At 42.8% G+C, this 136949-nt stretch overlaps 2 protein-coding genes across 2 annotated transcripts; one reads left to right on the forward strand and one right to left on the reverse strand.

Annotated features, from left to right (window-relative positions):
* Window positions 1–19404: 19404 nt before the first annotated feature.
* ASCL1 (achaete-scute family bHLH transcription factor 1) lies at window positions 19405–20085 on the reverse strand (the record flags this gene model as incomplete). The annotated part of the gene is made up of 1 exon (XM_080705774.1): window positions 19405–20085. One exon carries the CDS (start codon window positions 20083–20085, stop codon window positions 19405–19407), a length of 681 nt encoding a protein of 226 aa, XP_080561900.1.
* A 23190-nt stretch (window positions 20086–43275) lies between these two features.
* Window positions 43276–112586, forward strand: PAH (phenylalanine hydroxylase; the record flags this gene model as incomplete). Its single annotated transcript, XM_080705069.1, has 13 exons — window positions 43276–43335; window positions 49080–49187; window positions 66717–66900; window positions 84642–84730; window positions 95591–95658; window positions 99171–99367; window positions 101107–101242; window positions 102260–102329; window positions 105941–105997; window positions 108144–108239; window positions 109010–109143; window positions 110823–110938; window positions 112543–112586. The coding sequence occupies 13 exons, from the start codon at window positions 43276–43278 to the stop codon at window positions 112584–112586; spliced, it is 1359 nt and encodes a 452-aa protein (XP_080561195.1).
* Between the last annotated feature and the right edge of the window lie 24363 nt (window positions 112587–136949).

Here is a 136949-nt window from a genome sequence, read left to right on the forward strand (position 1 = left end):
TCCAGCAGTGCGGCTCCTGTGCGGGCCCCTTGGTAACAGCTTGGCAAATCTGCAAAAGGAATGCGACTATATAGTTTGTGTGTGGACTGCGGAGTTATTATGGCTTCCAAATTGCCTAGCAGGTCATTAATCATAGGCCAAGATAGGCCATCGCAGTGGCCCGGAGAGAAAGCACCCGCACAATGCCAGGAAAATCATGTTTAACATGCAAGCTCTTGCCGGCACAGATATGGAAGGGGGAGAGGGAAGGGAAAAAATCATTCCCCTTTTAGGAAAGAAAACTTCTACTTATCTTTGATTTGCATTCAGCCCTCCCTCAATAGTCCTTAAGCCTGTTATTTAATTCATTTTGGTGCCAGGGTTCATCACAAAGCAAAAACCCTAAGCGAGACCCATGCCGTCTGTGACCTCCAAACCCCTGTCTTTTCTTGTCAGTTCTATGTCATTGGTGCAGTTGAACTCCGCCAATTTGAAATGCTGACCTCTTCCATAGACAACCTTATTCTCCTTCAGTGAAAGAAAAGCCCAGGGCCGGCAAACCACTCAAGCCGGAGATGGCAAGAAAAGAGAAAAGTGGTTGACTCGTAAATCAATTTCCACAGCCCACCCAAAACCCACACACACAGTGAATTGGCATAAAAATTTTTTTAAATGGCTGAATGGATTTATAGAGAAGAGGGTTCCAAGAATGAAATAAAAAAATTATGAATTGGAGCCAGAAAGAATGGAGGTGGAAACCCTTTTCCCGTGGAGCCAGAACAAGGCTGAGGGTCGCCTCTCTCCTTTCACTGCTGGACCTTCTGAGCTGGTGTTCAAAGTGGAAAATAAAACGCAGGAATAGAGTTCCACGTCACTGGCAAAGGCGACAAAAGAGAAGAGGGTTGCAGAGAAGCCAGAGAAAAACAGGACTTTAGTTACGGAGCCTGAGTCGCTGTGCACAGGGCCTGGGGCGTGTACACAAGCCACATGCAGGACCTCTGTGTGTGTCTGTGCACTGACATTGCCCTCCCTGGGCCTGGGAGCTGGACAACCTGAGACCTGTGGCTTTCTGTATCTGTTTTTATCGTGTTATCTATCACCTTCATAATTAGTTGATTTTTTCCCATCAAAGAGAGTCACCAATTGTACAGTTATTTAATTCAAATCTACATGTATTAAGCACCTGCTATATTTCTGCACAAGGCACTGCGAATACAAAATATACTATTTTCCTAGCTATCTAACAACCTAGTGTGCAAATGAAACATAAATGCCCCATGGGCAGGGAATTGATAATAGAAATAGGACTTTCTCCCTTAATACATGAATTGACTTCTCTTGGATTCTTCCCCTTACACCACCTCCCTATTTTCTTGCCCCTAGGATTTTTCAGACAGAGGAGAAATTGCCAAATCAGTTTGCATTCTATGATAGGCCATTCTCTCTGTTCCTTAGACCTCCTAACATCCAGAGAGCAAAAAAGAATAGTTCCCTTCTTGTGTTCTGGACATTGTTTCTTCCCCATTATGATTTGCACACTAACAAACCCTTTATTTCAGTTACTTTCAAGATTCAGGAGACATGTTGAGACAATTAATGAGGATTCACAAATTGCTATAGTTGAGTGAGACAGAAACATCATAGAGTTTCCTATATTCTTTTCCTAAGAGCTATTGTTTCCTGAGCTACAAAATACTTATTGTAACTTCTGGAGGTCAATATGAAAAATGTCATATTCTTTCTTTCTCTCTCTTTCTTTCTCTCTCTTCTCTCTCTCTCTCTCTCTCTCTCTCTCTCTCTCTCTCTCTCTCTCTCTCTCTCTCTCTCCAGCAGAGACTATTGAATAAAAGTGACCATGGCCGCGATTGCTTCTCTGAATTCTAAACATATTGCAAAATCATTTTGTTTTGATCATTTCTTCTACCCTAGGAAGAAAAGATGAAGAGCCATCAAGAAACAAATTAGAAAATACTATGATAAGGGCAACTAAATAACAGAATACTCTTCCAGAGAAAAAGTGAGAACTTTATGTAAGGTAGGGTCAAGAAAGACTTGCTGGAGGAAGTCTTTGAGATAGTTGAGACGCCAACTCAACAAAGATGGCATGTGCAAAGAAATACAAGGAGAAAGGGCAGAACGTGTGCAGAGGACAGGGGGCAGTTTGGCACTGCTGGTGTACAAAGGCCAATATGAGTGGCTGGAGCTCTAGGCAGAGCGGCAGGCAGAGTCTGGATCATCAAGGCCCTTCCCAACCATTCGTCAGATGGAGGTTCCAAGAGTGTAGCTTCTGTATTTGTCTTGCCCATCATCCCTTCAGTATTGACTAGTGTAGTGCTGCACACAGCAAGAGTTCCCTAAATGCTGGACTAGGGCATAACATAGCTACTGTCAGTGGTGGCTGTTCGGCAATGGGGAAAACATACAAGTGTTTTAAACAAGAGAAATAAATGATCCCACTTAAGAAATGCCACTTTGGTGGCAGTCATGTGGTCTATGCATTGTTTTTAGAGTACTCAGGGGTCCACAATGTGGATGCTGGATGGCATGACAAGGATAGGGCATCTAAGAGGTAGAGATTCTAGGAGAAATGACAAGGTCCGGAACCAGGGCCAAAGCGATGGAGTTGAGAGTAGAGGAGCTGAATATGAGGAAATTATGGGTGTCTAAAAAGTCTGAAACAGAGAAGAACAATAATATCTTAGTTTCCTTTTCAAATAACATGCTCTGAATGTTTCCTTCAACTTCTATATACGTTTATAGGCAAAATATCAACAAATCTGGAATCTAATGGGTCTGATCAGTAGTCTAGGAAAAGTGTACAATAAGTAATTTGAATAATTTCTCTGACTTACAAATCGTGAGACCATACACAATCTTTTTTTGTTTTGTTTTGTTTTGGTACTGTGGATTGAACACAGAAGCCTTTTACCTCTGAGTTATACTTCTAATCTTTTTTTTTTTCTTTCCTCTTGTTTAGAAACAGGGTCTTGCCAAGTTGCTGAGGCTGGCCATGAACCTGCCATTCTCCCATTTCAGCCTCCCAAGCAATGGGATTACAGACGCATGCCACTGAGCCCAGCAGATACAGAATCATTTGGATCTAATGATGTTCACTGAGAACTGGAGTGGGGGGGCTGCTAGAGGATCAGGAAAAGTTCCTGGGTTTCTGGTTGAAAATATCAAAAGGATAACAGTATCATGAAGCAAAATATGGCACACAAGTTGGGCATGTTCTTTCAACCAACATTTATTTATTTATTTATTTATTTATTTATTTATTTATTTATTTATTTTTGTGGTACTGGGGGTGGAACCCAGGAGCATTCTACCTCTGAGCAACATCTCCAGCCCTATATTTTATTATTTTGAAACAGAGTCTCACTGAGTTGCAAAGGACCTCACTAAGTAGCTGAGGCTGGCTTCGAACCTGCATGATCCTCCTCCCAAATGCTGGGATTACAAGTGTGCACCACCACGCTCGGCTTGAACATTTATTTTTAGACCCTACCAAATACTTAAGGCTAGATTGAGGCCTTAGAGGCCTTGGGAATGGGAAAAAGTAGGAAAGACTAGAAACATAATTCAAAAGCTGATGTCCTTGAGATGCTCGGGTCACAGCAATGACAAGAGCTAATTGGAAAACACTCCACTTGGTATTGTTCACCTGACATTCTTGAACTTTTTAAATGTAATTGAGAAAATAATCTTTTGAAGGGTTATACCTAGAATTCTCACATATAGTATGATTTTGGATATCTTACTCACTAGTTCTGTGGCTTGGGGCAAGGCATTTAATATCTCTGGCACTCTGTAGGTCAAGAGTTTGAAGAATAAAACCTAGAAGGTGCCTTTAGACATTCGGTGACTCCCTAAATGCAATTGATGACAGTAGTTGAGATATCTGACCCTACTTCCAACTTAAAAGCACAGACAGATAAGGAGGACTCAAAGGATTGGGAGCAGTTACCAACTCATGGGTGAAACTGATGACCATGTGATATATAACTCCTGGGCTCAAATTCACTAAATAGGGAACTGGAAGTCTCTTTAAGACCCAATATCTTAGTGAGACCCTGTTTCAAAATAAGGCTGAAGAGTGTAGCTTGGAGGTAGAATCCCCCTGGGTTCGATTCCCAGTACAGAGAAGGAAAAAAAAAAAAAACAGACCCAATCAATACCCATCCTCCTTTTCTCCCTTGCTAATAAAATCCTGTGTTTGAAGCAGTGACACTGTGGGATTTAAAAGCAAACTATAAGCCTTATTTCAGAAGAGAGCAGCTTCAGCTGGCATAGTCTTCTTGCTTTTTATCCTTCCTCCTCTTGCCTACAAAGCAGACATGATCTGAAAATGGAGCAGACAACCTAGGACCACAGGAAAACAACAAACTCAGTGCTGAGGATGCGTGATAGGAGGCCTAATCAGGACCTGCACCCGATAGTGTTGTGAACATCACACCTCCAGAGGGCATCCCTGCATTCAGACTTCGTGCTCAAAAGAGGCAGAGAGAGAAAGAGAAGGGAGGAAAGAAATCATAGAAGGAAGTTGGAAGGAAAGGAAGTGAAGAAAAAAGGGGAAGAGACAGACAAAGAAAGAAAAAAGGAGGGGAGGGAAAGGAAAGACCATCATATGGTTTCATCATCATAGGGTGACTTTTTTGCACGTGCCATCAAATCTATTTCTGACAAAAGTGATGACTGACCTTCCACAGGTAGTGATGAATAAGCTAATTTCCCTGAGCCATTTGTTATGCTTGGGAGATACTGATTCCCATTAAAAAAAAAAAAAAAAAAAACTTTCTTATAGAGACTATGGAAACTAATTGAATGTCCCAGGACAGAGACCATATTTGTGGCACTACTGTCCAGCCTAGATATGGTACACTTTAGGACCACAATTCCTAGGGGTTAAATGAATGATTGAAAGAACAAAATCTTAGTCTATGAAAGAGTTATTTTATGTTTATAGCAGCAAACATTTACATCTGATGATTCATCAGTGAGTCTATTGATTGACTCTCTTCCCTCCCCAGATCTGCTAAACCAATTATGGGAACATCACATGGAAACCACACAAAATTACTGATGAATTTCACTAAGGTAGCTAACATGCCTTTAGGAAGAAGCTCATATCCAAATTTCTGGTGTAGACTAAATGCCTTCATGTTACCATGCAGGGAAGGGAATGATGAAATTTGCTCCAAAGGTGTAAGAATGCAGAAGGGCTTAGGAGAAAAGTTAAGTTATGTCTGAATACACACCGTTTACATATTGTTAAACCCCTAAGTGGGAAACACCTTTCAAAATGGAACCAGCAGTTACTAGGGGCAAGATAGCTGAATGTGGGTGAATAGTTGAAGGCATTGCCACCCTCTCCCTGCATCCATTTCCAGCCCTGGGTCAAAGTACAGTTTTAAAGTTGATTTAGCTATCACAATATCATTCTAGAGCAAAGCTCAGAAAATAATACCCGAGAAACAATCCAATTGCTGTAAATAGTTTTACTGGAATACAGACATTCTTATTTTTCTACATAGTGCTCCTAATAGCTCTTGCACTATAACTGTAGCATTGAGTGGTTGTCTGCAAAGTTGGAATATTAGTTATGTCATCTTTTACAGAAATATCTGTAGATCTCCGACCTAAAAGATATATTTTTGTTTGTTGTTTTGCTTTGTGTTTGGCTGTCCAGCATCTGAATTACCCTTTCCTTGGATATTCTTACAGATTTTAGTAGACATTAGAGCCCATCTTTGAATATAAAAGTGGGCAAGTCCAGATACTTACTTTTATGACCCCATATATGTATATCTATGGGGTCATATATGTATGTGTATGTTTTATATACATATATATGTCTCAACCAATCAGGAGCTACTACTCCAGGCATGGACTTAATGGCCAGATGTACAGAGGAGCAGGGACAGTGGAGAATCCACTGTTATTTTCACCATGACAGCTGGGGCTATGGCTGCAACCAACCACTTCCCAGCAGCAGCACCTTTAAGCAGCAGCAGGACATCACTGTAGTCCCGGAGATGGTGTTCAGAGGTCAGAGGCAGTATTGGTTACAACCATATCTGACTGTTCTGGGGAATGGTCTTAGCTGTTTTTCAGCATCATTTCTTAAATCCCATTTTCTGATCCTGGAATCAACCTTTCCTGTAGTTCTACAGACTATGCAAACTCCTTCTATATCTTATTTTCATTTAACTGAGCCAGGGCTTATTTCTCCTTCTTGCAACTGACACGTCTTTTTTTCCTTCATTTTCCTGTCAGTTAGCAATTCACAAATCGCCTTCACATAACCTGTTTTGTTCTCACGACAGTCCTGTGAAGTGTGTGTGTTTTATGTCCACTCAACAGGTAAGCAAACTGAGGCTGTGAGGTTAAGGAACCTCTCGGATCAACACTAGAAGTCGTTTTAATAGAAAAAGGAATCTCATTCTACTACGCAAGCAGGCAGAAGTCTTTTTTTTAAAAATAACATCATGCTCATTGGTTGTACTTATAAATTTAACAAAGTAACTCTCTCCTTCAAAGCCAGCAGAGAGTCATGGCTCTGTTAATGTCAGAGTAGCTTTATTTTTCCACTGTAAAAGGTCATCACCACGTCATTAACAAAGCACTGTTACCTGTCAGAATGAAGAGCATCCCCAGGCCATATGGCTGAATTTAATCTACATGGTCACGGTGTAATCCCGTTGAAATGGCTTCCCTTTGCAATCAAAACCGAATTTCACACTTTACCAAGATGGGGACAGCTCTTGTCTTCCCTGGAGTAATATAGATCTCCCCAGGCAGCCAAGGTCAGTGGAAATGGCTTTCTTCTCCCAGCCAGCAGCAGGTGGGGGGCAGGGCTGGGAGGTCAGTGTGAATGGGAAGAGGCTAGAAAGGAGAGCAAGAAACACTGGGGAAATCAGAATCCAAAATTACCCTCCCTGCTCCCTCCTACAGATTACTACTGCAGACATTTAACACATACTGACTTTGGAAACGTAAATTTAGAATATAAGTCATACCATTACAGGATTGGTGTTTTTATCTTACCCACAGTTGCCATTTCTAAAGTTAGTAATCTGCTATTTCTCCCCAAAAAAGGCTGAAAGGAATGATCACTGTCCACACACTAGCCTTTTATCAAATCCACATAACTAATCAGAATCTCTAGGAATTTTGCATTTTAAGCAAAATTCGCCTACTTATTCTAATGTAGTCCATCTTCATGCAGCAAATGAGGATCGCTCACGTCCATAAATATGAAAATAAAATTTGATACTACTAGTGAGGGAAGGCAAGCAGAATAAAAGAATGAGATATCATTTTAATTCATCAACTAGTAAAATTGTTTTGTTTAAAATAAAAGAATACTCAGTGAGCCTGTGTGGAAATTCATTCTCATCAGCACTGATGACATCATAACAGAGTCAACCTTTCTGAGTGCAACTAGGGCATAAGAATCTAAAAGCACATTTCCTATAATAGGGCAGTTTTTAGAGTACTTTTCCTTCTAGAAATCTGTTCTGAAGATGTAGGTGGGGACATAATGTTTGGTTATAAAATTTTTTTACTGACTTATTCACAAGTAGAAAAAAAGAAGAGACATATGTATAAAAGTACACAGATTGGTTAAAATACTATTATATATTCAACCAACATTTAAAATTATGTTATAGGCTAGGCGTGGTGGCTCAAGCTTGTAATCCCAGCATTCCGGAGGCAGAGACCTGGAAGATCGCGGTTCGTGGACAGCCTCAGCTACTTAGTGAGGCCCTCTGCAACTCAGTGAGACCCGGTTTCAAAATAAAGAATAAAAAATAGGGCAGGGGATGTAGCATGGAGGTCAAATGCCCCTGGGTTCCACCCCCAGACCTGCAAAAATTTAATTAATTAATTAATTAAATAAAATTATGTTATAGAAGACTAGAGATTCTGAAATATGTAGCTACTAGATTTTTTTTTATTTCTCTCTTATTCCATAAACTCTTAAGGGCTGGGAGCATGTTGGTTCTATTCACTGCTATACCTTGAGGTCAAGAACAGGACCTGAAAAGTATTTGCTGATTTAGTAACTAAACCAATAAGTACTCCTGTTATAAGTAGGAAAGTGAAAGGTGTGATTCTTTTTTTGTAGGAAATTACACATACACACATAAAATCAGGTGTTGACTCTTTTCCCCTGGTTGGTAGAATTATGAGTTATGGCTATTCTCTACTTTTCACTTATGCATAACACATTACAGATATTTCATTTTGATGTTTGTAAATATAAATCTATATAACCATTTATACTTCTGCATGATATGCCACTACATGAGCTTGCAAATCTTGGAAATATCTGTTATTGGAACAGATATACATTAATGTTTCAAAATTTCAGATTTCTTAACATAATATAAAAACAAGCTACTATAAAAAAAAAACACCCTTGGCTGTGTGTCTTTTGAACTTGTCTGATTTTTCCCTTATTAAAATGTATGTAGAATTAGAATTAGCATGTCAATTTTCATCTGTAGAGGATCTCCAACAAAATTAGCTGTTCATTGAAATAAATACCCTATTTAGATGCCACACAGCAAATGCCCCTCATTTGTCTGTCCAGTGAAGCAGGGTGATATTCCTGAGAAGGGGGAGATGAATATAAATCAGACATCCTTGAGGCTGCTCCAAAAGGAAGAGACTGTTTGGAGAAAGGTGTTGTCCTTCCCCTATGAAGAGCTTCCAATTCCCTATGAATTGGCCCTGTTATAGATGTCTGAATGCTGAAGCAGAACTGGTCCAGCCTGGTCCTCTGGCCAGGGCTCTGATATTTATTTATTCCAATTGTACATGGATTTTCAAAAGAAAAGGTCTACCTTCATCAACAGTTTACATGGACCACCATTAGCTATATCGCTGTGGTCATACAAACACAACTCTTCATTTCTGCAGTGCTGAGTTATGTGCTTATGAGAGTGGGGAAGAGGGGTTGCTCATAAGGCCAACCTGAATTGCAAACATGACTGCATTTAGAACATATTCAGACAACATAATACTTGCATGAAATAGCTCCAAAGTAGGCATATGTCCCCAGCTCTGGCCAGAAGTCTGTGAGATAATGATTATATATCAAGGACAAATTGATTACATCTCAAGGATAAACTATATATCAAGGGCAAATCTATTCTTGAAAAACAATATAGGATGCCTATAGAAGAAGGAAACAGAAAATGTGGAAGAGACCAAGAAGGACATGTTGAAAATCATCCCTGCTCTCTAGAAACCAAAACATCACAGAAGGGATTGGCGCAAAAGAATGAAAGGATGGACAACTCTCGCTGAACTGTTAAACAAATCTAGGATAATAAATGGTGGCTTTTATTTTATTTATTTATTTATTTATTTATTTATTTATTTTTTGGTGGTACTGGGGTTCCTGGAAGCCCTTCTACCTCCGGGCTACACTCCCAGACCTATTTTTACATTTTCATTTTGGAAACAGGGTCTCCTAAACCAGCGCGCGCGGCTGGCTTCGAACCTGCGCGATCCTCCTGTCTCCGCCTCCCAAGCACGGGGATTACAAGCGTGCGCCACCACGCCCGGCATAAATGGTGGCTTTTAAATTGTATTTGTATTGTTGTCTTGGGACTTGAAGCAGTTGGTCAGTGGGTAGAATTAGAGACAATGACACTGACCATGGAGTTCGGGGAGTTGGGGTAAATCTGTCTTATCTCACCAGTGTGTGATGCAAAGGCAATGGGCATCCCTAACATTTCTATGAGTGGCTTTCTGCACATTTTCTTTCCAAGGCTTGTAGAAGAAACCAAAGTTCTGAACCACTCCTGAATGCTAAGAGAATAAGGCTCTTTTTTTTTTTTTTTTGGTGGTACTGGGGTTCCTGGAAGCCCTTCTACCTCCGGGCTACACTCCCACGGGCTACACTCCCAGACCTAGTTTTTTAACTTTATGTGGAAACAGGGTCTCTTAAACCAGCGAGGCTGGCTCCGAACCAGCGCAATCCTCCTGTCTCTCCCAAGCGCGGGGATTACAAGTGTGCACCACCACGCCCGGCATGAGAGAATAAGGCTCTTAAAAGGAAAGTATAATGAACAATTTAAGGACCAGTGCTAATTCTTTCCTAGCAAAGTAGGCATATGTTGGGGCTTCATATTCTTTTTTCTACAAAATGGCCTGACAACCTCCCATCTGTTAATGGGGGAAACTGAGTAACAGCCAAATCATTCTGCTCTTATTGGAAGACGAAGGCCGACTTCTTGGAGGCCCTGAAACTCTTGCATACCACTAGACAGTCTCCCTAAGATCCCTGGACATGGTCATTGTTCTTCCTCACATCATCCTGGCAGCATGGCCACAGAACAACAATGTAAAGAGTTCCCTGACTTAGCTATAGCACAGTATTTTTGTTTCCTAGATGGATGCGGACTTCTTGATAAAGAAAAATAAAAGATTAGCTTCTTTTTCAGTTTCAGCTGAACTTTTTTGAGCATCTACTATGTGCTATATACCCTGCCAGACACTTTTACATAGTTTCCTTTATCTTGGCAGGCAGTTATTATCACCCCTTGTGCAGATGAGGAAACAAAAGTTCAACTCCCAAGCTAACTAATAATGCATCAAGAATCCCAACCAGATCTCTTGACCTAAAATCAACTGTCTTCCAGAACAAAATCAAGCTGAAAGAGAGCCAAAGAGGAGCTGGGCTTAGTGGTGCCCACTGTAATCTCAGTACTCGGGAGGCTCAGACAGGAAGATCACAGGCTTGAGTCCAGCCTCAGTAACTTGATAAGGACCTCAGCAACTTTGCAAGACCCTGTTTCCAAATAAAAATAAAATAAGGTGGGGGTGTGAGTATAGCGTGTTGTCCCTGAGTTCAATCTCTCGCACCACAAAAAGAGGGCAGTTGGATGTTTCTCCCTTTCTACCATCTTTTTTCTCTCCCGTTTTTTTAATCTTTTCTTCTACAAGTTGAATGTCAAGCACATGCCATATAGTCTTCTAAAAGCAAGAAATATTCTTAATAATACAAAGATTAACAAAAAAATGCTTGAGTATTGGCAATGTTTTCAGAAGCAAACAAGCATAGAGTTGATTACTCTGAGTCTTTTGGGGGTAAATTATTGGCTAAATTATGGCAGAAAAGGCATGTTATTTAGAGTCAGGCAAACCTGAGTTCAAATCTTGTCTCTGCTACTAACTAGCCTTGTGATCATGAACAAGTCATATAGCTCTCTGCAATCTCTCATTTTTCACTTTATGGTGAATGTACCACCGTAAAGGACTACTAATTACTGCCTTAGAAGATTGTGCTAATTATTAACAAAATATGATGCCTACCTCTTGTAAAAAAAAAAAAGTGCTCAGTAAACAGGATATAATGGTATGGCCATGAGCATATGTTGAAATCCTTTCTATCACAGGAGAAATGCTTAGGTCTGGGAGATCTGTCCATCTGCCCAGCTGCAGGACTATCTCCTATGACCTCTCCCAGGCATCCAACACTGAGTCTAGAGAGCAGAAGCTGGGGGCATCTTTCAGTGCCTGGGCGACACTAGGAAAACTGCACTTGGGTGGACTCCATCTCCTTTGGCTTGCAAATCCCTGCTCCTTTGGCTGGCGGGGGCTTCACAGGGTGGAGGGCCAATTCGCCATGGCGGTTTGTATCAGCAGCGGGCCTGACAGGCTGGGAGAGGAAGGCGTTAATGTTTTCTGACAGGCGACCCCTAATTGTGGGAGCTTTTCTTCTGGGCCTTTCTGTGAAATTCTGACTTAGGCGAGCAGCATAACCAAGTGGCTGGGCATTGAGCAGGGCTTACACTACACTGAGCTGGGGGAGGCTGGGCTGGGGGCTGGGCTGGCCCGGCATTATTCATGAAGACTTTCAGCTGTTTTTGTCTTTTAACTAACCTTTGAGTTTGATCAGAGGGCTGGCCGGCCTCCCTTTCGCCAAAGGCCCTGCCGGCACCTGGACAATGGACACAGACTGTTTTCCTAGTAAAGAGAGATAGCTGGGGGAGGCTAAAAGCCGTGTGCGCTGGAGGCTGTGGGGGGCAGCCTGCCAGCTTTGGGACAGGGATGGTTATTGATAGAATGCCAACCCCCCTCCCTAACACAAGCAGCCACCCTCTGAGGGCTGCCTCTCCAGGCTCAACAGCTCTATCCAGGCAGATGCACACAGTGGGCTCATTTCCCCTGTTCAAAGGCCACACTCGCTTCCCTGGCTCAGGCTCCCTGCCCTCCTCCCAAAGGGCTCCAGGGCTGAAGCTGAAGCAGGGCTTCCATAGAGAAGCATTTGGGCTTTTAAAAAATTGTAACTAACGATGGTTAAAAGGAGAGAAAGTGAAAGGAGAAAGAGAGAGAGAGAGAGAGAGAGAGAGAGAGAGAGAGAGAGAGAGAGAGAGAGAGAGATTAAAAAAATAAAGAGAAAAGAAGGAGAAAGCGACCCCGACGACCTGAACAACAAGACAGTCCAAGTGGCGTGCCTAGGAGGCTGGGGCAAGGCGGGCTCGCGGCCCCGCCAGCGGTCGGGAGGCGGCGGTACTGGGCCTCTCCTGAGCTCGGTGGCAACCGCCGCTTGGATTCCTGGGCAGGCGGAGGAGCGGGAGAAGGTGTTCTCCAAGGGTCTCGCTTTTTTATTTTTTTTTTATTTTTATTTTTGGCAGGTGCGGAACTTTTGTCCCTACAACATTTCCTGCCGCGAGCAACAGGCCAGACCCAAGGCCCAGTCCTCTCCAATGCACTTCGCAAGAAAGTGACTCCCCTCCAGGAGTGTGGGTTGGCGGCTTTCCCCCATCTCTTCCCCAAAATAGCCCTGGTAGCCAGCGCATCAAAGGCGGCTTTGTGAGCCGCCCCCCTGGGCTGCCTGGAGGGGGGCGCGCGCCGGACGTTCTGGGAGCGCGCCCCACTCCGCTCCCCATCCCCTCTCTATCCTCTCCCCCTCATTCATTCGCCTCCCCTTCCTTCTCTGTCTCCCTTTTGCCTTCTCTTCTTTCTCCGCTATTCCTCCTCCCGCAGACATGCACGACCTGACCCTTCTCTCCTTTCTCCTTCTTCCCTTCCGTCTTTCCTCTCTTCTCCAGTCTCCCTGTTCTTTCGGACTGGACGCTGCCTCTCGCGGTCCCTCTCCCCTCCTACCTGGGGCCCCCTCCACACCTCCCCGGCAGCCAGCCCCCCGGCGGGCTCCTCCCTCCACCTCCGCCCTCCCTCCCCTGGACCTCCCCGGCAGGTAGCCCGCGAGTCCTGGCGCGCGCAGCTGACAGCAGACGCATGCCTGCAGCCAATCAGCGCGCGGATGCGCTGCGGCTTGAATAAATCATTAAGCCTGACACGCGCTCGGGCCCGCGCCCGGCGCGGCAACTCGCTTCCTGCCATTAACCTACACACCCTCTTTTGTAACAACCTAATCTTGCATACAGAGGAAGAAGGAATATAACTTAGCCCTGCGCTGGAGTTCGCTGTCCCCTTTCGCCTCGGGAAAAGAACGTTAAGTGTCAGGAAGTTCATCTCCTTCCCTACCTTTCACTCTGGGTAACCTGGAGTTTCTGGGGAAATCCGAAAACTACATTTCTTGGCCCAGGACTGAAGAGGAGAAGTTCAGAGATTTCTCAGCAATAAAACAAGAGAAATAGAGTTGGTGGCGTTTAGTAATCAGAGAGGTGTGATTTTTTTTTAAAAGGAAGAAAGTTGCATTAAGATATACTTCTTGAGCTCTCTGTGGATGATACGAAATAAACCAATTAAGTCCTATAAACGTAGACCAAAATAATTTGTCCATCTCCTTTTGAGTGTGTAAATGCGAGAGTGAATGTATTAGTATCTCTCCCAAAACAAGGCATCTTTGTTGATCTTACTAGCAAGTCCAACATCACCTTTTTACTTGGTTCGGAAAGATCATGTGAAGCGGGAATCTCTTGTACTGGTACAAAGTCACTGGCAGATCTAAAGCCCTTCCATTTTCTATTCATATAGCCATCTATCCGAAAGCGGATATTGTTATTCTTATTTTACAAAAGAGAATACTGTAACTAACTTCGTTTACAAACTTCCAAGTAAGTTATTACTGGTTCCAAAAGATGAAGTTATTTTCTAACATGAGCTGTTGCATAGAGTTAGGTTTGCCTTCTACCCTAGGAAATATCTTACTGATAGCCCAATGAGTCCCTGAAAAGAAAGGATACATCTATGATATCCTGTGGGGTAATGGCCTGAGAACCAGCCAGTGTCGGCAGGAGCCAGTGACACTGACTGACTTACAGGGGTAAATGAAGAGAGCTTCCTAGGTAGACAGATATGGGTGGTACTCAGCTGGGCATGGTGGTGCAAGCCTGCCTATAATCTTAGTACTTGAGAGGATGAAACCAGAAAATCACAGGTTCAAAACCAGCCTCAGTAACTTTGAGAGGCTCTCAGCAATTTAGCAAGATCTTGTTTCCAAATTAAAATAAAATAGGGCTGGGGGGTATAGCTTAGAGGTAGAATGACCCTAGGTTTAATCCCTAGTACCTTCAAAATAGAGGAAGCAGAGGAGGAGGAGGAGGAGGAGGAGGAGGAGGAGGAGGAGGAGGAGGAGTCTACTAGCATCTCTGAGCTTGAAGGGCAAGAGGAAGAATCTATTACTGAACTCCATCAATAACTGTAGCTGTGGGACAGAAGGATCTCCACAACCTGTGGACTTTGACCAAGGAGCAGAGCCACTGTCCAAGCAATTGAGCCCAAGTGGTGAGAGGCTAGGCTTACCCCAACCTACCTCTCCTCCTACCTTGCAATCTCCCACGGGTGTCTCCCACTGCTCAGACCCAACTGGAAGCCAGAGGGCAAGGGGGCCACACTGATGAATTCAGCTTTCCAAAAAAAGAAAAGAGCAGAATAGGGTCAAGAGTAGATCTGGGGGTGGGGGTGAATAGGTAAACAGCTATCAGTGGAACAGAGCAGATGATCCAGATCCATTTTTCCAACTGCCTATTTTTCCAGAAGCTAGGGACACAGCAGTAAACAAGAGTGTGAGGTTCCTGTCCTCAAGGGGCTTACCATCTAGTAGCGGGCGGTTGTCAACAATCATACACACATTTTCGCATAGTGGTAAATGCCAGAAAGGAAAATCAGGATAATGGGTAGAGTGGCAGATGAAAGGTTCCCAGAGAAGGGGGCATTTGATGTAAGGCAAGCTGCAGCGATTCTTTCTACCCCGGGACCACTTCCTGTGTGGCCTGTGGGTAGGCATCAAATCTGGGCTGTGATTTAGATACACCTGACCAGTTCCCATGAAAATGAGAGATGGAGCCCAGACTTGGAAGAACAGGAACAAGCAAGGAGAGGGACCAACATTTACATACACTTGGAACTTCCTCCACATGGTATTTGCCTCCTTCTTGACAATACTTTATCTAGCTGCAGCTGGTACCAAGAAATGGGGCTTCTATTCCGGGCTCTCACAACCCAGCAGGAACACCAACATGGATATGCATGTTCCTTCCTTCCATCCCTTTCGCTATGTCCAGCACATTCCTTTCAAGTTGTAGGAAGACAGCAGAATTTCTTTCTCTTCTTTGGTGCCCCCCCAATGTAAACTTGAGACAAATTTTTCTCCTGACTTATCCTTCTTCTCCACACACAAAATTTAAAGAGGCTGGTGACCCAGCAGTTCTAGCTCAGCCTCTAATAATGAGTGCAATCAATAGCTCTGCAGCCAGCCAAGGCTCCCCCACTTCAATTCTCTTCTCTTTTTCTGACTCTCAGGCCCAGTTTTAACTCGGTGGTCTTCTGTTCATTTTTTAAATAGGTTCAGATTTCTCGGTCAATAAAGTCAACACAGTTTTCTTCCCTCAGCATCTCCCCCCCCCCAAAAAAAAAGGTGGAGTGGGAGCTAAGAGCAGGGAGAGGTTGCGATTGCTAGTCTCTGGGGTCTACATTTTGTGCCTCGCTGACAGCCCAGGGCCGCTGCAGAGTCCGCCGCGCAGCCAATGGCCAGCAGTGATTTATAACGCCGACTAAACACAGGCTGAATGCGGCCTGTCAGGTTGCGCTGAAAGGCGGCCCCTCGCTGCACAAGCCCGGGCTTTGTGTTGCTAAGCGATTAGAGCCAATGTAATGAGATTTTGCCCAATCCCTGCTTTGCCCTTTCCTAGCTTTGGCAAAATCGCGGTGTGTGTGTGTGTGTGTGTGTGTGTGTGTGTGTGTGTGTGTGTGTGTGTGTGTTTCGAGTTTGTGTTCGCATTGTGGCAAACAACGGCTAACTTTGCCTCGAGTTTAACGAGACTGAATATTTCCCCCATTCAGAAGTGGGTAAAAGAACACCTGTCCTCTGGGGGGGGGGGAGAAGAAGAAGAAAAAAACTTCCCCTTTGTGGGGGTTGAAACGTTATCCTAATGTTATATTCATAGCCATAAATGACTTGCTACACTTTCTTTGCATACCTTATCTGGAAACTTGTAAAGAAGCTAAATTAAACGAAAAAGAAATGGGTGGGGGGGGGTGAGGGGCGGTGGGCAGCTCTGGTCTTCCAAATAAAATAAAAATAAAAGCAAGTATCACCAAAAAAAAAAAAAAAAAAGGCATTACTTCCCGCAAGCTCTAAATTGGCCCACTGCTGGCAGAAAGTCCGATTATTTATAGCGATGAGGAATTTACTGATGTCCCCCGCCCCTTAATTGCGTTCGTCTCTTTGAAAGGGCCGAAGCCCCAACGTGCATTCTATAGAGGGTCATTTAACAAAATGACGCTGCGGCGTGCACCACGCACCGCGGCGTTAAAAAATGATTCTTCGGTGCCACTAAATGGTATAGATGTACCAACACAGACTAGATTTTTAACTCTGGAAGACGGGCGGGCTCCCCGCTCTTTGTAAGGTTTTGTAAGATGCATTTTGCGCTCGGCTTTCCGCCTGGCTGGAGACTCGCAAACGGAATCCGCAAGTATTGCCGCCGGCGAGCGAGGAGCCGGCGAGGGCCAGTAGGATTCTAATCACGTCCTTGCTAACTGACAAGAAGCAAGCCAGCCAAAAACCCACCAATTTCTTTTTGAATCTTGGTAATTGGGTACTTTTACACGCAGCTCACGCTATTCGGATAGAGTCACAGGCTTGGATGGGCCAGTGTCTCAAAGCGACCACACATTTCCAACGGGTTTATATATTTAAATCTAACTCCTCCTGCAAGGAATGCATATCCTGCGTGATTTTTTTTAATTACTTGAGAACCAACATGGAACGTATGTGTATCGGGGAAAAGAAATAGAAAATGTATTGGGGGGGGGGATCAGGGAAGGGAGAGACAGGAACAGGTCATCGTGGGGACTTGAATGTAATGGTCAAGACTTGCTCCAACCCCTCCCCAGCGGGCTAGCCTTAGTTACTACCAGTTACCGCTAGTTACCACGACTTCCTCCAGCCCTTCCCCAGCTCACGATGCGAAACTTCTGTGGAAATGAGGGTCTGAAAGTGGGATGGAGAATCTTCTTTTTCAGTTCCTTCTTTTTTTTATAAGAGATTTTTAAATGTACAATTTACTAAGGCATGATGCAGCCACTTAATTGTCACCTGTTCTCTTTGGGTGCGTGTCCATTTGTAGAAAAGAGAGAGAGAGAGAGAGAGAGAGAGAGAGAGAGAGAGAGAGAGAGAGAATAAAATATAGATAGATCATCTCTTTCCTCTGTGCCCATCACAAAGTTAGCACGGGATTGAGGCTGGCTGTAGCACTTGTCTCGGTCATTTCTGCTACTTAGCATGTGTGTGCACCTCCCTCTTTCCCCCCACCCAAACCTTCCCTTTTGGTATTTTGATAAGAACTTGGCCAGGGGGCGTCAGAGTCAAAGAAGGCTTACCGGCAACTGAATATTTTTCATTCTTTAAAAAACAAAAAAGAAAAAAAGTTTTATTACGAAACTAGTTTGTATAAAACAGGGTTATACATTTTTTTGTAAGTTTGTAATAAAACAGTAAGAAAAAAAGGCAGTGGTAGAAATTTCCAAAAGGCAACCTATTAAAACCATTGGGTTGCCTTTTTTTTTTTTCGTTTGGACAGTAGCTGCATCAACTTTGTTCTTCTTGAACAGTATTTAATAACATCATTAATACATTAACAACGTTTCTATAAAGTAAGACACATTGGTGCTGAAGTACGTCTGATGGCAGTTTGATCTCACCTATGAGGAGAGTTCTTTACAAAACCACACAGAGGAAATGGCAAAGGCGAACTACACATCTAAAAATATGCAGAGGTAATAGCATTACATGTTAAAGTATCAAGATATACACATTTTAAACCATTTGTACAAAACCTCTATAAATTTTTTTCTCTCTCTTTCTCTCTTATGTACAAAAATATCTTAATATATCCCCAAACTGGTTAGGATAGATACAAATAGATTTTTTTCTTATAATAAAAAATTCACAAAAGATTGGAAGCATTCTATGATAAAAACAGTAGAAAAGATGGTGGGAGGGAGAGTGAGAGGGGCTTGGGGAGGGGGCCTCCAGGTCGGGGGCAGGGTTTCAAAGGACGGACTATAACATAGTTCCACTGAACACAAATGTCCGCAGTTTGGGGGATGGGGGCGACTGAGACACCAACCCATTTCTAGGCGGCTAAGAATGCGCTTTGAGGGAGGGTGGGCGGGGAGGCGAAGGCACTGGGGGGTGGGGGGGCGAGTGCTTTCAGCCTGGCCCGTTGGCGGCGGGTGGGAGTTCCTGCAGGCGCGCGCTGCTCTCCTTCGTCCTGAAGTCCCTGCTTTTGCACACCAGCTCCTCTAGCGCAGAAACTCGGGTACTGGTCGCTCTCCAGGTCTCCGCGAGTGGCTGGAGTGAAACGATACTGTTCTGAGCGCATTCTTGTTTTTCCGAGAGCTTTGCCTGGATGGCATTCATCTGTCCAAGGGTGTTGGGGGTGGTTGGCTGGTTGGTTGCGTGCGTGCGTGTTTCTTCTTTCCTTCTTTTTTTCTTTTCTTTTTTCTCTTTTCTCCCTCCCAACATCGCTGACAAGAAAGCACTAAAGATGCAGGTCGCGCGGCAGTCCCGCTATAACATAAACAGAAGAACTGGAGACGTTAGTGTGAACAGGTAGCTGTGGGGACCTTGGAGGCCCCAGGGCAGTCTGCCAGGTAAAACACCTCCAGCCCCAGGTCAGGGTCGGCCCGGATCTCTGTACTCCCCCCACCCCCCACCCCCGCCCTCGGCTCCTTGGAGACTTGGGCAGAGCCGCTTTCCGAGGCCACTGTCAAAACTCACAAACCAGGATCCCAAACAGCCAAACTTCAACAGATTTTTTACATTAAAAAAAAAAAAATCCCTCCATCACCCTAGAGACCGCCCCTCCTTCTACAGACAGTCAAAGGGCAGGGAAGGGCCCAAGATCAGAAGACACCCCCCTGCCTCCTCCCAAAGGCAACCTACCTGCTTCCAAAGTCCGTCGGCACCGGGGCCCCAGCAGGCCGGGCCCGTCAGAACCAGTTGGTGAAGTCCAGCAGCTCCTGCTCCTCGGGGCTGAGCGGGTCGTAGGAGCCCTCGTCGGAGGAGTAGGACGAGACGGGCGAGCCGGCCATGGAGTTCATATCGTTCGAGTAGTTGGGGGAGATGGTGGGCGACAGCACCCCGGCCTGGAAGGCGGCGCTCACCGCGTCGTGCTCGTCCAGCAGCTGCTGCAGCGCGCGGATGTACTCGACGGCCGAGCGCAGGGTCTCCACCTTGCTCATCTTCTTGTTGGCCGCGCCGTTGGGGACGTGCTCGCGGAGCGTGGCGAAGCCCAGGTTGACCAGCTTGACCCGGTTGCGCTCGCGCTCGTTGCGCCGCGCCACGGCGGCCGGCTGCTGCTGCGGCAGGCTGTACCCGAACCCGCTGAAGTTGAGCCGCCGCTTGCAGCGCATCAGCTCGGGCGAGGACGAGCGCGGCCGCTTGACTTGCTTGGGCGCTGACTTGTGACCGCCCCCCGAGGGCTGGCCGTCGGCCGCGGGGCTCAGCTGCGGCGCCTGCGGCTGCGGCTGCGGCTGCGGCGCGTTGTGCGCGGCCGCCGCCGCCGCCGTGGCAAAGAAGCAGGCTGCGGGCGGCAGGAAGGGCTGCGGCTGCGGCTGCGGCTGGGGCTGCGGGCCCGCGCCGCCGCTCTCCATCTTGGCAGAGCTTTCCATGCGCAGCGCCGCCCGGGAGTCGCCGGGGCAGAGCGGTCGGGGGTGCGAGGTGCGGGGCGCGCGAGGGGGGCGCAGACGGGGACTCGGGTGCGCCGACCGAGAGAGGAAGAAGGGGAGACGAAGAGGAAGCCCAGAGGGGAGTTTAAAAGGAAGAGATCCCCGGAGACTTCTTAGAGTGGGAGCAGAGAAGGGGCAGAGGCTGCCCTCCCTCCCTCCCTCGCCGCCGCCGCCTCCTGCCCTCCTCCCTTCTCGGGTTGGCTTCGGGAGCCTCGCGTGGCGCTCGCGTGTGAGGCTGCCGCTAGCGCCTTCTGCAGAAGAGAGGAGAGGAGAGGAGAGGAGAGGAGAGGAGAGGAGAGGAGAGGAGAGGAGAGGAGAGGAGAGGAGAGGAGAGGAGAGGAGAGGAGAGGAGAGGAGAGGAGAGGAGAGAGATCAAAGCAGCAGCAAAGTCAGTGCTGAGAGCGCTCCGCGGTCTCGCGTCTTCTCCTCCGGTTCCTCTCTCCGGCGCCCGGTCTCGGTCTCTCCAGCCTTGGCCCAGGCGGTATTTTTATTTTATTATGATGATGATTACTACTACTATTATTCCGTTAGCCCCTTCCTTTCTTACTTCCCCCTCGCACTCGCCCTCGCGGACCCGCCCGCGGTCCGTGCGCCCTGCTCGCTCGGCGGCCAGCAGTGGGAGAGTGCTGGGCGTCCGGAGCGCGGCCGCCTTTTCAATGGGACACCCAGCCCCACGCGCGCCTGGCCCCGCCTCGGCCCGCTCCCCGCGGCTGCAGCGAGCGGCCGCGGCCCCCCTCCCGCCGCCCCAGCCCCCTCCCTCCCCCGCCTCCCGGCCGCGGCGCCCGTCCCTGCAATCTCCCCTTTCAGCCGGGTTTGTTGTCGCAGTGCGTGCGCCTGGCGCGTGCCGGACTCCGGGCTGAATGGGCAGGCGGCGCGCTCGGGGCGGGCGGCAGCCGGGGGTGGCTCCGGAAAGGGGGGGGGCGGCTGCGCGGGAGGGGCAAAGGCTCTGGGCCTTGGGGTGCACGGCTGGAGAGTTTTGGGGGTGAAGTGTCTTTGGATTCTCCTGAGAACTTGGAACAAAATCCAGGGAGGGTTTGGGCAGAAAAAGTGCCCCGAGGGTTGTGCGGAGGAGGTTAGGGGTGCATCGAAATTCTTTTTTTCTTCCCTTGTTTCTTCTCTCCACTGTAACTTTCTTGGGGTTCTTTGCTGACCCGAAGACCTGAAGCTTTTTTTTTTTTTTATTCAAATTTAAAGAGCTGGAAGGAGAAACTCCCTCCAGACAGTGCGAAAGTCCTGGTCTCGGTGAAGACCCGAGTTCTAATCCCAGGTGTCCTCTCCCTAGCCCTGCGGCTCCGGGTAGAGGCAATCCTCCGAGCCTCCGTTTTCTCCTTTCCTCCTTTAGATTAGGTGGTCTCTACCTTCCCACCCTGCCCTAAAAACTACAATGTCCTTCCCACAACTGAACAGGTGCAGAGAGGAGGGCGCCTGGAGGGGCTGGTCACGGTCTGCGATCCGCGCTGAAGTGGGGTGTAGAAGGCAGGGACCCCCTACCCCGGGGTGGCTTAGGGCTCCCTTAGCATCGCCCCTCCCCTCCAGATTGTATTCAGCCTGGCTAAGGAGTGGCAGTGAGAAGATAGGAGCGAGTTGGAATATTCCAGGACTCTCGGAGAAGAAAGCTGTGATTCCGGGGGGCTGGAATGGAACCTAATATCTCCAAGGGCGTAGGAGCTCAGAGGACTGAAGGAGCTTTCCTGGTTGTTCAGCGCCGCTGCAGGCACCTTGGCGCAGCCTCCAACCCGCCCCAGGCGTGTGCCCGGCGGCGGCCGGTGGCAGGCGACTGGGAGCGGAGCCCGATGGGGCCGTGTGCTGGCGCCGAGAGGGAGGGAGAGGCGCCCGCAGCGGTCGCTGGGCCGCTTGGACAGCGCCTGCCCAGACGCCCTCCCGGGCCCGAGGCCTTGGCGCTCTCTGGCCGGAACCTGGTCCAGCTTGGGAACGTCTGGGGACGCAGAGCGCTCCGGGCAACGCAGACCAAGCAAGGGATTCTGTACAGAGGGAGGCTGGCCAGGGGCAGGGGGCTTCTCAGGCCGCTGCTACATTAGCAGCACCAAGCAGAGGACTATCGCCCGGATAGAAGTAGTCTTGATCAGAGACCCAAGTGCAGGAATGATTGTGGTGCACTATCTGGATAATTGGTTCTAATTGAACCCTCTTTGAGGAGCTAGGTCTTTCTGAAGGATTGATGGGCCTGGACACCTGTAATCCCAGTACTTGGGAGGTTGAGACAGGAGAATCACTAATTTGAGGCCAGCCTTAGTAACTTAAGAGAGTCCCTCAGCAACCTGTTTCAAGACAAAAATGTTGGGGGAACAAAAGCTGAGAGTGTAGCTCAGGGAGGGAATGCCCCAGGGTTCCAGACCCAGAGCCCATCCTCAAACGCACACAGTCAAGGTGTCCCAGGAAGCCACCCTCTGCCTGAGGGGCTGGTTATGAAGTCTCCAGGTAATTACCTGCTTCTCTCTGTTCTCATTGTAGAACAGGTAGGTTTGGGAAATACAGGACCTAGTCTTGCTGCCAGGGAAGTTCTGTAACCCTCACCACCCACACAGGCCCCTGGGCTCCACAGTCTGGTGTGGTTTGCAGAGCTGGGCTTTGCTCAGCCTTTTGGGATTTTCAAGTAGGCTGTCTCCACCTCAGGGAAGGTACTAAGAGGTCTCCAAAATCACACTTGTCTTCTCTTCTGGGAGTTATGAGAGGCAGCCAGGCCTAAAGTAGAGCCACCAGCCAACCTGGGCCACCTGAGCTCTCTGACTCCAGGATGTGTTTAACATCAGTGCGTGTGTCTTTTCGTTCAAATTAATCTGAATCTTACAGAGCTTCGGTCTTCTTTCTGACTTCCACTCTACTATTCCACATTTGACAAAGGTCCAGATCCCCAGCTCTACCATGATTGTGTAATGTAACCTAGACCGAGCTCCTTTCCCTCTCCCTGTCTCAGTCTCCTGATCTGCACAGGAAGGGCCTACACTAGCTAATGTCCAAAACTGTAGGTAGGCACTCAGAACATTTGCTGGTAACCCACAGGGGGTGCAGTTTCCAGGCTTATACGAAGATCTCAATGATCAGGGACTTAGAGCCCAGAACCACCCAGGTTCTCTATGAATCGGACTCAGATGGAAGTGTATACAGAGGCTCACTCTACCACAGCCTTGTTCATTCGCCCCAGCCCAGGGGGGAGACAGCAGCTGGACTGGCCCTTCGCACTAATGCCACAACCACCTGAACAGGAACCAGATCACCCTCCTCATTTCCTCCTCTGTCAAGTGCTGAGCCTGCTTCCTCACTTGCCTCGCAAAGCTTTTCCTTCCCAAGAACTCAGGCTTCCCTCCCCTCTTCCTGCTCCAATGCTGTCATCCCCACCTTCTCTTCCCACCTTAAGGTAGAACGCTCTAGGGTCTAGACATCTCTTTAGGAGTTTGTATCACTGCACTGCCCTGGGGGATTGCGCAGGACCATAACAAGTTTTCCTTTGCTGTGGTTTTTCTAATTTAGGCCTGGTCACCTCCTCTACTTCTGGGAAGAGCAGATAAATGCGATTTCAGTTTGGAGCAAAGAATTGAGGATCTGAAGCCAACATTAGGATTCTGTCACTGACCACTGACCACTCGATGACTTAGATCATGATAGCACCCCTCTCCTCCAGAGAGAACTGATGGTGTGCTCTCCTAGGCCCAGGGAAGTCCCGCCGAAGAAGCAGAAGGACTTGAAGGGTATTCAAGATTGGTGAGCTCACCCCTCCATGGGACACTTACAGCACCTATCTGTCTTTCAGAGCTGTGAGACTGCAGTGCACTCGGGACTTGGTCCAAGTAGGAAGAACTTGATGAGGAAGCGGTTTTCCTGGATCCACCCAGGGAAGGGTTTGTAAGAGGGTGTGTTGGTCAGCTTTCCATCACTACTATGAAATATCTGTCTTAGTTTGGAAAAAGGTCTGTTTTAGCTCATAGTTTTGAAGGTTTTGGTCTATGATCTCTGGGCTCCATTGTTTTGGGCTTGTGGTAAGGGGAGAGTATATGGTAGAGGAAAAGCCCTCACCTTAGAGCTCAGAAGAAAGAGAGCAAGAGGAAGGGGCTGGTGTCCCATGATCCCCTTCAAGGGCATGCCCCCAGTGAATCAAGAGCCTCCCACCCGGACCCACTTCTCAAAGGTTCTACCAGCTCCCAGTAGCACCACCCTGGGGACCAAGCTTTTCACATATGGGTCTTTGGAGGACATTCATGACCCAAACTTTGGCAGTGGAGGAGGCTGAATGCTCAGCTTTCTGGAACCACACTGTGATCATGACTCCAGCCAGTGGAACTCCAGTGCCACCATGTCTTCCTGTCTAAGAACCTAGGGGTAAGTGATTGCTTTTATTTGCAAAGAATGATGGGGATGCTGGTAAATAAAGTTGGTGGAGATAGAAAACCCATTTTTAAAACATGATCGGTAGTGAGGAGATCATATATATAGACATGCTAAGTGACCTTCATGAACAGCAGATCCAGAACCCAGACTTCTATACAGATTTCTGTGGCTCCCTCGTCACTCAGTGGACCTGACTCTGAGCAAGTCCCTAGAGCTTTACTTACCCAGGATACTTAAGCAAGGTTCCATTTATCTGGTCCTGGAGGAAGAAGGAAACAAGGGGCACATGAAAAGTTGGGATATCTTCATCCACAAATGGGATGGTGGCTTGCCCTCTACCTATCTATCAAGACCGTTGGGACGATATCAGATGTTGGTGAGTTGGCTTGGCAAATCTCTCCACTTATATCAGGAATTGCCTTTTCGTTTTTCCAACCAGAAAAGAATGAGTTCTGCTTCGTTCTGAGGAACAAGGAGAGGACAAGACGCTGACCCCTTTTCAACATGCTGACCCTCTTTAAAGAATAACTGTCCAAAATAAGATATTCTAGGGAAAGGGGATGATTTTCTTTCTCCTCCAATACAATAAGGGACTCAATTTCGGTGCCTTTTAGGCCACTTTCCTAGGTTAAAACATCCTGGAGTTAGACCACACTTTGGATTAGTCCTTATCTGCATTCTGCACCAAGGTTTATCCAGGGAAATGGCTTTCCTAGGGATCCACATGGATCTTTGTCCTACAAGAGCTGAGACCCTGGTCCCCCAGTCTCTTTCCTCTTCATTCTCAGTCACAACCAAAGTAACGCTGCCCCCTGCGACCCTCAAGTCCCAGAGGTGTTTGACTTCTCTTTGTGAAAATGAGTTGTGCTTCAGTTCCTTGATAAAACTCTGCCTCTGTGCTTCTGCTTTGGGCAGAGGGGCTACTGATCCAGTGAAACTAGGCTTTTTATAGGACAAGCCCTTTAATGTTTAGCGTGAAGCTTGAATAAGGGGCAAAGAGTGTGACAAAGACAAACACAGGCCTTGGATTCTGGATTTGATCACAAGATTTTTAGTGCAATCCTTGATTGGGGAAAGTCCCAAGTCCCAGAAACCTCCAGTGCTTTGAGAAAAGGGGACGTGCCCAGAACTCACTGTAAATAAGATATTGGCAGCTACAATAGGGCCTCCGTCCTGGGGTGCGTAGTACTCTGCATCTGCTAGATACTGTCATATCCGGGGACAATGGAAGGTACATTACTGCACAATGTCCTGTCTGCAAGCACACCCTTGCTGAGGTAACCCGGGGAGAGCCTGCGGTCCTGGCCAGTCTGCAGCAGCCTCTGAGGAGGGCCTGTTTGTTGCAGAAGAGCACACACACCATTTAGCATTTAGCCTGGCTCCCCCTTTCCTTGGACACAACAACCAGGCCTGAACCTACATTAAGGAATCCAGGCTTCTAACAAATCTCTTCATTTTTTCAATATGGCCGGAAAAGAAAGAGAAAAGGAGAAAGGTTGAAAACAAACAAACAACAACAACAACAACAACAACAAAGCACAAAGTATATTTTATTGTGGCTTTTTGGTTAGGGAGGAAAGGGGGAGGGGACAGGGGGTAATTTGCAGACACCCTCACCAATCCTTTTGAAGTTCTCCAAATAAGGAGAAGTAACTCTAAGTCTTTATTTTTTTTTTCTAAAGCCCCATTTACATTATGATTAAATACCTTCCTTGGAGAAGCATAAAGAAAGTCGTTAATCTATATAGCTCTCCAAAGAATCAATACATTCGAAACTTTTGTAGGATTTGTTACACTATTTTGTTACAGTAGGCCTGCTCTGCTCAGTCTAGGCACACGGCTCCCCTTCCCTCGCCCTCCCCACCTTCTCCAAGAATGAAAATAAAGTAAAGGTCTTTCATGGTAAACAAAACCAGCTGATTCTTCACAGAGAACCCCTGAATAGCTGGAGAAGAAGAAAAAAAAAAAACTTACAATAAATGGTGCATTTTTTTTTTTTCTCTGCTGGGTGTAGTATTCAAGGATCGGGGCAGTATTCAAACAGAGGTCCATTTTTTGCTCAGCAAGAGTGTTTAGAAAAGAAGCGTGGGCTCCATTCAGAGCCCCCCCTCACAATCGCAGGGCTCTATGAAACCTATCTCCATGCCCTGTCACAGTGTTTCTGGGGACCAATTAGCGCTTTGTTGCACGGTTTCTTTGCTGAATCTTTGAGCAGCAAGAAAAAGCGCTCTCGAGTCTCCCCTTATTTTGACCATTTCAGTCATTACTCAGTGTAATAATTAATATGACAACTGGACGCTCCAGTTTGTATAGAAACACCTCAGCTACAGGAGCGAGCTTGCAGTGGGTGGTAACAGCCGCACATCAGCCCCAGAAGCCACACACACAAAAAAGGAATGAATGGCCACAGAGAAAGAGAAGGAATAAAGATAAAATAGTTGGCACAACCAGAGGGACAGAAAACAGACTGGGATGGGGAGAGGGAGGGGGAAGGGGGACAATTAGAAGGGGAAGGAAAAAAAAATACCCTACAGAGGTTAACTTATTTTGAAACTGTTCTCTGAATAGAACCCTGGACGTGCGTGGCCAGATTTCAGCCCCAATGTGTTCTGCCCCAACTTTGTAGAATTTCTTGAAACACTACTGCTGGCTGGGGAAAGGCGCTCCCATAACCTTTAGAGTCTCCCCAGGGTTTTCTGAAATGTGCACCTAACAGGTCACCCAGCCCAGTCCCAGTCCCTGGCTCTGCTGGACCCCCTTCACTCCAACTCCAGAGCTGACCATGGAGAAATGGGGTGCAGGTGTGGAAAAGCCAGTTCAGTGCCCCACTACCTCCCTGGGGGGATGAGTTTTGGCCAGAGGAAGTCCCAGATCCATCACCCCACCACGACTTGGACTATTGGAACAGCGGCCTGCGTGGTTCCTGAGCCCGGGGTGGGATGGTGGGGTGGGGTGTGGGTCTCCCTGGGAGCAGCAGCCAGGTTAGGCTCGGCGCCCCAGCCCCCGAACCGCGCCCAGCTCCAGCGTCCTGGCAAGTGCGCCCCAGGGCCGCGACCCGCTCTCGGAAGGCATAATAAATAATTAGAGGGTTTAAGCGTGTTAGCCACAGCTCATGCTAATGAGCCAGATAAGGGCTCCTGGTAACCCGAAGTGACAGTTTGCATATAGGAGGGAATAAAAAAAAAAAAAAAAAAAAAAAAAGGCTCTTTTTTTCCCAAGTTGAATGCTCCTTCTCAAATTCATAGGTCCCCGGACCCCTTTCTTCCTTCTTGTATTCCCTTCACTCACCCCTTCCCCCCTCAGCCACACACCCAGTTACTCCCCAGGACTTTCCTTCCGACCCTCACCCCCAGGGACCGCGCTGTGACGTCACCCCGGGCGTCCCTAGGTGCCCTTGGCGGAAAGTCTCAGCCCCTAACCGGTGGGGGCTCCGGAGCCTCTCTTTACACAGTACCGAACGCACCGCGGCTCCCATCCTGGAGGAAGGACTTTACAGCGGGGTCAGGGGTCTCTTCAGAGCACCTGCGAGCCGCGCCCCCGGGTGCTCTCACCTTCAACCCTGCGCGGAGCCACCGGGCGGGCCATACATGCGGACCTGCAGCTCCTGAGCCGCTCCTGCCGCTCAGGGACAGTTCACCCAAGTGACTGAGGTCAGTCGTGTGTCCCTATTGTGTGGCCACGTGTCCGGTGTCCATCATCACCTCCCCAAAGACCAGGCTCAGCCCGACTCCTTGCGGTGTGGCCCGGGAATGCTCTGGTCTATAAATCAGCCCAGCGGCAGGCTCCAGCCATCTCCACCCCCTGCAAACCTGGGCTGGCCCCAAGGGCAAAGCAGTTTATGGTAAGCAGTTAGAGGGCAAGCAGCCACAGCAGGGGCACGAGGACTCCCGGCTCTCCTCGCCCCCAGGCTCCAGACTCTTCTCCTGTATTGATGTTTACAACACAAGAAAGGAACCTTAATCGGGTTTGAATAATGGGGGGGTTGAAAAAGGAGGACCAGGGAAGAATACAAGACCCGTGGTTTCTTATATGTAGATATTCGTTGACATGTAACCTTCAGGAAATAGCAACAAGACCGAATAAGTTAATATTTATAAAATTCTGAGAACAGTGCCTGGCACATAGTTAATATGAGCTACGTGTTAAATATTTCAAGCACACTGAACTATATAACAGAAGGCACATGCTGGGTGTTAAGAACTACTGTTTAAATGGAAAAGTGGTCAAGGTTGATAGGCTCCTCCGCACATCAAATAACTGTGAGACGTAATTGGAGACAAATAAGACGCCTCCATTGCTGTCGATACACTTGTATAGTTTGGTAGATGCAAAAGGAAGGGTGGAAGAAAACAAGATCCATGAAAACATATAGTCCATTAGTTTTGGATTCTTACTCTTCCCCCATCTGGCAGGCTGTAGTCCAATAAATACAAAATCTAGGTTATATCAGTGGGCTGCTTGCACATCCTAAAGCCCCTGTCTCCAAGCAGATGGAGGCCCCCAAGTTCCTATATGACAATTCTCTGACAATTCTCGAGCAGACACAAATCAACTAGACATACACATACACACCCCTTGAACAAGTGCTGGTGTTCGGTGTAGTAAAAGACAAATCGCTCGAAAAGAAAGTCTCCAGGAAGTTTCAGGACTTCATGGCTCGGTGACCCTTGGTAAGCAGCTCATCCATCAAGGTATTCTCCGTCTACAAAATATGGAGGCTAAGTAAAATGCCTCCCCTCCAGTTATTCTTCTATGAATAATACAGGCTCTGCCACATGAACCTCTAGCGACCAACACTGCCCGCTAGAACAGACAAATATCTTTGAACTTGGTGAGGGGAGCAGGGAAGACATCCGTCTCAGGATTCAGGATTTGAGGCAGCCTTTGATGGTGGCAGGATCCTGGCTCCTGGCACCCAGAGGGCATCGTCATGGGGTCAAGTGTGACTTTATGGACCAGGGCAGAAGGTGGGCCACTGTGCATCAGGATTCACACGTCAAGGGATGAAACTCACCTGGCTTGGGAAAAAGGACTTTTCTCTATGGCTTCTCATCAAGGATTTGGGAGCCTGAGAAAGGAAATCCTCCCTTTTCTGGTTGTGTGGGTCGCCCGCCACCTGCTGGTCATTTCTCAAACTGCAGTGGAAAATGAAATTTTTGCAATTTGATCCATTCAGTCCCAACTCGGTTCAATTCTATTAATTCTCCATATGAATCGGTTCAACCGTGCTGTCTGTGTCACATGACTCATGCTACTCACATTAGACATACCTTCAAGGTATTTTTGATATTCAAATTCTGAAGGTTTCTTTCAGACCCACCAAGCCAGAATCTGGAATACTGACACTTTGTGTTTTTTGTTTTTGTTTTTGGTGGTACTGGGGTTCCTGGAAACCCTTCTACCTCTGGGATACACTCCCAGACCTATTTTTTATATTTTTTTATTTGGAAACATACATCACTCATTTAGCCCTTCCCCTAATTCCCATCCTATTCCCTCCCCTCTCCTTCCTTCTCATGCTTGGCTCAGTGATGGACTTTGATAAGTTTGTGAATGTACATCGTGTACATTAAGGGATTTCTCTCTTTCCCTCTCCCATCCTTCTCAGGTCACTTTATTTGCTCATCTATGGTTTCTCTTTCTTGGTCTAAAGTTTCTCCGATGACCCTTTTTCTCCCTAGGTTCCCCATAGTAGGGAGAGCATAGATTTTTTACTTTTTGTGCCTGACCGCACTTACCTATTTCACTGCCTTTAGTCAGAAGTGGCCTCCCTCCTTAGTTCAAAAAGCACCCTGAAGTTTCTCCTCTAAACTCATTCTCTTGTGGCTTTGTTTTCATTCTTTTGTCTCCTCTCCTAGAATAGGAACTCTCAGGACAGAGACTAGACCCTAATATTTCTAAATTCCCAAGAGTAAGCACAAAACCTGATACATAGTAAGTGTTCAATTCTTAATAGATGTGGTGTGTGTGTGTGTGTGTGTGTGTGTTGCTGAGAATCGAATTCAGGGGTATTCTACCTTTGAGCTACACCCTTAGCCCTATTTTAGTTTTTATTTGAAAATGAAGTGTCACTAAGTTGTTGAGAGTCTCGCTAAGTTACTGAGGCTGGCCTTGAACCTGCAATTCTCCTGTCTCAGCCTCCCAAGTACTGGGATTCCAGGCATGCACGACCAAGCCCGGCTCAGATTCTTAGTAGTTTAATCAGCGTTTCAGCCGGTCAGCACCTCACTGCTGTGATCTAACCGTCTGGCACACCAAACTTAGCAGAAGGACGATTTATCGGAGCTCATGGTTTCAGAGGTTTCAGTTCATGGTGCTGACTCCTAAACATACAGGGTGGCGGTGGCAAGCAGCAAGTTGTGCAGAAGGTGCTGCTCTCACATCATGGAGCCAGAAGCAGAGACAGAGGGGGAAGGGGAGCCACATAGAGTCCCAAGGCCACACCCCCAGTGACCTCCAGCCACACCCTACCTGCCTCTGTGACCACCCAATAAATCTATTCAGATGACTACCCACCGATGACATTGGAGCCCTCACGACTTGATTTTTTCTCCTCTCTGAACATGTTTGCAATGTCAACATGAGCTTTTAGGGAGGGGGGTATTCTATATCCAAGCCATAACCATCAGAAATATAAAAAATGCAAAAGGCCGGGCGTGGTGGCGCACGCTTGTAATCCCGGTGCTTGGGAGGCTGAGACAGGAGGATCGCACAGGTTCAAAGCCAGCCTCAGCTACTTAGCGAGGCTCTCAGCAACTTAGTGAGACCCTGTTTCTGGGAGTATAGCCCGGAGGTAGAAAAGCCCCTGGGTTCCACCCCCAGTACCACAAAAAAAAAAAAAAAAGTATTTGGCTTTACTTCATGGTTTTATTTAGTAACAGATTCACAAAATACCCACAAAAATCAGGTTTGGAGGGTCTATATGAGCTGCCTTTAGCCTGTGACTGGCTATAATGAGTCAAGAACTGGTCGTGCTCACTTTTTTTTCTTAACTATGCTTTTGCTGGTGCATTGTAATTATTCATCACAATGAGGCAGAGAGCCATAAGAAGAGACATCTACACAGCATTTGGTGTGTTTCCCTCTGGTCCCATCTCCCTCCCTCCCCTTCCCCGTCTGTGTCATGGAGGTTGGTGCTGATGATTTCATATATGTAATAGCATTATTTAAGCTGTTACCTCTGCTATGTCTTCTTAGCCGCTTCTCCCTCCCCTCAACTCTCTCCATTGTTCCATCGAGGTTTCTACTCCTTTATTTGAGGTCTGTTTTGTTACCTAGTTTTTCTCTAACTCCCACATCTGAGAGAAAACATACAGCTATTTGCTTTCTGAGACTGGCTAATGTCACTTGGTGTAATTTTCTCTAGGTTCATCCATTTTCCTGCAAGTGAAATAATTGTGCTCTTTGTAGCTGAGTAAAGTTCCATTGTGCGTATGTAGGACAGTTTTGTGATCTATTCATCTGTCAATGGACGCCTAGGCTAGTTCCATAATTTGGCTGTTGTGAATTGTGCTGATGTAAACGTGGATATGCATTTATCGCTATGATATTTTGACTTCAACTCCTTTGGAAAGATACTCAGAAATGGCATAGCTAGTTACATGGTGCTTCCATTCCTAGCCTTTTCTTTTCTTTTCTTTTCTTTTAGTACTGGAGATGGAACCCAGGGGCATTCTACCTCTGAGCTATACCGCATCCCTATTTTTTATTCTTTATTTTGAAACAGGGTCTCACTACATTTCAAAAGGCCTCACTAAATAGCTGAGGCTGTCTGTGAACCACAATCCCCCGTCTCAGCCTCCCAAATGCTGGAATTACAAGCATGAGCCACCGCGCCCGGCTCACTCCTAGTCTTTTTTTTTTTTTTTTTTTGCTTTTTCAGTTATATTTTATTTTTTTAACAATTTTTTAATTGAACATAAATAGTATACATTTAAACTATATTTGGTGCCCTCTCCCCCCTGCCCCCGTTTTTCCCTTCCCCCCTCCCACCAATGGTTGTCCAGGTTAACCATGTCTTATTCATAATTTTACAAAGGTGGGAATAGATCCACCATATGATCCAGCTCTACCACTCCTGGGTATCTTTCCAAAGGTGTTGAATTCAGAGAAATACAGCAACATATGCATACCTATGTTCATAGCAGCACAATTTGTAATAGCCAAAATATGGAACCAACCCAGACCACCATCAACAGATGAATGGATAGCAAAACTGTGGGAAATACACACAATGGAATTCTATTCAGCCATAAAGAAGAACAAAATTATATCATTTGCAAGAAGATGGAAAGCCCTGGAGAACATTATGTTAAGTGAGATCAGCCAAGCACAGAAGGAGAAGGTACCGATGTTTCCTCTAATATGCCCAAACTAGGGAACACAGAGGATACCAGTGGGACTCCAGATAATGGAGGGGAAATATCAGCAAAGTTAGAATGGAAATATAGGAGAGGAGGAAGGCTGATCTTGATTAATGAGGGTCTATATCACTCCTAGTCTTTTGAAAAACCTCTGCACTGACCTCCATAGAGGCGTGCTCACTTCTTTAACCTGGACTTCCACCTCTGTCCTCTGCAGCATCCACAAGCAGCCTGAGTATAATTCTGAAAAGAGTCCCACTTACATTTTGGAGATTTTGGACAGATGCTCCTCCTACCAGAATCCCTCTTCTCCCAGATTTTGCATTTGGCATCTTCTCATAATTCAATTCTCAGCTCAAATGTTACCTTGTCAAGCAGGTCTTCTGCATTTAACTTCAGCCTGTCTTTCCCAAATATCATCTTCAAATTCCTATGCTTTAAACTTTATTATTATTATTATTATTATTATTATTATTATTATCATCAGTAATGAGTTTGCCTTGCCTTCTTGTTTTTCTCTTTTGATCTTTGTGTTTGCTGTTTATGTTCCCTAATAAAATGTGAAATCAATGACCACAGCAACATCGGCTGCCCTGTTTTTCAGTGTCTAGAAAAATGCATGGCAAATATATGTTCAGCAAATAGTTGCTGAATGGGTGAGGGAATGAATGACGATATTCAGTGAATGCACTCGCATGCTGCTCAGAAGGGCTGCTTGTGGAGCAGTTCTAGAGGCTTCAGACTATATATATATATATATATATATATATATATATATATACTTTTTCATCTAATATATCAATATATCTTTGGCCAAATGCACTTGATTCACTAATTGATTTTATTATGTCCCCCACATAATGTCTAAGTTCTGTTACGAATTCCTGGAATAGCTGGACCTAAATCTTATTTTGTTAAAACCATGACTTCATACCTTAATTGCATTTAGTTTGGGCATCGGGTGATAGTGACCTTCATGTTTCTGGGTTGTCTATGGGAAAGAAGACTGAAAAGAAGGATGTCAAGGAAATAACAAGCAGCCGCAGGGTGAGAACTTCCTGCTTTTGGCTCAGTGAGATGTCTGAGACTAGTTCTCAGACCGAAAATCTATCTTCAGTATCATCCCCATGTATATTGAGTTGTTAAGATGAGACTTGGCTGTGATTGACAGGAACTTCAAAACAATCAGCTGACACAAAAGAGAAGTTAATTTTTCAAAGCCCAAGTCAGCAGTCCAGGGCTGCTGGAGTGAGGCTTCATGGTGTCAGGACCCAGACTCCGATCTTGACCTTTCTCTCTCTGCACTCTGAAAAGCCTGGCTGCCATTCCCAAATGTATCTCACAATCTGACATGGCTGCTTCTGCCCCAGCCAGCGCTTCTGTGAGGAGGAAAACAAATGATGGAGAGAAGATGCCTCCTTAAAATGTACTTTGTGGGTATTATGGAAACTTTTTCCTTTCATTTCTTTGGTCAGATAGTAGATCTAAAGTTACACTAGCTGCAAAGAAGGCACTTTTTATTCTAAGAAGCCTTGGAGATAGAATTTTCTATTTCCATGAGAGATAAGAAACAAAAATGGAGCAACAGTTATGTTTATGGTAGGGCTCCTTTTCTTCCTTGTCAACTGGTCAAGTAGTTACCAAGTGTCGGTGTCGGTGCTCGGCCAACTTGCCACGCCCACATGAAATTGTCCAAAAAGGAAACAATAAGCCCAAAGTGTTTAGACAGTTTATCACTCGTGGTGTCATAAGCGGCGTGACTTTCTTTGGTTTTTCAGGTCCACCAAGTTCCACGGGCATCGGTGCAGAATGGATCCAGGTGATGATGCTGAGTGGACAGTGGATCCGTCCTGTTTCACACCGAGCTCTGGACACTCTGATCTTAAATAGGGGCTAATGGCAAGGTCTCCACCCTCCTCTCCAAAGGCAGGTGTTATTTTTTTTTTAATCCTAGATTGAGAGCAGTTTTACTGGAGATAAAAGGATGACTCTGTTATCATGGAATGGCCTCAAGTCTTTACTACACTGATCAGGGAACTGCTCTCTGACTCAGCAGAAGTTATCGCTAACTTCCATGACAGTTTGCTCTGCGGGTATCCTTAAAAGGTAATCTAAGACATCTAGAAATGCCACAAAAATTGTCTCCAACCTTTCCCCTTTTTCCTAAATTCTGCATAAATGCGTAAAACTAGTTGTATATTTGAGGGAATATCCAGTTCTTTGGAACCCAGAGATCGAGTTAGTACTCAGAGACTACGCTAAATGTGATTGTTCCTCTTCCTGATTGACTTTGATATGTTTGTGAATGTTCACCGTGTGCATTAGGCGGCGTCACAGACATATCAAAGTCAATCACTAAGACGAGCGTGTAAAGGAGGGACGGGAAGAGGAATGAAGCGGGAACTGGGTAGGGCTAAGTGAGTGATGTGTGCATGTATGCTTCTGCCATCCGTACCTCGTCAAGATGGATGATTATAATGTGCCAATACATTTTTCAAAAATGTGATTGTTTAGTTGTTGCTGTTTTGGAGTTTGATACTTTATAAATGGGGCATTCTAACTGAGAATAGAGCTCATTTTGCAATCCTTAAGTCGACATTTGCTTGAAGAATTTATTAGGGGAGACTACGAAACTAACATGATGGCTAAATAGAATTCGAATGGAGCTGTGTTATTCGGCTGTTGAATTTCTTTTTTTTTTTTCCCCACTGGAAGGAAGGGAGGGCCTTCCTCTTCATCTTATGCCAAGCTAGGGAGGTTAAAAGAGCATATCAGAGTCGGTCTATGCTATCTGGAATTTGGGGGCAATAGGGACTGTGCACATATATAAATGCAAGAAACTAGCTAGCTTCTTTGAATATTGTATATGGGCAGATGACCACAGCAAGAAAAAGCTGAACTAAATCATTGGCAAGATTAAGGTATTTATTATTATTATTATTATTATTATTATTATTATTATTATTTTAGATAGGCTGCATGATGTGATGCTCCTGCAGGAAACACTTTGAGCTAGATCTAAGTCAGGGAATACTGCCTGGACTCTGGAGCTATGTATAAAATCCCCCAGTGTGAAATCCTCAAAGGCATATATAAAAAAATGCTTCACTGGAGAAATAATAACTTGAATTTTTGTTTGTTTTATAATAGAAGACACCAATAGTTTAGTGTGGTGGCACACACCTGTACTTGGGAGGCTAAGATGGGAGGATCGCAGGTTCAAGGCCAGCCTCCTCAACTTAGTGAGACCTGTCTCAAAATAAAATAATAAAAAGGACTGGAGGTGCAACTAAGAGGTAGACTGCCCCTGGGTTCAAACTCCAGTATCACAAAAACAAACAGACAGACAAACAAACAAACATCAATATTAGCTTTCAACTGCAGATGCCACTGCAGTGTGTGACAGATTAAAGTGTTATGTCTGCACCGGGTGTGCTGCATTGAGGCAAGAATCTGTCCAGAACTTCCCACTATGAGGTTGGAGCTGAACTTCCATAAGGTTTGATATTTCATTCACTCAGATATTGCCATCCACAAGTGAGTCCTCCCGGGAGAAGACTGCAGGCTGGAAACTCACCTTTTGTCCTAGACAGTGCTGCTGATCTTTTTCCTGTGAATACCGACTCAGCAGACTTGTTTGATTTACCCAAGTGATGTCTGGTCTTTGTGAGTCTGACTCACTTATTGACATCTGTCAGCACTGACACACGCAACCTCACATCGTGTTGGAGTAGGAATGGGAAAAAGACTTGCATTTTGCTAGGAGGCAGTAAATTGGTAGAACCCGGTCAGGAATTGGAAAGGTAAACTAAAAGTATCCCAAGTATCTTGAAATTTAAATACTATATAGATTTAAATACTTGGGTTATTCAGAAAATTACATTCAAAACTTAAGACAGAAAAATAGAACGCTAAACAAATCAAATTCGTGGAACAGAGCTCTAGTAGTGCTTAGAAACATTTTATTTTGGACGCATTTATCAGTGAACAGAGAAGGTTGAAATTAAACAAGTTAAGTGCTTAACTCAAAAAGTTGGGAAAAGACCAACAAGGCGAACTCAAACAAGGAAATAATCATGACAAATAGAGATAAATGAATAAAAGAGAACACAACACAAACATTAGAGATGAGTTTTATGATTCTTTTTATGACTGATATTTTGTTTTTAATTTTCTTATAACTTTATTGGTGCGTTGTAACTATATATCACAGTGAGGTTCAAAGCGATACAAACTTACATGAACGCAGTCCTTGTGATTCCCTCTGATCCCACTCCACTCCTGCCCCTGTGCCTGCACATGTGAGTGGAGGTGAGCGACACCTTCATTTATGGACAAGGCATTGTCTGAACTGTTTTCCTCATCAAGTCTCTTTTGCCCCCTTTCAACTCCCTCTCCCAGTCCCCTTTTACTGCTTTACTGGTCTTTCTCCTCACTTGGCTAAAGTCCCCTTCATTTCATATTTTATCTATGGCTTCCACATATGAGAGAAAACATAGAAACCTTGATTTTTTGAGATTGGTTGACTGCATTTAGCATAATATTCTCTGGTTTCATCAATTTTCCTGAAAAATATATGATTTTGTTCTTCTTTATGGCTTATTAAAATTCCATTGTGTGTACATACCATATTTTTCTTAACGGGCAAACATCTGGCAAACTGAAAGAATGTTCAAATAAATGAAATTAATGAAATACAGGAAAAAGAAATTATAGACACAATAGAGCTTTAAAATGAAAAAAAATGTTACAAACTGTGGTATGTTCATTTCATTAAGAACTTGATATATTGAATTAATTTCTGAAAAAATAATAAATGAGAAGAAAGAGAAACAGAAAACATGAGTAGGCCAATAGTACTTTAGTAAACTGCAATGCAATCTACTATTTTTGCTGCCCCTGCTCCCAAATTTTAGGCCCGGTATACTTACAAGAAACCTATTAAGTCCTCAAGAAAAATTCTAACTTCCATAGATTACTCCAGAAATTATAAAGCAGGGAAAATTGTACAACTTTTTGCATAAGCCTATTGTAATCTTTATTTCAAAATGAAATAGTAACAATACAAATAGTGAAACTGAAGTTTCATTTCACACCTAGATAGAATGATCCCACATAAAATATGAGCTCACTTTCTCTAACAGTTTAGCAAAAATTAATGTTATGCCAGGTATGGTGGCGCACGCTTGCAATCTCAGCATTTGGGAGGCATAGACAGGAGGATCATGGTTCACGGAAAGCCTCAGCTACTTAGTGAGGCCCTTTGTGACTCAGTGAGACCTTGTTTCAAAATAAAGAATTAAAGAATAGGGCTGGGGGTATAATTCGGAGGTAAATGCCCCTGGGTTTTATCCCCAGTACTGAAAAAATAAAAAAGAATAAAAAATAGGGCTGTGGGTGTAGTTCAGAGATAGAATACCCTTGGGTTTCATCCCCAGTACTTAAAAAAATTAATGTCATGAACAAGTAAGGTTTATCTTAGAATTAAATAATAGTTTAATGTCTGAAAAATTTGTCAGTATAACCTACAACATCAATAAAGTAATACATTTCATGATTCTTTCATGAGATGCAGAAAAGGCATTTGTCAGTATTACATACTTCACAATAATAACAAACACACCTGAACACACTAGAGAAAGAGTCTTTTAAATCAGATGATGGTTGTAACATGAAAAACCCCGCATGAAACATCATATAAATGGAGAGACTTCAGATGCATTTTTAAGACATTATCTAGCACGAATGGCTAACATCAGTGTAAGTGTTTATACAATGCTTCTGGGTTAACCAGTAAGTTCAAAGCTGAACCAATAAAAAAATTCAGCTAGACTATAAAAGAATAAGTGTGCATTAGTAGATAAACTTTGGGAAAAAATAAGAGTAAGAATGGAGAATTTCCAGCCAGATATTAAGATATACTACCAAACCATACTGTAATAAACAGGCTGATTCTGACACTTGAAGTGTGGAAGAAAATTAAATCCCAGAGGCTGAATCAAGTGTAAATGAGAGTTTGACTAACTGTGCGTGTGGTACCAGAAGTCAGAGAGATATCTCCTACCTTGCATCTTTGAGAAGATCTCCTTTCCTCTCAACTCAGAAAATAAATGCAAAAAATGTTAGTGGATAAAAATCTCTCTACACAGTGTTGACTCATGATGTAAATAAAGAAGAAGAAGCCTTTCTAGAAGTCTTTCTAGAGTCCATATACAATAGAGACACAAATAGATTAAAGATCTGAATGTGAAAGGTAAAACTAAGGATGTCAGGAGAAAGAAGGTGTAATGGATTGGATTTAGAATGTCCCCTTAACCTTCATAGTGACAAGGTGGCAATGTGTAAAGTGGGGCTTGGTTGCTAAAGAGGGACCCCTGGGGGCATGGCCTTGGGGTTTAAATGGTTCCTTCTTCCCCTGTTCCCTCTATGGCTTCCTGATGTGAGAATAGAACCTTGCTTTCTCTCTCTTCCCTTCCTTCTGCCATGCTCTGACCTCTGCAGACCCAGCCTCACATGGACTGAACCCTGAAATCTCAAAAACTATGAGCAAATAAGTCTACCTTCCTCTAAGTTGTGTGGTCAGTCATTTTGGATTACAACAGTAAGAATGTTGATCAAGACAGAGAGGGAGGATAACTCTAGAAAAATCAGCCAGTCGATTATTAACTGGTGGTTATATATGGGCAGGTAACATCTTTGATGACTGAGAAAGGTACAGATTAATAACTGCATCATATAAATTGCCGTTGCAAACCAGTAAGAAAAGACAGGAATTCTGGTAGAAAATGGGCAAAGGATTTTACAGTTCTTCTCATGCAGAATCTAAGATACACAAATATACAAAAAGATGTCCAAATTCATTAGTTAGAAAATGAATGCAAATTTAAAATGACAATAAAATACTTCTCCATGCTGATCAGATAGGTAAAAAAAAGTCTCAGTTTTGGAAAATTCCAGTTACTAGGGATACTCAGAAATAGGAGTTCCTTGACCTGCCAGAGTGAGTATGGACTGTTATAAGCCACTATAAAAGGCAATCTGGCAGTATTTAGTGAAATTAAGAAAGTCTGTTCTCTATGATTCAGAACTTCCCTTTTCTACCCCAGAAAAGTTCTCTTCCAGGTCTAGAAGGAGAAAAGAATGAAAATATTTACCATAGCATTATTTAGAGTGGTGGAAAGTTAGAGACAATGTAGGCGTCCATCATTATAGAAGTCAAATATAATGGAGACGCAGTGAAGGGAATCTGCAACAAAATAAACAAGTCACCAAAGAAAAATGTGGATATACATTCGGCAGCAAGGATAGATACCAAAAACAGAGTTGAAAAAAAATTTCTGAAATCTATGGTCTATCTAAATGCTATAAAAATCTATAAGGTAGCATCACATAGCCATGAAAAATATACATATGCGCAAACATTTATGATACTATCAAACATATTACAAAAGTCGCACCTAGGGATAGCCAATAGGAGAACCACAGAACCAAGATAAAAGAGGATGGATAAATAAAACAAAAGTCCTGTATGTTTTGAGCAGGTGCCATGAGCTCATGGGTTATGATTAACTTGATCTTCTGCACACGAGGTTAAGTACAAAGGAGTTCATAAACCAGCAATGGTTGGGAAATCTTCAACTTCCAAATCAGCGAAGGTCAGCTGTAAGATTGCCAGATACACAACTGCTGTTCTTGCAACTTGGTGCTCACTTGTGCAGGGCCATTAACAGTATCCCAGTGGTCTAGAGACTGCAAATCTAGAAGTCGCACAGTAGTAGTGTTCACAACATTTATATTCACAGTATTATTTTAATATGCTTTTATTGGTATGTTGTAATCATATCACCGTGAAGTTCAGAATGATAGAGACGTACACACGTGCATCACTTTTGGCATCCACCACTGCCCTTGCTAGCTATAGCGACACGTTGGATTTCACCCGTTCATCTATAAAGTTGATGTGACAAGCAACCTCATACTGAGCTTTTCTCTTGGTCCATAGATAAAATTTCCCTTCTTTTCAGAATAACTTTGTGTGTGTGTGTGTGGGGAGGGGGGTCTGGGGATGGAACCCAGAGGCATTTGACCTCCGAGCTACACCCTCTACCCAATTTTTTATTCTTTATTTTGAAACTGGGTCTCACTGAGTTGCAGAGGGCCTCACTAAGTAGCTGAGGCTGTCCGTGAACCACGATCCTCCAGTCTTAGCCTCCCGAATCCTGGGATTACAAGCGTGTGCCGCCACGCCCAGCTTTCAGAATAACTTTTTTAAAAAGAAACTATTAGCATTTTCCCCTCTGAGGTAGTAAACAATAAAGTGTGTTCTACTCCCCACCCAGATCTGGGGAATCTTTATGTGAAATAGGATCAAGAACTCGATTTTTTTAGCTGGCATGCAGAAAAAAAAAGAGAAAGATGATCACTTTATTTTCCAAAACAACAACAGCAGCAAAATTCTTTTGTCCTTATTTGGCAAAAAAAGAAAAGAAAGGGTATTTAAGAGCCAGGGACTCGGAGTTGGGTCAAACGTTATTTGGATCTGAGCTATTGATTACAACTTCCTGGGCCTCTGTTTCTTTATCTGTGCAGAGGAGATGCATAGTTCACAGGATTAGAGAGAGGAAGAAGTGACCTGGGTGGAGAGCTCAGCAGAGCATCCAACACAGGCGCAGGGAGTCGGCCGCTGTGACCCTGTGGTCTTGCTTCCTGTGTGTCTGGTATATTCTGCCACGATTATTGCCCCCTTACTACACCAGGAATAGGATGGGATGAAATGAGGCTGGAAAACCATCCTGGAGCTACAGCAACGCTGCATTTCATACTACTAGGCCAGAGAAACACAGAGTCAGGTAAAGGAAACAGATCCTCCTGAGGCTGGAAGTCAAGGTCTTGCCTTCCAGTCCAACAACATTAATCTTCCAGTTTAGCATAGGGGATATTCCTCTATTTTATTACTTTATTTTATTTCCTTTCAGTTCATTATTTCATTTTATTTGTGTGGTACTGGGGATTGAACCCAGGGGTATTCTACCTCTGAGCTACACTCGCAAATCTATTTTGTTTTCATTTTGAAACAGGCTCTCACTAGATTGAGGAAAGCCTATTTGCTAAGGCTATTCTTGAATCTACAATACTCCTCTCTCAGCCTCCTACGTACTGGGATTACAAGCATATGCTGTCATGCCCAGCTACCATAGAGAATATTCATCAGACATCAAATGACTCTTTTTGGACGTAGGCTATACTTAGTATGTCTGTGCTCTGTATGCCTGTGGAGGTTTACTGAGGATTAAACTCAGGTTTATCTTACCTCTGTTACATGCCCCTAGCCCTATTATTTATTGGTTTGTTTGTTTGTTTGTTTGTTTGTTTTCAAAATAGGCTTTCATTAAGTTGCTAAGGGTTTTTGCTAAGTTGCTGAGGCTGGCCTCAAACCTATGATCCTTCTTCAGCCTCCCAACTACTGGGATGAAGGGTGTGTGCCACCATGCCCAGACAGTATGTTTGTCTTCTTTTCAGTCAAGAGAAAACCTGGTACATTATAGAGGCTCAAAGAATCCTAAACCACAGTCCTTAAAAACCCAGTTGGAAAGATACAAAAACTGAGGCATGTGCTTGAGCAAATCTACACAGCTATGCAGTGAGTGGTAGAACAAGGAATCAACTCACGTGGCTTGTTTTAAATCTCAACCTTGATTTTTTTTTATTTGACCAATGCATGAAATGTGGGAGGCATGGGGGATGGATCCCCAGTACCCTCTATTATTGGTTTGTTTTCCCACAGCCCATTCACCTTTCCTGGACAAATATGAAGCAGGCGCTTGAGGCTTTGATGCGCTGATCACCATCTCAGGTGCCTCTTACCTTCGCTCTAGCAACTGGGCTTTGTTCTCAATGTCATCTGCATGTAGTCTACTAAAGATAAAACACAGCAAAGTAGTTTGCTTATTGGTTCATAAAAAGGACCAAAAAAACCCCAAAACAAAACAAAAAAAAACAAATTGAGATCTTGGCTGCTTCTTTGGAGAAAGAAGAGAGAGAGAAAGAACCTGCTCTCCAGGCTTCTGAGAATCTCACAGGTGCCAACCCTGTCTACATTGTCTAATCACCAGAACACAGGTGACCCTGTGATCTGTGACTTCTGCGCAGGGCAGCTGGCCAAGCACCAGTGACCATCACACTCTCCCCTCCCACGCCTCTGCGCAGACTGGATCAGGTGACCTGGAACAGGCCCTCATCCACTGTGTCAGGACAACACCCCCTTCCCACCCACTGGGGGTGTTACCCTGCCCGTCACACTGCAGGAGACACCCTCTGGAACCTGGTCTCCTCCCTCCTGCCAGCTTAAAGCCCTCACCCCCAGAGTTGGTTGCAAACCTGCCTGTCAGTGGCCTGCGGTTGGAGACCTCACTGGCTGGGAGGCAGCATGTCAGCGGTGGTCCTGGAGAACCGGAGCTGGGGCAGGAAACTCTCCGACTTTGGACAGGTGAGCTGGGCTGGGCCTCAGCTACTCAGGTAGGGACAGCTGGCTCCCCCGCAGTGAAGGTCAGGTCTGGGAAATAGTAGTGTTGCCTAGTTTCCAAAGCCCATCCAGATCTCTGAATTCATTTAAAGATGGTGAGAATATTCACATATAAGACCGTCCTCATATAACGCAGTCAACAGACAAGACTGTCCTCAATGATTATTTGCATATAGAAGCACATTTCTGCCCTGTGTGGTTTTCTGGGGAAAGAGCTCTGGATTAAGTATGGATGATCTGACTTCTAGAACCACCACCTACCAGCTGTGTGTCTTGGGATCCAGGATGTCTGTTACCTGCTTTCTCTTCTGTACGCTGAAGGGACTGGTCCTTAATGACATGAGTGGAAGATGGGTCCTTCTCCATCTCCTCTGTGATGCTCATAAAGTGGTCTCAGCTGGTTATAGAAATGGTACAGTAGTAAGAAGCAGTGCCCTCCTTTCTCTTTGGGGAGAAGATGAAGCACATAGAGGATTTAGGCACTTACTCTAAGCAGAGAGGACAATGAAGGAAAGTTAGCCCTGAGCGTGGAATGTGACAGAACTCTAAAGTGACTTGGGACCAGGCCAGGGCAGCCTGGTCCAGGATGTGTGAGGTCCTGGGGGTGAACAGCTGCAGATGACCGGCTCTGATTTCCCTTCCATACTCACCATGGCAGGAAATCACACCCCTGGAGGCTGAGAGTTGGACCTGGGAGGTCACCTGAGGCTGTGAACACCTACCATCTGTAGGATTAGGGGAAAGGGTTGTCTGCAGAGGGCAGGGAGGGTGGGGAGGGTGGGGAGAGGGTTAATGTTAAAGTTAGTGCAACTGGAGTGGCTGGAGACCTGTGCCCTGGCTGATTCGGCATCCTGGGCTTGGGGAAAGACTTCCAGGGAAGATGGGGTACGGTGCTGGGGAGCGGGAAGAGCTAGTGTTGAAGAGAGAAGACAAGAGAACCAGACATGGATCTGTGTTCCTTTTAGCACTACCCTGTTAGTGGCCCCACCACCACCACAAAGTGAGGTTGGGGCTCCAACCATCTGGTGAGGAAGTTTATAGCTTAATTTACAAGCACTTAGATAATTGAGAATCCACCAATTGCCACTACTAATAATAGTAAAGAGGAGGGTTTCAAGCATGTCCTGGTACAATCTCTGCATCAAAAACACTGAGGAAATAAACACTTTTAAAAAGAAGAAACACACGCACACACACACACACGCACACATGCACAAGATACATCACTAGCAATTAGGGAACTGCATATCCAAAACTACACGGAGATTTCATCTAACTCCAGTTAGAACGGCAGTCACCAAGAATACAAACAATAATAAATGCTGGCGAGGATGTGGGGAGAATAAGAGCTCTTTTATACTATTAGTGGGATTCCAAATTCGTGCAGCTGCTATGGAGGACAGTTTGGAGGTGCCTCAAAAGACTGGGCATGTAACTTCCATACAACCCAGCTGTATTACTCAGGTATATTTCCAAAGGACCGGAAGTCAGAATATCCTAGTGATACACCCGTGTCCATGTTTATAGCAGCACAATTCTCAACAGCCTAACTGTCCAACCAGCCCATGTGTTTGTCAACAGACGAATGGCTAACAAAACTGTGGCACGGTACGGTATGCACAATAAAATTTTCCTCAGCCATAAAGATTGACAAAATTATGTTATTTGTAGGAAAACGGATGGGACTAGAGAATATGCTGAAATCAGCCAGTCTTGGAAAGTGAAGCGTCATATATTTTCTCTGATATGTGGAAACTAGAAAGAAACCCAGAAATAAAAAGACCTCAAATAAAGGAGGAGAGATACCAGTAGAATTATGAGAGGGGGTTTGGGAGGATAGGTAGGAAGAGAAGAGAGGAGACCTGATGAAGGAAATAGCTCAAACAATCCTATGATTCATGGAGCTATTACTATCAACTCAATAGTATGAATGGGGAGAAGGAGGTAGTGGGGTGGGATCCAGAGGGAAATGTACCAGGTACTATGTATGGATGTTTCTATCACACAAAACTTCAGTATGATGCATGGTTACATTGCACCAATGGGTTTATTATTAAAAAGCAGACATTATTCTTTGCAGAGCCTCAGGCTTACTCATTTGAAACACAGGAATAAACATGTGCACATGCTAGGGTTAGTGTGAGAATTAAATAAAGATATCTATAAATCTTTTACTATAGTTACTGGAGCATAGGAAAGTGTTAATGTGTGTCTAGGCAGAACTGATTTGTTTGTTACACAAAATGCATCTTGAGTGCTGGCAAGAGGGAGGACAGCCCACGAGGCGGGCACAGTGCCTGCTGTCGCCCATTTGAGGAAAGTCTGCTGGACATGGAGTCAGGAGACCTGGGTTTTCATCTTCAGGCAACTGTGCACTGAGAAGTCACTTGTTTGGGGCAAAGAGGCTCAGTTTGTCACCTGTAAAATCAAGGTGGGGAATATACTGGACCAGATTAATATCAAAGACTTGTTTTCTCTGACAGTCTGCATAAGAGACACCGTTTATGCTTTCTTAAAGTTTCCAACTATACTCAATAGACATGATTATTTTTTCATTTCTTTTTTTTTTTGGTGATTTGAACCCTGAGGCATTCTATCTTTGAGTTATACTACCAGACCTATTTTTTTTTTATTTTGAAACAGTTTCTGAGGGCCTTGATAAGTTGCTGAGGCTGGTCTCGAACCTGTGATCCTTCAATCTTAGGCTCCCAGTACTGGGTTTACACATGTGCACTACCATGCCTGGTATACAGAAGGTATACTACCATGCCTGCCATACAGAAGGCAGGCTGTGGGAAGGAGAAAACATTTGCTGACATCTCAAAAATTTGATATGTCAAAGTTTTATTTATGCATCAAGCACATCAATCCTGTAAGAGAGGGTTAGCTCACCCACTCACCTAACAAAGACCTTCTGAACGTTTACTGTGTCCCAAGCATCCCAGGAACAGCAGAATTCCTGCTCTGGTAAAACTCTTATTGTTAGTAGTATTGGAGGTAACCAATAACCAATAGAAAATTAACAGACTAAACATGGACCTTAATTTATATAGAGATAAGTGCTATGAAGAGAAATAGATCAGAGTAATGGGACAGAAGATGAGAAATTCAGAAACCAGAGTAGTGAAGCCAGTGCAACTGTGTACATTGCTTTACTATCATGATTCCTCCTTTAGATAAATGCTAGGATATAGAGATATGCTGTGTATATACTATACTGCATAGAGATAGACTGTGGCGGGAGACCTGTGTCTTATTTTCAGAAGTTTTGCAGTGTAATTCAACTGATCATGTACTAATATGCATCAAATATAATACAAATTTAAAACACAGTTATATATAAACAATAAAGTACTATATATCAATGCCAAAAAAAAAACCACAATAGGAATTTTTTTTTTTTTTGTAGTACTGGGGTTCCTGGAAACCCTTCTACCTCCAGGATACACTCCCAGACCTATTTTATATATATTTTTTATTTGGAAACAGGGTCTCTTAAGCCAGCAAGGCTGGCTTCAAACCAGCGCGATCCTCCTGTCTCTGTCTCCCAAGTGCAGGGATTACAAGCGTGCACCACCACGCCCGGCTCCTAGCCCTACTTTTTTATTTTGAAACAGGGTCTCACTCAGTTGCTAATGGCCTCAAAAGTACCTGAGGCTGACTGCAAACCCATGATCCTCCTGTCTTGGCCTCCCAAGTACTGGGATTACAAGTGTGTGCCACCAAGCCCAGCTTGAAGTGGTTTTGAAAATGCAGAAGTGCGTGCGTGGGCAAAATTCTGTTATGGCAGAATCAATGCAGACCGCTCAGAGTGGATACACATGAATGCAGTAGGAAGCCAAACTCTTGACTCAGAGTCAGGACCTGACTCCGAGGGTCATTTCTGGACTTGCTGATTGCCTGGATACACAAGGCAGCAAGAGTGGGGTGAGGGTGGCCGATCTCAAGCACAGTAGCATTCAAGGCTCATCCATGGAAGTATCAGGAATAGCCAACTTTTCTTGAAGAAAAAGAATAAGCAGGAGAAAAAGTTGCCAAATGAAGTAGAAACAGCAAAACCCTTTGTCATTTTGAGGAAACAGGGAAAGGACTGAGGACTTTCTTGTTCTCAGTAGAAAGGAGACTGAAGTCAGAGACTTCTGTGCACATGTCTAGCAGAGTTTAAGAGGAAGGAGGAGAATCTGCAACAGGTTCTGATTCATGAGCAATACGCAGGGACCGAATCGCCTGGGTTCAGATCCTAGCTCCACTGGTAACTGCATAATTATATGCCAGTTACTTAGCAGCTCCAAGATGTCATTTTGCCATCAGTAAAGATGGGGGAACGTGGTGCATAATAAAACCTCTGTCCTAGATTGTTTTCAAAAGTAAACAATATAATCCAAATCAAGTGATTCCTATAATAGCTCAGCATTGAAGGTTCTTAATAAATTTTACATTACAAGTTTTTTGAACCGTAACATCACAGTTGAAAATAGGAATGCCTAACAGTTCAGTCTTCTAATTTATTTGAAGCTCCCTATAATCCCATTTGCCCATATGGCTCTTCCCCTATCCTCCTGTTTTGTGTGAGATTCTGGGAAAGTCTGAATTTTCTGAATTGCACGAATTTTATCCTGGGGGGGGTCAATATTCATGTAAGATTTATTATCCTGAGTCAGAGATAAGAATCTCCCAACACAGCCTCCACTCACTGAGATGATAGAACACTGGAGCCATTAATTTTGTTAACTTACTTACAAGAGGGTAATTGTTCTCTTCTTGCTTCTCTCAGGAACAAGCTGCGTGTTTGGTGTGCACAAAAAGAATTTTATTTATTTGTATTATTTCTCTTTAATGTTTTCATGATTTCGTATGGCTGCGTTGTCTTAGATCTCATACTGAGATAAAGAGTGATGGTAACGTACGTGCACATAACTCTTGGAGAATTTCTTCCCTGGTCTCACTCCTCTCCTTCCCATTACCTTCTCCTGTTGTACATTTCTTTGAGATTGAAATTGGTAATTTAATATGTGTACATAAAATTATTGCAACTATTTCAACTGTTATGTATTTTCAATTTTGTACTGTGTGTGTGTGTGTGTGTGTGTGTGTGTGTGTGTGACTGAGGTTTGAACCCATGGGTGTTCTACTACCGAGCTACACTCCTGCCACTCTGTTTTATTTTAAAACAGAGTCTCACTAAGTTGCTGAGGATGGCCTTAAACCTGCGATCCTCCTGTCTCAGCCTCCCAAGTACTAGAATTACAGGTATGGGCCACCATGCCCACCTCAGAATTTCATATATTACTAGAGCAGACCCTTAGCTCCTATAAGAGAGGAATCATGCCTTCTTCATCTTTATTTCTCTCAGAGATACAGAGTGAATCATCCCTGGCATTTAGCAGGTGCTCATTAAAAGAGTCTAAATTCATGGGGTTGACAGGCAACATTAGTAAATGTTTTAATTATTATTAGATTTGATGATTAACAATTAATCAAAACTTTCTAAAACTGGAAAGATACCCAGGAGTATCACTGATCATTTAATTGTCCTTGAATTATTTATTTCCACCAAACTACATACTTCTGTACAGAATACCTGAAGCTCATTAAGCCAGGGCTTAATGGGAAGCAAAAGCCCCTGCTTGCCTCGGGCTTAGTGGTTCTATGGGGATGAATTGCTAAGCCGTGGAAGGCATTTTAACCATGTGCATCTAATCCTGCAGGAAACAAGCTATATTGAAGACAACACCATTCAAAATGGCGACATATCGCTGATATTCTCTCTCAAAGAAGAAGTTGGCGCTCTGGCCAAAGTCCTGCGCCTTTTTGAGGTAAGCACTTTGTTCATATTTTCTAAGATAATGGCAAGGCGAACCCCTAGCTATGTGCAGTGGAAACATAGGGTGTGGAACCCTAAGACTGAGTTTCAGCTCAGGCTCTTCCCTCAGTCAGCAGTGTGGCTGTAAGTGATTCAGTCTCTCTGAGCTTAACTTTCTACATTCATACAAGGTCTGGGTAATATGTGACTTGTCAGCTTCAACTGGAGTTTGTGAGAAATTGTGTTTTGTACAATGCTTAGGCATCTGTCATATAGGACTATAGTTAAAGACTAGCCCAAAATGAAATGAAAGAGCCATTAATTTATTCATTTACTAAATCAATACTGATTATTTTCCGTGTCTAGGCATAAGGTAACAGATAAAACACCATTATTTCCTTCAGCATAACCTCTAACTACATGCTCGGACCCAGCCAGATAGATTCTCTAAGATACTGGCATTTGTCTTCTGATGAAAGGGATTCCATGATCAATGTGCTTCGGAAAGTTGGGGTTGCATTATTTTATCTTATTTCTTTAGTGTAGGGCTTTTGGAATCTAGGCAACTCTAATGTATACTAGGTTATTCTAAGTGGGAAATGTGTGCATGTTATTTTCCAAATTAATTACTGTAGATGCTGCATTTTAAGAACATTTATTAACAACTTGAAACAGAATTTAGGAAATTCTGACTTGGGCTTTAGCAAGGCGTGGTTTCCTAAACCAGATTCCTCTTTAGTACACCGTTGTTAATACTTTCGCTGGATCTCTTCCTACCTGGGGAGGTCTTGCTTTTTGCCCCCTTTCTATGAGCTCCACAGGGTACTGACAGCTGGAGGCAGCGCATTGGTGGGGGCTGCACACACAGCGCTCCATGTGGGTTTGTTTGTGTCTTCAATAAATCCTTCATGCACCTGGCCGGCTATAATGAGACAGCTCATGAAAACTTACAGTGTTCTCAGCACTTGGGGCGAGGGTGTGCACAGGGGTTGTAAGGAGGAGCTGCCTCTTTCAGGATCTAGCAGACCTTCTGAGCAGCTGCGGAGCCCGTGAAGCCTGCGGGTGTCAGTGCAACATGAACACACACTTTAAAACACAGGAAGAGAGTGCTGTTAAAAACACTGCAACATAAAGCTTTTCTCATGTCTTCTGCTTGTCATGGTGTTTTCTTATCCTCCCCTTTCTGGGGCACTGAGGCTCTTCAGCTGCTGGACTGACAGCCACGTTTCCATCAGTGGTGGGCAAGTCCATCTCCCCTTCCTATGGGCCTGCTGCTCCACCCCACGTGACTGTGATCCTTCAAGAGGTTGCAGCCTATGGATGGAGCTTGGAAGAGAGGTTCACCCAGGGCCAATCGTCCACAGAACCACCTGCAGGCAGGGAGGGGACAGCAGCTGAGGGTCTACCCACCAGCTCAAGCCACTGGCTCTGACTCTGGACAGAGGGGCACAGAGGTGGCCAGATGAGACCAAGGAGGCCAGGCTCTGGGAACCACAGCTTAGAAAGCTGGAAACAAGACCCCCCTCTGCCGTCATGGGAAACAGGGAAGAGAAACATGCACGATTTCACATGAGCCAAGACTCCAAGCACCCAGTGCATGCTTTATGGTCCCACTGGACGTTGCTGACCTGACAAAAATCCCCAAATGCTCAAGAAGGAGCTCAAGAAGGCTGGAAGAATGTTGAACCCCAAGTGTGAGCACGGTGGGACTAAACCCATGACACACACAGGAGGCTGGCCTGGCCTCAGAGCTCCTGCCTGAGCTTCCCTTGAGTGAGCGACTATCTATCTTCTCCCTGTTCTCAGAGCACTTTTTCCTTTAAGTGCAAGACTTATGTGCCCTGCTCAGTGTGTGCCTAATTGTATCTTTCTTTGACCCTAAGGATGCTTTCTGCTGGAAGGGAATTTTGTCTCAGCTATCTTTATTGTCTCAGTAGACCCAGAATTATATATATGCTAGTTAATCAAGGAAGAATAAAATTAATTTTTAATATGAACAAAAGATATTAGAATCTTTTCACTTTTTTTTTGTCCTGGATTTTAAGAGGAATATTATTGAGTCAATCGATTTCCACCCTGAGTTCTTTAGTAAAATGATATCTAGGATAATAGACAGATTTTTCATATAGAATTCCAAATATTCTAAATAAATACTTCATCCTCAAAGAGGAAGAATGTAACTCCGCCTTCTAAAGTGTGGGCTTTGCATCCTGGCTTTTACCCAAAAAGTACAGTTTGGGAGGAAAAATGAAATAAAACTTCGTGGTGGAGGGACACCATGATTCACCACAGGAAATCCCTCAGCCAGGGGATTGAGATCAACAGCATCCCAAAGGAACAAAATATTGAAATAGAACTTCTGTTAATATTTAAAAATCCCAACATCGTCAATGATGAGTCATGGTAATCGTATTTACCCTTAACATAATATGACGAAAGTGGTACTTTACCCCCGTGAGTCTCCTCCCCCAAACCCACAACCCCAGACTAACCACAAGAAAAACATCAGGTGAATCTCCACTGAAGGGCATCGTGCAAAGTACACAAAAATTGTCAAGGTCATCAAAAAGAAGAAATGCCTGAGAAATTGTCACAGCCAGAAGAAGCCTAAAGAGAGGTGACAAGAAAATATGGTGTCTTGAGTGAGATCCTATAAAGGACAAAAAATATCAGACACAAATGAGAAAATCTTGAATAAAGTATGGTCTTTAGTTTACAATGATGCATCAGTATTGTTTCATTAATGTTCAGTGTTAATGTAAGCTTTTAATAATGAGAGAAATTGGGGCCAGAGTGTGCCTTTTCTTTCTCTTCTTTTTTCTTTTCTTTCCTTTTTCTGTTTTTTTTTTTTTTTTTTTTGCAGTACTGGGAATGGAACTCAGAGGCATTCTACCCCTGAACTACACTCTCAGCCCTATTTTTTATTCTTTATTTTGAAGCAGGGTCTCACTGAGTTGCAAAGGGCCTCACTAAGTAGCTGAGGCTAGATGGGAACCAAGATCCTCGTGTCTCAGCCTCCTGAATGCTGAGATTACAAGTGTGTACCACCACGCCTAGCTCTTTTTTTTTAATTTATTTTTTCTTATTTTTTAATTTGTTGCAGTGTTAGGTATAGGATACAGAGCCTTGTGCATTTTAGGCAAACTCTTTACCAATGAGCTATATCCTCAGCTCTGTGAGAATTATTATAAATGTATAGATATATGCACTATATAAACATATATTCACAATTAAATTTTTAAATTTTTTGTGTACATCTAAAATTGTTCTAAATAATGATGTATATTAAAAAAAGAAACCTGACTGTGCAAAGAAAGAGGAGACATATGCCTGAGCTAGAGCAAGCAAGGTGTTCAGAGAAAAGAGATGGGGGCATTTTCTGAGTGACAAGCTGTTCCTGAGAAACCATTCGTACAAGGCTCCTATGGAACTTTTCAGCCTTAGTATTAGATAGTTAATTACGTTTTCTCCTTGAATGGTGGCCCTTTAGGCCAAAGTCAGAGTTAATAGATTAAATAACTGTAAATTAACAAGATGTTTACAACCTAATAAATAAACCAAAAGTAATTAAATGACCAGAACTAGATGGAATGCACCCAAGAGGTGTGTGTGTGTGTGTGTGTGTGTGTGTGTGTGTGTGTGCACGCACACACACACACACACATGTGCACACACTCTCTGGGTATCTTTCTTAAAGCATAACCCCAAATCATAACTGCTCGAGTCATCAAGAGAGGTGTTGCTGTACCAGTTCAACAGAGGAGAAAACAGAGGTCATTGTACTGGGCGATCAGTGAAGGGCTATTGTTAGTGTAAACTGATTTTTTTTTCTCCACAAGTATTTCAGAAGTTACTCTAGAAATTGTATAAGTGAGCATACCTCTTATACCCTTGTTCACAGTCTGGTAAAACTCAGAGTTAAGTCATTCAAAGTGTGGAGTTAAGGGAGAGAACTCAATTCTAAAATTTGTGGAACGGCATCATCATCATATACCACACCGGGCACATAAGATTCTTGATCTGATCCACATTCAGCTCGGTGGAGGAGGCAGCACTCTGGTTTTGTAGATGAGGAAACTGAGGTTCTGAGGGGTTAACTCGCTCAAGAACACACAGTTAATGTGCAGTGGAGATGGGTTTGAGCCCTGGTTCTTGTGTTTCAAAGCCCATGATCTCTCTACTACATCCCACACCTATGCCAAACATGGCTGTCCCTGCACATCTGTTATCATCTCTGGAGTTTTAAAATAATGCGAATATCCTGACCCTAGCTTCCCATTCTTGTGTTTGTCTCCAGGTCTTCTTTCTTTATTTTATTTTATTTTATTTTATTTTTTATTTTTTATTTTTTGGTGGTACTGGGGTTCCTGGAAGCCCTTCTACCTCTGGGCTACACTCCCAGACCTATTTTTATATTTTTATTTAGAAACAGGGTCTCCTAAGCCAGCACGCGTGGCTGGCTTCGAACCTGCGCGATCCTCCTGTCTCCGCCTCCCAAGTGCGGGGATTACAAGCGTGCGCCACCACGCCCGGCATTTCTTTCTTTATTTTAAATTGAAAAATGTATCAAAGTCCAAGAAAATGAACTACATACATTCCTACTAGTCATTATCAACCACTGCTGGAATATTGACATATTCACTCTCATTTTCATGATGATTATGAGTTCAAATGTTATTGACATAGTGTTCCATAGGAAAAAAATAGTACATTAGAGATAAAGCTATTGTCCTTTCTAATCTTTCCTCAGTCTGATGGTCCTACAAACTCTCTGGCCAAGACAGCATTCTTAGGAGTTTACAATAGTTCCTTCCAGTCCTTTAAAACATTATACTGAACCGGGCGTGGTGGTGCACGCTTGTAACCCCAGCATTCGGGAGGCTGAGGCCAGAGGATAGCAGTTTGCAGCCAGCCTCAGCTACTTAGTGAGGCCCTTTGCAACTCAGTGAGACCCTGTTTCAATATAAAGAATAAAAAAAAAAAAATAGGGCGGAGGGTGTAGCTCGGAGGTCGAAAGCCCCTGGGTTCCATCCCCAGAAACACAAATAAAAAAATAAATAAAATAAAATAAAACATTAAAACTGATGTAGATAGGTGGTATGTATACAACATTCTGCAACCTCTTAGAACCACACTTAGAAGGGGTCAAGATCAGGTACTCAAGAGAGACAGGGCTGTGGCTCCAAGACAGTTGCTTGACTTTTCTGACCATCAGTTTGTCATTTGTAAAAGGGGACTAATAATAGTACCTGCTTCATAGAAAAGTTCTGAAAATTAAAATATATGAGGCTTTTATAGATGTAAAAGCCTCAGACAGCTAGTTATTTATTAACCACTCAATAAGAATTATTATAAATGTATAGGTATATACACATATATAAACATACATTCCCAATACATATTTTGGATATAGCTACATGTTGATATATATAGATCAAGTAAATAGATAGCTCTTAACGTTTGAAGCACAATTCTTAATATGTATGCACTATGTTTTATTTTTAAATCCCTTTAATGTTGGCATCCACAGTGTTCCTGTTTTGTTATTTGTTCATTTATTTTGATATGTAATATGCAAGTATTTATCTAGAGTAGATATCTAAAAATGTATTGGCTGGTCTTAGGGTATGGGAATTTTTTTTTTTTTTTTTTTGGTGGAACTGGGGTTCCTGGAAACCCTTCTACCTCCGGGCTACACTCCCAGAGCTAATATATATAAAATATATTAAATATATATAAATATATATATATATTTTTTTTTTGAAAACAGGGTCTCTTAAGTCAGTGAGGCTGGCTTTGAACCTGTGTGATTCTCCTGTCTCTGCCTCCCAAGCATGGGGATTACAAGCGTGCGCCACCATGCCCGGCAGAGTATGGGAAATTTTAATTTTAACATAAGCTACTGGATTGTTCTCCTAATATCTTATAAACAATTTATACTCCTACTAGTTCAATATGGAAATGCTCATTTACATATCTCGGCATATGTATTTTATTACTTCGACTCTAGGACAATGTTATGGGTTAAATATGGCAATTTATTGTTTTAGCTTTTATTTCCTTGATTCATAAGTGAGAAGAGGATGTCTTTTCCTATTTCATGACATTAACATCTTTTCACTTGTAAAATGTAAATTTTCTGCTTAAATTTGTCAAATGTTTTTCTTTCTATAAATTTGTTTTTTTCTTACCAATTTTTTGACATCTTATGTGATTTAGAGTTTGTGTTCGATAAATATTTTCTTTCAGTCTCTTTTATTTTACTTGGGTTTATGGTACTGTCAAACTGAAATTTTGAAACCTAGTGTAATCAGTGTTTTAAGTCATTTCTTTTATGTGTTTTTGTTGTTGTTGTTGAAATCACTTTTTAATTATACTGGGGACTCTGGTGGCTAGTCGGGAATGGGCGTCATCTAAGCCATCGTCAGGGAAGGGTTCTCACTGTGCACCATGGACTGTGCTCGCCACTCACTGTACATGAACTGAATCATATTTCATACTCAGCACAGTGCCAATGGGGAGGTGGTACCGTACCCATTTTACAGATGAGGAAAATGAAGCCCAGAGAGCTCAGAAGCTTGCCCAACATAAACACTTGAAGTGGCAGAACTTTAGAAATTGGCCTAACTTATTGATTCTAAAACCCCCAGGCTTATGATTTTTGTCAGAGAAAACCCAATTGTTTATGAGAAAGAAGGACACCAGGACAATTATTTTGCTTGTCTCTTGGTAAAGAAAATAATCTTTAAATGGGATGTGTTGGAACAAGGTACTGAGATACTTGAGGAATCTGAGACAAGTATGAAGATAAGAAAGATGTTAGAGTCAGAGCCTTGATTTAAAATAATTTTTAAAGTAAAAAATCTGGAATGAATTTTTTATATCATTTTGTGCGTTTATGCACACAATGCAATGGCCAGGAGTGGAGGTGGTGACACTACCCAGAGACAAAGTGGTTGATAGGACTGTGGGCATTTACGTCTCTCATGATATCTGTGGAAAGAAGTGGGAATCAAGTAACAGACGAAAACACTGACAAAGCCCTTAAGTTGTACAATTGACTAATTTCTAAACCACATAGACTGAAAGGAGAGAAAATAAATGGCAAATCAAGTGAATAGTCTAAACTACAGAGCGGTGTTTCCTAAACAATACTCCAGCAGATTCTCCGTTTTATCAAAAGAAAACGCCAAGAGTCACTTCCACACGTGGATTTTGGAGTGTGACAGTGCACAAGAGCACAGGAAAAGCTGAGAATTCTTGCAGAGAGGAAAATGATTCAACGTCGCCACACTCCTCATTTCCCAAACTCATTTCTGACTATGGTGTCTTGTTTAGGGAAGGCATATTAATATCTCCCAGAAATTAGTGTTTCACCAAACATGTCAATTTACAGTTATAAACGCCAAACTATGCTCAAGATAGGGAGTAGTAGGGATACCAGAGGGACTCCAGATAATGGAGGGAAAGCTCAGCAAAGCCAGAAAGGAAGGGGAGGGGAGGAAAAGAGCTGAGGTTAATGAATGGAAAAGCTACATTGGAATACGTGTATACATGTGAATATAACATTGTTAACCTGGACACTCAGTATTGAGAATGGAGGAAAAAGGGGTAAAAGGGTGGGCACCAAATAGTATGTGAGTGTATGCCACTGTCAATGTGACCCACATTATGATTGAGACTATAGTGCACCAATAAAATAAGTTAAAAATAAATGCCAAACTATTGAGTAATGGCCTAGATTTGGGGCATTGAGAATAATAATTGACTGTCCAAAATAAAGCTGTTTGGATTCAAACCCCAGTTGTACTACCTCTGAGCTAGATGACTACAGCAAAGTTGTTTAGTCTCTTGGTAACTTGGTTTTCTAATTTTTACAATGACAGTAATAATAAGCTGGTATCATAGGAATGTTGTCAAAATTAAATGTTAATTTATGCCAAATAATTAGAAGGGTGTCTGGCCCACAGTAAGAGCTCAATAAATGTTTATCCTAACAAACATTATTTTTGCATACCGTATCTTTAGAGGGTCACAGAGAGTATCAAGGATGCTTAAGTTCTCAGCCATAGGAAAACAGTAAAAAGATGAGGTCAACTAGACTTGAAGAAAGAAGAGAAGACTCGGTGTGGGAAACATAATTGTTTCATTCAATTATTTGAAGGTCCATCATTGGAGAAGAATTCTAGTTACTTTCTTCAACTTCAGATGCAGAAGGTCAATGAGTAGAAATTACAGGGAGCCTGTTCCAAATCACTTACAAGCAAAATCTCTATTTCTAGGAGGGCGATGGAAGGCATTGATTTCAAGAATTATTACCATCAAAATAGCCAGAAAGGGCAGGACAGAATCAAGGAAAGCATGTGATAAAAATATACTTGCTTTCCTTATAGACAAAAGACAACAATCTACCTAGTTCTTCCAAGATTGGTGATAGAGGCAGAAACATCCCACGTGGGAAGAAATAGCTATACTCTGTGCATCCCTTCCTAAGTACTATTGCGGGCACACCATGTTTAATGAGTAGGACCATATAGCAGAGATGCAGTTGGGATGTTTAACCAATCCATATTAAGGGCTTAGAGTAATACATGAGAGACTAATAATAATGTGAACCAGACCATCTGCTGCCTTGCTCAACTCCATGTGCTGGAAGCCTTCTTGGTTCTTAATCCCCAGAAACATGTTCTGTTTCTACCACCTCATGTTCCCTACCACCTCAAAGAAAAGGTGAGGTCTGAAATAAGTGGGCAGACCTTTCCTTGGGTGACCAGGTTTGGTTTCCTGCCCGAGTTTTCATCCCTTCCTTGAATGATTAGTTCTCAAGTCATCATCACACTTAGAGGAAACGTGTGGTCTGCCAGTGGGCTTGTATCCTTGTAGACCTCCGTGGGCAACTAAGTCAGAATACACTGTGCTCTGGTTTGGGTCTGGAATGTTCCCCCAAAGCTCCTGTGTTGAAAGCATGCCCCCAAAGCAGCAAGGTTCAGGTGGGGGGCCATGGTTGGAGGGGCTGGGTCATTGGGGGCAAGGCCTTGGAGACTAGATATGTCCATGGGTCCCCTCCTCTCAGTCTTTCTGATTCCTACTGCTATAACTGAGAACAACTTTTCTCTGCCACATTCCCTGCTGATAAAGCTTCTAAAACCTACTAACATCTGAAATCATGAGCTCTGAGTAAACCTTTTCTCCTCTAAGTTATTATTGTCAGGTATTTTGGTCACAGCGATGGAAAAGCTGAGGAATTACACCATAATAAAAATCAATATTTAGAAAAGAGATATAGATTATTGTGTTTATGTGTGTAGGGTGGGTGATGGTGGGTACTGGAACAGATGTTCTTGTGACTTAAGGGCAGATAACAAGGAATGTGCCAAACCTCTAGGTGCTAATCTGTGAACATTACACTGCCCTCAGTAGATAGTTTTCTCAATTCTTTATGCATTTATTTAAACAATTCCTAGAGCTCTCTATATTTTTAGCCATTACTAGCTTATGTCCCATTTCTTTGTAGGAAAAAAGTCTCCTGAGAGTCTTTATTGCAAGTGCTTAGTAATGAGCCATAAAATTGGAAGCCGGCTCCCATGGGAAGTTTCAAAAAAGAGGTCTCCCTTTCACTCCAACACTCCACTAAATACCTACCTCATTGTGTATTCTTCAGGGGAGGGGACAAGAAAGAAGCAGATATACAGAGCTCTGAGATGTGAGGCTGTCTCAGGGAGGTTCGTAGGTATCATTTCATTGATGAGGACTCAGAGCTTCGGCTAAGCAAGCTGTCCAAGGCTAGACAAGTAAAAATTGCTTCAGAATTTATCTTCCATTTTTACAAAAGACTGGCCTTTTGGAATCTAGTGAAAAGGGCACAATCTATATTAGTTACATCCATTTCTTGTATCCTAACCTTTTCTAAAGAGCCCATTTCTCTCCCTCACCAGACACTTGATGATCTCATACTTTCTAACTTATCTTTGAGTAATCTGCTATTATCAGACCCTGTAGAGGTGATGGAGTCGTGGGAATGATGGAGTCATGGGAATGAGCTAGACGGTCACCCTCTGCCCCCAGAGAGCTCAGAGACTCTACATTAACAAGCAGTTACAATGAAGAGTACACCTGCTGTGAGGAGCTCAAGGTTCCATGAGCATCCTTAACCCAAACCTGAGGCAGAGGAGGTCAGGGGAGGTCTCATGGAGATAGAATGTTTCAGGTGAAGCCTGAAGGGGTTGACCAGAAGGCAGAGGCAAAGAGAAGTAAATTCTAGAATAAAGGAACAGCTGACTTAGGTGAGAAAGAATAAACAGGTTACAGAATACTGAATCCCCTACTGTCTGCCAGCCTCAGCATTGCTGGGGCAGTGGGGTCATCCAGGCAGATACGGGACATTTGGACTTTAAAGACCTGCCCATGATCCTTGAGCCTGGCAAAAAGCACTGGATCAAGAGGGAATCACGAGGACTGCTTTACCTCCTGGTCTTGGGTCTAGAGTAGCATAAGCAGGAACCTGTTTACCAGGAAAATTTCTTCTTTCATCAAAATAAGGAATTTGAGTTCCACTGGAGGAAAAAATATCTTTATAGCCCACGTGACACTTTTACTTTTTTTAAACTATAAAGTACAGATAATGATATAAAGAACACATGCAATTCACCTGATTAAAAAACAAATCACTATAGGGTTGATTAAAGTCCCTGGGTACCCCTTCATCATGTTTCTCCCTCCTTAGAGGTAACCATTAATCTGAATTTGATATGTTATTACCATGCAACCTTTTATACTGTTGTTGTAGGTAGATATCTATCCGTGACCCATGGCTTAATTTTGTAAATTTGTACTCATGTATGGAAATCATATTAAAATTATTCTTCTGTAGTTTTCTGCTTTGGGAAAGAGGGTGGTAAACATTGTTTTGTCCATATTGATGTTCATAGTTCTTATTCATCTTCCCCTCTCTCTACTCCATTGTGTGATTATACTTTATCTATCCCTGTTGGAAAATATTTAGATTGTTTCCTTTCTTGGCATAAAGTATTGCACTGGACATTTTGTACAGGGTTGATGATTTACTTAATGCGTAGACAAATCTCTAATGGAAAACTAACATTGTTTTTAGTTGCAAAACACTTCATACCTTGGCATTTTTGAGAACTAGCAACACAGGGCTTGCTTTCCAAACGTTTATGATGACACTAGGTCTCGTGTTGCCACAGGGCAGACAGAGTGTGCTGGCCCACCGAGGACACGTGAGTTGGGACTGACCACCAGTAACCTGGAATGAAACAGTCCACAGGGTCTTCTTGATCCTCTGTGTCTTCTCACTCTGCTGGCAAGAAAAGCTGTAGAAAGAGCAGCACTAGGGGAAAAAAAGAAAAGTTTTTTGTCCTTTGAAAAAACCCTTGAGCAGAGCCTGGATTAAGCTGCTACCCTGACCCTTTCTAGGAAGGGTCTCAATTAGGTTAGAGGCAGTGCTAATGACCAGGAAGAGGAACTTGGGAGGACATAATATCAAACACAGGGAAAAAACTTAGAGAAGACAAAAACCAAGGGATCACAGAAGAGACCCTCTAAGAGCCAGCGTAAGTGAGATCCCAAAATGTGGTTTGTTGGGTGAGACTCTACTGACAGTCTCAGCCAAGGAGCTCAATCCCAGGGTAGATGATCTTGGGCTCCCTGTAGAATTTAATCCCATATTTTCCTGAATATTTTTCATTTCCCTGTTAAACACAGCAGGGTCACCTGGTTGGTCCTTGGCCAACCAGGGTCACTGTTGCCCTCTCACAGGAGGAAATCGGTGGAATAGGCAAGAAGTCCCTCACCTCAGGAGATTTCTATAATCTCTACAACTATCACTCATCACCCCAAATATAGTAATGGCCTCTAGACTTTCTGCCCAATGCTCCACTAAATTCTATTAAAACAACTTCTAAGTGTTCCTTTTTGTTATTCGGGGATTGAATCCAAGGCCACTGTATCTCTACACTACATTCCAGCCCTATATTCCTTATTTTATTTTTTACTTTATTATTTTGTAGTAGCAGGGTTGTAACCCAGGGGCACTATATCACTGAGCTACACCCCCATCCCTATTTTATTTTTTATTTTGAAACCATCACATTGAGTTACCATGCACTGGCTTCGAACTTGCAATCCTTTAGTCTCAGCCTTCCAGCCATTTTATTCTGAAACAGGGTCTTGGTAAGCTGCTGAGAATGACCTCAAACCTATGATTCTCCTATCACAGCCTCCCAAGTGCTGGGATTATAGGCATACAACACCATGCCTAGCAGAAGTATTTCTTTTAAGATGAGTCATATCTTCTCTCTTTCTGCTTAATTACCTCCTGTAGCTTCTTTTATCACTCAAAGTGAAAATGAAATTGCAGGTAATGGCCAACATGGCTGTTACAGCTTATATTTAAGATGTTCCCCAGACCTCATGCCCTAGAACATGAAGAGCTAGGACTTGGTTGCTAGGGACATTGTTTTCCCAGGCCAGTGTCTGCACTTTCTACTTTTCCTCTCTCTGCTGCCTCGGTGAGCTGGCATAAGCTCTTACCCTTTTTCTCTGCTCCCCACCATGATACCCTGAGGACCTGCAACCCAGGCTCCTACTTGGAAGCTCAGTTACTATGGACTGAAATCTCCAGAATCGTGAGCAAATCAATCTTCCTTTCTTTAAAAGTGTGCCTGTAAGCTGTCTGGGCCGCAGCAGTGAGAGCACTGACCAACAAGGTGGCCTTAATACTCTAGTCCTCCCTACTCCTCTGCCTCATGTTCTGTGCCTACACTTCCTGAGTCATGCTGGTTTCCTTAAAGGTCCCCAACCCTATTATCTACCCCATGACCCTTGTACTTGCTGTTCCCTGTGGCCTTTCACTGGCCGACTTCCCATTTCTGCTTAAATGCCACCTGTTTATTTTCTGAGGCCTTAATGGCTGCCCTGTTTAAACCACACCCAGGTATACCTATCCCCCTTTCTTGCTTTACTTTTCACTGTCGTGCTGACCACCATCTGAAGACTATGTGTTTGACTTATTTACCATAGTTAGTGTAAATCTCGTCCTTGGAGAACATGAGGGAGAACTGTGAGGGTGGGGATTTTTTCTGCTTGGTCACCATCACACGCCAGCACTTAGACAGTGCGTGACCCACGGAGGTGCTCGGTGGGATAAATAGCTTTTCCCTTACAGTCTAGTCTCATTGTAAAACATCCTCAGGGGTTTCTTCTTTTTGAAGCATGCTCTCAGAAAAAGATCTGAAAATTTTTAGAGTAATAAAATATATTAAAGGATGAGATGACTTACAGAACATTTATGTGGCCCACCTCCCAGAGAAATGCCCATCTATACCAGTTTGAGAAGGCAGAATATAAGGAGATCTCAGTGAGTCCCATGAATCAAATCAAAAGTGTATTAGGTGCTTTAACACATCATGTGTGTCACTGTCAATGCACCAATAAAAGCATATTAAAAAATCCTCATTAAGCTGCTAGAAAATATTCTGGTCCTCCCATCACACAGAAATAAGCAGAAGTCCAGGATGGTCACTTGGCATTATCATCCAAAGACGGTGAGTGCAGGATGACAATACGGACTCAGGTTAGTGCCAAAGCCAGTGGTCTTCACACTGCAGGAGTTCCCCTTCTTCATAGAATCAAAAAAGGAGGAGAGAGACCCTTAGCTTCAGGCCAGTTTAGGGACAATTGCCTGGTGGAATGACTATAGTTAATAATAATGTAGCAAATATTTCAAAAAGCCTAAAAGAGAGGATTTTAAATGCTCTCGCTATAAAGAAATGATAAATATTTGACATTATGGGTATATTAATTAGCCTGATTTGATCTTTCCACAATGCACACATATATCAAGATGTCACATTTTACACTATAAATATATTCAATTATCTGTCAATTAAAAATAAAATAGCATTTAAAGAATCCAGAAAGGCACATCAATGTTTCACCATCATGGATTCTATAGTTTTATTCACTTGTTTCTACTTCCTCTTTTAAAAAGAGTATTTTCAGCTGGGCATGATGGTGCACACTTGTAATCCCAGCATTTGGGAGGCTGAGACAGGAAGATCACGGTTCGCATCCAGCCTCAGCTACTTGGTAAGGCCCTTTGAAACTCAGTGAGACCCTGTTTCAAAATAAAGAGTAAAAAGCCAGGTGTGGTGGCGCACTCTTGTAATCCTCGTGATTGGGAGGCTGAGACAGGAGGATCACACAGGTTCGAAGACAGCCTCAGCTACTTAGTGAGGCTCTCAGCAACTTAGTGAGACCCTGTTTCCAAATAAAATATAAGGTAGGTCTGGGAGTATGGCCCGAAGGTAGAAAGCCCCTGGGTTCCACTTCCAGCACCACCAAAAATAAAAAAAAATAAATAAATAAATAGTAAAAAAAATAGGGCTGGGGTATAGCTCTGAGGTAGAATACCCCTGGGTTCCCCAGTACCAGAAAAAAAAAAAACTATATATATATATATATATATATATATAGTTTTTTTTTTTTCCTTCAAGAATGGGAAGTGAAAAGTTTTTTGGTCCATACTTAATAAAAGAGATCATTCATGTTAACTTATCTCATACTTTTTCTTCAGAGTCTTAATCAAGTTTTTACATTGAGAGGTTTATACTTAAACAAAATCTCGAACATATCACGAAGCTATTTTTATACATTTTGGTACTAGAGATTGCAGTCATTCAATCTCTAGATTGAATGGTACTAGAATAGTACTAGGTACTAGAGATTAAGGGTCATTCTACCTCTCGACTACATCCCAAGTCCTATTTTATTTAGTTATTTCTTTGTTTTGAAACAGGATTTTGCCAGGCTACTGAGAGTTTCACCAAGTTGCTGAGACTGGTCTTGAACCTGTGATCTCCTGTCTCCATCATTTTTGAAAAGTTCAACTCTCAATGTTTTTTTGCTTTTTCATAGATATCTCCTTGAAGTAATATCAAGGATTGTTTTTTTCTTAATCTCTCACCACAGGTGTGGTGAGTGTGTTTGGGCCAATTTGTAGACCTGCCAAGAGCTCCTTTTTAACAAAAAAATTCATTACTAAAACTGATCCTAACCAGGCTTGGAAATTAATTTCTAAAGCCTTTCTTAGCAATCATAATAATCAGTTTCTAAGGATCTGCACTGATAAGCTGGAGCCCTCCCCCAATAAAGAAACTGGATAGTAAACCTGAGGGTTAATTATTAACAAATTGAATCAAATGGGAAAGAAATAGTTTGAAAAAACCCCATCTGGATATTTAGTGCATAGTTAACCAGAAACTTCTCTCACATAAGACTTTTGGCAAATAAACATAAGTTTTATATGATCTCATTATAACCTGCTTTTATGCATTTTACCATAGAATAAAAGTAAGTTAAGCTGGGTATGGTCATGCATTTATGCAATCCTAGTACTTGGAAGGTTGAGACAGGAGGATTGCAGGTTTGAAGACAGCTTCAGCAAGCAAGACCATCAGCAATTTAGTGAGACCCTGTTCAAATAAAAAATAAGTTAGGACTGGGATTATAGCTTGGAGGTAGAGCTCCCCTGGGTTCCATTCCCTGAACCAAAAAGTTAATATTTCATAATAAAAGAAATAATTGTGTTTTTTAGAAAAGTTCAGTTTAGATTAACAGAGAAAATAGAAGGATACAAAAACACCTCTCAGCCTGTCATCCAGAGTGGCTCACTTATATCTTGAAGTGTTGGTGACACTGGTTTATGAATGTTGCTATTTGCTTTTTAGTGGTTGAATAATCTCCCACTGAATGATTATCCTACAGTCTTATGGGGGGAATTAGCTGGCTTAGAAATTTTGGTGCAAAGCTTTGTGAATTTTCCCCTTAATTTGGTTCTCCAGCACTACAACGGAGTCATGGAGTATAAGGTGTATGATGGTCATCCTCAACGCAGGTGGATTCTCTGTGGAAGGGGCTGCTTTGAGGGCTGGGTTGTAGGCAGTGAGCATCTCCTGGTAGTTTCCCTCCTGGTACTTCTCTGCCCCATGCACACACCTCTTCCTCTCCCCCTCGCTCATCTTCCAAATGATTGCCCAAGTTAGCATGCCAGAGGTGTGTCCTTTCCTGGCACTTGGTCTTGCTGTGCTCTCTGCTCTGCACAAGGGAGGGATTGGTTGTCTCTTGCTTTGAAGTTTCAACATAGGTCAACAGAAGGGAAACCTACCTCATCCCTTTCTTCCTGAGCCAAGAACTCCTTGTTGTGCTTAGGAAGTAGCCTCTGTTTGCTTGATAAGTTCCATTATCTACCATTATCTCCCTGGCTGGCCTTCCCTCCTCCACGTTCTCTCTCCACTTGGGGTTTTTGTGCTGGTGGAACTTGCTGCAGAATGAACCCATAAATGATGGCAACATCCTGTCCCCTTGGGGGTCATAAAGAAGGACCAACAGAAGGAAGTCCTGTTTGAAATCACTTATTAACTATACCAGCATGTTGAATTTCTTTATGTTCAATTTACTATTAATAATAATGATAGAAGTTGACATTTATATTCACTGCATCCCTGGCAAGAAAGACACTGTTGTCAGAAGACCATTGACTCAGCCAGATGTGGTGGCACACACTTGTAATCCCAGTACTTGGGAGGCTGGGACAGGAGGATCACAGGTTTGTAGCCAGCCTCTGCTACTTAGTGAGGCCCTCTGAAACTTAGTGAGGCCCTCTGAAACTTAGTGAGACCTCTTTCAAAATAAAATAAAATAGCTGGGCGTGGTGGCACACGCTTGTAATCCCTGCGCTTGGGAGGCAGAGACAGAAGGATCCTGCAGGGTCGAAGCCAGCCACGCACGCTGGCTTAGGAGACCCTGTTTCCAAATAAAAATGTAAAAATCGGTCTGGGAGTGTAGCCTGGAAGTAGAAGGGCTTCCAGGAACCCCAGTACCACCAATAAAATAAAATAAAAATAAAATAAAATAAAATAAGGCTGAGGGTGTAGCTCAGAAGTAGGATGTCCCTGAGTTCCATCTCCAATACCAACAAAACAAAACAAGAACAAAAACAAAAAAAAGTGACTCTTAGAAGAAAGAGACCCCATCTCTTCCCCTTACAGAAAAGCATCTCCACCTCTCATGTTCTTTTTATCATCCTTCTTAACCTCTTCAAAAGGCTAAATTCTAGGAACCATATTTAAACAAAATAATGTTGCTTTTAGATTATTACTGAAATCCTATGGGCTTTACGTTGGAGAAAGGGGTTTTTCTATATAAAATTTTTGGCAGCCACTCTCCTACCCATTTGAACCAATTGGGAATCTTATGGTGGCAATTCTAGGCCAGTAGCAGATTTCCATGTGAGGCAATGTGGTGGCATTTGAATGACCCCTCCCATCTCTGGCCAGTCAGCACTTAGTTTGGCAAAAGAAAAAGTAAACAACTTTTGAGAATTTAAGAACTTTTTTCCTACTCTTGAAAAAAATCTATTCTTAATTACATTTTGTGCTGTTTTTTTTTTTTTCTGGTTTTGCATCTTGGGCTACGTTAGTCCCAATGACTGTCCCCTCACATTCTCAATTCTCTCTTCCAGGAGAATGACATAAACCTGACTCACATTGAATCCAGACCTTCTCGTTCAAACAAAGATGAGTATGAATTTTTCACCTACCTGGACAAACGCAGTATGCCTGCTCTATCAAGCATCATCAAGAGCCTGAGGCATGACATTGGCGCCACGGTCCACCAGCTGTCCCGAGATAAGAAGAAAGACACTGGTAAGAACTAGAGGAATCATGTGACACAGGTGACTCTATACCATCTTCATAAAATGACAGCACAAATACACTTACCCTGGACAACAGTTATGGGGATGAAGTGAGAGAATATAGGTAGATACCTAGACAAAAACCTGGCATATTGGAGGCATTTAATACATTGATTCTTTCCCCCCTTTCTCCAGATACCAATCTCTTATATTAGTAGTTTGCTTTTTATTGCTGCAACTTTATATGTCATTTCACTTATGGATTAACATACTCTCTTTCTTCCATTTCCAAAGGAGTGATGGCTATGGTGCCCAGAGAGATTTCTATATAAATGCAAATTCAAGACAAGATGCTTGATTATCTCCATTCTAACCAAAGGATTATCTTGAGATATTCTCAAAGCATGCCAGTCCTGGAGCTTGGACAGCCTGGTTTTGGGGTCTGAGGGTTTTTGATGTCATTATCTGTCTCTTTATCAGCCTCTTCCTCTAACTTGTGAGCTCCTTGTGGGCAGGGAATCTCTCTTACCTACATTTATATCCTCAGAGTTTAGCATGATGCTCGATACACAGCAGATATCTACAAGTGGATCTCAAATACCGAAGTTGTCAGGTCTTGCAATTGCTCATTATCTGTTTCTCACAATGCTCTTTGGTTTTGCCCCTGGGAAGGGTGACAGTATATAGGAGTTATAAGAATGGGCCTGGAGTTGGATAGAGTTGGGTTCAAGTTCTATTTCTTCCATTTTTACTGACTTTAAAACCCATAGTAAGTCCCTTTAACTGCCCTAACCTTAATTTTTTTATAATTTTTATGAGAATTAAATTAGATCATACATAAATGATATTTAAAAACAGTACCTGGCATAATACAGGACTGACCAAATGGTAGTATGAAATTGTTATGATTGTGATCAGCTTAGAAAGAATGAAAACAAGGTAGTTGCTTATTCCAAAGCATATTCAGATGAACTATGTTAATAACTATTTTTTAGAATAAGATCATGTTTAGCAAAAAATTATGCAAAAAGTACAGAGAATCCCCATGTGTCTTTTTTTCTCCCCATCATGTTTTCCTATTAACAACTTGCATTTTTAGCGTATTTTTATTTTTGTAAATTTTATGGTTCTGGATATTGAACCCAGGGGCAATCTACCTCTGAGCTACACCCTCAGCCCTTTTTAGTTTTTATTTTGAAACAGGGTCTTGGCTAGTATATGCTGAGAGTCTTGCTCCATTCCCAAGGCTGTCACCGAACCTGCCATCCTCCTGTCTCAGCCTCCCAAGTACCGGGATTGCCGGGGAAAGCCACCATGCCCAGCTATGGTGCATTTTTATAACTGATGACTCAATATTGATATACTACTGGAAACTGAAATTCAGAGTTCTAATTCAGAACCACGATTTGTGTGGTGCAATTCTGTCAGCTTTAACAAATTCATAATGTCACGTATCCTCCATCAAAATGTCATACAGAATAATTTTATCGCCCTAAAAATGCCCCACGCTCCACTAGTCATCTCTCCTTCTTTATTTGATCACCCTGCCAACCACTTATTGTTTTATTTTCTCTGGAGTTGTGTCTCTTCCAGAATGCCATACAGTAGGTAGCCTTGTTGACTGGCTTCTTCCACGCGAGAAAGTCCGTGGTGTCTTCTTTTGACTTAATAGCTAAATTCTCTTTTATCGCTGAATAATATTCCACTGCATGAACTTTACTAGAATTTGTTTATCCATTCATCTTACTTAAGGACATAATATTTGGTGATTATGAATAAAGCTATTATAAACATTCACATACAGGGCTTGGTATGGGTAATATATATTTCTTGGCATGATAAGTTCTAATGAACATTTTTTCAGTGAACATATATTTCCAGGTCATTTGAGTAAATACTTAATTATGTGATTGCCGAGTGAGAGAAACTTGTTTTTTAACTCAAAATTTTGTTATCTATAGTAAAATCAAAAGTTTCTTTCCAAATCAGTAAAACTTTAGGTTGAGAGAATTTCAAGTAGTATAGTTGAATTGGTCAATAAATACTGAGTTATAGTTAGATAACAAATAAGTTGTGTTGTTCTGTTGCACAGTAGGTTCATTTCAGTTAATGATAATATACTTTATCTTCAAAAAGTTAGAAGAAAAGTTTTTAATTTCTCCACCAAAAGAGAGAAGATATTTCTCCTTCCTTCCTTCCTTCCTTCCTTCCTTCCTTCCTTCCTTTTTTTCCGCCTTTCCTTCTTTCCTTTGTCCTTCCTTGAATTGAAACCAGGGCTTTGTGCATGCTACAAGTAGGTACAGTTATTTTGCATCAATTAAAACTAAATTTAAAAGACTAACATTTTAATAGGCAGTGATGCTTTAAAATGAGACAAAATCCCTGCCCTCCTAGGAGATCTCTTCTGCCCTTGCCCCCTGTAGGTATAACTCAGACAAGGAAGCCCAGCCCAGCTCTGCCCACAGTGGCTGCCATGCAGAGGGGCTCAGGTCTCCAGGGGACAAGCCCTTGGAATTTGTTCTCTGTTCGACCCTTTCTGCCTTTCCCGCAAGCTCCCTGCCTGATGACTGTCTTCTCCTGCTTTTCCGGCCACCTGCTCCCAACAGGAGCTGCAGGCCCTGAGGACAAAGGGGCTGCCGGATCCTGGGGCCAGCTCTGCCTCTGGTTGGAGCAGGTGGAGGCTGGGGCCAGCTGGGGCTGTGGGGTCGGAAATCAAAGCAATTGACAGACAGGCAGGCAGCCCCTGGGGGAGCCGGGAAGATGTATGTAGTCCAGCTGGAGGACTGTAGCCTGAACTGGAGGCTCCAACAGGAGATTCTTAGGATATGGTGGAATAGCTGGGAGCCAGATTCCGGAACCAGGGTATGCTATGCTCTATGTGACTTTGAGCAGATTACTGAACTCTCCTAGCTTCCCACTGTATCCTCTGAAAATAACAGGGGTCTCTGCCTTATAAGATTAATAAAATCACATGTCCACGAATCATTGGGAACAGAGCAGAGTGTGTTGAAGGATTGAATAGATGTTCTCTAATTTTACTATTATCATCATTGCTATTATAAATAATGGCATGAGTGCAGGAGCCATAAAAAGCCATCCTGGACAGGACTATGTTTTTGGAGACTTTAAGAACTGGAACATGACCTTAGAGGTCACACTGCCTGGGGGTCCTTAATTTTTCACCGTCTACATGGGGACCCTGACTTGCCCTCTGGCCAGTGTGAATTCTGTGTGGTGGTGGGTGAGGGGTGTGAGCACTCCATTGTGCCAGGTCCCGAGCTAGTTCTTGGAGGGAGAGAAGAGGACACAGACTAGCAAGGGGGATGAGACACCCAGGGAAATCCAGGAAAGGGTCAGTGATGGCTGATGGAGTCCAGCCTCCTCTCCACTTGGAACTCTGAGGATTCAGCCATGTGAAAGTAAGAAAGCTAATGTTTTCCAGCCATGGTGATGCTTGCCTGTAATCCCAGTATGTGAGAGGTTGAGACAGGAGGATGACAGGTTCAAGGCCAGCCTCAGCAACTTAGGGAGACCCTGTTTCAAAATAAAAAGGGTTGGGGAGGTAGCTCAGAGGTAAAATGTACCTGGGTTCAATCCTTAGTACCAATAAAATAAAATAAAATAAAATGTAATATTTTCATGGAGAGGGGTCATGTAGTCACTGTGGATCTTATAAGAGGCTGAACATAGACAAGTCGAATTTCCCAGCATGGATCCCCCTCTTACGGCTTAAAATGGCAGCGTGCTGATATTTGAGGTTAGAAGGAAATTTTACCTTCTAAAGAGAAAAATGCTGACTGATCCTTTACAACAGCATGTGTGTTGTGACCCCTGTCATTCTAGAATGACTACCCACACCTGTCCTTAACTTACTCATAAGCAAACACCTGCTGGGGGCAGTGGATGCTGGGTGGTGTCTGCTGAGAGATATAGGGCCCTTTGGGTTTCTGTGGTAGTTTTTATTAGTTTGCACCCAAAAACAGAACTTCATAGCCCAAACAAGCATTTCTTTGCAGGGCTGCTCTGTCTGTAGAGGACTCAGTGGAGGAATGAATGATCAGAGGAAGAAAAACCATTGGAGTAGATCCGGACCTCTAATTCTTTCTCCCGACAAAATGCTCTTTTTAATGAGGGGCTCAGATCTCGGGCAAGTCTGACAGCAGGTTCAAGTGGGAGATCTGAACCCCTCAAATCAATTAAGATAAACCACTTTCCACTCCCGTTTTTAAACCATTCAGAAAGCCATGTGGGTGATAGAAAATGAATGTTTTTTTTTTTTAGATTCTTAATTGCTAAAGTTCCCCACCCAAAACAGCTTAAGGGAAGGTTAATTATGGTGACATGTTAAAGAAACCCCAACCTTCTCAAATGCTTCCTGGAGAAGCTGATGTGAGTTTAATAGGATTTTAATCCCGAGAGCCTTTTGAATACTTGAGGCCTATTCTCCTGCTCCCCTCTCTCTTGATGACCTCAAATCCTTCTTCAACCCAACATGAAAGAGCATTAATATCGGCCATCGACCAGTCTCCTAATCCTTTTACCTTCCCTTTGAGTCTTCTGCATGACATTGCATTGAGTGGGGGTGGGAAATGCCTACATGGAGACAGATTACAGCCAAGGGAAGCAGACGGACAGAAGTCTTAGGTAGATGGAGGCCCAGGAGCACCAAAGGGAAATTTATCTCTTTGGAGTTATTTTCCAAGAGCAGATGGACATTTGATAGATTTTGTTCAAGTTGTGGTCACTATAAAGGTCTTCGTGTAGAAGGAATATGAGTGTAGGATGCTAGTACAACTGTATATTATGTGAGGAACAGAAAGGCTGGATGACTCTGTCTATCTATCTATCTATCTATCTATCTATTCTTCTTTCTTTCTATGTATTATGTTTGTATGCATACATCTATCTAGCTCTCTCTCTCTATATATATACCTACCTGTCTATGTATGTATCTATCCATCTGCCTATTTATGTATGTATATGTGAGTGTATGTTTCTTTGTACCTCTGTCAAATTATCTATGTATTCACCCATCTATCTAGCCTCTGAGCACTTATGATTATTGTGAGGAGACAAAAGCAGCATCATTATACTTATTTCTTCCCTTTAATGGCCCTTGCCCCACCCTCTTAAGTTTCCTCTCTTTTCTGCTTTAGTATTGCTGCTCTGAACAGCTGGACTGAGTAAGAAGACTGATGTTTCTGATCAACTTAGGTTGAGGGAAAGAATAGAATTCCTGAAGGAGCTCTGAAAACCTCCTGGGATTGTGCGTAAGCATGCTTTTTTTGGTGGTGGTACTGGGGTTCCTGGAAACCCTTCTACCTCCGAGCTACACTCCCAGACCTACTTTTATACTTTTGTATTTAGAAACAGGGTCTCTTAAACTAGCGCAGCTGGCTTCGAACCTGCGCGATCCTCCTGTCTCTGCCTCCCAAGCGCGGGGATTACAAGTGTGCACCACCACGCCTGGCTAGCATGGATTCTTTTTTTTTTTTTAATAGGAGAAAAGATTTTTTTTTTAAGGAGTTTTGGTTGCCAAAGAGTTAGGACTTTTTGGAGAAAAGCTGCCTAGGGCTGGAAGGCAGTGCAGACAGTGGGAGGTTTCCTCCCCAGCCCCACCACCTTCCTTTCCTCTCTCACTTCCTCTGCTTGCTCATTCTGTTTCCACCTTCCCATTGCCCTCTTCTCAGTTCTAAACTTTCTCCTGTGCATTTTCTCTTGTGTGCTTCAGGGCCATGCTTAAAGATGCTGTGGACGTGGCCCTGCAGAAGACCAGGTGTTTGCGTGTTTAAAACACACTGGATTGGCTGGGAGTGGTGGCACATGCTTGTAATCCCTGTGCTTGGGAGGTGGAGCCAGGAAGATCGCGCAGGTTTGAAGCCAGCAGCGCTGGCTTAGGAGACCCTGTTTCCAAATAAAAAGTATAAACTAGGTCTGGGAGTGTAGCCCAGAGATAGAAGGGCTTCCAGAAACCCCAGTACCATTAAACACACACACACACACACACACACACACACACTGGATTGACTCTGTTTTCCAGTCTTTAAATGGATGTTTGCTGGAGATATTGACATAGCCCTAACTCCTGACAACTGGGGAAATGACCTCTATTTCAGTGGACTACCTCTGTTGAGACCAGCAGACTCCTATTTGAGAAGATAAACACATTCAGAGGAGAGGGATGACTCAGAGCAGGGAGAAGAGCCTCTTGGTGTTGTTGGTATCCACTTTCTCCCTGAAGTCTGGACAGCTCTAGTCATTGGCAAGGAGAAAATCTGAGAAAATGCTGTTTCCAAAGCCTATCCAGTTGGAATTTCACAAAGCTTCAAGATAAGAAAGATCATAAAATTATAACTAGACTCTAGTCCTCATTTGTATGCCAAATCCAGTTTTTAAAATTATTCCCCACTCGCCAGGCATGGTGGCACACGCTTGTAATCCCTGCTCTTGGGAGGCGGAGACCAGAGGATTGTGCAGGTTCGAAGCCAGCCGCTTAAAAGACCCTGTTTCCAAAAATAAAAAAAAGTATAAAATAGGTCTGGGAGTGTAGTCCAGAGATAGAAGGGCTTCCAGGAACCCCAGTACCACAAAAAAAAATTATTCCCCACTAAGATGTCTCAGTTAAGCTTTGCAACAGCTGACTTGGATAGCTAGAGCAAGCTGATACAAGCTGATAATGTTATTTTCATTTTCAGTATTAGGAAGCAAGGCAGCGGTAATGTTGAGAGCAGGCATGGGTTTTATAGTGTTCATTATTCCACTTCAGTGTCTGACCAGCTTTGCCCAGCTTGCCCTCTTGTCCCTTTCCCATGTGAAATTGAAGATAATCTGGGCACCAGCGTGGTTAGGTGGATTATATGACATACTTTGCTTGAGGCGCCTGATTTGTAGGATCCGTGTTGTCAGTACTTATCCTTGAGTCTTACACCAGGCTACATAATGAATCTTATGTTTGAGCAAGTCCAGAATCCTAAAACTCCTGATAAAGAAGGGTCATTGTCATGTGCTCTTGGGAACAAGCTAAATGGGAAAATTAGAGAGGACTAGATAGAGAACACACCTTGTTTGTGTGACAGGTGTGTTCTTTCAATGGAAGGAAGAAATAAAAGGCTATGTATTGACTATAGCTAAATGTCAGTTTGAATTCATGCTGGATTGAGAGAAAATCATAGTGACTCAAAAAAAGCAATGTCTTCAACATCCAGAGCCAGGATTTGGATCTATACCTTGTAGACTGCCAGCTGGGTTTGGATCCTGCCTGATCCCCCACCACTGAGCTATCACATGAGTTTTTTTCTTCTTCACCTGTAAAATGGAGCTAAGACCCATTCTTCCACATCCTGTGGTTCATGGAGGGGATCATGTGAGATACTGTTAGGGCACTTGAAAGATTGGGCTGAGCTGGCTTGAGTTCAATACACTCTTGGTCTCCAACATCCTTAAATCTCAATAAGGGACATCTCTCTCCTTGATTTATAACCACGGCCAATAGCAAGCCATTCGTTGCACCAGCTCCAGAGGTATGGACACTGAGCAGGCTAATAATATATAGGAGTGGGTGGCAGTATCTCCCTGCTGGAGTCAGCCTAATCTAGTAGTCAGGGAGACAAGTGCATCAGTGAGATTATGTAAAGGGCCCTACAAATGACCTCACACTTCCCAATAGTTCTTCTGGTGCTTAACATTATCTGTTTGGCTGTATGTTCTGTTGGAAATAGCACTGGCATAAGATATGTAATTCCAGCTTCTCACACTGGTTTCCTCCCTCCTTCCCTCCTCCTCTCCCTTCTTTCTTTCTTCCCTCTTTCCTTCCTCCTCCCATCTGTTTCCCTTCTCCCCTCCCTTCATCCTTCCTTTTTCTCTTCTTCTTTTTCCTACCATTCTGACTATACCCATTTCCTAAAAGAATACCTGCCTTTTTGTTTGTTTTCATTGTCCTTGACATTTTGGTAGTGTTCGACACCATTATCCCATTTTATAAATTATATAACATGTTTTAGAATCCTGCTTATTGAGATTCTTTTTTTTCTCTTAGTATTCCTTCTTAACACACACACACACACACACACACACACACACACACACACACACACTTTACCCATTTCTCTTTTGCTCACATTCATTCCCTAATTCAGTTCATGTATTCATTCTGTTTAGAGGCAGTCACAGAGTAGGAAGCAAGAAAGGACAGTCCCATTGTTGGGGAATGTTGTTGCTGTCTGGCACAGATGATGGTGGTACTGGGGAGGAGAGACGACCTCTGGAATGTCCTTGAATGTGCACTGAGCCCAATCCTGGGTTCAGATGATGGGAAGAGAGGGGTCAGGGCCAGGTAAGAACCACGAAAGATACAAGATCTATAGAAGAAGCTTCTGATACATTCTGCTTGACCCAAAGTAGGTTGACTGCAACTCTAATTGCCAGTGGCTGGACACCCAGATCTCCTTGTGAGTGCTCAGAAGATGGAGCTGTATATTGGGGATGTAGTGGCAACCTGCCAGTAGATACCTTTATGAGATATGAAACATTTTCAGGTGGATTTAGGAGTGTACTTCCACTCTACTTGGGTGGCTGGAATAGATTTCCCTGTGGGTTCGAGGCCAGCCTCAGCAATTAGTGAGACTCTCATCAACCTAGTGAGACCTTATTTCAAAATAAAAAATAAAATAGGGCTGGGGTTTTAGCTAAGAGGTAGAATGTTTCCGGACTCAATCCACAGTAACACACACACGCATGTGCACACACACATGCACACACACGCACACAGACACACACCCCATAAAACCCTGCAGGTCATTGTTGTCACTCTTTTTTTCACAATCTAGGTCCCTTCCATTTCACTATTTAGTTCTGAGATTCTTGCTAGGACATGAACAGGGGCAGACGCTCTGCTTGAACCCACCACTTCAAGCCCCTGCTGTGCCCAAGAGGCGAGGGCAGCTGCTTGGCACCATGGGCCAGTTGTCAGCTCATCCCTTCTTGCTAAGACCTTCCTGAAGGGCATTCCTTCTCGGCAAAGCAAGTAGAAGTTTTTCAAAAGAGAAAAATAAACACTCCAAAGTCCACATCTGCAAGACCTGGGCGGCTGCCCCCTCCCTCTACAGGAGCTGGTGGGGTCAGCACAGCTATGGTTTGTCTCCAGGGCTGGAGGCCTCAGACTCAGAGGAGACATCCGGGAGTCTGGGAGGTGGGGGTGGGGGTGGTGAAAACCCTTCTATTTTGGGCCTAAGAAATGGAGGATTTATTGCTCTTCCTGAGACAGGCTGGAGGCAAGCCTGGGTGCCTCACTGGCTAAACCCTGGGGCTGGTGAACGACTAGTGGAAACAGAGCGGGGGTTACACTGGACTAAGCTTGCACCTTGAACTGCTGCAAATTTAATGGACTGCTCTGACCCACTGGCCAGGAAGCAGGCTCCGGCCAGGCCTATGGGGGCCTTTTGCTTAGGACCACTCCTGAGCCAGCCACCCCTTGGCGTCCTGGTGGAGCAGTTGACCCTGACTTAATGGGACCACATCGTGGGTGTCCAGGGCCAGTGCTCCAGCGGGCTGCTTCCTTTGGAGCCAAATCAATATTTATTAATGATCTGCCCCCCACCCCCCGGGTGCCTCTGGCTTCACAGAGGGCTTCTGTTGCACCAGCCGCCTAGTCATTCATTAACCAGGAGCCTGGCAGGCTGGAGGGGGCGCTCGCAGGGGCCGGCCCACCACCGAGGTATTTGGCAAGGTCATTAATGAGCTAATCTGATTTAACTTTTCAAAATAGAGGCTTGGGTCGTTGGGGTCAGGCTCTCTTCCCAGCATTGTGAGACCTGGGTTGGGGGCTGGGGACCTGCACTCTTTACTGGAGAAGAGAAAGGACATAAGAATGAGAATGCAGGTGTCAACAAATTACTACCCCCATCCAGAGATGGAGGGCAGAAGGGAGGGCCCGGGCTGTCCTGGGGTCTTCTTCAAGCCGCTTTAGGGCCTGCTTTAGCTTGCCACCTCCTTTCTTTCTCCAGGTAAGAGGACCGGAAGCAGCATAGCTTGGGTGACCTGTGCAGGTGCAGAATTCTGAATTGGGCTCTGGCAAGCTCAGACACTTGGAGCAACTCACTTAGTTTGTCCATCAGTAAATAGAAATAATAATTTCCCACCCCTAGGACCGCTTAGAGAATTAAAAGAGGAAATGGAAGTAAAGCCCTTATCTCTGATGCATACTAAGCTCTTTCTTAAAAAATATATATGTTTATATATAAACATATATATGTATATGTATATATGTATATGTATATACATATGTACATATGTAGATATGTATGCATATGTCATTTATATATATACATATGTAGATATGTATGTATATATCATCAGAAACAAAAAGATAAAATTAACTTTCTGCCTGGGAAAATTTGAAAGAGCCTAGAAATAGCAGTTGAAGACACAAGCCTGGGCTCGGGCTCTGCCAGCAGTGGCCTGCGTGATCATAATTACTCAGCATCTTAGCACACGTCTCAGGGGTTTGTCATGGACCTGCTGCGGGGCAGTTGCATCGGTTGCATCTCACACCAGTAAAGGAGTCAGGAGAGCATTTCACAGATGAAAAGCCAGGATCTCAGGACCTGAGTGATCTGCTCAGACTTAAGTGGATTGTGGGTGGGAGAGACGACGCTTAAGCTCAGACCTGCGGGCCTCAGGGTGCGCTCAGGGCTGGGTTTGCCTGGTCCTCTGCAGGCTCCTCGCGTTTGGCTGCTGAGGTCCTCAGCTCGTCCCTCAGGCTCTGCACAGCCAGGAAGTGATCCCTCCACCCCCAGCACCCAGCACCTGCCTCTCCGAGGCTGGACCACACGTTCTTATGCCTCCTTGTTCGTGTCTCCAAGGTGACAACTGGTGAATTTCTAGTTTTAAGGCCTGACCTGGAATCCTTTTCTATTTGAGAAGACACACAGGCTGTACCCAAGGGCTTTTAAATTAACTAACAAATAAATTAATTAATATATGGTACTAGGGATTGAATCCAGGTACATTCTACCTCCAATCTATATCCCCGTCCCTTTTTATTTTTTATGTTGAAACATGGTCTCACTAAGTTGTGGAGGCTGGCTTTGAACCTGCAATACTCCTACTTCAGTCTCCCAGGTACCAGATTACAGGCATGTACCACCATACCTGCCTGACCTCAAGTGATGCCCAGGGAGGTGGTGGTGGGCCTTAATCGCTGCAAGGGTTGGGCTGCTGCGGGGGTGGGGTTCTGGCCTGTCACCCTAAGACACTTGACCTCCTGTAATGTTAACACCAGCAATGACAATGATAACATGACCAAGTACTGAGGAAGCACTTGCTGTGTGAGACACAGTGTTCTAAGCACCATTCACCAAGTCTTGCATTAGCTCATTTTAATCCTCTCCCCAACCCTTGGAAACACACACCATGAGAGTCATTTTGCAGATGGCAAGCTGGGAACAAAGGTAAACTAATCTGGTGAAGCCCCAGATCTACAGAGTAGCTGAGTAAGCAGAGGAACCGAAGGCATGGATGTCCTTAGCACCAAGATGTGCTGCTCCTCCAGGGTGCCTGTAGCTGGGGCCTCTTCTAAAGTATGATGATGGGACCCAGAGGCCACCAGAGGCCCCTGGACACGGGCAGATGCCCTGTGCTCGCAGTGCTACCATGGGGTCCCTCCCAGCGGCGTTGACAAGGTCCTGAGCTCTAAGGGCTGGGGCTTCGGGGCTGCTGTGCTCCTTGTCATTCACTTGGATACTTCTAGTCTTTGTAACTCTGTCAAGTTCTCCGATGCTTTTGGTGCCCGGTTTTGTTTTGCTTTCTGTTTTGAAGGTATTTTTTGAGGGGGATTGTTGGTTTGTTTCCACCAAGAGATGTGATCTAAGCCAAGTAGCCCAACTAGTGTTTTCCCTGTGAAGGTGGACAAAGTCTCCCAGAGCAGGGGAGCATGCAGGCTCTGCTGCCCTCTGCTGTTCAGCTGGGAGATGGTCAGTGCACACACCTCTGAGTTCAGTGGGGGATAGCAAAGAAAAAAGAAAGAGGTGGTGCAGTTGGAGGCTGAAGGAATGCGGTGATTGTACTTCCAGGAAATAAATGCAGGTAACACACTAGTCTCTCCGGAAGCATCTTTTCTCACGTCCTCTGATCTGCTTTCCACTGGGTCCCACAGATCTTAGAATAAGGAACCCAAAGGGGATTGTAGCCACAAGTGCATCTCACATCCATTTGTTATAGGGGGAAACTGAGGACCAACGATAATGACTGCTAGTATCAGAACTGGGCCCAGCACCAACCCAGAGTTGCTCCAGGCTCTGTTCTTTCTTCCCACCCAGTGACCATCAGCATCACCACAACCTTCGTTCTTCTCGTGGCTAGCAGTGAGCTCTTATGTGGTGGAGGCACTGCACTAAGGCCTGTCACGTTTGCTCTAGCATAATTCACCCAGCTATATTGAAAGACCATTTTAACCCATTGTATGGATAAAGGCGCTAAGTCTCTGAGAGCGAGAGATAATATAAACACTTGCTCAGTTAACAGCAGAATCAACGGCCTACTTTCTAGCTTTGCTGGAAAACATCCTCCTTTGCTTTCTGTGCTATGATGAGCTCAGGAGCAAAACAATGTATATTTGTGTCAATATATCCAGTCTTGAGCAGTATAATGACATTTGGGTCAACGGTGGACCACGCACACATAATGATGGTCCCATAGATTATACTTAGTGTTACTGTAGGCACCTTAGTGTGCAGAAGTACACTCTGTGATGTTCGTACAAAGATAGAGTTGCCTAGCAATGAATTTCTCCACATAGTTATCACTAAGTGATGCCCGACTTGATAATATATGTAAAATTATATATTATATCCCCATATATAAAAGTTACATATATGTTATATACATGAAATATCATCTGTAGCTTAGAGCTGAACAATAGAATAGTATTTACTATGAGTTGAGACAGAAAAGGGTAAATAATATTTATTGGTTCCACAGACAGTAAGCGCAGAGAGTCCAATACAAGATATCTGGCTGTGTTGCCAGGCCTTAAACCGTTGCTACAAAGACTCTCCCCAAGACAAATAGGAAACCGGTTCTGGACTAGGGACAGACTCTGACTGTCTCAGACCCATTGAGCTATGGTGAGAGGATCGAGTCACCAGGATCTTCACCCTGAGTCTGGAGATCCCGAATGCCATTTAAAATGTCTAGTGTAAAAAAGGCAAGAGATGGCTTGTGTTGGAGAAGGGGAGGGGAAAAGGGAGGCCTTGCCCTCTGTTGGTGGAAATGTAAATTAACACAGGCATTAAGGAAAAATGTATGAAGGCTCCTCTTAAAAAGTGCACTTGTAATCCCAGCATTTGGGAGGCTGAGACAGGAGGATCGAAGTTTGTGGACAGCCTCAGCTCCTTAGTGAGGCCTTTTGCAACTCAGTGAGACCCTGTTTCAAAAATAAAGAATAAAAAAGAGAGGGAGGTATAGCTTGGAGGTAGAATGCCCCTGGTTTCCACTGCAAGTAGCTCCCCCAAATAAAAATAAAAAAGAACTGCCATGTGGTCCAGCTATTCTACTTCTGGGACTATGTCTTAAGGAGATGAAATCAGTATCTTGAAGCTATATCTGCTTTTCCACATTCACTGCAGCACTATCTGCAGTCGCCAGGATATGAAAACAGCGGATGAATGGAGAAAGTGTAATATAGAATATAATATGATTCAGCTGCGGTAAACCAGGAAATCCTGCCATTGCAGCAACACGAATGGACATCGAGGGCCTTGTTCTAAGTAAAATAAGCCAACTGCAGAAAGACGAGTACCACATGATCATTACTTATATGTCGAATCTAAAGAAGTCAAATTTGTGGAAAAAGAGAGAATGGTGGTCACCAGGAGAGGAGGGAGAAATGGAGAGATGTTGGTCAAGGGTACAGAGTTTCATTTGTACAGTAAATAAGTCCTGGGAATATAGCATACGGCATAGTGTCTGTAGTTGGGACTAATTTATAGTATACTTGAAATTCCTAGGAAGGCCTTCAGTGCAGACACACACACACACACACACACTGGTAACCACATGTTGTAAGGGGCTAACTTGATTATGGTGATCATCCCACAAAGTAGGTGGATATTAAATGATTACATCGTGTACCTTAAGTGTACACGATGTATACTCAATTACAATGGGAAACATTGAAGTACACTTAAAAACTAGCATCTCTATCACTTCCATCTCCTTATTCATGAACTTCCTGGCATTGATGAATATTTAACTTTACCATTACTTGTTTCATGCCTTCCTCATTGGCCCCGACTGGGGCCGCCCCTGCAATCACCCCTCAGTGCCCAGGGCCTGCTACTTAGTAGGTGCTCAGTTCTGGCTTTCGAAATCTTCTTTGTGAGATTAAGGGATCCCAGGGTGGCAGGGAAATAGGGCTGGCTCGCCCCATCTCTGGGGACAGCTGCTACTGCTGAAACAGACAAGGGAGATGAATGCAGGAGCGATGGAGGGATACCCTGGCAGTGAGGGGATGGGGTCACCAAAGGCACTTCCCACAGAGGAAAGAGAGACAGGCCTCCTTGTCCAGGTGGGGGCCATTCATAGAAGCCATTTAGAGACAGCATTCTCGAGAAACAGAGTGGTGTCACAGAAAGCCCTGAGCCTCACCTCCCCACAACGAGGTGCTCTTCCCAAGCCCTTCCCAGCCTGACTGGGAAACACACCTCGTTACTAGAGCTCACAAGCAGGGTTCCTTGTGTGAGGCAAATTCTGGAGAAAGGAGCGCTTAGGGAGAGGCGTAGGAGACAAAGTGGGATGCCAGGCTCCATTCCTGCTGAGCACAGCGTGCCGCTGAGCCATTGGATGCCAAAGTTTTAGTGGCTTGGAACAAGGAGGTCTCTCCATAGATGTACCTCCCTGTTCTTCAGTCTCCTCATTTGTAAAATGGGGATGGCAATTCCTATCTTGTGGTGCCGCACAGTTCAAGCGTCAGACTGTTCCTGGCACAGAGCCAATGCTATGTGAGCATTAGCTCCTGTCACCAGGACAACATCTGCTTTGGTCTTATCATCTATAGGAAGCTGACCTCAAGAAGTGGCCCAGCCTATGGAAGTCTCCAGAAACTGCAAAGAGCCAATCAGACACTCAAGACTCCAGGGTTAGCCCTCCTAACCTAACCAGGTGGCTCTGTTACCTCCTCAAGGTGGCAGGAAAGATAAATGATCAAGACCAGTGGCCACAGAGCTGGCTAGACCTGCATTTGAATCCTAACACCACAGCTTACAAGCGGGGTGTGTGTGTGCATGTTTGACTTGCCCTTGTTAAACTCAAACGCCTGAGACTCAGAGACCTTTAAGATAGAATGGTTTATTGAGCCATTACAAATGCTGGCCAGGAAGAAAGGATTGGTCATTAGATAAATTCCCGCTGTCACCAGCAGCATGACTAGGCAGCAGTTGGACAAATGTCACAGGGATCTAAAAAACAGATGACTTTGTAATGAAAATCTAAGGAAGGCATAAACTGTTTAAATGGAACCTGCATTGGCTATCAGTAAGAGAGCCGGATCCCAGGAAGCAGGGAAGGTTTAGGGGTAGGAGGTTCATCCAGGTTGCCTCTGGATTTGTTGGAGCTGCAATCAGAATGGGGTAGCACCTACCCAGTCGCAACAATTTTGAGCTAAAGTTGTAATATACACTCAAGAATCTAAGTATTCTATTAGCTTAGCATTTATTACTAATTAACGTCCACAATGTCTCCTCCCTTCTGCCTCTCCCACCTTCATAGTTAAAGTTAGCACATCTGAGAGTTTTTTCCTTATCAGCTAGAACCTCTCTGTACCTTAGTTTCTTCATTTGGATTATGGAGGCACCAAGAATATCCACCACATAGGAAAGTGTTTAGAACAGCACTAGTAGCACTTGGTGTTTGTTTTTACTATTGACATGGGTTTTGGGGATTAAGCTGCAGCTAAGACCTACAGCAATGAGGCTGTACCTTGACCGATGAATGTTGTTGAGATAAGGTCTTGGTTCTGGTGAAATGTAGCTGAATCTTGTTCGGAGGCTCCGGGTCAGAACAGAGATCGCATTTCTCCGGATTGGTCACTAGGTGGCAGGCACGTTCTTTCCTGCTGGATGGACAGCGCCTTGGCTCACTTCCAGGGCTCCCCACTGGGTCCGCTTTTGCTCTCTGCATTCTTCTAGATCCCACCACTGTTTAACCCACCCTGTGATCTGTAACCAGTTACTTAGACTTTCAGAGACTTGGTTTCTCATCTGTACAATGGAGGTTAGAATACCTTTCTTATTTGGAAGATGCGAAAATAGCAACTAGTCCAGAGGAAACGCTGGTTAATATTAATGCTTTACATGCTAACACAACCAGAGTTTGCTCCTTCCCTCCTTGATCCTGGAAATACAAAGTACTCATGATTCTTGCCTTCATGGAAATTACAGTCCAAATATTCCTAGTCTCTGCTCATACCTAGGCGAGTCCCATACCAGCATGTCCTTTTTCTGGTAAGCCATGAGGATCTCAGTGGGGCATGGCTGACTCTTCTCATTGGGGTCGCCCTCTCTGAAGGACCCCATCCAGTAGACTGTAGGTATTGTATTGGATATTGTAGAACAAACAACCCAGGCCTTGTCTTTTCCCTGATGGTGCTACTTCAAAAACAAGGGGCTGCAAGTCATCTTCAGATCCCAGATGGCATGATTCTATTCACTCTGCATCAGCAGTGATATTTCCTTTTCTTTTTTATTTATTGGTGCATTGTAGTCATATATCTTAGTGGGGTACAGGATGGTAGAGGCATACATGCACACATCACTCATGTCTAACTGGCTTTGAGATCAAAAGAGTTCTTCCAGTATGCCCCGGGTTTTGGGGAGAGTTCTTCTGGTATGATCGGGGTCTTTTGGAAGAGAGACACAGGGTAAGAAGAGAGGAATCTCATGAGCTCCTCCTTGTTTATAATAGAACAGCTATGGTTTTAGCTGGTTTAAACTTGGGGGCTATATATGATATTCTACTGCTAAAGAGAATCACTGAAACCAATATGGTGGGTGGCAGAGAGTTTGAGAGAATTCAGAAATTTTTTTTAAGGAGAATGTTTGTGTTGTATTTTAAAACTGGTTCCCGAGGAAGATCAAATTTGACTTTTTTTTTAGTAGGTTGGTATTATAACATTTATTAAAATAATGCTATGGGTTAATAGAAACAGCAAAGAACCAAATAATTAAAATGCAAGCTATGTAAAATCCCAACTAAAACCCAAGTGTCTAATGTATTCATTCATCAGCTAACTAAAAGCCCTAGAAAGACAAGACAACCAACATAATAAAATATTGCAAAACAATTGGCAGTTTTCAGTTATCAAAATTGTGGATTTGCATTTTGTATCTTTTTCTCAATCAAGAAAAAATTCTTTTTGAATGTTATAGACATACATATAAAACAACATGGAAAAATATAAACTTGTAACAATGGCTGTAAATACATTCTCTTACATTTCTCATAGGCAGTAGGTTGGCTATGTACATACCCAGCATGAAACTACTAAGATAATGAAGAATAGACAGAAATACATGTGGCCCAGTGGTTATGTGTGTGAGTTTGTATTTGACTTTTTAATTACAGAAATTAATGGGTTCTATGGAAGCCCTTTCTGCTACCACCATCTGCATGACTAGTTGGGTTAGGGCTTCTGACCTCAGCAAGGCCTTTGCATGTCCTACTGACTATCTCTTGGAACTTTGCCTTCCTGTGTTGCAGTGCCCTGGTTCCCAAGGACCATCCAAGAGCTGGACAGATTCGCCAACCAGATTCTCAGCTACGGGGCTGAACTGGATGCAGACCACCCGGTGAGTGCACGGCTCCTGGAAGGCTTAGGCTGAGAATCTTTCCTTCTTTCCCCTTGCTTCCCACATCCTCATCTTGGAGCAATATGCTTGTTTACTTGGTTGATAAACATTTATTGAGTTCCTGCTTACACTAGGGCTGAGGAAGCAGGGATGAACAACTTTACTGCTGTCCTCATTATTATGATTATTGTTGGAGCAAATACAAATCACTATCCAGAAACTATTGTCTCCATAACACACAAACACACACACACACACACACATACACACACACACTCACCCTAAACACAGACACACATGGGTTATCTGTATTTCTATCTTTATACATTTATGGACGTCTAAATCAAGTGCCTGAAAATGGCTAGCTACTAACTCTGCCAGCTGCAGGCTCTGAGAGGAGTGGTAACATTGGTGCCACTGGACTTGAACCTGAAAGAGCTGAGCCACAGTTGCTAGTCAGAGGAGGGAAGAGGAGGCATGACAGTGGAAAGGCTGTCGTACGTGAACACGCGGCATCCTGAGAGTGTTTGGAGTAGCATGGGGATGGCTGGTCAGCGTAGTAGGAGTGAGGTTGGGAGAGGAAGCTGGACTTGGGTCTGATGTACCAGAAGGAGGAACGCGATGGTGCCCTGTGTCCTTGGACAGAGGATGTGTCCCTTGAATGATTCTGAGCAGAGGACTGGCATGGAGGGTCTCCTCACTCCCTCTTATCTGGGTCCCGGGAAGGAGATTGCAGCTCAGGGTGGGCTCCTTGAGTAAGAGGAGCTCAGCGATCACTGTCCTCTATGGAGACAGCTGTCCTCCATGCTGGCCAGGCCAACAACTCTCCCATCGTTAGTGACTCAGGAGCATGTTCACATGCAAGGGCTCCTCGCTGGCGTGTCTGCCTTCCCTCTGGAGTCTGTTTTCTCCTGGCAACCTCGTGGCCCTTCCAGTCCATGAGGAACTTGCTCTTCCTAAAGATTTCTCAGAAAGCAAAGCAGAGCTCTGCCCCACAGACACGGTGCCTGAAGACAGAGGCTTAGTTGCTGATCAAAAACACTGGGAGAACTATTTCAGGGGCAGGCTGGCCTTTTAAAATCTGGACACCTGATGCTTGTTCTACTTCAAATAGTAAAACTAGCGGCTGGGTGTGGTGGCGCACACTTGTAACCTTAGACAGGAGGATCGCAGGTTCAAGATCAGCTTCAGCAACTTAGTGAAGACCTCCACAGCTTAGTGAGAAATTGTTTCAAAATAAAATAAATAAAATAGGAGGGTTGGGGGTATAGTTCAGAGTCAGAACCCCCCTGAGTCTAATCCCAGTACTACTGCAAACGCTCTCTCTCCCTTTCTTTCTTTCTTTCTTTCTTTCTTTCTTTCTTTCTTTCTTTCTTTTGTTCTTTCTTTCTCTCTCTCTCTCTCTTTCTCTCTCCCACCCTCCCTCCCTCTCCCTCTTCCTCTCCTTCTTTCTCCTTACAGTGAACTTGAAAATACAGAGAAGCTCAAGGGACGAAATTGAAGACCAGCCCTCACTTCAGTTGTTCCTATTTTTCTTTTCATACTCTTCAGTGTTCTTTTTAAAATAATGAGAAAGTGTTTTATAAACAAAAACAAAGATGAATTACTTCCTGTCTTCCAGACTTCAAAAGCTAAAAAAAAAATCACCTATTATCACACTCTCCCTAAGATAACCAATATTTATATCTGTTCCTTTTCCTATCTATAATGGCACTGCATTAATTTATCTATTAATGAGGAAAGGAGAGAAGTGGCAACGCAGAGAAAGGTATATGGGAGGACTCAAGAGTCCTGAGCATGCCGGCCGTGGTGGCGCACACTTGTAATCCCCGCGCTTGGGAGGCGGAGACAGGGGGATAGCTCAGGTTTGAAGCCAGCCGCGCTGGCTTAAGAGACCCTGTTTCCCAATAAAAAATATAAAATAGGTCTGGGAGTGTAGTCCGGAAGTAGAAGGGCTTCCAGGAACCCCAGTACCACCAAAAAAATTTAAAAAAAAAAAGAGTCCTGAGCGTGTCTGAACAACGAGGGGAATATTAATATATCAATACACATTCAGGCGGGGCCCTTGCCTGAAGGGACTCCAAACTGCTGCCTATACATTTACACCTGAATGTCCTCTGCCTTCCTCGAATCTTAGTTGTGATGTTAAATTAACTTATACTAAACCGAGGACAGAAATTATACTTCAGCCTTCTGGTATGTCCTACTTACATAATCTGTCTTCCTAAGACCCAAAGAAGAAGGTGCAGGATTTTGATTCTCAGTTGGTTTGTGTGAGGTGCAGCAGCTCCTCCAGAGCCCGGGGGTGGCAAAGGCCACTGCTGCAGGTGTCCTGATGGCCTCAAAGCCTTCTGCCCTGTTAGCATCTCCAGAGATCTGTCAGGAAAGAGATGGATTGGCCTCAAAGCCTTCTGCCCTGTTAGCATCTCCAGAGATCTGTCAGGAAAGAGATGGATTGGACTGGACCGGAGCCAGCCCACCAGGGTTTTCCTGCTCATCGGGCTCTCTCTGCTTCCTGTGTCATGTCCCTGTGTTTCTCCCGTTGGGGCAGTCGGTGAAGAAGTCATTCCAGAGACAGGGACATTTCCTCCCTTGCATCCTTGTGTCCTCCTGGCCTTCAAACTCTCTGGAATTTGTTTCTCTTCTCTAGCCCAAGTCACATCTTTGGCTTGCTGGCTTCTCAGTGTCATGAGTTTTATCATAAAAATACAACTTATCAGGTACACAGTCCTCTAGAGAGGAGGCGCCAGGCTCTCTCTGTTCCTTGGATTTCTCGTCAGGTCCTGGGAACAAGCACAGAGCAAACCCTCCAGCGTGCCTCTCTGCGCCCTCCGGGCGGGCCCCACAAGCCTGGCGTCCATGTGGGGACTGCAAGCCACAGAGGCCGAGGAGAGAAGGGGCTGTTCTTCTTCAAAGGACCCTCTGTTCTCCGCTGTCCCCTTCTGCGAGCAAGATCCCTTTGTCCCCTGACCCCCTGCCCTTGGCCGGGAGCCCTGATGTTTGACCCAGTATCTCACATCAGGGCCTCCAAAATAATCACTTAGAGAAATGAGGGAAAGGAACGATTGCTCCAAAATCGAGTGTGTTAGCCAAGTGGGAAAGTGACATGGAAGAGCTCTCTGTCCCTCCGGTCTCTCTTGCCTCCTTTCTTTGTGGCCAGCCTCTCCCCTTGCCTCGTCTCCTCCTTCCCTTCCTTCCACAAATATTTATTAAACTAAGGAGATCAGTAACGAACATTTCTACATTTCTCAAGCACAGGCTATATGACAGGCACTGTGTCAAAAGGCTTGGGATGCATTTTTTAATTTAAATGTTAATCACCACCCTGGGTGGAGGGCTGTGTGTTTTATTTGCAGATGAGAACTCTCAGGTGGAGAGACCCTCCCTGTGGCTTCCCTGGTGTGTGAGCTGTGTCTGGGCCAGGTGAAGGGAAGGGGGTTGAAGTGACAGATAGGATATGATCAGGGGCCTCTGACTGCAGCAGAGGAAGCAGGGTGTCAGCCCTTTTCCAAGTGATGTCAGAAGGAACTGGACCAGCACCTGTAAATCTGGCAGGAAAAGAGAAAGTTTTGTGCCCAATTCATATTTCCATAGTTAGTCAACCATGGTGGATCGCAGGTAACCATAGTTACCATCCCACCTGTTCTTAAACCTCTAGTCATATTTCAAGGCCTAGCTCTTGTATCTCACCTGCCTACAGCCTTCCTAGTCCAAGTCTGCTTTTGCTTTGCAGTCTTTCATGGTGTGGGTATTGAATTTCCCTGCTCAAGAGCAAGCTCCCTAGGAGCAGGCTTTGTTTTCCAGTATTTCTCTGCTCCTATTGTCCACCACCCTCACCTGCAGCCCCCCCCTTTTTTGTGGAACTATGGATGGAACCCAGGAGCCTTCTATGTCTAGGCTACACTCCCAAATCTATTTTATATTTTTTTGGAAACAGGGTTTCACTAAGTTGCTGAGAGCCTCACTCAGTAGCTGAGGCTGGCTTTGAACCTGCATGATCCTCTTGTCTCAGCCTCCCAGGTCCTGGGATTACAAACATGTGCCACCATGCCCAGCTCTACCTGCAGCCCTTTTACAGTCTGTCCTAAGAGTTAGACCTCTGGTGAAGTCATCAAAGACTGCTGCACTCTTAACAAGCTTCTTGATGAAGGTGTGATTTTTAGTTAAAATCATAATTATCATATAGTTATATGGTGAAACCCATCAAAGGCCCATTTGACTCATTCATCAAGGACTCAGAAAGAGGTCATAGGTGGTGCCAAGCAAGATACAAGAGATGAAAACATACATAGTTGTTGAGCAACAGCATATTGGAATATGATCAAAAAGTCAGATGTACAGAAGACTAATGTCTCTTCAGGCAATGAAGCTATAAACATGCACGTGATCCTTCCTACTAGACAAAGATTATTTGCAACTTGTACCTAAAATACCTATATTCTGACTTAATCTTCTAAAAGTCAGCAACTAAGACTCTTCGAAGAGTCTTTTTTTTTTTTTTTTTTTTTGGTGGTACTGGGGGTGGAACCCAGAGGCTTTCTACCTCCGGGCTATACTCCCAGACCTTTTTTATATTTTATTTGAAAACAGGGTCTCACTAAGTTGCTGAAAGCCTCACTAAGTAGCTGAGGCTGGCTTCGAACCCGTGCAATCCTCCTGTCTCAGCCTCCCAAGCATGGGGATTACAAGCGTGTGCCACCACGCCTGGCTGAAGAGTCTTAATTACTAAGTAGTACATATATGTTTCCCTAAAGCATATGGCAGCCTATTAAACAGTGATCTAAGGTGATATTACTAAGACAAATAGCCAGGACATGGTGGCACACAGCTGTAATTCTAGTATTTGAGAGGCTGAGACAGAAAAATCACAGATTCGAGGCCAGCTTTAGCTGTTAGAGCTGTTTGAGACCCTGTTTCAAAATAACAAAATAGGGCTGTAGTATAGCTTGGAAATAGAATGCCCCTGACTTTAATCCTCAGTACCTTCCCCCCCAAAAAAGACATGCAGTAATTTTGTTTTGCCTTCTTAATCAATATTTGTAATTTTTTCTTATCAGTTATTAGTTAAGAATAGGCTGAGTTAATTTTCAGTATGTGCTGGAAATCCATTGAGAAGTAAGTCCAACAAGCTCCTGTGTTCAGTCATTATTGATTAGTGTACTGACTACCTAAAGAGAAACGGAACGTGGAGGAGCACGCTGTGGAGGGAAGCCAACAGAATCTGGGCGAAACCAAGGAAGGCCTCTACGAGAGCAATTTAAATCAAGAGGGGAAGAAGAGGTAGCATCTTATTGATCAAAGAGAGTGGACAGGAGGATCCAAATTGGTGGACAGAACGTGTATGAAGAGCGTGACCTGGGAAAGAGCATGGCGTGTTTAAGGAATTAAAATAAGACCAATACGATTGGAATTCTCCTAGGAGGTCAAGCAGCTCAGCACCGAGCTGGAAACAGGCAGGACCAGATCAAGGAAAGATTGATTCTCATGAACCATGCTAAGGACTTTGGACTTCATTCTCAAAGTAATGAGAAGCCATTGAAGGTTTTTAAGGAGGGGAATGGCCTCAGGACACTTGTGTTTTATAAGTCTACTTGGGCAGAAGTGGAGGGGATGTCACTTGAAGAGCCAAAGGCCATACAGGGAGCCAGTCAAGTGGTCTGGGAAGGAAACAAAAGTGGCCTGAATGAAGGAGTCACAGCGAGAGCCAATTGAGGTCTGAAAGTTGTTCAAGAGGTAGAGTGGGCAGAACTTGATGGCTAGCTGTGAAGAAAGAGAGAAGAGAGAAGTAACCCGTGATTCCCAGCACACTGGCTTGAGCAACCAGATACCCAACTCCTTGCTGGAAGAAGCTTCTTGGTCTAACTAGTAGTGACCAGGGCCAACAGCTCAAAGTGAGTGCAGGGAAAGGCATGTTCAGAACACTCCTTGTCTACTGGCTTGCATGTCTTCTCTGGCCAGTGTCTACAGGATGAGAATGACAGGCACTTAGTTAATGCAGGTTCTAACTTTTGTCTCCTGGGACCCTGCTTCCCCTGGTTGAGGCTGACATGGGACTTATGGAATGAGAAAAGACTCGCGTTACTGACCTAGATGAAATATACACAGTAAGGTGAGAATCCTGTAGGTATTGTTTACAAGACCCAAGGGTGGGTGATAGGATTCAACAGCCCATTTCAGTGTATATCTTCTTATGCTCTGACCTGGACCCCCCAGCTTTAGGATTTCTCAGAATTTTGTACAAATGCATTATTCAAGTGTACACCATGTACTCAGAATTTTACCAGATGCCCTACTCTGTTATCTAGTTCAATCTGCATGACTCTGTAAATTAGATTTGATCAAGAATCCCATCTTACTGATAATGAAGCCACGACTCTGACACTAGAGGTCATGCTCCTAGTGCAGGAATAAGTTAGTATTCAAAGCCCTCCAGTCTGACACTTCAAAAACCTGTGGTCTAGCCGGGCGTGGTGGCGCACACTTGTAATCCCCGCGCTTGGGAGGCGGAGACAGGAGGATCGCGCAGGTTCGAAGCCAGCCGTGCTGGCGTAAGAGACCCTGTTTCAAAAATATAAAATAGGTCTGGGAGTGTAGCCCGGAGGAAGGAGGGCTTCCAGGAACCCCAGTACCACCAAAAAAAAAAAAAAAAAAAAAAAAAAAAAAAAAAAAAAAAAAAACCTGTGTTCTCTTCCCTAGCCTAAAGATGGCCTCTTTGAGATTTAACCTCATCTAAGAATTGGTGAACTGAATGGTTCAGTTTAGAAGAATTCTCAGAAGACTATGCCATGTAATTACTCCCTCCTCTTCAAAAATAATACCCCCAAATAAAGAAACTGCAGAGACTAAGAAAGGGGATTATCCTAAGACTTGAGGCAATGTTATAATTTTGCGTCCTGTAGAATTCTTCCCACTTTACCCCTCTTCTCCTCCTTCCTGACGCCTTCCCCTCATCCTCCTTCACCAACAATATATTTTCCTGTCAAAACATACTTGGTTACATGCAGTGCAGCTAAAATTGCTGCTATTAGCCTAATTGAGACAGGGTGATTATAAATAAATTACATGCAGTGCTACCGAAATTGCTGCTATTAGTCTAAATTGAGACAGGGTGATCAGTCATCACCAACTGGAGCTTAATTCAGAATACATGTCATGCTGATGGACATGGAGACCCTGTGGTCACCTGACAGCCCCAAAGACAGCCAAGCCCCTGAGAGGCTGGACTTTCAGGCCAGTCATGTCTCTGGCCACTGGTAACTGAGAGAGAGAGAGAGAGAGCAATTTCCTAAATTCTGGTTGGCAGGGGCTCCTTGCAGGCTGACAATGAACATCTTAGATGTATGCATCTGAAAAAGGCCCTGGTTAGAAACCTTCCCACATGGAAAGGCTGCAGAGTATATCATGTAGGTGTGTTCACATATCTTAAGGTGTGAATCTTCTACCACTTCCCCAAAATGATTTGAGGTGGATTTTTTAAACTTCTTTTTTTTTTTTTTATGGTGCATTGTAGTCATACATCTTAATGGGGCACAAGATGGTGGAAGCTACATGCACACATCACTCATTTAGTCCTTTCCCAATTCCCATATTATTTTTCATTCTCCAAATTATAAAAGAAATCCTTACTCACAACAAAAAAATTCAAAAGTCCAAATAGTATAGAAGAATGAAACTGTTACTGGTAGCCATTTTCCCTATCATCTACAGGTGACATTTAGATTTGGTGTATCCCTTCCATCATTTTACATAGATACTTACATAGTCCCTCCAAATAGTTGATATCAAACACATAACTTGCAGTCATTGTTTATTTTCACAGATGGACAAATCATAAGCCACCTAGACAAAGTGCATTAAGCATAAGCAATAGAGGCAAATGGGGATAGGAAGAGGTTGGGGGCATCCCATTTCTGGAGGCATCATGAAGTGGAAAGCTACGGATCAAAGGAATCCTTCTCTCATTTCCCTAGGTTACCACTTCAGACCTCAAATCTCAACTTGCCAGCCTGGAAAGGATCAGAGCACCTCAATAAGGTGCAGATTTTGCAGTTAAGGACCCTTTCCATGTGACCCAGTGGGCATCACTGCCAACATGACTAGACCAGAATATAGCAATCAGGATTCTCCACAGTGCCTTGCAGATGCCAGCCTTTCTATTTTATATTCAGGGGCTGGAAATTACATTTACTACCCACTGTTAAGACTGGTAGGTAAGGATGACTAATATTAAACTTATATTTAAATATATGTGTCCAGTCCTACGTATGATGGTGTGGACAAATAAGTGTTGTTTATCTAGTCCAATAGATAGGTTCCTAAAAAGGCATGTTAGTGCTGCTTGGAAACCAAATTACGATGCCCATTTTTGTCTTTACCACTTTATCCCAAACCAATTAATCTTTACCCAGTAGAAATGAAGCCCATTGGTAGTATCAAAGTTCTCAGTTTCCTGAGCTTCCCTATCCATAATTAATGACTCTAATCCAGTCAGTGCTCTAGGGAAAACAATAGGGTTATACCTTATAATAACTGTGCCATGTGTATTAGTCAGCTATCCATCACTGTGACAAAATACCAGAGAAAATCAACTTGAAGGAGAAAAAGATTATTTGGGTTCATGGTCTCAGAGGTTTTAGCTCATAGTCACTTGACTGCATTGTTTTTGGGTCTGTGGTAAGGCAGAACATCATGGCAGAAAGGAATGGTGCAGGAAAACTGTTTACCACATGACAATCAGAAAGCAGAGAAAGAGAGAGAGGAGGATCAGAAGATTAGATATATACCTTAAAACATGATCTCACTGACCTACTTCTCAAGCTAGGCCCCACTTCCTAAAATTTCTACTGTCTCCCAATACTGCCACCAGCTGGGGAAAAGTGTTTAATGCATGAGCCTTGGGAGAACATTCTAGAATCAACATATAATAGCATGGAATATTTTCTAAATTGAATAATCATTTACTATAGTAACTGGGATTTAAATTTGAAATAAAGAGAGTGTGTAGAAATTTTACTTTACCTACCCAATGTGAACGATGTTGATTTTTCTATTTCTGTTAATGTAACCTAGAAAACAAAGTAGGAAACTTTTTCCCTCTCCTTCTCCTTTCTCTCTTTCAACCAGTATCTGTAGGTATTTCTTCAGGTCAGATCGTTTGTTGCTGACTCTTAGATGAAATTGAATTCTACACATTGACCCCTGGTTCTTTGGAATTATTGGCTAGTCATGATGAAAAATATCAATTCTCCTTTTTCTTCCTCTCCCCTCCCTCCTCTAACCCCCTTCCACCATTCTTTGATCTTTCTCATTTACCTGAATTCCTCTTTGTTTCCTATTTTCTCTCTAGCTCCCACATATGAGAGAAAATGTATGACCCTCAACTTTCTGAGATTGGCTGATCTCACTTAGCATGTATCCTCTAGTTCCATCGACTTTCCTACAAAATGACATACTTCTGTTCTTCTTTTTTACTGAGTAAAATCCCATTATGTGTACATATATATTAGGGTTTTTTTTTATCCATTCATCTGTTGACAGACACCTAGTTCACATAATGTTACATCCATATATGAAGGTATCACTACCGATCTCACTAACGCGTACTGGGAGGGAGGAAAGGGAAGCGGGGTGCAATGGAGAATGAAATACGCCAAGTGCTGTGTGTTTGTATGTTGGTATCACTTTGAATCTCACTATGATGTATAATTACAATGCACCAATAAAAGTATAAAAAAACAAGGAAACACCAATCTACTAATCAGGTAAACAAAAGAAGTATTTGAAAACCAGAGAATATTCATCTTTTTAAAAGATTCCTTTAAGGACCGTGCTCTATGATACAAACCTTAGTTTTTGATTCATTAATGCCAAAGTTTGGAGGGATGGTAGGGCACAGAACTGCATGCTAGCATGGTAGATGGCATGGTCTTGTTGGCAAAGCTTGGAGAGAATGAAGTGGACTTCGGAGATGATGGACCCATCTCTTGTCTCACCAAATTTTTGATGACAGTAAGTGTTTTTTGGACTACGCCGTTTTGATCAATCAGGATCACTTCTGAGTCAGGATGTACCCGACCCCCTCCCTCAAAACCCTCAAAAGCACTCTCAGCCTCTTTTCACTTGGAAATGTGCGGCTTGGAAATTATTGGGAAGGGCTGCCTGCCAGTCAGCCTCAGAGGAGAAGCCATTAGCATCCTTTTTATGTCCCCAAGATGGGTTTTTCAGCTGGTTGAGTCCCTGCCAGGCTGTAAAGGTTGACAGTTACTGCAGTGTAGTGAAAAGAACACAGAACTGAGTGATCCGAATCCTGGCCTTGCCTTCTCGGTGACTTCTCTGAGCCACTGTCTACTCCAGAAGGAAAGTGTTCACCGTATCGGTTTCACTTAAGAGTTATAAGTTAAATAATCCTTTAGGACACAGACTGGAACATAGTAGGCACTCAGTAAATGGTACTTTAAAAAACTGCAAGCAAGTACCTGTTTGCCTATGGAGAAAGTGGCCGGTAGTTGTGTTCATGTTGTATAACTTCATAGTTGTCTAGCCTGCTACCTTTGCCTCATCTAGCAGGTTTAGAAGTTAGAAATGCTGCTGCTGAGACTTCTTTAAGACAAGACTATATCTGGAGATGCTATAATCCCACTGCAGAGGGTCTTACTGAATCAAAGGCATTGCTCCTCAGGTCTCAGTATTTGGTGGGAGAGCTCACCCTAAGTTTAATTGAGATTTTACTTTTAGGGTATAGTTGAGAAGGAGACACACACTGGCATGGCAGGAAAGCCACCCATTCAAGACATTCGTGGAGGCACAACATCTGTCCCTCCAAAGACTTTGGTAATCAAGTATCTGTCTCCTTTCTCCTAGGGTTTTACAGATCCCGTGTACCGAGCAAGACGGAAGCAGTTTGCTGACATTGCATACAATTACCGCCAGTAAGTTTTGCGTGTTGGGTAAAAGAGATAAGAGCGGGCCTCTTGCCTGTATTTCCTATTAGAAAATATAGACATGGAACATCCTGCGTGTGTGTGTGTGTGTGTGTGTGTGTGTGTGTGTGTGTGTGTGTGTGTTTGAAGCCTTCCCTTTAATAACACGTGTTTAAAAAATGCTGCTAGACAAAACAAAATTACCCACTGTGCTGGGGCCCAGTTCTCTCCCAAGCATCATTGCCTAATTATACAATGTCTGAAATAATTAGGAAGGCCTCCATCCTGAATAAAACAGCCTCTGGTTTTCTCCACATTAAACCGGGGAGAAGGAAAGAAAGCATTGTTTATATTCAAGAAGGAGCTGGCGGCTTTACTGAAATAATGAATCATTTGAGATCTTAGGCCAGACAAGCTTCAGCATTCTACTTTTATCTGGTCTTGCCCAGCTGTGCAGGGCAATTTTAAGATTTTTTTTTTCCCTGTTTGGGATTTAATGCTCCTCCCCTATGCTATTTTAGCCAAAAGAAAATGCAAAACTCGAATATGTTGTTTGGGAAGGGAATTGTTTTGCTATTCGGAGTCCTCAGGAACTCTATGAATCCTACCATGGAAAACAGTATTTTGGGGGAAAGCAGACCTCCTCAGTTAAGGGAATATTAAAAGACAGAGATAAGACAAAACTCAGAAGTTGTCCAGAATATTGAGGTAACAATACCTTAACAGCTTTGATAGAATATCCATGAAATAAAGGAGATGCTGAGATTTTGTATACTAAATATAAAGTTACCTGAAAAATGGGAAAACTTCTAAAGAAAATGAGAAAATGGGCTTCTCTGACTCCGGATTGTGGAGAGATCCAGGACTCCGCAGCCCTGGGTCAGATCTAGACCCAGGAATCGCACAACACACTAATTCTTTCTGTCTTTGCCTTTGCCCCATCACATTTTTTCTGTCTTCTCCTTGGCCGAGGCTGAAGACTTCCTTCAGAATGTCAGTCTTTGATGGTATTAATAGTGTTCCTGCTGTAGGGCTGGGCCTTGCTAAATGCTTTGCATATTTTATTTTGTTTAGTTTTGATAATAACTCCTCAGTTTTAAAATGAGAAAACTTAAAGCTTAAAATAGTTAAGGAACTTGCCAAGGTCATATAACTGGTAGGTAATAAATATAGATTTTTAGCTTTTCCTTCAAAGCTATTCTCAGCTACTTCTGTGGGTGTCTGGAGACAGGCCCAGGCAGGTCCAGGACTCGGGGCCTCTGTCCCTGTCTGGCTCTGGTGTCCTCAGTACAGGCCTTGTTTTCAGGCATTGGCCACATGTCTCCTAGAGATGGACCCCTGTACCTCTAGGCTGACACCTCAACTCAGTTAGAGGTTATGCCATTAACAAAGTCAGACACAAATCTGCACATGAGTCTTACTGACTAGTTGAATTTCTCTGGCTAGGGCTAAGGCCTTTCTCTCAGCCAATTGCTGTGACCAAGGGAATGAGAGACTCCTATTGGCCAGATCTGAAGATGGAGGTGGGGCCTCTTCCCACTCTGACCACACATGCTGAGCGGGGAAGAGGTGCTTTACTTGAAAATTGGGGAACTGAGGTTGTGTTCCTGGAAGAGCAAATCTCAACCAGGGGTCATCTTGATGCAGAGAATGTTATTTCTTGAAACTTGTTGCAGAAATATCAGTTGACTTTCTTTTTAAAAAATTAGAATCTGTTATCACAATAATGATCAATTACCCAATAGTCATTATTTGTTAGTACCAGTTTACTAAATTTACATATAGTATTTTGCTTAAACTTACTACACCCTGCGAATGGTTACTTAATATTAGTCCATGCAGTAGTTACACTGAAGGAAGCTCAAAGAGGCCTATCAAATTTCCGTAGGCCACACAGCTAAGTGTTGAACCACCCCCTGTCCATTTCCAGGACTTTTTCTTCTCTTCTCTCAGCCCTAGAACAATGGCACATTTTTAGGCAAAGGATCACCTGATGTTCCTCCACTGTCCCTGCCTGCTCCTACAAGAACCTTTGAGCTTGTCTTGCTTTCAATTCTTTAAGTAAAACTTTAATTCCTGGCCACCATTCTGTAGAAAAGAATAGTGTCTTGCCGGGCATGGTGGCACATGTTCATAATTCCTGCGCTTAGGAGGCTGAGACAGGAGGATCACACAAGTTCGAAGCCAGCCTCAGCTACTTAGTGAGGCTCTCAGCAACTTAGTGAGACCCTGTTTCCAAATAAAATATAAAATAGGTCTGGGAGTGTCGCCTGGAGGTAGAAAAGCCCCTGGGTTCCACTCCCAGTAGAAAGAAAGAAAGAAAGAAAGAAAGAGAGAAAAGGAAAGGAAAGGAAAGGAATAGTGACTTTGCTTAATGTCCTCGAATGAGCTACAACTCTGAAAGTTCAGAAGGAACCTAGTTTGCAGCCTGATCTACAATTACAAGGTAAACAGTCCCACTTTGTCCCAGACGCTATAACCCTGGGAAGAACACAGACCTACAGCCCAGGGAGCAGCTGCTGGTCCTTGAGATCAGGCTTTGGGCTTCATTTGTTTTCACTGTTCAGAACACAGCTCAGGACCTTTCCATCTAACAGGTCTTAAGTTGGAGTTTGTATCAGTTACCTGGGGAGCTGATTCCAATCCAGAAATCTGGGATTTCCCTTCCATTATGCCTGTAGGATCTACAGGGCAGGGTCCTGCATATGAACTTTGATAAGCTTGGTATGGGCAAGCTTATCTTATACCTTAGCTTATTTGTTTATTTACTCTGCTGTCTCAATATTTATTTCTATAACATTTTACCTCTGATCTAGAATTTTTCTCTTTAACAAATACAAATGCATATATTTAAAGTGGACCTGATGCTTTAATTTACACACAATGTGAAATCCTAGCCTGTGTTGAAATGCCTTCTTAACTTTGCAGGAGCTGAAATATCAAACCCAGCAAGTACATGCCCACTAAATAATGGTGTTTCAAATTCATAACCCATGGATTAAAAAAAATCTAACTTAGCTGCTTTAGTTAAGTCCTTAATTGTGCAATTAAGCACAATTTTGCTTTGAAATTTTGCTGAATGGAGACACCTTTTTATGGAAAGAAGGTGCATTTTTCTCAGCACCCAGTCTCCAGTCTATATATTGCCCCATACTCTCTCCTTTACATCTGCACTTACCTGCCTGAGCCCTAAAGCTGCATGGATTTCTCTGCTGTGTAAACAATTGGAGTGTCTGAAGAGCAGAAAGACCAAGTGGTTTCCCAAAGGGAGAGCAGCTGCTGAGATCCGAGCACATGCCATTCTTTTTATCAGATCACTCCTGCACCAGGAAAAGCAAAATAATACTGTTTCCTGTGCCAAGCAATGGAATGCTTCTCTTTCATGGAGCTTTTTGAAGTCCATTCTAGTTAGTGGTGGCAGCTCATACACACAGGAGCCCAACTCCCCTTGCTGATGCCATCTGCATCGCCTGCTCTCCTTCTGTTCCACCACAGACACCTGATTTATGCTTGCATTCTAGTGGGCAGCCCATCCCTCGGGTGGAATACTTAGAGGAGGAGAAGAAAACGTGGGGGACGGTGTTCAGGACCCTGAAGTCCTTGTACAAAACCCACGCTTGCTACGAGTACAATCACATTTTTCCACTGCTGGAAAAGTACTGCGGCTTTCGTGAAGATAACATTCCCCAGCTGGAAGATGTGTCTCAGTTCCTGCAGAGTAAGTGCATGGGCAGCTGGATCCAAGGCCCAGCAGGGATAGGGGAAGAGAGGGAAGGGGAGGGGGCAGGACCTGCAGGTGAGTGCGAGGCAGTGAATTTGTGTTAAATGATGCTGGTTGAGTATTCCAAGAAAAAACTAATGGTGCTGTGTCCTGCCTTCCCTGTGGCTCCCAAATCCTGCTGCTTTTGTACATGCATAGGTATCAGGTGTGGCTTTGACCATGTGCTTGTCCCAGAAAAGTATTTTATTTTCTACTCAAAGCCCAAGGTTCTCTGTGCACCTCCCAATATTAAAGAGAAGGCTACAGCGTGAGTTTGTATAAGAAATGTGCTCCTAGCCAGGTGTGGTGAAGCATACCTGTAATCCTAGTACTTGAGACAAGAAGATCACAAGTTTGAGGCCAGTCTCAATAACTTAGCAAGAAAATGTCTCAAAAAAAATACAGAGAGCTGGGGGTATATCTTGGAGGTAGAATGCCCAAGAATTCAATCCATTTAGGGAGCATTTATATCTAAGATTAAGAGAGGTACATGGGTCCAAACGGAATAAACTACAGCCTGAGAACACGAGAGGAGAGGCAAGGAAGTCCTAAAGACATTCTTTAGCGAATTATCCCTGTCACTATCCAACAATGAGAATAATAAACAGTAATACTAGCATTTGGGGAGCTACATAACTGTAAATAAGAGAACAGACTCTGGAGCCAGAACTGCCTGTGGCTTGTGACCTTGGAGAAGGGCTTTCACCTCTGCAGGTCTCAGCTTTCTCCTCTGTAAATTGGAGGTGATAATGATGTCTACCTCAGTGCTATTGTGAGGATTAGTTAGTACACATAAAGTGCTTAGAACCGTGACTGACATATGGTAGGTAAACTATAACTATTCTTCGAATCATTATCAATGTCCTCCTCCTCCTCCTCCTCCTCCTCCTCCTCCTCCTCCTCCTCCTCCTCCTCCTCCTCCTTCTTCATTTAGAATGCACTGAGAGACATATATAGGAGCCAGAAAGATGGTGATCAAAATGTTGTCTTTAAAGAAAAAAAGCTATATAGAAAATGTGGTAGAGATGGGCAGTCAAGTCAATATCAGACTTCCCGATATTTCATCCCTTGCTTAAGGAAACTTGCTTGCCAATTCATAGTGCCTAGTCTGTTTTGCAGCTAACAGCAGACCAGAATGTGCTCCTCTATGGGCAGTCAAAAGAGGAGGAGCAATAGAGAAAGGGTTAAATCGAGACACTCATTTCTTCTTTCCCAAGGCTCCAGTCAGACAGGCCACTGCTCCTCATAGGGCACAGCTGCCAGGTGCTGTGGGGAAGCTGGGAGCTCCCCTTCCACCTCCTGCCCTTTGGGCAGCAGAGAGAAAGCTCCCTTCCCACTCTGTAATGTGAGAAATAATGAATAAGTTTTTGACCATACAAGCAATGATGAAAGTGAGATTTACTAGGTTTTCTGACCAACTAGGCTTTGTGCTCAGACTTCACACTCGTTACTCTTTTGATGCTTGGAATATCCCCTAAGCTGTATCTATTTGTATTTTGCTGGTGAGTAAAGTGAGGCTCAGAAATGTGAGTTTACTTGGCTCAAGCCAGTGGGGGCAGAGCTCTGAACGCAAGCCTGCTTGATCTCAAGTCCACACTCCCTTGCAGTGGGACGTGCTGTCTCCCTCCATGGAGGCCTCTAGGTGACTCTGGCTCCTCTTTGACCCACTTGAAGATTTTCTCTTCTTTGCTTTCCAGGCTGTACTGGTTTCCGCCTCCGGCCTGTGGCTGGCCTGCTCTCTTCTCGAGATTTCTTGGGAGGCCTGGCCTTCAGAGTCTTCCATTGTACACAGTACATCAGACATGGATCCAAACCCATGTACACACCGGAACCGTGAGTATCGTCCTCCATTCCCAGTGGGTACCATCCCTTCCTGACCCTGTTTCATTACAGGTTGGTCCTCAGAACTAGTTACCTGAATTATCTGATGCTAGTACTAAGAGAGAAACCCATCTATTCTGGGGACTTTCTCTGACCACAAATACCCAGTTTGAACATATAGATTTGGCCATCCTCTGAACCCAGAGTTCAGATCTTTCTAGGCAGTGGGAGCAAGGGGTGCCATTCAAGTTCCCAAATCACAGCTATGAGGTTCCGAATGGAAATTGCAACAGCTGGCATCCAAGCTATCCCATTTTTTCTTAAAATACACACCTAGATCACTCCAGTTGTTCTTTGCTTAGATTGTGTTTAAGCTCAAGGCAGAGAATGGCTGGCAACTATTCTTACTTTGATGTAGAGCCATCTCCTTAGTTAGAAATTTATCTAATAAAAATCAATAGGGCGCTCAAAATTATTTTTCCCTGCCTATAACGTTCATTGCAACTAATCAGAAAAGGTCTATTCCTGATGATATGGTACATAGGGTATTAAGTAAGTATAGCCTGTTTTCCCCCTTGCTGCTAAATCCTTCCAGACTAAGAGAAGGGCAACACCATTTTATTTGTTTCCCTTGGGAGTAAATAAGCCTATGCTAACTTTCAGAGAACTCAATACCAAGGGCAAGACGTAGGATGAGAAGGGTTCATGACCCATAGTTCACCGAGGCATCTGAAAGGATGCCCTTAGAAGTATTGGCTCTTCTGCCCTGCCAGGCATCCCCCTGGGCATACCCCTTGACCTTGGCCACTGTGCCCTGCTCTGTGCCTTTTCTTTACTTTCTTTTCCCCTTCTTCCTTTCTTCTTGTGCCCTACCTCAATTGACCCCACATTCTACATATTGTATATTCTTCAGAGTGAAGTCAATAGCCAATGAGTTGCTTCCTTTCTTCCTGACCTCTCCTCCTGCAGAAAGAGTCTGGCTTGGCTTAATTCTCCTCCCTGATAAGCTCTGTGCTTTCTGTCTTTCAGTGACATCTGTCATGAGCTGTTGGGGCATGTGCCCTTGTTCTCAGATCGCAGCTTCGCCCAATTTTCCCAGGTAAGGAATGGATCGTTCTTGTCTTCTAGTTATAGGGCTGGAATATGAGCTCAACTCATGGAGGGGCGCTCACACCACGACAATGTTGGCACCAGGAACAGTGCCCAAGAAGGGTATGTGGTTCTGTGGAGCTTCCTAAACACCCATTCCATGGACCACAGCCTGGAGTTGGTGAACTGCTCAACCTCTGAATTATGTTTTGTGTGGTCGACTTTGATAATCTCACTTATCCTATCAGGCATGGTTCAAGAGGCTTCTCATCCACCAAGTCTCCCTGATCCCCATATTGAGGTCATTTCAACCTCTTCCAACTTCTGATATCTTCCCTCCCCTACTCTCCTTAGAAACTGCCACTTTCCACCTAGTCAAGTAGTTGATTTTTTATCTATACCTAAATAAGATGATATATGCTAAAAGAAAAAACTAATGCTAGTGCTATGACTTATAGTTGAGAAAATAACAACTAAATATGTAAAAATAAAAGAGCGAAATGTCCCGTCACCATCAAGAAAACAAAACCTATACCTTGATCCATCTTTCATAGTAGTGAATAAACTAAGAAGAAGAAGAAAGAAAATCTTTTAGGATGAATGAAAAAATACTACTAATTCTTTTCAGGTGCCTAAAGGCAGCCTAGAATCATAGCTGAGTATCTGGGCTCATAGTAGAGTTGAATGGTGGCTCTCGTGTACTCACAGGGCCCAACCCTATTGCTGACCAGCTGTATGACCCATACAGTTTCCACCTATGTAACTAGTAGAAAGCCTTTCCTGATGATGCTCTTTCTTTTGCAGAAGAATCTGGATCAAATGGAATTATTCATGAGTAAATGATGGGCTAAGCCCGCATTTCAGAGTAATGGCATTGCGTGTGAATCTTATATGTATTTTCAGTGAGCTGGAAGAAAAGATTTCTGCTGTTGAATGAAGAGGCTACTAATTAATACTTGAAGCAAACAAAGCACAAAGCTAAACTCATTTCTTGTTAAGTAAGGGAGAGCCGTGCATGTAAGATGCACGCTGTCTAAAGTGTCTAACAGTGAATACTGTTACTTCTAAATGACGCTTGAAAGTTATGGATGGCAAAGATTCTTGAACTTTTAGAAGTGAAGTGTGGAGGGGTTCCTTTAACTTTAAGTCTTGAAACATCTCCTGGCAGTAAAATTATAGCTGCCAAGATGGTATTGATGACAGAGGTCAGGTTTAAAATACGAAGGATGTGTTACTCAGACCAGAGAACTATCACTTTTCTCCTTGGAGAAAGAAACTTTTAAGTTTTACTGCCAGAAATTCTTCTTCCCAGTCAGAGACTAAGTGTCAATCTCTTTAACCATTTCTACTTTGGGGAGGGCACATAGGAGCGGGCAGTTATATAAGTTAATAGACAGAAGCTACAGGACCATCAGTGCCATGTACTATCCAACTTTGATTCTGGAAGTCCCAGGGCACATTTATTTTTGGTCTAAAAGTAGGACTTGATTCTTGCTACAGGGAAGTATGGGGTAGGATGGAGCATAGGGAAATATTGGGGGCCCTTGATTTAGACACGTTTACAAAGAATGATGATTAAAAGATTTATGTAGCATTTGGGTCTTAGATTTATCAATGGATTCCGACGGGCTCAGGACTGTGTAAGTCTGGACAGGTGGATGGGATAGAGATGGAGAGGAGTAGGGAGCAGAGCCAGATCTGGAACAGTGGTTGCTTTGGTTCAGTCTAAATCAGACAGACTTTTCTAAGCTTAGTATGGGCCAGGATCAGGGCTTGACCCAAGGAGGGATAGAGAGATGAGATCATATAGCCTCTTCAAGGTAGGCCAGATCACAAGTTGTCTTCTCTGTCTACACCCAATTTTTGAGCTCATCCTATGCCGTGGCTTTGAATACCATCTCTACTTTATACCTATGGATCAGACTTCACTTCTCACTCAGGCTCACATGCCCAACTGCCTACTTAGCATCTCCACTGGGGTGTTTATTAGATGTCTACATCATCCTGCCCCAAACTGAATTTCACTTCTTCTTGCTCAGATCTTTTCAACCCACAGCCTTCTTCATATCAAGCCAAGCCCACTTCATTCTTCCAGTTACTCAAACCCAAAGCACTTGGGGATATTATTAACTGTTTTTTCTCTTACCACACAACTAGTCTTCCAAAATATTCTATGTGCTTTACCTTCAAAATATGTGCAGAACTGGACCATATCCCATCACTCCCACTGCTACCAGCCTCATTTCAGCCACTCTCGCCTCCCACCCTGTTCACTCCAGTCCACTCCTCAGCGGTGTACCCAAGAGGTAGCCCACGAACCCCTGCAGTCTGTCCTCACACTGAAGCCAGAGTGAGTCATTGATAACATAAATCAAATCATGGCCAAAACCCTGGAATGTCTTTCCATTTCACTGAAAGCAAAAGCCTGAGCCCTAAAATGCCTAAAACGGTCCTACATAATTTAGTTCCGGATTCTTCTTCAGTGTTACTTACTATTTTCCTCACTTCCTCTGCTCTGGTCACACGGGCTCCTCTCTGTTCCTTAAACCGACCTATACTCCCCTCCCTAGAGAGCTTTTGCATTTGCTCTGTGCTTAGCCTACAACGTGCTTCCCTCTGATGGCCATAGAACCCACAACCTCGCTCAAGTCTTTGCCTAAACATCACCTTTGATGATGCTTGCTCAAAATCCCTATTTGTTATCACAGCTTCTCCCAAAGTCTCTAGAACTCTTTCTACCCCCGTCTTGTTGTCCTTCTGTTTCTGTTTTCCAACGAACTTATTGCTGTCCCAAAGATCTTTATATATGCTTATTGTTTATTATTTATAAGCTACAAGGTCATATGTATCTGTATCAGTTTTGCATTTTTTGCATACTTCCTGTACATAGAAGACATTCAATAAATATTTTGGAATAAATTAACACATATAGTTAGAAACACAATGAAGTGAAGTGTAGAGGGATTCTGTTAACTTTAACTTTGGAAACATCTCCTGGCAGTAGAGTTATAACTGCCAAGATGGCACACACATACACACACACACACACACACACACACACACACACACACACACACCCCAGACTAGAACAAATACTTTGAAAGAGATAAAGAGGCCAATGGAGGAATTCTGCAATTGGAGCTGTGACAAGAAGTGATCCATGACATTTCAGGCCCTCCAGTTAGGGGATATGCAAGAAGGAAGTCATCTTCTCATCTGCAGTTCTCCTGTGGTGTTTCAAAGAGCATGATTAAGATTCATCCATTATGCCAGGAATGTTCTACTTGTGTTGTGGGAGAATAATAACTGGTCTAAAGTCAAGAGATGAAAATTTAGATACCAACAAACTGTGTGACCATGAGCAGGTCCCCTCCCTTCTCCGTGCTTCAATTTACCCTTTGTAGAATGAAGACAAAGGAAAATGATGGTGAAAGGTTTCTTCTGCTCTCCAGGTATAGGATCTAGGGGTGTGTGGCCAGGGAAGACTCGACAGGACACACAGGGTCTATTTGGCCTTTTTCAAAGAATCTGGCCATGTACTATCTTCCAAAAACCAGGTTGGTACTGGAGGCAAAGGTTAAAGACGGGCTCTGTCCATGACTCTCTTTCTCTACCACACAGGAAATTGGCCTTGCCTCTCTAGGTGCACCTGATGATTACATCGAGAAGCTTGCCACAGTAAGTCTTTTCCTTCCCAGGGTAGATGGTGGGAGGGTGATATACTATGACCCTTAGATCTTTAAAGGTTTGCTCTTTCCCTGAAGGCCATGCCATTTGAAAAAATAAACCCTCAAAATGTAGTGGGTTTTATTTGCCTAAGTGAAACTTCACAGTTTGATTTCTCCTTAATGGGCTGATTTTGAAGTCAGCTGCATGCAGATGCTTACACACAATTTTAAGCAGAGTGTTCTTGTAAAGAACAATAGGCTATAATAATAGCCCTCAAAATTCCTTGGGCATAAAGTGTGCTGTGAAGTAGACTAAATTCCCAGCTCTGAAGAGGGAATATTTATATCTCTACCTCTGTACTGCAGCCAGCATTATAATGTTTCATTTCTCAGACTCAAGGTAGAAATGGGAGTGGGCTTCTCATTCGTCTCAAATACTTCTCTCTCCTAAGTGAATATCATGGCCCTTATCCATTTAAACTGTAGAAGCAGCAAATTAGTGTAGTAGGTGATTTCTTTTTTTTATATTCCTTGGCAATTTCAACACATCCTTTTCCAGCTTCTAAGCCATATTTCTTGTAATGTGCCCAGGCTGGAGGTTGAAAAAAATAATTTGGAGTTATAATTTACAAATGAATGCAAATCTATCATTAAGATGTATCAGCTTAACACTTTAGAATTAAATTCATCAGAAAGGTCAAAACCTTCCAGGTTTTTTTTCACTAATTATCTGTTCTGAGACCCCAGTCAAGTGGGTTTTTGTTTCCTTATCTCCAAATATGGGTACAATAATTTGTATTCTATCCATCTCAAAAATATAACATGAGAGTCTGAAGAACTGAATTTGCATAAACATGAGTTTTTTGTTTTTTTAGTGGTACTGGGATGGGACCCTTCTACCTCTGGGCTACACATCCAGACCTATTTTATATTATATTTGGAAACAGGGTCTCTTAAGCCAGAGCGGCTGGCTTCAAACCTGTGTGATCCTCCTGTCTCCACCTCTCAAGCACAGGGATTACAAACGTGTGTCATCATGCCTGGCTGAACATGAGTTTTAAAATGTCAAATCCTTCAAAGATATAAGAAGCAGCTTTCAAAGAGGCTGAAGAGATGGACAGAATTTCTCACTTGTAAGATGAAAATAAACTTTAAACCCAGAGCATCATATTATCTACCTTAACAATAATAAAAGGACCCATCACCAACTAAACTTAAAAAGATCCTATTATTAATACATGGCTTACATTTGTAAGTCCTGGGGTTTTGTAATTAGCTGTGTAAATATAAATGTTTTGATTACCTACCTGTGTTGAAGACTTATCTGTATGTGAACCTTGACAACTTTGTCAAAGGTAACATTTTCTAGTCCAACAAACAGACTTAACTGGTAACCCAGCCCAAATTTTCTGAGCCTGAAACTGTCTCCAGTAATTGAGTTCTGTGCTCCTCCTGGTGTCAGAGCCTCAGGACTCTTCCCAGGCCAGGGGTCTCAGACATGTTGTAGCAGGAGCTGTTGAAAGAAAAGGACTTGTTTATTTGGAGAGATAAATACAGTGGTTGGCTTCAGCAACACTCCAAGTTTTACCATAGAGAAAGGAAAGGGATGCACCCCTCATGGATTCTATCACTACCTCACCTTTTATCTCCCACTGCTGTACCTGATGAAACTACCAAATAAGCCCTACCATTTGAAGAGCATCTTAGGAATGTGTAAGTGTAGTTTATGCCAGAGAGACAGAGAGAAAGGAGAAAGAGGGAGGCAGGGAGGGGAAGGAGAGAGAGAGAGAGAGAGAGAGAGAGAGAGAGAGAGAGAGAGAGAGAGAGAGGAGGGAGAGAGAGAGAGAGAGAATGAATATGAATGGAATGGAGGGGTTCTCATCACAGAGAGAATAACTCACTGAAGTTATCTTTCATTTGGGGGCTTCTTCAGTAGCCTCCAGTGCTTCTTACCATACCTTGAACTCAGTCAACTCTTGCTTCAACAGGTGGCTGGATAGGGTAATACACAAATTACAGAGAAGTAATATCAGGTCAAATTAATTCTGAGAACAGACCTGTACAGATTACAAACTGAGTGACTCTGCCCTTGATTCTAGAGTATTTGCTACCTTCCTCCTCTTGGAATGTGCTCTCAGATATTTTTTTCATTCCAGATTTACTGGTTTACTGTGGAGTTTGGGCTCTGCAAGCAAGGAGGCACCATAAAGGCATATGGTGCTGGACTCCTATCATCCTTTGGTGAATTACAGGTATGACCCTAATAGAAACCACATATGGATTTAAAATTGGGGGTATAGGAGAACATTCTTGTTCTCTTGGTATTGTTGATGCCTCATTTGTATCCATTTTGAGATGCAAATTGGAGGCTCATCCTCCAGAGATTGGTACCTTAGCAGCTATGGTTTAATCATGGCTGTGGGTATTAGAGGTAGAAATTCAACTGCAAATATAAAGCACTCTGGGAAGAAAGGGCCACTTGATCCCAAGACTGACCTATGTAAGCAACCTTGTATGTATGCAGATGCATGCCAGAAACATGTGATTGGCTGTCGCGATGTCTATTGATCACCTTACTTGAAAGTGGTGTGGTGGCGCATGCTTGTAATTCCAGCATTCAGGAGGCTGAGACAGGAGGATTGTAGTTCACGGACAGCCTCAGCTACTCAGTAGGCTCTCTGCAACTTAGTGAGACCCTGTTTTAAAAAAAAATAATAGAAAATAGGGTAGGGGGGTATAGCTCAGAGGTTGAATGCCTCTGGGTTCCATCCCTAGACCTGCAAAAAATAAAAAAGTGGTTGGAATGAATCACCACTTTGTATCTTGGCTATAGGTTTTAGATCAGCTATGAAGGTCTGAATCTAATATGTGCAAAATAACTTAGTTTAGGACACTTGAAGTGGAGTGTAGAAGGAATCAAAGTAACATGAGAGAAGATGAGAAGATGTGCAAATGGTCTATTGGATGCAGTAGAGACCACTGATCCTGATTTAACTCAAAACTCTTTACTCGGTTCCTGCAGTATTGTTTATCTGACAAGCCAGAGCTCCTCCCCCTGGAGTTGGAGAAGACTGCAGTCCAGGCGTACAATGTCACAGAGTTCCAGCCCATCTATTACGTGGCTGAGAGTTTCAATGATGCCAAGGAGAAAGTGAGGTGAGGTTGCAACCAAGGTGGACCATTAGCTCGCTCGGTGGGTCTCCCAGCTCAGGCTGGGGATGCCTGGGTGGGTGGGCCAGGACAGCTTCGTACCATGCAGACAGAGTTCATCCTCCCACCTTCACCATATTCATCCATTTCTACTCTCTGGATGTTCTGATTCCTACATACTACTCTACCATATGGTCTCAGTTCACTATAGACGCCAAATCCATTTCTGAACTATCCTGGGTATAGAGTAGCCACAAAAGTTCCTCCCATCAAATTAACCAGAGAAGTCTTCCAACTTTGGGACGTTTCTTCTTCCTCTTTCAGACACTTATAGCTTCCTTCTTTACCTCCATTATATCTTCATGAAATTTAATCTTCCCTTTGTCTTTCTCTAATCAACTAACAGTTTTGCATTGCTTGACAACAGAGACATGTGTGAGAAATGCGGCATTAGGTGATTTCTGTGTTGTGTGAACATCATGGCACAAACGTGCACAAGCCCACATGGTAGAGCCAACTAGACACTTGGGCTCTATGGAATACATGTGGAAAAGCCTATTTCTCCCAACAAAAGAGCACAAGATTAAATCAAACACAAGAGAAAATGGCTCAATCAAGGGACACAGTAAACACAAGATGTATGAGGCTGCTGCCCATGTAATACAGCATATTATTTTGCAGTAAACTTTGCTATTATAGGTAAGAGAACAATAAAAAAAGTATAATATAGCAAATATAAGAGCTGGCAATGTATTCATTTATTACCATTATTAAGTATTATGTGCTACAATGGTATGCTATACTTTTTCATGTGGTGCAGGCAAAGAACAGAGTCCAGAATCCCTTGGGCTCTACCCCGGCTTTGCATCTTACAGAAAGCAATGTCCTTACACCTCAGGTTTTCCATCTATAAAGTAGGACTCAGGATAGTACTCCCTTTCTAAGATTTTTGTTAAGGTCAAATTATTTGTAAGGAGTTTGGAGCAGTTATATTTAACTTGGTTACTAGTATAGGAGGTGCTAAATACATGTTAAATGTCATTATTTTACTTATTTATTTTGTGGTACTAGGGACTGGAACCAGGAGCATTCTACCTTCGAATTATAATCCCAGCCTTATTTTGTATTCTTTTATTTTGAAATAGAGTCTTGTTAGATTGTGGAGGGCCTCACTAAGTGGCTGAAATTGGCTACAAACCTGTGATCCTCCTGTCTCAGCCTCCCAAGTGCTGGGATTTCAAGTGTGCACCATCACGCCTGGCTTAAATGTCATTATTTACATAGCATTTTATTCAACTCTTGAGAGTTGTATTTTCCTCTATACATTTCCAAGAGTCTCTGAGCTTTTTTGTTTGTTTGCTTTTCTATAGCATTCTTTGTCTAGGCTTTATTTATTCCTTTTATCTTATTTAGTGATAAGAGTTTATGGCTTTATTTTATTGTGTTTCCTTTGTTAGCTCCCTCTGTCTTTTTGGAAGTAGGCAACTAAATCTGTGCATACATGTGTTTTTATATGCACACAGATGCTCATGATGGCTTCCCAAGAGAACTTACTAAAATTTAAGTTCATGTCTCAACTCTGGATTCCGAAGCCCTCATCCTAGTGAGGTTTCAGTGCTAACAGTGAAGAGAAATGGCACAGTGTTTTAGAATTACTTTTCTCAGGCCTATGGTTTTGGTTTCAGGAACTTTGCTGCCACAATCCCTCGACCCTTCTCGGTTCGTTATGACCCATATACCCAAAGGATTGAGGTCTTGGACAATACCCAGCAGCTTAAGATTTTGGCTGACTCCATCAACAGTAAGTAACTTGAACCCTATGAGGCCACTCTCTCCCAGAAATACAGGGTTGTGTTTTCTTACTTTCAGCACAGGAACAATAGGGAATTTATTAAATACTGAAGTAAGGAGAAAGCATCCTCACATTCGTCACAGGTTTGCTGAGGGAGGACATCTTGGCAAAAAGGACAGATTGCCTTCTGGGAGCCCATGCATCTCCTACCACTGCCCCTGCACCACCTTTCTACACCTGGTCCATCGCTCTCAGAGTCCCCATTATCCTTTGTCTCTCCCCCTTTTCCTGCAAGTATCCAGTTGATGTCATTCTAGAGGCCTGGAATCTCATCTCTCCTAAAAGCCACGTTCTATCTATTTTATCAGCCACCTGGTACATCATCTGCTGGCCTTCCACTCTTCCTTGATAAAGCATTATATGAGCAGCTCTTAAAAGAAATCACAGGGTCCTCTGGTTCATACCAGATCCTTTCTTTAACCCTTTAAGTTATTCTCCAGTGACACTGATCAACTTCTATTTCCCTTTGCCATTTGAAGTTCTTTCTATTTAAAATATTCTTCTTTCCATACCCATTTAGAGATGTCCAAAGTGGTTCATCTTTTAAGTCTTGCATATATATCTCTCTGGTCTTGGAGGAAGACTAGTTTGGATATCCTTCTTGTGTCTCTATCATCCTGGAGATCCCTCTTTCAAAGGATTTAACATCGTATTGTTTTATAATTATTTGCCTGTTTGTCTTTTCAACTAGACCCAAGCACAGTGCCATGTAGGTTCACTGTGAAACCCTCATCACTAGCCCTGTTCCTAAGATTTGTATTAGATACTTGAAAGTTAATGAATGAATAGATGAAACTACCAATGGGGAAAGCCTATAGGGAGGAATTCCAGGCCACTTAGAAGTCCCTGCCAAATGGGTAGTTTGACATAAATTGTTCCTGTAATTCCCTTCTAAAATGCCCGTGGCGATCTCTAATACATAGAACTAGCCCTGATTACTAGTCATACCCCATTAAGTATGGCCACCTGTGATCTCCCATTTTGAAAAGGCCCAAGACTGATTCACCCCACTTGATCTTGGACACTCACCTGCCATGAATTTGTTGACTAAAGAAGTTAGCCAAGTACTGCAGAAGCTGGGATATAGCACAGGAGGTGAGGCCATTGCTGTTTTTCCTGTCTTCCTCATTTTTCCTGAAAAGACAAAAATAACCCCATAGGGTATCATTTATAAGGGAGTTTTCAAGAGCACATAATAAGTAATTTAGGAACTACACTGTCCTTGAAGCATCTATGGATATGCATGTAAAAAAATAAACAGACCAATTAGTGATTTGCCTGGGGAAAAAACTGTCAAGTTCTTCCCCGAGAAACAGCCTGTGGAAAGGGGATGTTAGCTGTATGAGCTCTAGCACTTTCTAAAACACTTAAGTATCTGTACGACAACTTTCCAAATCCCATCTCCAAAACTAACCTGAAAACTCCACGAAGCCAGGGGTGACCACTCGGTTAGCCATGCATTCCACCCATCTCTGAGGGCTTTGCACAGTATATACTAAGAGGTGTCTGGTGATTAGGCACGTGGCCCATTTGAATGATGTTCTTCTTTATAGGTGAAGTTGGAATCCTTTGCAATGCGCTCCAGAAAATAAAGTGAAGCCATGGACAGAACTTGGTCTGTCAACTGAGAATCCGTTGATAGAAACCCAACTACTTTTATCTAAAAAGAAAATCTAAATGTGAATGTCAGCTTTCAATCTTTTTTAGAGCAACATGGAGGATCAGCAAATAAATCAAAATAATCTGAAATGACAGTGTGTTAATACATAATGGTGGATATTTTGGAGGATGATCTCATACTTTCAATTTAGTTAGAACAGTCATCTGTTATACTTTATTAAGGTTGATTAAAATATTGGAGGAGGCTTATGAAAGTTTTATGGATGTTTTTGTTTGCCTTAGAGAATTCCTAAAGAAGTATGTGTAACTAAATGTAAAACAAAAGATTGTCATTGGAATTGAATTATTTGGCTTAATATAAATCTTAATCTACAAAGTTCAGTTTCTATTTACATTAACTATCATTCCAATTACTGCTTTATTATTGTGCCAATGTAAGCTTCTTTTAATTTGGAATCCCATAAAAATACTTATAAACATTAAAGTTTTGTAGAATTATATAAAAAGCATTTTTCTTGTTTTATTGTAATAATAAGTATTGCTGTATAAGGCATTAGAACTCCCCATCCAGTCTGATCTCTACCAGTGTTGATATGTAGGAGAATTGGTGCTATGAGTTCTTCTAGTAATTGCAATGTTTCTCATCTAATTTCCATGGACCAAAGGGTCCATGTTGATTTGACTTGTGTGTGGGGTGAAAGATAGGAGACTAATTTAATTTCTTCTGCATATGGATATCCAATGGTCCCAAAACCATTTGTTGAAAAGGCAGTATTTTCCCCAGCTTATATTTTTTGCTCCTTTGTTGAAAATCAGCTGGATATAAGTGTGAGGATTTGGGTCTGTATCTTCTGCTCTATTCCATTGGTCAATGTGTCTGTGTTCATGACAATGCCATGCTGTTTTTGTTACTATAGCTCTGTGGTATACACTCACAATGTATATACTAAGGAAGAACAAAATTATGTCATTTTCAGGAAAATAAATGGAACTAGAGAATATTATGTTAAGTGAGATCAGTTTGTATATTTTCTCTCTTATGTGAAAGCTGGAGAGAAAATTGGAAATGAAAGAGACTTTCAATAAATGAGAAAGACCAGTTGAATAGAGGAAGAGGATTGAGGGAGGAAGGCAGGGAGGAGTAAAGAAGGATAGAAGAAGTAAATAGTTCAAATAATGCTATGTCTATATATAAAATATTGTAGTTGATTTTACTAACATGTATGGGGTGGGGGCAATATGGGGGGATGCCAAAGAAAATAACCAAATGTCATGAGGTGTGTGTATGTTTATATGACTTTGAACCTAACAGTGAGGAATATTTACAATACACCAAAAAAAGCATAAAAAGAGTCCAAATAGCATAATACATGTGGACCAATGGGGCAGAGTAGAGATACTCCCCAAATAATCTCACACATTTATGGTCAACTGATTTTTGATGAAGGTTTCAAGAATACAAAATGAGCAGCCGGGCATGGTGGTGCACGCTTGTAATCCCCGCACTTGGGAGGCAGAGACAGGAGGATCACGCAGGTTGGAAGCCAGCCACGCTGGTTTAAGAGACCCTGTTTCCAAATTTAAAAAAAAATATAAAAATAGGTCTGGGAGTGTAGCCTGGAGGTAGAAGGGCTTCCAGGAACCCCACAGCAAATACACACACACACACACACACACACACACACACACACACACACACAATGAGCAAAGAATGTCTTCCAATGAATAGTAATGGGGGAACTGGATACTCATGGGTAGAAGAATATGGGTAGAAGAATACCCCCTGTTTCACATCCTGTACAAAAAAACCCTCAAAATGGGTTAAAGACTTAAACATAAGACCTTATTGTAAGCACACTAGAGAAAGACATGAATAAAAAGATTTATACATTGATATTGGCAAAGATATTTTGGATATGACCCTAAAAGCAAGTCAATGAAATAAACAAAAGTAGACAGATAGGGTTGAATCAAACTAAAGGCTTATTCCCATCAAAGAAAACAATCAACAATAATAAGACAATTTATGAGATGAGAGAAAAATGTTTAAGCCATATATATATGAGGTAAGGAGTTAATAACCAAAATATGTAACTCGGTCTAACAGCAAGAGAACAAATAACCTGATTACAAAATGGACAAAAGACTTAAGTAGACATTTCTCCAAAGAAGGCACAAAAAATGTCTAACGGGAGTATGATAAATGTTCAACACTACGGATCATTAGGGAATGCAAACTAAAAACCACAATGAGTTATAGCCTCACACCTGTTCAAATGGCTATATTCAAAAAAGACAAGAGATAACAGGTGGCAAGATAATATTGGAAAGGCTTTGGAGAAAAAAGGAATCCTAATACAATGTTCCTTGGGAATATAAATGAGTACAGCTTTTATGGAAAGCCACAAAAATTAAAATAGAACTATCATATTATCTAGCAATTCCATTTCTGGGTATAGATCTAAAAGAGATTTTCTTTGATTTACTCTTCCTAAAAACAGAAGTAAATTAAGGAATATCTGTTAGAAAGGAAATAGACTTTATCCTCTCTGAGGTCCCTATTACTAAAGGTTCTCAATGAAATGTTAACTGGATCCTGTCTCTTTCCTTGATTGTCTTGCAAATGGAGAGAGCCCTGTCACAGGAATGATGGCCCTGCTTCCTTGTCAGGGGACTAGGGAAGACAGAGTTGGATTTAGAAAGAGGAATGCACCTTGCTTTGTGACTTCAGTTTCTCCCTCATGTCTCTTGTAAGAATGGCTCTTGGGTTTCTTTGTGAAGATGTATCCTATCACTGACCCCTTCATGTTGCTGACTTCTCAGACGCTACAAAGAAAGGAGTTGAGAACTCTACCTCTAAAGCAAGGTATGGATTGGCTGGCCCTTTCCTTAAGCCCCCACCTCTCTGTCTATTGGGAGAACACACTTTAAATTTGTTCCCTAGAGAATAACCATCTAGCAACATCTCCTAGAAGTAGAAAGTAAGTCTGTAATCACTGCATTGCTTGCAAAGGATACCTGTTGGCCCATAAAGTCTTTTGAGGTCCAAAAGTGTTTAAATATTCCTTGTGGCTTCCAGCCCTGAATCTGTTGCACTGAAAGAGCTCCAATTCCTTGGCCTAACAACCTCAAAAACAAAATCAAATTTCAGAGTGAAGGAGAAAGCAGAATCTTTCCACTCCCAGAATGTGCTTGGTTAAACCAAGGAGGCTCTTTGCACAGATACTCTTGAGAAAGCCAACTGATTTCCAAGGTGAAAAGCAGGCTGGAATTAAAAATAGGGGTGCTTTCACTTTGAAATGTCTCTGAAGACAGGATACTTGAGGCAAGTGTGAATGGAGAAAGAACCAGAATAACCTTGCCTACTAGAGGGGACATTCTCAGCACCGTGGACAGCGCCCCCTAAGGACACAAAGGAGGGAGTAGTTTTTTTTTAAATTTATTTTTATCGGTGCACTGTAATCATACATCACATTGGAATACAAGACTTGAGAGCATATACAAGCACACATCATCCAATTAACCCTCATCCAGTCCCCATCCCATTCCCTCCCCCTCCCTCAATCCCATGCTTGTTTGGTGATTAACTTTGATACATATGTTTATGTACCTCCTGCTTTTTAAAGAGGCTCCATCCTCCCCTATTCCATACCCTCTGATTGGTCACCTTAGTTGCTTCACTATAGGGCCCTTTCTATAGCTCGACCTCTTCCTGTTGCCCGTTTAGGAGGGAGTAGTTTTGATAAATAAATTTTAAAATATATTTATTCTTTCTTTTGTGTTGCTGGCCATAAGATTCAAAGCCTCGCAAATGCAAGGCAAACGCTTGGCTTCTAAGCTCTAACTCAGACCTTTTTATGTGGCAAGAGTTAGAATAAGCTAGAACAAACACCCAGAAACAAGATTTCCATAATTGTTTTGCTCACTGCACATTTCAAATAGACCTTAGCTGAATAAGAAAATAAAATGAAAGGAAGAGTTTGACCTTCATCTCCTCTGTGACAATATCTGATGTGATTTAGTCAAATAAAAACGAGGTACCATATTATTAATTTTGCAGTATACTCCCAAGTGTTACTTTTAAAACCAGAAGGTGAAACATCTTTCAGAATATTGCTCTGGAGATCTCAATTCAAATGCCATTCTTCCTACTCAGCTGAACCTATCTGGATAGATCCTTAAGCTCCATGAGTTTTTTTTTTCTTTTTCTTTTTGGTGGTACTGGGGTTCCTGGAAGCCCTTCTACCTCCGGGCTACACTCCCATGGGCTACACTCCCAGACCTATTTTATACTTTTTTATTTGGAAACAGGGTCTCTTAAGCCAGCACGACTGGCTTCAAACCTGCGCCATCCTCCTGTCTCCGCCTCCCAAGCACGGGGATTACAAGCGTACACCACCACACCTGGCAAGCTCCTTGAGTTTCAATGTCCTCATTGGTAAATTGGGGCAAGGATGCATGCCTACCTCATAAGATCACCATGACGAGCGAATAACATACTAGGTGTGTACAGCCTCTCACTTTCAATGACATCTTACAATTCTGAACATTTATTATTCTGATATAAAGTACAAATAGTACTCCATAAGAATTATTATCACTATCATAGTCATTTCAATCCAGGAACATGCATTTCTTTCTTCCCAGAGCTGTAGCTCTAAATCTTAACTTCCAAAAATCTGTCCTTCATGGTACCACTAAAGGCACTGATTTCAGCTAGAATATCATTTTGTGCAGGTTTTCTGAAATGATTAAACAAAATTTATTTTAAATGGATCATCCCCCAGACACACTCCTTCATGAAAGAATCTTTGCAAAAAACAACAAAAAACTTGACTTGCTTTTGCTTCCCAGTTTGAAGGTCATCTTGGGGAGTGAGAGGGGAAAGCTTTTGTGTTTTTAGGGGCAGGAAGTGGGGATCAACTTTAACAATGAAAGTGGCTGCCGCCGTGGTCAACTCATTTTGCCTTCTGAGCATGGACCGTATTAGGAGCCAATGTAGACAGCTGAATGGGAAGAAATTCTTGCAAAATAGAGGAGGACAAATCAGGATGTTAAGTATGAAGAGATGATAAGAAATCACTCTCTTCCTTGATGAGTACTGCTCCATCCTCTCTCATTAAAGGATGATAGAATCAAAATGGCCAAAATCTGTCATCAGGTATATAGTTTGGCAGGGAAAAGGGAGTGTATTAAAGCACAATGTTTTACAGTGCAATTTATTGCATTTCTTGAGTTTAATTATGTGAGTATTTATTTGAGTATTTACTGTGTGTTCAACTTAGGGTCAGGAGCTAATGCTGTATCTAATGCAGTGGTATAGAGACAGGAGTGGGGTAAGGAAAAAGGAGAAGGGGAAGGAAAGGGGAGGAACTGAGGAATGAAACTGACCAAGTTATGTGCATGTACAGATATGTAACAACAAATCCTGCTACTATACACAATTCTAAGGTACCAATTTAAAAATCTTAATAAAAATTAAATGGTTACTGCAAGGATGATACACCTCTGTTGCTCCTATGTGCAGAGCTGATTTAGTAGATCTGTGTTTCTCCTCAACACCCAGTCCTGGATCTCCTTTTCTCTTTGCTCCCCAGGAGTGCACTAAACCTAAAGGGGTCACTTTCCAGAAGCACACCAGTCCTGGCTCAGAATTTGGTCAGGTGTACCTCTAAACGAACGCTGCATCACATCCAAAAATCCAGTTTCCATTCTAGGCAGTTAACATTTCATCCTTTGGACACAGGTTAGGCCAGTGCATTTTAACCAAATCCCAGCCTTGCTCTGCTCCAGCACCAGCCTGCTGCTGCGGATCAGAAGTAAAGCTGGAAGTGACCACATGTCTACATAGCCCTCAACCCATGCTTTTCCACTTAGATACAGATGTGGGGTGGGAGAGGGAACTCTGGGGAAATAGGGAATTCCAAAACAGCCAAAGTCTTTGAGGTCCTCAAAGAAGGATGGCACCAAGGAGAAAACATGGGAAGAAACTTTCAGATTCACCCTGCAGGGAAGAACTTGCACTACCGAGGGCAGAAGGCACAGAAACATGGTTCTTACTCCTTTCCTATAGGAGGGTTGATAGAAACCAAGCCTGGATGGGCAGCCCTGACTCCTCCTTGCAATTTAGCAGAAGTAATGGGGCTAAAGTGGCCTTTACCCAGTCATCAACACTTGCCTGGACCACAGATAGCTCCTTCCTCCTGGTCCCTGTACCATCCAGAAGCTGGGCAGTCTCCAGTTCTCCCAGGGAGGATGAGCATGGTGCCCATGTCATCTGCCCCCTCTTGCTCTGCATCTTCCCTGCCCACCTCTGGATGTTTACTGGGCTGCTGGAATCCAGCCATGAGCTAGGTGCCCCAGCAAGGGTCAGAGATGAGAAGGTGGCTCTTCATGAAGGGCAGGCTCTGTAGCTCCCTGGAAAGTGCCATTCTAGAAGACGGGGCAGTTTGTTTTGGCATACAAATGTAGTAATTGCTAGCTACATGTTAGATATCATTATTAACACTGAGTTGTTATGCAGACACTACAGGCAAAAGGAGAGAGCAGTTTGACGGAAGACAATAAAGCTGCAGGTCAGGGCAGAGCATATTCATCGCTATTAAGTGGCCGCAGGTGTACACCTAACATCAGGTTAGAAGACCATTTTTCTTTTCCAGCAAATAGTATTTCCAGGAACCTTGGAAGGGAAGGTGGGACTGTGGTACAATTTCCTAAAGGAAAAAAAGTAAGTTTAATTGGTTAGAATGCTAAAGACGGGAGTAGATAAAAACAGAAGGGTGCATGGCTTCTGACTAGACACTGGGTGGGTTGATCCATTTCTTGTCATATAGTCAAATGCACCTATGCTTCACAAGTCTCTCTCCATGTTTTACCTGTTACTTTCTATCTTCTCAAACCTCTAGCTTCCCCCTCCACACACACATACATACCTACTCTCATTTTCCTCCTCCGACTTTCTGGCTCTAAAGGTCACACAGTGTAAGGGTTCAGAGCCAGATGGACTAGCTTGAATTCTCACACTATCACAGGTTGTTTGTACCTTGGAAAAATTACCCGATATTAGCTGACATAGACTGACTTTCATTTTAAGTGAGGCAGGTATTGCCAAAGTTACTTAGCTAGGTCGTTTCAGAGCCAGGACCTGAGCTCAGGCAGCTTGACTACAAAGCCCGAACTCTTGAAGATGGCTATTCTGCTCTGTTATTGCTCAGTTTTATCATCTTTAATGTGAGGATACTACTACTACTACTACTACTACTACTACTACTACTACGTCTATCTTCCATGACAAGTGAGATAATGTGTTGGTAAGTGGTGAGGCTGTAAATAAATCAGAAGCCCCCCCTGGCATCAATGTTCTTAATGGTAGCATTTTACTAAGTTAATTCAATTCAGAAAAGTAATTTTTTTCTATTGCCATATTAGCAAATTGTTGAACCAGGCTGAACTTAAATTCAAATCTGTACTGTTTCTAGACTAAGCAATCAAACCCATACTGGACCATTTGCTGCTGATGATACTGGGCACGTTTGTTTACCTCTCTGAGCTTTGGTTTCCTCATCTCCAAGTTAAGGGATGATAAAAACCTGTCCTGTCTATCTCATACAGCTGGGTTAAGAATATATACGAAATATAAAAATACATTTTTAGACCTTCCAATAGCATGGGAATGTAAGCATGATATTGTTAAGGTGTCATCAATACAGCTTCCTTGAAACTTCCCCTAATAAACTAAACTTGATGGACACAGCAAAATCACCAAAAGTGGTTTTAGATGACCACCTAGTCTACTGGAGGAGCTATTAAGAAAACCTACAAAGTGGGCTGGCTGTCATAGTACCAAGACCAGAAGCAGAGTAGGGAAATTGCCCCACTGCCATTCAAGCCTAGGAGGAGAATCTGTTCTACTGGAACAATAGTGAACTTCAGAAAAGCTTCAGTCATTGGGAATCCAGCCACCTGCACATGCAGTCTTCCCTCATCCTTCATCAAAACAGAATTGCTGTGGTTGCCCTTTCTTTGGATACTGGTTGTCTCAGTCATTTGTTCAACAAATATTTGTAGCGCTCATATTATGTGCCTGACATGATTCCAAAGAATACAAGCAGGATTCTTGTTTTCATGTATCTGCATACTGATTATGGATAAGGAGGCAGGAGGGGAGACAAAATAAAGAAAAATAAAGAATATGATACTTTGGTGTGATAAAGACTGTGAAGAAAATAAACATCTGATTATTTATTAAAACATTTTTAACAATAGATTAAGATATATTTTTGTTTTGTGGTACTGGGGATGGAACCCAGGGGCATTATACCTCTGAACTACACCCCAGCTTCTTCCCCCTCTTTTTTTGAAACAGGGTCTTGCTAGGTTGCTGAGGGTCCTGTTACATTGCTGAAGCTGGCCTTGAACTTGCAATCCTCTTGTCTCAGCCTTCCAAATACTGGTATTACAGGCATGTACCAGCACACCTAGCTCATGATATATTTTTCACAAATAATCTGGGGGATTTGAAAGAATTGAGTGACAATTCTAGAACAAACCTTATATTTTTATTTGCCTGATTCTGTCAATAAGACTTCTCAGCAGCTACAACTATAATGGGGAATCCCCCCCCAAAAAAATCAGTGCTGTTCTTGTCTCATTCCAGAAATAAGTAAATTCCATATGAACTATAAGTAAAGAAAGCTATCTACCTGGTTGTCAAATTCATTCACAATTAAAGTATACTTTTATAGTTAATACTTATTTATAAATTATGTATAAATACTATCTGCATATATTGCTCAATACAAAATAAATATTTTAATTCTTAGGATATGATAGTCACAGAAAAAATTAAAAACAGACTTACTTTTAGTTTCTATTCATATTTTTGTTGCAAAGATCAATAAAAGGCTTTGAGGAATAAATATCTAGCACTGGAATAAATTCTGAGAGCAACATAGAAGGAAAATATAATTTCAAAAATGATGTAAAATTTCTCAGTATTGTAAAAACTTTATCAATAATTTTTACTGGATCATTGAAAATATAAAATTGCAATGTAATTAAGATTTCAATGGCTACCTATAGAAGATTATCTAACAGTATTATTTTAAAAGGAAATATCTTAGTATACCAGGAATTATATTCCTTAAAATATGTGATAACATTTTCAGGTGAATTATATGTCTGGAAATATGTGATAACATTTTTAGGTGACAACGTAAATATATGTGAGGGATATATAGTTTTGCAAAGTTCCCTTAGGAAGTATACCAGATAAAATGGAAGACCTTCTGTATTCTGTAGACTGTGCTATATTTAATGACCCTAGGGAGAGTCTCTCCTCACACGCTGTCACAGTTCCACTCCAAAGACATTCTAGAAGGATGGAGAGCTCTCTTTTACATTAACTGTTCTGAAAATTATTAGAAAGACCCCAATGGAAATATCTAGGAGGGAAAGAAGGCACTATGGAAATAGCAATAGATGTAGTGTAAGTCCCGATGTCTTTAACTAACTAGCTCTTGGCTCTCTGAGCCCCAGTTTCTTCATTTGAAATATACATAGCAGAATACAGCAATAAAGAACACAGAGTCTGGGGTTGGAGTGCATGAGTTTAAATTTCAGCCCTGCCCCTTATCACCTGGGTGGCCTGATGTCTGTTTTTGATATCTTCCTGTCTTTCTTTCATCTACTAATCGCCATGATAGGAAGAATCAAAACCTTCTGAATAGAGTTGTCATACTTCACCAAATTAACATTTATGGGTAAACTTGTTTAGAACAGTGCTTGGCACTATTACTTATTACCTCAGCTACTACTATTATTATGACCATTAACATGACCCCTGAGAAAGTCAAATGAGTCAATGTAAAGGAACCATTTGAAAACCTCTGGCTGCTACACAAATAAAAGAAATGCTAATAAAAATCGCATAGGCTGTGGTTCTTTCATCAGCAAGTTGCAAGGCACACACAAATAGAAAAACGAAGAAAAACTAAAACAGGCTTAACCCATAGGATATTTATTATTTCCTATAATAGTAAGCCCACCTATAGATACAGCACACGGGGCTCCAGTGCTTTATTCTGGACTCTACCCTATAAGTGTATCTTCTTGGGCTCACAGTGCCTTCCCTCTTGTTCACAAGGTGGCTTCTGGCAGAATCTGAGGTCCAGTGTTCCCCTTGATCCTTCCAACCCATGGGCCAATGTGAGTCAGGTTCTCTCCTCTATATCCTCTATATCTCTCCTCTGTATCTTTTTTTTGTTTTGTTTTTTGCAAGCTTAAGCAAATTTTATTATTACAAAGGTAGGAAGAAGGGACAGAACAATAAAGCACTGCATCAGAGGGATGCCTTGAAAATAAAACACTGAGGTTTTTTTTATGATGATTTATTATCTCCCACCTGCTTAACCAATAGTCTTTCTACCTGCCCCCTGACCTGATTCAGGTGTAGGGCCACCCACCATCTCTGGTGCAAGCCTTTGTTATGATTATAAGGATTCACTATCTTCCATCCTGCTTGACCAAGTCTTTTGTCTGCCTCTGACCAGATTGCAAGTGTAGGCCTGCCCTTATCTCCTGGTTAGCCTTTGTTAGACCAAGATGTGTTACTTGGTTAACAAAGTCAGGGGTCACAAGGTATATGCCCTCTCTGAGGAAGGTCTGTGCCATCCTCCCGTATCCTTGGGGAGTTTTAGCCTTTTTTATCTCTATCTACTAGAAGTTAGTTATTATGGAAACTCGCCTTTAGAGTATGGAGGCCTTGGACTATAACTCTTGTGTACTTGATAATCAATATAGGGTTCTCTTAACAACTTTAGTTTAACATTACATGTTTCTTAATGGCATACTGCATACCACTTGCCTTAGCCCCGAGCGTCCAGGCTGATTACTATTAAACTGGATAGTGCGACTGGGTTACACAGGACCCAGAGCCTGAAACTGGAGATATAAGGCACATGGTATTTTAATCAGGGTCCTAGAAGGAAGCAGATGGCATATGAAGACTGGTCAAATGAGGATACATGAATATGGAGATTCCTTAGAAAACTGTGGGCAAAGTTCAAGAAAGTCAACAAGGAATGATACTGTGCCCGGCTGTCCCCAATCAAAAGCTAATACTGCCTCAGCCAGAGGAGTAGGAGCTGCTATTACAACATCAGCATGGGGGATGGAGAGAGGCCTGCCCAAGGGGATCTTTGTCTATTTAAAGATAGAGGGTTGCAGGTCTTCAAGCTCCAACCACCTAGAAGGGAAGAAGCCAGTATAATAAATATTCATCCTCTCTGAAAACAGCGGTGCAAGGGAGCAGTTAATAGCATCAGTGCACACCCATCACCACATCGGGCACCCAGACCTGGTCAGAGTGGAGGAGGATGAAAGTGCGTCCACAGAAGGATAAAAACAGAGAATGGAAAACGGAGCACACATGGTGGGTGCGAGGGGTGGGGGAGCAACATAAATAAAATCATGGCTTGGCAGGAAAGAGAATGGAGAAGGCTGGATCGATGGCCAACAGGACTCGATGCAAACCTTCTTTTCCAGAATATACTTTCTGTTTACTTTTTCCGATATAAGTTATTGGCAATGGCAGACATCTTTAATTGGTAAGTCAAAATTATCCTCAAGGGAACAACACATGAAGATAACAAAAGGCCGAGCCCTTACTACTTGACAAGGAATTCAGGGAAAGGCGGATGTCCTGACCTTTCAGGGAAAAATGAAGAAATCCGTACCCAGGAGGGATTGCAAAGGGAAATGGCTGTTCCCTTGATAAGGCCAAAGAGGGCAAGCCTGGCGAGGCCTACGCCAGTTACATGGTGTAATTTACTGAACCGTGTTGCAATGTCTCAAGGCGAATCTTTTTTTTTTTTTTCCTTCTTTTTTTAATACACGATTCGTAGGAAAAAGAGATTTGGATGTTTCTATTTTCCAAAGGAAACTTGACTGCAGTTGGTAATAGAGAAAAATACTCTTCTTGGACAGTTTCATATTTCTATGCAAAGTGGTGTCCCAAGTAAGAATTTACACAATGTATTATTGCCCAGCATATGAGGCTCATCTAATTCGTCCTGAATTAAATGCCAAGATAAACAAACCCAATCCCTAAGGAACTCCAAGAAGCTCTATGACTAAGGGGTACCATCCACGGAGAGGGGGTCCTCCCCAGCGGGTCCCCACCATTGGCTGCACATTGAAAATGCCTGGGGAGCTTTAAAAACGTGTCTATGCCTAGACTCCACCCAGAGCAATGAAATAAGAATCTCTTTCAGTGTGAGCCAGGCATTGGTCATTTTTGAAAAGCAGCCCACGTGATCCTAAGATGCTGCCAAGGCTGAGAAGCTCTGGTCTGTGTATGAGATTTCTGATGGGTGCAGCGCCCCCAAACACACCAGGGTTGTTGCTTTGCTGATGAATCGACTCGCTCCAAATTGCCATCTTGGCAGGTAGAGCCTGTGCCTCCATGTTGTGGGTCTTTTAGCTAGATGTCGAGGTGATCTGAGAAAGGGGTTAGGAATGGGGGCTCTGGGATCAGGCTGCCTGGGTCAAAGTGAATTTGAAAAACTCATTTCATTTTTCAGAATCTTCATTTCATTTTGTGTAAAATGGAGGCAATGATAGGAATTATCACAGAGATTGAGGAATTAACTTGGACGGCATTTATGAAGGTCTGAGCCAGTGCTTGCCACAGAGTAACCCTTCACTAAGTGCATACTACTATTACGAGTGTAGATTTAAGCCAACCAGAAGTCTCAGAAGGATCTCCCTGTTCTTCCCAGCTGGCTTTGCAGCACCCTCTGGCATGCAGTGGGGACACGAGGCTGTTGTAGTAGCTGCATCTTTTGGCTTCTTCCATCACCATGTCTGGGTAGATGAGAAACTTTGGAGCAACCTGCAAGAGGCAAGGACATTAACAATGAAAACTATGACTATTTCTGCCACTCAGCCCTTCTTGAACAAGCGTACCAGGAGTCTTGTTAAGCACTTTGCATCTCCTCTCAATTCTCCCAAGAATTCCACAGAAATACAAAGTCTCCTCCACTTTCTTGATGAAGATCCTTTGGTGTAGAGAGGGTTAGCAACTTTCCCAATGTTATCCAACTTGGTAACCTGCCGAATTAGTTTTTAGATTCAGCTCTCTCTGGCTTTAGAGCCCAGACTTGGCCAACAAAGCCATGTTGTTGTCAGTCTTTAATCATACTCTTGACCTCAAGCTTAGGCCTGCTTTAGCTTCTCTTGGGGGATGAAAAAAAAATTCCTTGCTAAGCAAATGGGGACACATCCCAGGGATGAAGCCTTTGCAGCAAGCCCTTTCCTTTGTAAGATAACACAGATGCAGAAAAGGAGATTAAAGGCAGGCACTGTGGAACTGGCTTTAGGTTATGAGAATTAAGTAAGCCATTCACCTACTGGTCTTGGTTCCAGAGCTTTCCCTGAAAAGAGAATTATTTTCTCCCTGAGAATATATTTTACTTCTGCAGCATGGGCCGACAGGTAGCACTGTTCCATTGGGAAGAGAGAGTGGTGCCTGATTTTGGTGCTCTTCAGAAGCCCATCTCTCCCTGCCTTCAGCACCGTGGGTGGAAAAGCTGCTCACGCCATCTCTAAGATGTTTACCAGAGTCAATTTGTTACCATTGAGCCCCTGTTACCTACCTACCAACCACTGGGAAGGGATCCAGAGCCATTCCGGTCCCCTGTCACCAACAGGGATGCTTGGTCACATAGGAATTTGTCTTGATTTGAAAAGGGCTATGTGAAAACTTTTATAAAGATAGCAGTTGTAAATCAATTTACAGCCGGGTGTGGTGGCACACACTTGTAATAAGTACTTGGGAGGCTGAGACAGGATGATTGCAGGTTGATGGCCAGCCCCCGCAACTCAGTGAGACCCTTTACAACTCAGGGAGACTCTGTTTCAAAACAAAACAAAAAATAAAACAGAATAGAGATGGGAGTGCATCTCAGAGGTTAAATGCCCCTGGATTAAATCTCCAATACCTCATTAACAAATAAATAAATCATGTATACGTATGTTTATATTTAATATCCTCCTTGCAAAGACAAAATAATATAATAATAGCCTAGTTTTACTGAGCACTTTCTATATGCCAGGGTTTTACCTCTATGAACTCTATTAACTCTTACCATAGTCCTATAAAATGTTGACCTGATTTTTCAACTGAAAAAAACCATGGCTTCAGGAAGTCCTGTCCTAATGAATTCTGTGGTAGAACTTAGGGTAGCTGTCAGGACCCAGAAAGAAATAGAAGGGAAACACAAATGAATAAAATGGGGAGAGTTTAATGTTGGGGCCAGATACAAGAAATGGATAAGGCATAAGGAAACCCCAAAGTGGGGGCCAAAAACCAGACCCAGGCTTAAGGTGAAACAGCTCTGGTGAGAGATAGGGCTTTGAGTCATGGAAGAACACAAAACGCCAGGCAGGGAGCGCTGTCAGAATCAACATCCCAAGTGTTTATCTTCCCCTTGGACCTTCTACAGTGTTCTTCATCACTTGGTCCTGGCTGGAAGTCAGGGAGCAAAGGGCTGTGACAGTCCACTCACATTGGCCACTCAAAGGCATAGGTCAGAGTGAGAAAGGGTGGAGAAGGAAAGAAACAACTGTGGAGAAGCAACTAATAATAAACATCATCATCATCATCATCATCATCATCATCATCATCATCATCTGTGCACATCTGATTTCAGTTTGTCCAATCAGCTCTCTTCTCTGAGGAATTTGAGAGTGGACACATAGAGTCCCAGAAACTGTCATTATAAATGAGTACTCCTAGTCAAGCACAGTGGTGCACACTTGTAATCCCAGTACTTGGAAGGCTGAGACAGGTTCGAGGACAGGCTCAGCAACAGTGAGATTCTCATTAATCTAGCAAGATCCTGTTTCAAAATAAAAATAAAACAGGGCTGGGAGTGTAGCTCGGAGGTAGAATGATCCTGAGTTCAGACCCAAAACAGAAAAAGAAAAAGGAAAAAAGAAAGAACTATTAATGATGCAGGACAGAACATCCATGAATTTCTGCTTTTGAGGAGGCCTGAGCTTTCCTGCTTCCATTGGAGGTGGAGCCTTCAGGACCTTCTGGATCGGTCCCCAGCTTCCAATTCATGTAATCAAAGGCACCGGCTATTGCTCTTAGCCCAAAGCTCCTTAGCTAAGCAACGCCTGGGTTTTCTTATCACTCCAGCCTTCCCTGCTGTGAGCAGCTCAATCACTGCATTTCTGCTTTTATTTCTTCAACAAGAGAATCTCTAATTATTAGTAAGAACAAAAGGAGGACCAAGGAAGGGAGAGAGGAGAAGAATAAGACACAATGATGACTCTAGAAACCCGGGAAACAGAGACTTCTGTGACGAGGTCCCATGGAGAACTAGCCTAACCTTTTCCCTCTTCACAGTGGCTGTTTTAGAAAAATAAAATTATAAGGTTGTAATTTTTATAATGTTGCCTGTTCTGGTTAGTCCTGTTTGCTTGTGAACTGTTCAGCAATTCAAATCTCAATTCTAATTGACACTCTTGTTAAATGTCACAAGCTTCCTTTTCCTCCTTCATTAGTATCTACTCACCCCCGCACCCCAAGAAAAGGTTCTCAACCAGATCACCTGGAGAGAGAGAGAGAGAGAGAGAGAGAGAGAGAGAGAGAGAGAGAGAGACAGAAGAGAGAGACAGAGAGAGAAAGAGAGAGACAGAGACAGAGACAGAGACAGAGAGAGACAGAGAGAGTGTATCTGAAGCAATTCCCTGAGTTCCCTCAAAGAGCCCAATTAGGGACACGTCGTTCACTTCCACTTTGTTTCTTCTTGTCAAGAAATCAATCAGCCGGTCACTGATCAGCTAATACTTATGAATCACCTATTGTTCACCTGTCTGCGTTGTACTCTGAGCAGGGTCCAAAATCGCAGGCTTCTTTTCACAAGGGGCAACTTAGAGCTTGCTGTTCTCTCTGCCTGGTGATAACAATTTACATAATAAGCATTTTTAACAAAATTGCTTGAAACACACTAAATTACTTAAAACCACATCTTAATAGAAAAAGCCTTTGTTTGTTTTGTTTTCTCATATCTGCACCTGCAGAGAGAGCTTGGCTCTCTGCAGCTTCCAGGGCTCTGGACAGGGTCTTTCTGTCCACCTGGGGGCAGCATTTGCTCACACAGCAAAGGACCTCCAAGGAAATGGTTGACTTTCTGAGCTTTTAAATAGGAGACTTTGGAGTATTGTTTCTTAAATGATTGGTCCGTAAGTGTACAGAATAATTGAAGAGGGAGAAGAGTTTTCAAAGTCAAATAAGTTCGGGTAAGTCCGGGCTAAGCAAATTAAACAGGTGTTTAAACCTGCAGAACTTCTCAGAATATTTAATAGACTTACATGGTACAAAAGAAGAAAGGATTTTGAATGTTTTCACCATAAAAAATGAAAACATTTGGGAAGGAAAATATGTTTAACTGGATCGGAACATTATGCAATGCACATTTGTATTAAAACAACATGTGGTGTCCCATTCATATCTACAGTATTTATGTATCAATTAAAAATAAGGTTTTTTTGTGGCACCGAGGACTGAACCCAGAGGCCTTCAACCTCTGAGCTACACCCAGCCCAATTTTATTTCTTATTTGGAAATAAGGTCTCACTAAGTTGCAGAGGGCCTCGCTAAATTTCTGACTTCTAATCTATGATCCTCTTACCTCATCCTTCCAAGTACTGGGATTACAAGTGTGCACTACCACACACAACTTAAAAATAAGTGTAACAATAAAATACCTCGCTAAATTTCTGACTTCTAATCTATGATCCTCATCCTTCCAAGTACAACTGTGCACTACCACACACAACTTAAAAATAAGTTTAATAATAAAATACCAGCGCAAAGATATGGTTGGTTTGTCACTAGCACTGTGCCAAGTCCATGGCCCACAGTGACTTTTACAAGAGGTAGCCACTAATACCATTTCCCTGTTTTACAAACAAGGAAACAGAGGAACCAAATTTTGGCCATCTAGCTCCAGAACTTGCAGGCTTAAGCACGACAGCACTTTGCAATGGGGGACTCCAAGAGGGGAGAATTCAATATTCAATGTTTCCCAAATTAACTTGGTTTTAGAATTCTTTTATTCCTTTTGGTCAATATCGTGAACCAGTATTTAATGGAATGTACTTTGAGAAATGCTTTCATAAAGTGATGACTTATGTCATCCCTCTTTGAAAATTTGCTGAAAACGTAGATCTGCCTGTCTGTTACATAATTGAATAGGTAACAGCTGAATTCTGATGTGATAGGACATCTGCTGTCACATCAATCTCTGTTCTCAAAGCAAATATCACTGAACCGAGACTATTCCGTATACTTAAAGTAGGTCAAATACCAGTTGGAACTGGGACTTCTTAAGGGGAGACAAGTCTATGGAGGAGAGTGAACTAAAAAGCAAAAGTCACAGCAAGGAAGCTGAATAGAGTGTGATGTGTGAAGGGAAATGGGGAATGCTCACCTCTTTATGGGAATGAAAAAGTAACACTGAAATTCTAAATAATGCTGAATATAGAGTTGGAACAAACATGGTGCTGTTACCAAAACAAGTCCTTTTTAAAAGTAAAGTTAAAATAGCTAAGGGATGACATGCCAGGAGGATAGACTCCAGATCGGCTTGGTGGCTACTTTAAGCACTGTTTTTGAAACTTTAACTATTTATATACTAACTTCATGATTTTTTCTATCAGGATACTACTATTATTTTAATAACCTGGTATTATTTTCAAACTGCTTTACATCTTTGCTTAAATTTACTTTTACAAAGCATAATAGCTAAGCATTCATGGTTTTGAAAGAATAATTTTATTTTCATAACATATAAATTGAGAAATTACAAAAATTGCCTCAATTTCACATAAAGTGGTATGTGTGCCATTCTTTGGAAATGATATTTTAAGAGATAAAGACTTTCCAGTGTTGTGGAAAAAAGAAAAAATAAAGGAGAATTGAGATTGAGTTTGGGTGAAAATAAAGTTGAAGGATTGGACTCAAAGCCAGTCATGAAATATCTCTGTTTCTACTGTGAGGTAAAATTTCAAATTCATTTTCAGGTTGTTTTAAAAATATCATTCTTTTGCTTCTATTTAATATAATGGTTGAATAAACAGATGATCTAGTTTCATAAACAGATGATCTTTTTCTTAGCTCCAACTCATAACTGCAAATGAAACAAAAAATATACTTGATATAAATTGCCAAACCCCAAAGATACTCATTATATGAGCTATTTTATTTATGACAACTTTATATCATAAGTTTCAGTTAACATTAGCATGTGTGGCTTTTTGGAAACCAAAAATTTTTTTTTAAACCCATCTTTTGCTTCCAGTGAGTAAAAGACATATGAATGTACTACAAAGTTCACTTCCAGCAACATTTTGTCAATCTATCCATTACCCATGGCACCAACATTATTCTACTTTGGTAATTGACATCCAAGTTAAAACACCTATAATAAAACCTATTTCAACAAAACATGTATCAATAGATTTATATGATAAGAGCACAAGACATTTCCTATAGAAATCCTATCCAATGGAAGCTATACACCGCCATTGTACACTTGAAATGTGGCTAGTGTGCCTGAGACTGAATGTTTAATTTAATTACTTTAAGATAAGTTCAAATGACCATAGGAGGCTAGTGATCTATATAATGGAATAAGAAGCTGTATAGGGTAGTGAGCATTCTGAATACTGACATTTTTTCTTTTTTAGTACTGGGGATTTATTTATTCCCTTTTTGCAGTACTAGGGTTTGAATCCAGGGCCAGTCTACCTTCAAGCTACAACCACATCCCTAGTGTTTATTCTTTATTTTGAAACAGGGTCTCACTAAGTTGTGGAGGGCCTCAATAAGTAGCTGAGGCTGGCCTCACACTTGTGATCCTTCTGTCTCAGTCTCTCAAGTGCTGAGATTACAGGCATGCATCACTATGCCTTGCTTAGAATACTTTCTTTTAAAAAAAATTTTGGAAAAACCCCTTTTATTCACATTTGATTTCCTTTCTTTCGAGAATTCACAATAATTCATGCTTACATTTTTGCAAAGTGTTTTGAACATTCTATTTAATAACTAGTTTCTTATAATTAGTCATGATCAGAAGGCTCAACTACAATATGGTAAAATAAAAATAAGTTAACATGTTCTGCTCCTGATGGCTTTTGTTCATGCATTTGGTGCTATCAGAGGTAAATTTATTGATTTAAACAAATAGGAAAATGCTTAATGAAACTATCACTTTCATTCTGAATTTTTTTCCTTAAGGAATTTTAGAAGTTATATTTTAGAATATTTTCTGTCAAAGGGAGCTAGACTCTTTTAAAAATTATTTTGCTTTTACTCTAAAAGAGTCTTTTCTGGTATGAGAAAATTGTATTGTCTCTAAAAAAACAATTATTTCTTATATTAGCCATTGACCAATGTGGCATGATAGTTTTTAGCCTGGTTAACAGACAAGGCTACAACAAAATCAGAAGTAATCCAGATGCTTACTCTACCGTGTTACAGAAGAGTCATTGTCTTGAGGGAGTTTTATGCCAGGCAACCAATTGTGGTGGTGTGATGTTGACCGTGCTGGAATTGTGAGAAATGATGTCACGTATGCATTGCATCATAATGGTCTGAGAAAATTTTTATCTAAATAACCTATGAATCTTTCATTATTTTCTTAGTCTGGACTCCAAATAAATAGAACAAATGTAAACTCTAATTTGGTTGGACTTATATATCTAGATTTCTTGGTGATGCTACCTTTAGACTTTCTAGTAGACTTAAATTCTGACTATTTTCTCTATTGTTACTTAGAAACAATGTGTGAATTGCAAAAGCTACGAGAGTTCATTCATTTGATAAATATTTATTGCATATCTACCCTTGGCAAGATCCTAGAGAGTTACTATGTGGACCGACCTAATTCCTGCCTTAATGGGTCTTTGATGCTAGCTGGGTAAGGTATGTTTGCATTAAAAAGGTTTATCAGCAAGACAAAAGCCTTGTGAGAATAAGTATAGACACATGATCCAGGGACTAATGTGCACAGAACTCCTTTAACATCTATACTTAACCCTAGTAGTTGTGTGAGAAGAAACTAAATCAAGAAGTTGAACTCTATTTATGAGATGTCATTCTTGTATTGCTTCCTTTTTCCATATTTTCTAAGTAATGATCCCTTGCCAAGACTAGATTACACAACACAGAAAATTGCAATTACATACCTTATTCATTTATCTATCCATTTATGGAGATTGCCTTTACACTTTAGAGTTTCTATAATCATTGTGAATATATTCTTTCTTTCTTTCTTTCTTTCTTTCTTTCTTTCTTTCTTTCTTTCTTTCTTTCTTTCTTTCTTTCTTTCCCTTCCTTCCTTCCTTCCTTCCTTCCTTCCTTCCTTCCTTCCTTCCTTCCTTTCTTTTTGGCACTACTGGGAATAGAACCCAGAAGTATTCTACCTCCGAGCTACACACCCATCCCTATTTTTATTCTTTATTTTGAAACAGGGTCTCACTGAGTTGCAAATTGCCTCACTAAGGAGCTGAGGCTATCTGCAAACCTCGATCCTCTGGTCTCAGCTTCCCAAATGCTGGGATTACGAGCGTTCATCACTATGCCCGGATTAAATATATTCTTTATACAACTTTTTGTTGACAGTTCTCTCCATGCACAGGGAACTCATTAACTCCTTTGGCATCATTAAGCAGATGAAATTAAGTCCTGAATATAGCCCAAAAATGTATTTACTATAACAAATGAATCATCTTAAATGTTCAAATAGGGCCAACTATATACCTTGAATTTATCAGGCAATTCAATTTGCTGGAACTATGCTCTGTAAGCAGAGAAACTCTTTTTTATAAAATAGTAAGTGTCAAGACTGGAAGACAACTGAAATGTTTCTCATGATAGATAGTGGGTAAAAATTACAGGGTCAGTCAGGTATTATTAATTGAGTGGTATGAAATGGATGATGTATAAAACCCCAGAGACCTAGCTGCCTACAGTCCTATTAAGCTAATTCCTGTCTAGTTTCATTATCTGTTGAAATACTCTACTGGCAAAACAAAACTGGAACAGTTTCATTTATTAGTGAAACTAAGGATCTATTACCTAAGGCCTAAGATATTTTTTAGATACTACAGAGAACTGGGCAAAAAAAGTAGCTTGGCTCCAAAATGTAAAAACTACAAAATTAAAATTAATATTTATATAATATTAAAGATGGTTGTTAAGATACCAACCAATCAACTGCAATTCAACTATTTTGTGGTTAGCTTAAGTCATATTTAATTTGGGATGTGGAATATGGCTGATTTTTAACATGCTCAATAGATTTGAGAGGACTACAAGGAGAAGAGTGGCCAAATCTGTGCAGAAACTGGCAACACCAAACCTTGCTGGAAGCTGCCAGCCTGCAAGCTCTGAATGATGCGCTCATTGTCCTGCTGAGAAGATCATGTCCAAGGAGGTCAAGTGAATGGGCTGAGTTCCCACAGCTTCACAGGCACATGTCCTTGGCTAGAATTTTCACCTCTTGACTCCTGCGTGAGGCCTTTTGCATCTGAGGTTGTGCGAAGGCTTTGGGTTATCTGGATCTGATTCATCAGGATGCTTGCTAAAGTACAGGCTATACGACAACCATACTGAATTAGAACCTTTTGGTTTCAAAACCAGGAATCTGCATATTGTCCCACAAAGCACTGGCTCTCATTTTACCTCTTTCTGATGTTGCATTTTGCTAGCTAGCTCTAGTCTATTCAGCTAGCAAATTTGTTTCCAGTGAGTGGATGAATTGGATTCAGTGGACCTGTTGGAGCAATGTACATGTGATAAATCCAACAGCGATTTCTCGTTTTAAAAAATTGCCCTGAAATGGAGAAACAATCATACTTAGATTCTTTTCTCAACAATACAATTGGATCAGACATTTCAAAGCTTTCTTGGAAGAAGAGCCTTGGGACCGCTGGTCAATGCCAGGAGACAACTGTGACGAGGGAACTAAGGACAGAGATGAAAATTCTCTTTTGGTAAAAGCTCAGGAATAAGTCCTGCAGCAACCTAAGCTTTTGTTTTCTCTGTTTCTTTGTTTTTTTTTTTTACACAAAGTGTTTAAAATTATATATGCATGGATTTATGGAATGTTTCAGATATGTAAGTGCCAGGCACTGTCCTAGGTGCTGAGGGATCCATGATGTGCATACTAGACTCCATGTTTGTCTTAAATGTGCTTTCAGTCTAGCTCAGAGCAGGTAAGGCTAGGCTTTCATCCCAGCTCTGCCACTCTCAAGCTGTGTCACCCTGGATAAGTCATATTACCTTTGTAGGTTTCTGTTTTCTTCTTTTTACCCCTTCTTTGGTGTAGCACCTCCCATGAGAATCACCAAAAGCCTTAGAGGGGCTGTGGGGTTACCATCTACATTGATGTTTAATTGGGGCTTGGGCTTCTGGATTCTTATAAGCCAATTCTTGTTTACTTAGAGCTAGGTCATGTCAGACCAAGGGAAAGGCTGTCTTCTCCACATGGCCCTACCCAGGGACCCCTGGGACCAATAACATCAACCCTTTCTTAAATTTACTCACCAAATCAGTTCTCATTTTCTCTGGCTGTGAGATGGTCACAATAATCACTGTATGGATGTGAGGGTTCCAGCAAAATTCATGAGGATCCCTCTGCATCCTCCTCCAGGCTTCCAGAGGAGGAGCAGCAGAATGCTTCTCCTCTGCAATGCCTCAGGTCCACTAAAAGAGAAGAAATGGTCACAGAGTCCAAAAGTGACTTCTAAACCAGCTCCAGGTTTAGGACTAGCCATGGTGGAAAACCACAGGGAAGGAGATAGAATGAAACCCACCAGGTAAAAATAAGGAGACCCCCCCCCACACACACACAGTGATATCTGCAGCTCTAAAGGGACAAAATGTACTTTTCCAATCACATGCCTAATCAAGCCTGGCAAATTTTTAGGGGAGGCATTGCTGTGAATATCTAATCTGGGTTTCCTGATTGGCAAATTAGTTCGAAATACATACTCTGAGGGCATGTATATGTAACCATTATCAGTTTAACTAATACATCTTGAGCACATATTATGTGCTTGGCATAATTATGAGCCTTGGAGGTAGAACGATGAATAAAAGAGTCTTTGCCCACATAATGCATGCATTCTAGTGAGGGGAGACAAGAAATAAAAAGCAACCTGATTAATTTGAAAGATCTATGTTACATAACTTTAGGTAGTAAGTGCTTGTTATGAAAGAAAGGAAAGTGGGAAAAGAGATGGAAAAAGCCTCCTAAAAATGAATGCTATTCAGAACAGAAAGGTGGGCAGAGAAGATTTCTTAGCTGGAATGACATTTGAGTGGAAGCTTAAATGAAAGAAAGGGAGTGGTCCAGGCAGTTATTTGAAGAAAGAGCAGTCTATCCAAGTGTCTATGAATGGCTGGCTGCTACGTATTTCAAACCTGTTACCCATATTTGCTGCATTCATTCATAAACGATGCCACAGGTGTTTGTGTTGGCATGCAAGAGGAAGGGCTAAGTGCTATGTACCAGCAAGTCAAGTGGCAGAGTTGGAAGGCCACTTGAACTCAGTGATTTTTATTTATATGCCAATGTGTTCCAATCATTGTGGGACTAGGTACTTCCACTACTCACTAGAATCTGATTCTCGGCTCCCAAAATATAAACCAAAAAACTTACAACAGCCTTAGGTTCTGGAATTTGATGCAAATCCCTAGAGACAGAGCTTGATATTAGTGATCTGATTCTCATGAAAGAATTAGATACAGAGCCCCTGTGAGAAACATCTAAGGCATGTATTCAAAGATTTCTGGGTCTGAAAGCACCTGGATGGACTGGTAGAAACTTTCCTAATTGTGTTGTGGGTAAAACCAGCCTGTCCCTCAGGCTGCTGCTTCCACAGCCTGACCCCATTTCTGTCTTTCTGGGGGAGAACTGGGTGTGGAGGGGGTGTCAGTTACACCCACCCTGATGAAGGAAATGTGCAGAATGGAAAGACAGCCTTTACCCAGAGCTGGCCATCACCGCCTTAGCAACAATAGCCTCGTACACAGCCACACACAAACACTGCACCAAAACAAGCGAAGGTCACTCTCTGTGGGCACTTCCAAGGATGATCTCAATTTTTCATAAAACAATGTTTATAAATTAGATGGAACCCCAGAGCAGTCCGGGAATAGAACTAACCATTTTACGAGGCTTCCTGCCATTACATTATTGCTTGTTTGCTTGGAATGAGAAAAATACAGTGTGCGGCCGACCTCTTCTAAAGCCAAGCA

Source organism: Muscardinus avellanarius (genome assembly GCF_963383645.1).
Source record: "Muscardinus avellanarius genome assembly, chromosome: 11".
NCBI lineage: Eukaryota > Metazoa > Chordata > Mammalia > Rodentia > Gliridae > Muscardinus > Muscardinus avellanarius.